The sequence below is a fragment of the Mytilus trossulus genome, chromosome 9 (genome assembly GCF_036588685.1).
Source record: "Mytilus trossulus isolate FHL-02 chromosome 9, PNRI_Mtr1.1.1.hap1, whole genome shotgun sequence".
Classification (NCBI taxonomy): Eukaryota; Metazoa; Mollusca; class Bivalvia; order Mytilida; family Mytilidae; genus Mytilus; species Mytilus trossulus.
Genome location: NC_086381.1, coordinates 4,497,657 through 4,633,486, shown reverse-complemented (window position 1 = coordinate 4,633,486; position 135,830 = coordinate 4,497,657). Strand labels below are relative to the sequence as shown.

The window sequence follows — 135,830 nt, the reverse complement described above, 5'->3', positions numbered from 1 at the left end:
CTGATTAGGAAAGGAGCATTTATGCTATGTTTGGTTTCATTCAATTCAGTGGTTCTCTAAGTCTAGAAGAAGACTTTTGTATGCATTTCCCGTAAGGTCCTATGTTAAACAAAGTCCCACGCTGGCGGCCATCTTGGATGATGGATCGGCTACAAAGTAACAACACTTGGTCAACACCTCATAAGGAACATTCATGCTATGTTTGGCTGCATTCCATTCAGTGGTTCTTTAAAAGAAGTCATTTATATGCATTTCCCGTTGGGTCCTATGCTAAACTAAGTCCCCCGCTGGCGGCCATCTTGGATGATGGATCGGCTACAAAGGAACAACACTTGGTAAGCACCTCATAAGGAACATTCATTCTATGTTTGGTTTCATTCTATTCAGTGGTTCTCTTAAAGAACTCATGTGTATGCATTTCCCATAGGGTCCTATGTTAAACTAAGTCCCCCGCTGGCGGCCATCTTGGATGATGGATTGGCTACAAAGTAATAACAGTTGGTCAACACCTCATAAGGAACATTCATGCCATGTTTGGTTTCATTCCATTCAGTAGTTTTCTAAAAGAAGTCATTTGTATGCATTTTCCATAGGGTCCTAAATTAAACTAAGTCCCCCGCTGGCGACCATCTTGGATGATGGATCGGCTACAAAGTAACAGCACTTGGTCAGCACCTCATAAGGAACATTCATGCCATGTTTGGTTTCATTCCATTTAGTGGTTCTCTAGGAGAAGTTCAAAATGTAAAAAGTTTACGCCGACGACGACGGACGCCAAGTGATGGGAAAAGCAGGGCCAAGTGAGCTAAAAAATAGATACTTTTTGGTTTACATTAAAGCTTTATCTGTTGCTCAATCAAAAATACCGTAAAACACCAAGAATGTATAATACATAACCACGGGGTGAACTAAATAAAATATTTGTCTAAGTCTGAATTTTGGCTTGCAATTCAGTCTTCAAATTTAAAAGTGCAAAACTGTATAAACTGTGTAACCAGTATAACAATACTGTACACGCTGAAAAGTAACGCAGGCTTTGCTGACCATTGATACCTTCTCAAATATAAAGCTTTATACAAATAGTATATTCTGCCAAAAATGGCAGATCCTGCATAATGATATAGCACTCTAATTCTTGGTCAATAAATTTACAACAATTTTGAAAGGTTTTAGTAATTTAACTGTTTTTCATTGGACATAATAATGACGGCTACTTTTTATACAAATCACAGTGCATACATTTACCATCTGTGACCTCAAATTCTGTTATTGCAGGTATTTCCAATATATCAATACAGATCATGTTTTACAAAGGATCCATTGGAGGGATATATCATTAGGCATAACATTGGGGTCTGACATTTTTAACAAGATACCCCAATCATGATTGTGGTCAAGTTTGATTAAATTTGGTCTAATAGTTATAGAGGAAAAAATATTTATAAAATTAACAAACAATGACAAACGATTGATACCAAGTGAATTTAATGAAAACCAGACTTGGCCTTTCATGTGAGCTCAACATAATATTATAAAGGTATACAATTGTTTCAGATTGCAGTATAAAGCTGACAATAGTATATTGACTTGACATAGAAAAGATACAAGGATGTGGCACTTTTTTTAGAGCATGTTTTTTTTTTCTTGTTACAAAGCCTTATCCTTATATTTTTTTATCAGGTCAATGCATGGGTATTGTCTTTATTGTGCTGCTAGCAATTGAAATTTATGAAAGTATAGGCAAAACAGATTATAAGCTTATAGTTAATGAATTAACAATTTATTATTTGAGAAACTACATAACATTATTTCAGAAAAAAAGTCTTTATCTTGTCTTGTGATATCAGCAAACAATTATAACACATATGAATTGGTGTTCCAGAATACATAGACAGGTAAAAATACAGATATAAAGCAGTGTAAAGCCTTAGCATAGTTTCAAATGGTGAATCTAGAAAAAAACAACAATATACATAATATAATAAGGTAAGCAGCTACACTAAATTTGTGTCTGGATGGTAAATCCTTCAATTCCATAACCTTAAATATTTATATTTATACTATTAATTCTCTATTCATCACATGGTTTGTCCCATTTAATGATAATTCTGTAATCTTTATATATTACCCACCCATTATTCTGTATTCTTTATATATTACCCACCCATTATTCTGTATTCTTTATATATTAGCCACCCATTATTCCGTTTTTCTTAATCTTTTGTCACGTTTTTCTCTTTTCTTTAAAGTTATAGTTATTTTTTTCTGTAAATTTTGCCTGTTTTTTTCCATTACATAAACCCCATCCAGACCTTTCTATATAGAGCTATGAGATATAACAGGTGCTGATATACAGATATATAACAGATAAGCATATATACTATACATGTAGTACTCATATACAGATGTATAAAAAGCTAAGCTAAGATTAGAAGATAGAGAGATATATATTAAAAGAGCATGCATTTGGTCATTATCATCAAAATTAACATTTTCTTTGTATATATCTATAATGCTCTTAATTAACAAGTGTTTTGAACTGAGACTAAGCTAGACTAAGTGTGATTCATTATTTTAATCTAAATTCTCTTCGCCTTTTTTTTTTTTGAATAAGCAGGAAACTCTTTTACAAATTGGTACTAAGCTAAAAAAAAATCATTACAGATAGAATGAATCCTTATGGGAAAATAGAAATTGGTCTTTTGTAGTTTTTGAGGAAAAAAATCCAAGAAATCCCCCCCCCCCCGCCCCCCCAAAAAAATAATTATAAAAATAAAAAATAACCAAAAAAAACAACAAAATATGATATACAAAAGTTAATAAATCAATGTCAAGAATGCATAACAACTTCTAAGCACTAAGGCAAATATTTCATGCATGTTAAGGACAAAAAGTGGTAAAGACTCTTATTTATTAGTGAAACCAGTATGTTGACCTATAAAGTATCACCTTTTTGTTGTTATTGATATATGGTGTTGCTGGGTTGTTGTCTCACAGATGTATACCCAACTTTCTTTCATATTTAAACTTATGTTTTGTTTGCAATCACTCAACATTCAGCAAAGAGTAAAAACCTGTAGAATATCCTATGTGTGTGACATTTACCAATATGATCATGGAGATAACTTATATAACACATTAAAATAGGAAGATTTGGTACGATTAGAAATGTGACAACTCTCCACCAGAGACTAAATGACATAGATTAGACTCCATTTTAACATTAATGTTATTGATATATGTGTTTTATATCAGTTATTTCCAATCTAAATCAGAAGAAATAACCTTTTCTAAATAACATGTTGATATTTTACAGAATGAAAGGTTTTTACTATTAAAATGGAATTCAATGTATTTATAAAACTAGCTAGTGCTCTTTTAATATTTTTACAAAATTCTTATATTCTTAGATATCACCAAACACAAATAAGCTAGACTCCAAAATTACCAAAATTTTCAGACTTCAAATGAGTACAATTTTTATGATTTATTTTTAGCCCAAGGGAAACAATTCTGTACTGGGTCAATAAATAAGGGACCTTATTCCATCTGTTGGTCATCATTAAACACTAATTTACAACAATCTGAATCAATTATCTACAAGCGGTAGGAAGAAAGCTTAAAAGTTCTGACCAGTTGAAGATTTCAGAATGACCAGCATAAAATATATTCTTATTGCCAAAACATCAAAAACATTTTTTACTTAAACAAGATATGAAATGTATAATTCTAACGGATCAAGACAGAGAAATTTAAAATACACATGTTAAATGATTCGTCTCCAAAAGTATGAAAAAAGTAAAATCACAAAAATACTGAACTCAAAACAGGAAGTTTCTAATCAAATGGCAAAATCAAATGATAAAACACATCAAACAATTAGCCAACAACATAAAAGGGTTGGCAAACAAATTGAGATTGCGAGCTACAATATCACAAACCAGATGCTCCACAGGGCGCAGCTTAATTTGACCGCAGAGGTTTAACCCTGAACGGTTGAGGAAAGTATGGACACATCATTCAAGCTGGATTCAGCTCGAAATTTGGATTGTGATTAAATAGTTGACACAGCATAGGTTTCTGTCACAGAATGAATGTGGTCTAATGAACTTTAAAAAAAAATTTGCCTTTGAGCAATTCACAATGCTGTTGCATAATAATCCTCTCGAAAAAAAAATTGAAGAAATTTTATTTTTATGTATGAAATCTGAAATGAGAAAAACTTTCCCTTATTCCAAAACTGATCTCAATTCAAATTTCTAATGGAGTTTGCAACAATAACTGCTCATTTTATAAATACATCATAAAATATTAAAATGTAAAAAAAAAAGTGCTTGTTATCACTGAATGGTAAAGATTGTTTTAATTTATCAGTTGGTAGTAATGGTGAAAATACATTGATTATTGTATAAAACAATGATTTAAGTTTATTCAACTACTATTCTGGACAAAGAAAGATAACTCAAATTTACAAAGAATATTGGAAATATCTTGCTATTGCACAAATATCTATTCTGGTCAAAGAAAGATAACTCCAATTGAAAATTGATTGCTATTGCATAATATTGTGAAATTAGATATTTCTTGCTATTGCGTAATACTGTCAATTGAAGATTTCTTGCTATTGAACAATACTGTGTAATTGAAAATTTCTTGCTATTGCACAATACTGTACAATTGAAGATTTCTTGCTACTGCTGAATACTGTGCAATTGAAAATTTCTTGCTATTGCACAATACTTATTAATTTTGAATCCTGATTTGGACCAACTTGAAAACTTTGCCCATAATCAAAAATCTAAGTACATGTTTAGATTCAGCATATCAAAGACGCTCAAGAATTTAATTTTTGTTAAAATCATACTTAATTAAATTTTGGACCCTTTGAACCTAATGAAAACCAATTTGAAAACGGGACCAAAAATTAAGAATCTACCAACACAGTTAGATTTGGCATATCAAAGAACCCCAATTATTCAAGTTTTGATGAAATCAAACAAAGTTTAATTTTGGACCCCAATTTGGACCAACTTGAAAACTGGGCCAATAATAAAAAATCTAAGTACATTTTTAGATTCAGCATATCAAAGAACCCCAAAGATTCATTTTTTGTTAAAATCAAACTAAGTTTAATTTTGGGCCCTTTGGGCCCCTTATTCCCAAACTGTTGGGACCAAAACTCAAATCAATCCCAACCTTCCTTTTGTGTTCATAAACCTTGTGTTTAAATTTAATTGATTTCTATTCACTTATACTGAAGTTATTGTGCAAAAACCAAGAATAATGCTTATAGGCCCTTTTGTGGCCCCTTATTCCTAAACAGTTAAAACAAAAACTCCCAAAATCAATCCCAACCTTCCTTTTGTGGTCATAAACCTTGTGTCAAAATTTCATAGATTTCTATTTACTTAAACTAAGGTTATAGTGCGAAAACCAAGAAAATGCTTATTTGGGCCCTTTTTGGCCCCTTATTCCTAAAATTTTGGGACCAAAACTCCCAAAATCAATCCCAGCCTTCCTTTTGTGGTCATAAACCTTGTGTTATAATTTCATAGATTTCTATTCACTTTTACTAAAGTTAGAGTGCGAAAACTAAAAGTATTCGGACAACGCAGACGACGACGACGACGACGGCGTATAGCAATATACCACGAAATTTTTTTCAAATTTTGCGGTCGTATAAAAAGTGAAGCCACAAGGTACACTAGATCTTACAGTAGGATATATATATAGGGGCAGTATTTTATATGTTCCGTAAGTCATTTTTTTTCTGTTATTATAATAATAAATTCCTTATTTTAATAAAGAGGGAAACTCAGTTAGCTACAATAAACTTATCTTCCCTGAGGCCCTCACATATATGTCAATGAATAGCACAGATTTTTAGAATGGCTAAATAGGACAAACCAAATACCAGGTTTTTTTTATGTAGATAAAAAATAAATGGTAATTAGGTAATCCAACTAAGCAGAGATTTCTAAAGTAGCACTAACTGTTTACTGTGACTAACTGTGACTAACAGATTCCAAAGTTGATGTCATGTATTCCTTAGTATCCCTTTGTATCAGCTAATATGCAAGACCTTTAAAAACATTGAACATTTGAATTTCTACTTTTTTTCTATTAACATATTTACCAGCTTTTATGTGTCATTTTTGTGAATAACCCAAAATATATGTGCCACTTTTGTGATTAACCCAATTTGTCATTTTTTTATTAACAAACAAATATGTCTTTTTTGGGACTAGTCCAATATGTGACATTTTTGTGATTAATGCAAAGTGTGATTTTTTTTACCTACCCAATTTATGTCACTTTTTTTTTAAGATTAACCCCATGTTTAAATTTTATTTTTTGTGACTAACCCAATTTATGTATCATTGTGCATGTTGTGACTAACTCAATATGTATATTTTTGTGACTAACCCAATATAAGATACTTTGGGAACTAACCCAATGTGTAATTTGTGTTACTATCATAATCAACCAATGACAATATGTGATATGCTGCCACAATTATATGAACTTATACAAAAAATGATAAGATGAACATTCTTTACAGAAATTAATACTGAAATAAAATCATTTCTTAACAAGTTTGGATGAATTTGTGTATGTACTTAAAATTACAATACATCAAAATAAATAAAAATCCACTTCAAAAAGTATAACATCTTATAAATACTCTTAAAACTATCAAACACAACAAAGATAAAAATAAATAAAACTCAACAAATCCAACCACACAACACAAAAGTATAATGCTCCTTTGCAGTACATGTTCTTGGCACATTCACATGACTGAATGTCTGTTCTAAAGCAATATATTTCTTAGTGGAATGGATTTAATAATCTAACATTCAAAGGGAGGTAATTCTGAGTGAGTCAAATTATAGATTGGAATAAAGCAGTATCATACCAGTATGTCAATTAACATCATATACACCAAAACATTATGCTCTGATTAGTCCTACTCTAGTGACTAATGTTGTGCATCTCGCAGTAAGGTGCCATCAACTTTGATCTGAGTTGACTAGGATTGCTAACTTGCCTTAGATTAGAGTTCTCTTTGAGATCTCTGATTCACCACCAATTACACTGTAAACATGACCATGAAACAGGTTCCAACCCTATGTCCCTATTCGAATGTGTTGATCCTCAAAACAAAATGGGGCTTTCAACCCCTGAAACATCCCCCCTTTTGGATCCACCACTGATATTTTACCTGTGTAGCATGCAAGGCAAAGGAGCACTTTTTATCACAATATGAGTAAATGGAAAAAGATCTACATGTATGTTACAAACTTTTTTATTTTTGGCAGATTTAACATCCAACGATCTCTATAAGTTTGTTCTATACACAGGGATCCACCATTGGCACTCTTGACTGATGATGACGATGACAAGTTAGAATGAACTAGTTCCCAGTTACTGTTTTTCAGTGTTTCTGCCAGCCTCAATCTGATGTTCGCACTGTTCAACTCTAGTTCTACATAATCCATACCATTGGTTGTGTCCAGGCGTTCAATGGCATCCTCACCTATCAACTGTATGGGTAATGACAAAATGACATCTTTCCTTCCTATCATTATTGTTTTTACTCGTGAGTTTTTGGACGGCATTGTTGCAGTTGTACCTATCCTAACCTCTATAATTTCTAAGTAATGAGTATGAGATTTATTTTGTGAGGAGTCATCTTGTGTCTGTATAACTAACTCTATCAACGGACTAATCTGGTAAAAGTCAGCCTCACTTAACAGTAAGTCGTAATCTTTGAAATCATTTGGCAAACTTAGTTTTGAAGATCGGAGAAAATTCAATATATATTTAAAAATTTCCCCATCTCTATCTATAAAATAATGTCCATTCAGATCTAGCCTTGAGGGAATGTCTCCTCTAAACATGGCTCCTAACATTGAATCTGGATATCTGCACAATGTAGATCTTGTCGTAGTGTAAACGGCGCCACCTACATTTAGGTGTATTATCTCAGACCCACTCATTTCCAGCTGGTTGTCAAGATGCATTACACTTTATTTCAGTGACATCTCAGCCTAAAATATATAAATGTATATTTACACATGTACAGGGAATTATTACACATTTAAACATATTTTAAATAAATAAGGCCGTTAGTTTTCTTGTTTGAATTGTTTTAGTTACATTGTCATTTCAGGGCCTTTTATAGCTGACTATGCAGTATGGGCATTGCTCATTTTTGAAGACCGTACAGTGACCTATAGTTGTTAATTGCTGTGTTATTTTGGTCTCTTATGGAGATCATACCACATATTTTTTTCATTATTGAATTATTCATGTCTGTTGACTTTTAAATGTAATATTAAAGCAAATCTACACATGTATTTCATGTATATATGTGGGCAATATTCCTGTATTTTGAACTATAATCTTTGCAGATTCAGATGTTCATCAAATTGGAAATAAGTTATAGAATTAGAAGCAACAACATTAACAGTACCAACTTTGCTGTACCAGATACCAGCTCATACACATTTCAACATTTTATGTCTCATCAGTGATTCTTGAGCATGTCATGTGTTGAGGCCAAAATATTAAAATATCCATAACCTTCTACATGTTCTACAAACTTTAAACAGGTAATAAAATCAAAAAGGGCCATACTTTAATTTAAGTAAAAATATATGAAATTTCATGTACAATTTACAAAAAAAACCAACTTGAAGCAAATTTGTGGTGTACATTTTGTACATTTGTAACTGTGAAGTTGTATTTTTCTTAGGCAATAAAATATGTCTGTTTTTGTCCCCCTAGTACATGTACTTCTGAACATATATTTGACTACAACCATGAATGAAAACCCTGAAACACAAGTAGAGTTCTTGAAAAATGGTGGTTATAAAGTTTACAACAACAAAATTTTGCAAATGATCAACACATGATTTATGACCTTTTGGTATTTTGTAAATGCAATGTGTTATTGTAAGGAACAGCAGATTTTCTTCCATGGAACACCAGGAAAACATCATTTCAAGAACTCTGAAAACATTTCAATGACTCAGAGCAACAAGGAATATTGGCCGAGTGACTCTGGGTTTTTAATAAGAATCAGGGGGAAAAATCTGAAAAAACTACCTTGATTTCATATCTTACAAATATGTCAGGTTCATCATTCTATTTCTAACTTTTCTCATATTTCTAATCAAGCAAAGATATTTTCTAGTAGAGGCTAGACAATACTAGAGCAAAACATGAATGAAGGAATTGGACTATATCATTTTAAAGTCCCCTTTCTTTTGAGACATGACAGACACATTTCCATGACGTCCTTAGGATATGTTGGCCATACCGCCAACATCGTAAATGGGACTTATTGTCCATACCTTGTAAGTCTTCATTTCATAAATGGTAATAACATAAAATGTAATAATACAACACACTGTACACCAATGTACGTTTGTATCCTGTTGAACTCAGCATGGGTGATCTTATTGACCCCCCTCTCCCTTGGAGCAAGAACCCCAAAACTCAATTCCAGTCTTTCCTTTGTAGTAAGAATCTTGTTTCAGAGAGATCCATACACTTAAACAAAAGTTATTGTCTAAACATGCTAAACTAGAAAAATGCTTCTTTTGGCCCTTTCTAGGCCCCTTATTCCTACATATATGTTCAGGGATATTAACCCCAAACTGAACCCTTCGTTATATGGAACCTTGTGGTACAATGTCAGAGAGATCCATATAGTTATACATAAGTTATTGTGCTGAAAATACAAAAATGTTTTTGTCCCTTAATTCCTACTGTTGGCCATGGCCCCATAACCCTTTAAATAAATCCCAACCTTCTACTTAATAGTATGAACATTGTGGTGCAATTGAAATACTTATACACATCTTTCTGTCCGGAAACTAGATAAATGCTTGTTTGGGCCCCTTCAGGTCCCTTATTTTCAAACCATTTGGATCATAACCCCCAAAATCATTTCTAACCTTCTTTTTGTGGTAATAAACATTGTGTTAAAATTCTATTGATTTCTATTAACTTATACTAAAGTTATTATCTGGAAACCATCCGTCTTTGGAAAACAATGACGACGACAATATGATACCAATATAAGACCAAAAAAAAAATTTTGTGGTCGTATAAAAATTGATGGTAAGCTAAATTTAATTAATGAAGATCTGATTTTTGTGATGACCATGATCAGTCAGGGGTGCTACTTAAACAAGTGATTTCGTTATCACCTATTTCAGTGATTTTATAAATTCAGTTATCCCCTATTTAAGTGATTTTGGTGTTTCCTTTGATCTTCAAATGCTAATTTCATTGATTTTCCATATTTTCACAAACTTTTCTATAATTTTCCCACATACATGTACAATGACATAGATCAATTATCCCTTTTTCTATGGATATTAACTTCACCAGTGGGCTTGAGCAGTAAGTTAGTGCGCTAAAGCTTTTAAAATTACCCTTGCCCTTGGGAATTGTTCTGTAATCAAATATTCATTAACTAAGTCTGACTATCAGACAAAGGTCAACAATATTAGGTAACCTGATTGGTTTTCTTTAGAGTTAGAATGATATACTTCAAGGTTATGTCCTGATCTACAAATTATTCCAGAAAATGCATATTTTAAATAATTGTAATGATTGACAGGCTTATCAAGCAAAAGACAATTTCTAGATGTTAATAGTTGTTTTTTCAATGAAATTCTTGTCTTTTTACCAACAAAAAATCATGCTTATAAGAAAAATATCAAGAAAAAGTTATAAACACTTATTGAAGTGATCTTCTCAAATTACTTGTTTCAGTGATTTTAAAACGTCTGTGTCTATCTATAGAATTTTTTTTAATATTTCACAGTCAAAATCACTTGAAGAAGTGATTCTGAAATCACTTGTTTAAGTAGCACCCCTGACTGATGATGTCATGACATGTTCCTAAACAAAAGTTTCTAAAAGTTTATCGAAAATGACCAAGACCTTGTTCTTAATGTTCTGTATTAACTTTACAAATAATATACGATAGTCTTGTAATATATATTCTGTTAGGGGTCACCACACCAGGCGAAGTGCCCCTCTTCGCTCTAGAGAAGCTCCAGGGAGAAGTTTATGTCGCCCTCCATTTTCAGTAAAATTCCCCAATGTCACCCCCATGATTTTTGAGGAATTCTCGATTCAAACGTAAGCGACTGATAAGTATTGAAATTCAAAACATGTTTTCCCCGAATTCAGTACTGATTTCCATGCCATAGTATACTCCCACATAAAAATTGCTTGCCAGGGTGTTCCATAAGCAATATACAAGAAAAATCTCAATTTTGTTTTGTTAATTGTCCGCCATCTAATCCCATCTTTGTTTATTGAAAATTGTAGATGGCACCCGTTTATCTTTTTAACTTTCATCATTTACCTACATGACCTAATCCATATTAATTTACACTATTAATTGTGATTTTCTTATTTTAACCAGGGACGTATATAGAGGGATAGGTAACTTCTTAACAATCCTTGTCCCGATAAAAAATATGTAGAGAATCATTGGAGAAACCACACTGTACACCTTAAAACTTTAAAAGTTGTTGATGGATTTTAATGAAATAAAGATTTTCTTAAACTCAAATGATTCCTACATTGATAGAGTTAATTTGGTTAATAATGTTCATGTCCTTCATGTAATTTGAATTATTTAAGAAAGGAGGGTAATTATTTTTGGGGCATTATTCTACATTTTGGGAAAAAAACCCACAATAAAACGTAGTTCAACTGTTCAGCTAAAAACTTACAAAGTTCTTGATTGATTTTGATGAAAATTATTTTGTCTGAAGTCTTAATGTTTTTTACATGTACAGAAGAATTTTCATGGTTATCAATAAGGTGTAAGATTAAATATAAGCAATTTAAAAATGTATAGAAGATATGTTCAAATCCAACGATTCTCTACATTTTTTCCAAAAAATTATGAGATTCGAATCCTTCAAATATAAGTCCTTGTTTTAACCTGAGACTACTATAATAGTCTCAGTTTTAACTGACATAATGTGATGGCCCATATGATAAAAAATAGAGGCTCTAAAGAGCCTGTGTCGCTCACCTTGGTCTATGTGCATATTAAACAAAGGACACAAATGGATTCATGACAAAATTGTATTTTGGTGATGGTGATGTGTTTGAAGTTCTTACTTTACTGAACGATTTTGCTTCTTACAATTATATCTATCATGAACTTTGTCCATTAGTAACAGAGAACTATATTTGGTAAAAATTTACATAAATTTACCAAATTAATGAAAATTGTTAAAAATTGACTATAAAGGGCAATAACTCCTTAAGGGGTCAATTGACCATTTAGGTCATGTTGACTTATTTGTAGATCTTACTTTGCTGAACATTATTGCTGTTTACAGTTTATCGCTATCTATAATAGTATTCAAGATAACCAAAAACGGCAAAATTTCTTTAAAAATTACCAATTGGAGGGCAGCAACCCAACAACCAGTTGTCCAATTCATCTGAAAAATTCAGGGCAGATAGATATTGACTTGATTAACAATTTAACTTCTTGTCAGATTTGCTCTAGATGCTTTGGTTTCATAGTTATAAGCAAAAAACTGCATTTTACCCCTATGTTCTATTTTTAGCCGTGGCAGCCATCTTGGTTGAATGGCCAGGTCATCGGACACATTTTTCAAACTAGATACCCCAAAGATGATTGTGGCCTAGTAGTTTCAGTGGAGATTTTGTAAAAGATTACTTAGATTTATGAAAAATGGTTAAAGATTGACTATAAAGGGCAATAACTCCTAAAGGGGTCAACTGACATTTTGGTCATGTTGACTTATTTGTAGATCTTACTTTGCTGAACATTATTGCTGTTTACAATTTATCTCTATCTATAATAATATTCAATAATAATAACCAAAAACAGCAAAATTTCCTCAAAATTACCAATTCAGGGGCAGCAACCCAACAACCGATTGACCGATTCATCTGAAAATTTCAGGGCAGATAGATCTTGACCTGATAAACATTTTTATCCCATGTCAGATTTCCTCAAAATGCTTTGGTTTTTGAGTTATAAGCCAAAAACTGCATTTTACCCCTATGTTCTATTTTTAGCAGTGGCGGCCATCTTGGTTGGTTGACCAGGTCACGCCACACATTTTTTAAACTATATACCCCAAAGATGATTGTGGCCAAGTTTGGATTAATTTAGCCAAGTAGTTTCAGAGGAGAAGATTTTTGTAAAAGATTACTTTAATTTACGAAAAATGGTTAAAAATTGACTATAAAGGGCAATAACTCCTAAACGGGTCAACTGACCATTTTGGTCATGTTGACTTATTTGTAGATCTTACTTTGCTGAACATTATTGCTGTTTACAGTTTATCTCTATCTATAATAATATTCAAGATAATAACCAAAAACAGCAAAATTTCCTCAAAATTACCAATTCAGGGGCAGCAACCCAACAACCGATTGACTGATTCATCTGAAAATTTCAAGGCAGATAGATCTTGACCTGATAAACATTTTTATCCCATGTCAGATTTCCTCAAAATGCTTTGGTTTTTGAGTTATAAGCCAAAAACTGCATTTTACCCCTTTGTTCTATTTTTAGCCGTGACGGCCATCTTGGTTGGTTGACCAGGTCACGGCACACATTTTTTAAACTAGATACCCCAAAGATGATTGTGGCCAAGTTTGGATTAATTTGGCCAAGTAGTTTCAGAGGAGAAGATTTTTGTAAAAGATTACTTTAATTAACGAAAAATGGTTAAAAATTGACTATAAAGGGCAATAACTCCTAAACGGGTCAACTGACCATTTTGGTCATGTGACTTATTTGTAGATCTTACTTTGCTGAACATTATTGCTGTTTACAGTTTATCTCTAACTATAATAATATTCAAGATAATAACCAAAAACAGAAAAATTTCTTCAAAATTACCAATTCAGGGGCAGCAACCCAACAACCGATTGACCGATTCATCTGAAAATTTCAGGGCAGATAGATCTTGACCTGATAAACATTTTTACCCCCATGTCAGATTTGCTCTAAATGCTTTGTTTTTTGAGTTATAAGCCAAAAACTGCATTTTACCCCTATGTTCTATTTTTAGCCTTGGCGGCCATCTTGGTTGGTTGACCAGGTCACGCCACACATTTTTTAAACTAGATACCCCAATGATGATTGTGGCCAAGTTTGGTTTGATTTGGCCCAGTAGTTTCAGAGGAGAAGATTTTTGTAAAAGTTAACGACGACGGACGACGACGACGACGACGGACGATGACGGACGCCAAGTGATGAGAAAAGCTCACTTGGCCCTTCGTGCCAGGTGAGCTAAAAACGCAATGTCTATTCAATATTTAGAAAGACCAAAACATAAAGCTTTTCAAGGTCACAAACAGTAAACACACATTGAAGTACGGATTGCTGTACGCTTGGGTTAAGTAACAGAACATGGGATATTAGTTTATGGATAAAATGAACTATTAAACACAATGATTTGATTACCACTAGCATTTCTTCATTTTTCATCATTGAGGAAAAAATCCGGAAACTCTCTAATCACATAAAAATCTAAGTCGATGACGGTTTTGATAAAATTCCGAAAAAGAATCAAAAATTTAAAAAAATTTGAGATATCATATTTGATCATATGTAGGTAAACTAATGGACCAGGAGAAAAGGGATTTAGATGTAATCGATAATAGTTTTACATATGATTCTACATCTACATTCTACGTTGATCTGTCAAACTTGACCAAAACTCAACGCTCCCGGTACCGTGGGCGCATGAAAACTTGCAAAGTAATTATTTTGTAAGAAAGCCAAAAAACATACAAGCGAGTGTAAAGTATAAAAAAACAAAAAAAATAATAATAAAGCAATGCTTTAAAAAAAGGGGGTTCTCATATGCTTTTCGTTCATCTGGCCTGAACCAATCCGGCTTCCGTGGCGGTACCAGGGAAAATAATCCTCGCCCGACACAGCTCCAGTCCATCATTTGACTTACTTGACACTGAGTGAAATGGGGGACTGCACAGATAAGATAGATTCCCTTCTTAAATATTGCTGTAACAATTACGTTTGCTTGTTTCCAATCTTCTGGCACTGTACCGGATCGAATACTGGCATTAAATACAATGCATAAAAGGATTGCTCAGTGGCGGATCCAGAGGGGGGGGGGGTGGGTTCCGGGGGTGCGCACCCCCCTTTATTTTTGCCAATCAATGCATTTGTATCGGGACATATGTTTTGCACACCCCCTTTGCCCTGGGTTAGCACCCCCCTTTCGAAAATTCCTGCATCCGCCCCTGTTGCTATAGGTCGTCAGCACATTCCTTAAGATTCTAGCTGGTATTTTATCAGGGCCGCATGCACTTGGGTTGCATCTGTTCAATAGATTTAATTTCTAACGCCTTCTGTTGTGACTGTAATCTCTGGCATTTGTGGATATTGTTAACCTGATGGCTTTGGTATGTCGTCGCTATTTTCCTTAGTAAAGACTGAATGGTATTGTCTGTTCCAGATGTTTATAGCTTTGTTTACGGTATTGATTGCGGTATTAAATATTATAATCGTCCATTGTCTTTTAGAGGGGCGATCTAGGCGAGAGTTTGCTTTTGATCGGTCTCAGGCAAGACTCAATGTACACTGTTTCATGATCTGATATCCCAGGTACAACACTGTACTTTATTTACTAATGAACTGTTATTGGTCATGGTGAAAGAAAAATAAATCAAGTATGTTCTCGCATGTTTCTTTAATTCTTGTGGGTTCAGTACAATGAATATAATTTAAGGTGAATGGTCACCTTATATTTCTTGCCGAAATGTAGATTTTACCAAATAAAAATAATTATAAGTAAATGAGAGTCAACATCTTCCTAGGTTTATAGCTTTAATAATAAGGATGACTGATACCTGAAATGAATACACAGTATATTAGTAAATGATTAGTTATCTCCTCCCCCGGGGACAAGTTTTTTTTGTATACGAAAAAAAACCTTAAACAATTAAAGTCAAGTCTATTAGAAAATAGATCTTCAGGAATGTTCTGTTAAAGTCATCCGGAAGCGAACAAGATTAAACGTATGGTGTCCTTTCACAATTTTAAACGTATGGTGTCCTTTCACAATTTTAAACATACGGTGTCCTTTCACAATTTTAAATGTATGGTGTCCTGTCAAAATTTTAAATGTATGGTGTCCTTTCACAATTTTAAACGCAAAGTCTCTAAATTCACTTATCAATCAATGTCTTTGCATATTTCATTAATCAGTTCCTGATTCATCGATGTTATGTTCTGTTGTGTTGCGGCGGCTCAGTCTTCGTGGTGTCAATAGTTCCTTTTCTCCAGCTTTATTATGTGGCTGAATACGGGATGGATCACGTGGTATTTTAGACATTGAAGGTACATCTGGTTCAAGGGTCTGGTGGAATGATTGGTCCAAATCTATTTGTGAAGGCTGTTGAATTGTCTGAGTCTGAGTCGCCTGTTTTTGAGTGGGGACTATAATTGGTGTCTCGTTCAATGCAGCTGGTTGACTTAAGATTCTTGTTGGTGATAAAGACACTGGAATCTTGGGCACATGTGGCTGTGTCGTCTTGGGTGTAGATGGAGAGCTCAAGATCACTTCTTGATGTTGAACTGCAGTAGGTGCCATCAAAGTACCTTGTGTTTGGTTGGTTTGAAAAGGAGTGAACTTTCGAAGGTGCTGGTGGTTGCGAATAGTTACTTGGCCTGTGCCATCTACACGTATAACATACTGGTGGTATTGGCGTACTTCAACAACTGTTCCTGTACGTTCCCATCTCCTGGGATGGATGCCTACCAAGTTTTGTATGTCTACATGATCTCCAACCTGTAGTGTTGGCAGGTGATGAGTGTGTTCATTCCACCTTTCATGTTCCATTGAATGACGTTTGGCAAGAGCCATCTCTCGATGAGACATTAACTCAGTCCATGTTTCATGTGGAGAATATCTACCCATCAGTATGGGAATGGCATCACGAATGGGTCGTCCAAACAGAATCAATGCTGGTGATGCTTTTGTCTCTGGGTCAATAGAATTCTGAACATTAGTAAAGCTCTCTGGAATTTGTCAACATCCAGTGATCCAACAGCAGTAATGTTGTCCACCAGCATGCGTTTTACTGTTTTTACCGCTATCTCAGCCCTGCAGTTAGCGTGTGGGTTTGCAACTGATGAAAGTCTATGACGAACTCCCCATGCCTTTAAAAACTCTTGAGTCTAACCTGCTGTGAACTGTGGACCTCCATCAGACGTCAACTCTTCTGGGATTTCAAATGTCACGAACGTCTCACGAAGTCTCTTGACAAGTCCTTCGGCACCTGATTCAAACTTGTACATTGATTGGTTAAATATTTCTCAGTGTGTTTGAATTGGTTTGATAGCCTTTTGGTCATGACTGTTTGTCTCTAATATTTAATTAACTGTGCATTTGTATTCAGATATCGCAGATCAAATTTATTCGTTCTTTGTGTAATCATACGTTTTTTGATTGAGTTAAGTCTGCTAATTGATATTTTATCGTATGTTTTTATATGTTGTGATGTTATGCTATTGTTTCAGAAAAAGGGAGAAGGTTTGGGCCCATTAAAACGTTTAATCCCGCTGCAAATGTTTGCACCTGTCCTAAGTCAGGAATCTGATGTACAGTAGTTGTCGTTTGTTTATGTAATATATACGTGTTTCTCGTTTCTCGTTTTGTTTATATAGATTAGACCGTTGGTTTTCCCGTTTGAATGGTTTTACACTAGTAATTTTGGGGCCCTTTATAGCTTGTTGTTCGGTGTGAGCCAAGGCTCCGTGTTGAAGGCCGTACTTTAACCTATAATGGTTTAATTTTTAAATTGTTATTTGGATGGAGAGTTGTCTCATTGGCACTCACACCACATCTTCCTATATCTATTGTATACCAGTTTGAATACCTGTCAACAATAACTACATATTCATTACTGTTATATGTGAAGTAGTCACTGCAAATCATCTGGAATGGATAATCTGGAGGTGTTATGTCAGATGGTGGCTGCATAGGGTTTGACTTAGCCATCTGATGGCAGTGAACACACTGGTCTCTCACCCGGACAATTCCTACTGTGATCTCAGGCCAATATACAGAGTCCATGGCCCTCGCACGCATAGCGCTGACTCCTTGGTGGGCTGCGTGTAAAGCATTGAGTACTGGTTTACGAAGAGCTGGAGGTATAACAATTCGTTGCCTCATAAGAACTACACCATCCACGGTGCATAAACTGGATGCAAAGCGATGGTAAGGACGCAAGTCTGTTGGTAGCTCTTCTTGTAGTCTTCTGGGAACCCTGCTTCCAGCTGCCTGATTAGATTTACAAATGTAGGGTCTGATGCAGTGGCCTCACGAACCATGCTCCAAGTAACATCTGTGATAACAGCATTCAAGGCACAAGTGGCAGCAGCGACTGTGGAGGCGTCATTAGCTGTCATTATCCTCTGTATGTAGCTATAGACATAGACTGGTAAGTGTATCTGAATGATAATGAGCAGTCATGTTAACTAGAGAATCAAGTTCAGGTGCTTCACCAGGTAAGTTCAAACGATCTGGTGGTCCAACAGGATACCGTGACGCTGCATCTGGCCCAAGGTTCTTTCTGCCTGTTACATGAAGAATTGTGAATCTGTACCCTTACGTTTTCACTTTGGGGTTGAGAAGACGTCTGTTGTCGATGTCTGTGAGTGGTTGATCGTTCAGAATCTGTAGTAGTGGCTTGAGCTCAGTTGCAACAAGAAGGTATTTGCAACCAAGAACATAGTAGCGTGTTTGGTGAAGTGCATACACAACAGCCAAGGCCTCACCTTCAATAGGAGCATATCTTCTTTCTGCTGGATGTGTTAATCTGCTGCCAACTAGACATAGTTTCCAACCGTCATTACAGCAGGTAGGGGTTTTACTTGAGCACTGACAGTACTTCTGCATCAAAAAGAATCCAATTCCATCAACAGACCAGTCGGTAGCTAGGCATGTCATACGAGCAGGGTCAAAAAGACGAACACCTTCCTTCATCTCCTGGATAGTGATCTCTTTTGACTTGTGAAATACTTCATCTAATTCATTTGTCCAGCAGAATGTGGTGGATGGTTTCAATAGAGCACGAAAAGGTTTCATTTGTCTTGCCATGACAAATGCATATGCTCCTTGGTTTATTAACCCAAACCAAGCTCTTGCACCAGTAATGTCAGTTGGTGTTGGGAAGTTGCTAATTGCATCTAGGAACTTAGCACTTGGTCGTATGTTTGTTGGGGTGTTTGTTGGGGTGATTGTAAGTCCTGCAAAATCGACAGTGTCTTGAGCAAATTGAAACTTCTTTGGGTTTAATGTAATGCCGTTACGAGCACACAGGTCGAGCCATTCACATGCCTGAAAAAAATTCTGCTTCAATGGAGTTCGCCCACATACATGTGTCATCCACACATTTAACCTTGTTGTTGAAGTTTGATATTATAGCATCAAATCGTTGATTGTAAGCGTCACCGCTGGCCATAAATCCCTGTGGAGCAACCTTGTACCTGCAGCGCCCCCATGGTGTGATGAATAGGCACTGAGTGGTACCCATTCCAAGCGTCTGTCACTGTTTTTTTCATACCTCGAGGGACACGGTCAGCTAGATGAAAAGGACTTGGGAAATGATGTGTTTGCCGAACAGAATGTCGATTTTGTGGTTGTAGGTCAACTGTCCGCCTTGGCGTGCCATCAGCCTTGCTGGTTACAACCATTCTTGAGCGCCAAATTGTAGGTGTGTTTTGACTTACTTGTTCCAGGACACCAATGCGAACATCCCTCTCAAGATCAGCAAAAACTTTATCCTGCCAATGGATAGGAACAAGTGCTGGTTTGTGGACGGCTACCGGTGTGGCATTAGGATCAACATGGAGTTGAAGAGGCTCACAATTCATAAGTGGTAGGGGTTGATGTTCACATACATTAAATGTTGTAGCACCATATTAATCAAGAAGCCACTCTTTTAGTGACTCTACATGTTCCTCTGTGACCTTCAGACCGGGTGGTAAAGATGTGGAACCGGTGGTGGTAAAGGTCGACGTCTAGGACAATAGCAGGTTACATCTTTAGAGTTTTCCATAGATGCAGCAATGTTTGGAGATGTGACTGTTGATACATTAGTAAAGTTAGTGTGAATAATTCCCCGAGATATGAGTGCTTCTCTGCAAATGAAAGCTTTTTCCATGGTATAGAGACATAACACAATAAACGTGTTGACATGGCACTGCTAGTAGTGTCTTTTGTCGTAACACTTACTGCGACTGCTCCAATTACACCGAGGTCTTTTATAGCTACACGCATCACAAGTTTTACTGGAAGGAGATCCTTTTCTGTTATTCCAAGACAATTTGCAGATTGTAAAGGTATGATTGAACTCTGGCATCCTGTATCAGCCACCATGGACATAGTGATTGTCTTAAGCTGAGAGGTGTCTTGAATGGGATGTCCAAACGATGAATGGTCCTCAGGTAGGGGTGTCATGTTCACCAGTGGCATTGGGTGTGGTTTTGAGGGTCTAGCCACCCAGTGTTCATCAAATATGTGATGTTCAAGACGGGATACTTGGTTTGTCTTTTCAGATGTAGTGCACAGCTGCTCATAGATATAACCAACTTGTTCTTTTTCTTGATCTTTGGTTGATTTCCCTTGATTGGGCGGGTTCCTGTAGCCCTTACCTTGAGTGCAGATTCTAGAAGATGCATCACGGTGGCCCCATACGCCACAGGTAGTGCACTTGCTTTATGATTTGGTGTAACGACCTTTGACTGTACATTTAGAACATGTGAATGTCCAAGCTTCACAGTATCTAGACCTGGCCTTGCGATTATTCCTCTGTCCATGAGCAGGGCCACCACAAGCCCAACATTTGGCTCCAGCTGCTTGCGGTCGCTTCTGAGTATTACATGTGGCACTCATAGCACTAGCTGAATCTCCTACTGCACTCCTTGTGACTTTACCCTGCTCTTTCTTAGCAATAAATGATACAGTCTCTTCTAATGTTCTATCTGTCTTGGAGTCACCTAGCAGGTCAGACATAATTTCTGGGTCTGCAATACCTCTTACTAAATTGTCTTTTATTATCTCATCACTATAGTCAAATAAATGGTTGCAACCTAATTCTTTGCACGTTGCTTTATATTGGCACAGTGATGCTTGGCCTCTGAGACTATCCAAAAAAGTTCTGATATTTGAACCAGGTGATTGGGTCATCCTGTTCAATATGCGTTGGACTAGGGTGCTTTCTTCTTTGACAGCCAGCCTTTTGATTGCCTTTAAAAGATCTGTCTCTAGCATACTAGCAACATCACCTTGAAGGTCACGCATAATATCTGTACGCAGATAAGTGTCACAGCAGTAGAAAAAGACTGTAGGCAAAACATTGTCTGTGATCGCCATCCCTGTTTTATACATCTTCCACTGTCTGGTGAATGCAGACCATTGATCTGGATCACATCCTGTGGCTATAGAAGGTGGGTCTAATTTTAACTTGTGCGTTGACGGTTGAGCCAGAGGTGGGTGGACGGTTCTGTCATGAATCTGTAGAGCAGTGGTTAGAGCAGCAGCAAATGCTTCATTCAGGTCCTGAGATTTCCAATTACAGCCGTCTTACTCTATAGGGTACTGTAGAACTGGCATTGTAAATTCACTGTGCTTAATCTGTTAGTTGAGTATCAGTCATAAATGAGAGTCAACATCTTCCTAGGTTTATAGCTTTAATAATAAGGATTACTGATACCTGAAATCAATACACAGTATACTATTAGTAAATGATTAGTTAATAAGGAGGTGTGGAAAGTTTGTCAATGCGGAGACAACTATTAACCAAAGTTAAAATAAAGTGGATGAAAGCAATGACAGGCAACCGTATAGCCCGACAATGACAAAACCCATTGCTTCTTATCCAAATATGATAAAAAAAAAAAAGGGGATTTGTTTTAATATCAGCCTTTTCAATGATCCCCGTTAGTCTTCTAGATATCTGAGCAGTTTAATTTGCGCCCTTCCGAAAGTGGTATGGATTCAATATCGAAAATAAAAAGTCATACAACTTTTTCTAATAAATACTTTTTAACGGCGGTAACTGTATTTTAAAAGAGTATCATTCTTTGTATATGCAGCTTTGTCATTTAAGCTTTATCGAGCCTACTCTATCTTTGAAAACATGTATCAACAGACAAGCTGAGGTACAATCTCCGATTCACTCTCCCTGACAGTTGTTACTGGTATGCCGTCAGGACCTGTTGCATATTTAATGTTGACCTTGTCGCAAATCTATCACCGTCTTTGAAAACTTAAGTTCAAATCTGAACATTATAACATTTACTGCAATATTGTTCTTTATCTCTAAAATACAAGATGAATCTGACACTACGTTTAGATTTTTCCAGAACTTTACTATTGATATTGATATGAATATATCTTTTCAAAGCTCTGATATAGGCAATGCAGAATATTTAGTAAAATTTGCTGTTACAAAATATGAGAAATTATTATAAATTAAGGAATGTATCTCCCTCATGCAAAGCTCTGATTCCTTTCACGTATTTGGCTATATTTTTTAGACCTAGTGGATTATAGCTCTTCGTCTTTTATATAAGCTTATTTTGGCCACGAGCATCACTGAAGACGGACATGTATTGTCGAAATGCACATCTGGTGCAAAAAATTGCTACCGTTAATTTTATTAATGTATTCCTTTTTTAATTGATATTTGGATGGAGAGTTGTCTCATTGGCACTCACGCCACATCTTCCTATATGATCTATATAGGTAACAGCAGAGACATATACATGACTCTGGTAATATAGATAAAACATGAGGTCTGGTTAGCCTTTGAATCGGCGACTATATATATCCTGTAAAAATCATGCAGCTTCATGCAAAAACTAATAAATAAATTTACAACGACTATAGATTTGAATAAATAAAGGATATTTAATTATTTAAAATTTATCAAAGACACAAAAAAAGTCAATTGGGTACGTTCTGTGAATTTTAAGTGAATCTGATGGAGGGTTTTAAAAGATGTATAAGTACCCGTCCAAGTGCCTACTGAGTTTCTGTTCAATCAGAGACATAAATCATATATATGTAAAAAAGAAGATGTGGTATGATTGCCAATGAGACAACTATCCACAAAAGATCAAAATGACACAAACATTAACAGTTATAGGTCACCGTACGGCCTTCGACAATGACCAAACTGCCCATACCGCATAGTCAGTTATAAAAGGCCCCGACATAAAGACAAGGTAAACAACTCAAACGAGAAAACTAACGGCCTTATTTATGTACAAAAAATGAACGAAAAACAAAGATGTTACACATCAACAAACGACAACCACGGAATTACATATCTCTGGTTTAATGTATTTCTATTTGTACTGTCTGATCAGTTATACCTTTTCAACTGATCTTTATGTGTTGTAAATATTGTATGGTTACCGTATTGTATTGTACATGTTGTATTGTAGCATGTACTGTTACAGCATTGTCCCAGGTTGTGAGAGAGTTGACGTCTTCAAACGATGTTAACTCTGCCATATATATACAGTGGTGGATCCAGAAGGGGGTTCCAGGGGCAGCCCCCCTTTTTTTGAAAAAATATTGTTGCTTATATTGGGAATCACAGAAGTGTGACTGGAACGGGCCCCCCTCTTAGGTCAGTCAGTGGGCCCCCACTTATGAAAATGTCTAGATCCGCCACTGATCATTTATAATCATTGAAGAAAGGCCGAGGTGACGTACTTTTAAGACGGTCCGAAATGTCTTAATACGTGGTCCGAGTTGACTTTGGGCCGAAATGTTCTGTGTATCAAATATGGTGGATTCGAGCACCTTGGATGCAGAGTAAACAAATGATACCAGGATATCTTTGAAGCATTCAGGTAGTCACAAACTTTTTTTAATATTGTCAAATATTTCATACAACCTGAAAAATGTGTCGTCGAAAAAATGGTATTCGAATACAAGCGAATGTCTAGACAGAAAAGAACAGTCCTTTGACTTTCCACCGGTCCATCTTTTCATATTTTAAAAGTGCAATGATCAAAATTGTGGGGAGGGGGCAGAGGCGGATTTAGGGGGGCAGGGGGCCCGGGCCCCGGCCCCCCCCCCTTTTTGGGAAAAAAATTGGTTGCTTATATAGGGAATCACTGAAGCGTGACTGGAGTGGGCCCCTCTTAGGTCAGTCAGTGGGCCCCCACTTATGAAAATGTCTAGATCCGCCACTGATCATTTATAATCATTGAAGAAAGGCAGAGGTGACGTACTTTTAAGACGGTCCGAAATGTCTTAATACGCGGTCCGAGTTGACTTTGGGCCGAAATGTTCTGTGTATCAAATATGGTGGATTCGAGCACCTTGGATGCAGAGTAAACAAATGATACCAGGATATCTTTGAAGCATTCAGGTAGTCACAAACTTTTTTTAATATTGTCAAATATTTCATACAACCTGAAAAATGTGTCGTCGAAAAAATGGTATTCGAATACAAGCGAATGTCTAGACAGAAAAGAACAGTCCTTTGACTTTCCACCGGATCCGCCACTGGGGGGGGGGGGGGTTCTGTATGTGCACCAAACCCATGTCAGTATAATCAGTTTGTTGATTGTGGCCATTATCTCGCAGCAGCAGAACGTGCATGTTGTATGATCTTGTATGCATATTCAGAATATTAAACCATCACTCGATCATGTTTAATAATTTAATTTTGACATCTGCATTTTAGTAGGCTAAGTGTTTGCAATTGTATTTACAGATTTTGGTTTGATTTTTTAATTTGAGGCTATAGAGTCTAAGAGAACAGCTGATAGAAAGCTTTCAATAGTGCATGGTGGTTTCAATGAGGGGGTAATGTTAAAAAATGTTAAACTTTATGAAAGATATAACTTATATATGCCTTATTTGGCACAACTTTTGGTTTTGGATCCTAAATGCACTTTAACTTTGTACTTGTATGGCTTTAGAACTATTTTGATGTGAGCATCACTGATGAGTTCACAGGAGTTTGAAATCCTATCAATAAGGGGGTAAAAATATACCAAAGTCGACTATCACAGTAGAGCTTCTATATTTTTACCCCCTTATTGATAGGATTTCAAACTCCTGTACATGTGATGAGTCTTATGTAGACAAAACACCCATCTGGCATTTTTAATTATAACCATGGTACCTTTAATTTGATAACTATTATAACTTTGATTTTATGCATTCTTCATGTTCTTGCCTTTGATTATAAGTTGTGGTCAGACTCTTTAATTTATAAAAGAATATATTTTCTATGTACATAAGTTGAAGGCCTAAACACCAAAAAACACCATACAGCATTATTACATATAGTCATATTAATGGTGGAATTCCACAAATAAAAACATTTTTAATTTAGCATGTTTAGTAAATCATCAATTTATTTGCCTGTAAAAACTTTTTTTGTTAGGTTCCGAATCAGTCAACAGAATTAAGTGTGTTTGCTTCCTTCCTATATTTGATTTTATCTGGTGAGTTACATACATGTACCATTCTTCACAATACATGTAACTGGATGTGCTGATCTGAGCATTCATGCAACTATAGTCTCTAACCTGAAGGTCTCAGCAAAGTATAATTACTTATAATAAGGTCAGCTAACTTTGATGACTGTCAGTTTGATTGTAAGGTGTTCATGTCTGTAACGTTGGGTTTATCTGACCATGACCTCATTTTATGGTTAATTTTTAGTTTATAATGGTTTACAGAGAAATTCTACAAAATCTACATTTGTCATTGTTTGTACATGTAAAAGTACATTGTAATAGTTCAATTATTAACATCTCCATGTACATGTATATGGTACAAATCTATACTATTAAACGAGAAGACCTCATTTTTGGTGTCGCTTCTCTTCCTTCCACAATAAATCAATCATCATGCCTCTGTGTCCTATAGGTAACATGCATAGTCGCATTTGTCATCTATTCTTATGATTATTCCGATTGAGTTATTTTGGGGAAAAAACGACAAAAAAGGAGTCTGGATATGATTCCGTCATCAGACTGAATTTTAGTCATAGATAAGACTTCCTGTTTGGAACATGCACAAATACAACCAATCGTATGATAGATAACAAAAATGAAAAAAAGATAAGCCAATCAGAGCGTTCTCCAATTCATGGTGTTTAGATCGCAAGAACCACAACTATTATACCTCCTTAAAGAACTTTAGAAGACAACTATTTCTCGCGTTTACCTACATGTAAACTACGAATATACCACTTTAATAAATAGAGACTCTCTGTATTCTGTCTACTGTTTTTTTATGTTTACTATTTAAGGGGTCATACCAGTTGCATTTATATTAAAAAAGCAAAAACATGTGACACAAGTACAACCAATCGTAGAGTGTTCTCCATATCATGGTGTTTAGATCGCAAAAATACTTCCTTAGAGAGGACAAATTTTTCGCGTTTATCTACATGTAAACTACAATTATACTACTTTAATATATACATATATATAGAGACTCTCTGTATTCTGTCAGGGAATTTCTATGTTAGTATAGAAAGTCCCTGATTCTGTTTCTGTTTTCTTTGAAATTTTTGCTATTTAAGGGGTCATATACCACTTGCATATACATTAAAAATTTTAGGGATGGCAACGAGTATTCGAGTACTCGGGTACTCGCTCGGAAGGCCGAGTACTCGAGTACAGTTTTAGAACTCGGATACTGGTTTGCCTGTTATATATTTTGAGATATTTTTTCTTCACATTTCCACTTACTTTAGTTCCGTTGAAATATCCCCATAAGATTTATCCAAAAAAATCTCAATAAGAACATACATATGTTTATCTTGATGCTACTATTTGTTATAGTGGTACCAGCAACGTCTGTTCGTTTCGAGGGAGTGTTTTTATGTACACTACTAACAAAAAATAGAAAGTCAAACAGGCTTTCGTTTGTAATTGTTGACCAGATCATATTTCTGAACAATAACAAATCAAAGTAACATGCATTGAACGCTTCGCAACTGACGAGTCATTTTAACGGTGTTTGTACACGAATTAAGGCTTTCATGGATTAATGATTAATTCATCACAAGCTGTAAAACCTTACCTTTGTTTGTTAATCAAGACTTTTATGTAAACGTGATTGGTATGAGATGTACATTGAAATTAATCTAATTACTCTGTATTTGAAACTTAACTATAATTTGTTGAATTTACAATTTAAAGATAGGCAAAAGAACGAGAGCAACATTCAAACCCAAAAGTCGTAAATAAACCGATAACGTCATGGTTAAAAAAATGAAAATCAGACAAACGATGGTGCCAAAAAACCCACAGAAAAAATAAGGCTGAGCAACACGAAAAAGCACAAGTAATTTGAAGTCCAAATGACTCAATATTGTTGTTGACAAATTAATGGACATGTCGTATCATAAAAAATACCAACTCCTCAGGAACAGATGATACATATATTGTCTACTTTGTCGGAGGTTCTAGGCAAATATTTCTAATTTTAATGGAATTTGGTTCATGGACACGTACACAAACAGTAATTGCTATTATGAGATGTTATTTGTAGAAACGGCGGCCGGTAAATTAATTCATTATTTAAGGTGGTACCTAACACTACAGGGAGATAACTCTGGAAAATCAGCTAAATGTTTTAATCACGTTGTTTTGTTATGGGAATATAAAGCTTTTCAATGATCAAAAGTAGTGTTTGTCAAACTGCTATAAAACCAGTGTAATTTTTATGATAAAACGGTTGGTTGAAATTTTTGTATTTGTGTCAAATGGTCAAAGTAAATACTTTTTCAAAGTTTTATGAAAATTAAACGAGCCAAATTAATTTTAGTGAAAGTGTTGGGTACCACCTTAATTGACACAAAAACAGAGGAGCAAGCTATGTGTGTAGTACGTTTGTCTTCTGTTTATGAAAAGTAATAACAAAAACATTTCTTTCCACCTAAAATCTAAACTTTTCAATAAACATATAAGATTCATCTGAGTACTCGCGAGTACTCGAGTATCATGACCGAGTATCTGAGTATTAAATTTCAGAATTTTTGACACCCCTAATTAAAATGAATAAAACATGCTCAACTTCATATAAAACTACCTCGATTAAAAACTTTTACCTGAAGTGGGACAGACGGACGAGACGGACGGCCGGACGACCGAACAAACGAAAAGGAACGCACGGATGCACAGACTAGAAAACATAATGCCCATAATTGGGGCATAACAATTTATTGTTAAAAGGGAAAATAGTGATTTGGCAAAAATTAAAGTAAGGTAGATTTTAGAGGGAGGCAGGACCTTTTTCGGGGCGTCGGGATCAGGTGTTTTCAAGCTCGGGATTTGGGGATTGATCATTACGAGATCCGGGGGGGGAAAAAAATCGATTTCGGGATATTAATTTCTTTAAATTCTGCATCTCGGGATTTCATGGTTTTAAGCCCGGGATTTCGGGATCAGGACCCCTTCAATCAACAACCCCTCAATTTAGCCTTTAGGTTAGTCGGTATTAGTCATCTATACATGATTCAAATCCTACCATTGGCATGTTGATAAGGCTCTTCAAAAAAAGTACTGATGGATTGTCATAGAAGCATATTTTTTTAGACTAATAAGGGTATATATATAAGCAGTTACATTTATTTCATGTTTGAAACGGTGCAAATTTTTAATTTGATTTGACTTTTACCAAAAGAAGCATTGTTGCAAAGGAGAAGAATTGTGGTCGTAGGCCAGAAACACGAATATAATTGAATTTAACAGAAAGGAAACAAATATCGGACTTTGGAAAAAGGGAGATACCTTTTATATGTAATTCTTCATACATAATATATATTACAAAAAATCATCCTACAACAGTCCACAAGCTGTATATGCCCGCGATTTCGCGGGTGTGTTCTAGTGTACATTGAAAGTAATAAGATTATAAGGTGTACATGTCTCAGTCTGGCTTGGTTTATCTGATTTTGACCTAATTTTCATGGATCATTCATAATGTTAAGTTTATGAGATGCTTGTGTTAAAACTTATTCATAATGACTATCAACATAAAATTAAATCAGGCATGGTTCGGTGGGGGTTACAAGGTTATAGGAAAGAGGATTGAAATCATTGTGATGTAATTAGATTTTTTTTTATGCCACTTGCAATTGTTATAGAAAAAAAATCATATATATGCCTGTGCAATATAGTAGTATTTTTCTGATCAATGAGGGTTCTTATACCTCAACCGGTAACTCACTCAGGCACTGAAAATATACATATATATATGCAAAATGGACATGGAAATGTATGCATTCTGCTTGGAAATTTTATCATTGCATAAAGTAAGAAATTGAATGCATTAAAATCTATAGACATTCTAAGTTTGTAAAGGTTGTATAATCAACAAATACATGAAATTTACATCATTAAAAGAATTTACATAATATTGATTTGACTGTCTCTATTTTGGCATCAAACCAAAAGATTAAAAGACTGGCATAAATCCATCACAGTTTAAAAGTACGTAAATTGTTATTGTTTACATTCTATCAGCTGATCGCACAACAGAAGACAGTGAAAATTGTACATTCATTGGTGAAAGTCAAATTAGTAAAGGTAGGGTTGTTATAAATTATAGTAGTACTAATTTTACATGTAATAGAGTATTAATAATAGAAAAGACACTTTTTTGAAGTACCGGTGCATGTATATTGTCTTTACCATTAGGAAGTTGGTATGATGTCTGTATTGAATATATCATTCAGTATTTGACAAATTTGAATTTGAGAGAGAAAATTTGCCTAATAGATGTGGTACATCATGTGGTACTCTCTCAATATTTGTTGAGTAATGTGGTATTTATCATCCATCAACATTAAGGAGGACATTGTAGTGTGTTGCCTTTCCTTGTTCCAATAGTGGCTGTAGCATCAATCTTGTCTTATTCATTGGGCATGACATGGACCATCTTCGCTAGCCAAGGGTTACGATCCACTCCCGCTCTCTTCACGTGAAGAGAGCGGGAGTGGATCGTAACCCTTGGCTAGCGAAGATGGACATGGACAAATATTAAACTTGTTTCAGGATTTTAAATTTTTACCAGCAGCAGAATAGACCATCACCCCATTTGTGGTACAACAATATTATTGACAATTTCATGAGTTTTGTATAAGTTTTTGAATTGCGAAATAATATCAGCTGACCAGAGTTATTTTAAAACTTGCTAGGTCCTGTTTAATGTGAAAGGGCAGGACCTTTTTCATGACGTCGGGATCAGGTGGATTTAAGATCAGGATTTACCCTTTCGGTATCCGAGATTTCTTTTTTCAAATTTTGGGATGTCAGGATTTTTTTTTTTTTTTAATTTGGGACCTCAGGATTTCATTTATTTAAGCCCAGGATTATAAAGAGAATCAGGACCCATCCTACCCCCCTCTCTTTAATAAAAAAAATTAACTAATATGTTTATACCAATGTCTACATAACATTCCCCATTTCAACTCTCAATTTTATAACACAATATAACACAATATATAATATAGATGTGGTAGAGTAATGTTGTATGTTATAGAGAAGAACGACACATCAAAGTTAAATGAATACTTTTGTGATATATATACTTTCCTAGACTATAAAAGTCTAAAATATTGATATAATTAATAAGATGCCTTTGAAATTTATTTCCCTCTGAATTATTTATAAGAAATGAAATGGCATTATTTTCTTCTGAGTTCAGTTGATACTGTTTCTTTATGGAACTTATACAGCCATGAATCATCTGATTAGTGCTATTTGTCATGATTGTAGCTTAAATAGATTATTTACTCCAAAAGAAGGTTTTATAATGTCATATACTAAAAAAAAAAATGAAGAGAACTCACAATTATATTACATCTAGCAAAGAATTCTGCTCAGACTGGTGCTAAGGGTTTCGAGAGGTCATAGTTTTGCAGATTAAGGTCACATTACATTTGTATCTATTGATAGCCTGAACCTTGGGGATAAGTTTTGATTTGGGAAATATAAAAAACGGATGTGGTATGTTTGCCAATGACAACTCTCTACAAGACACAAAAATGACACAGAAATTAACAACTTAAGTCTCGTTCGGCCTTCAACAATGAGCAAAGCCCATACCGAATAGTCAGCTATAAAAGGTCCCGAAATGACAATGTAAAACAATTCAAACGAGAAAACTAAGGCCTAATAAATGTTAAAAAAAATGAATGAAAAACAAATATGTAACACATAAACAAACAACAACCACTGAACTACAGGCTCCTGAAAATATATTTTGAGGGACAAGCAGGACCTTGGCAAAAAATAGGATTAAAATTATTTGGTGTTGCCTATCTACCAACTTAAAAAGAAAATAATAAGCAGCCAACCCAAACAGTTTTATGACAAGTTTTTTTCCTGGTCTCTTAGGGTCGGATTCTTGTTTAAAACATGTATTAACTATGCTATTGACCTGAACTAAAAGTGTTTTGTGATTGTCAGTGTATTTTATAGAGTTTATTGTACTAGACCTAAAAATCTTATTTACAATTAGTTCATGAAGAATTACTTAGAATATAACTGGTCTAATCCATAGTGCTCCTGTAATTTTCTTAAATTGATGAGTCCTTACAAATGTACAATGTACATAAAAGTTTTGTAAAATGGTCTTTTACTGTACATTTAATTAATTAAATGGATATAAACATGATAAAAGGTGCATTTAAAACAGGGTGACCCTATAAATAATCCGTGACAAATCTACAATAATACGGTTTAATCGTGATGTGTACTCGTTGGAGCGAGTCTGTTGATATTTACTTTTTGTGTATTGGATATATATACAATGATATATGTGTGACTCCATCAGATGGTTTTGTTACTTTATGGATCTTAGAAGTTAAATATTTAGGAAGTACATAAATTGAACTATTTGAAAAGATTTTAAGGTAATTTTCTAGTTTTTATATGTAGCCATTTGATAAGACCTTAAGTGGTTGTTTTTTGATTGATAATGAATGTTAAAGTGTTTTTTTTCACAATGGCTTAAATAAATTTTGCAAGACTCAAATATTTTTTTATAATTTGGAATTGGCTTTATTATGAATTTACACACCAGTCTGATTAATCAAACCTCTCGGCGAACCCATTTTTTATAATTTTTGTCTTTTTGTAAAGGGGGGTGCTGACTGACCTAAGGGGGCCCTCTCCAGTCACACTTCCGTGATTCTCTATATAATCAACCAAATTTCTCCTCCAGAACTCCCCCCTCCCCCTCCCCCAGATCTGTAAATGCTTATAAAGAAGTGGCATCTAGATAGAGGTCACTATATATGGCCCTCATCTTGTCCGATAGTTTAATTAGTTAGTTCTTCAAACGTGAGTTATTGCCATTCATACTTGCATCTTTAGTTGTCCAAAAATCTTATCTCAGAAACCTGTTCCTGTTTTAACACTGTTGTACATGGATATATATAGTGAATGATGTCAATAAGTGTCTCAGAAGGTGTTAGGTATACAGGTAGTTTGTTCAGATGGTACTGTTCACATCACTCTATCAGTTCTTATCATAAAAGTCTGCAATCAGCATGGCCAGGTGATTTTTTTACGCATGGTGCTCTTTAACTGTAAGATTGATAAAAACTGCAGCTGATATATTTAACTTAATCTATTTTTTTGCTTTTGCAACAAAAAAACAATATCAGGTTCTTGTTTTCTTACCTACATGTACTACCTGAACTTTATCAAGTTGAAAAATAAATCTAGCTTTGAGTTCTTACCATTACTTTAAGCTCCTAGCTAGTTATCCTTACTTTGAAACCCAATCCTATCTTTGAGCCTGTACCCTTACATTGCTACTCTAAACTTATTTTCACTTTTGTACACAATTGTTTTTATGCCCCCGCCATATTGGAGGGGGCATTAAGTTTTATCCTTGTCTGACTGTATGTCCATATGTCCCAAAATTGGTTGCTGTTCTCTAACTTTAGTTTGCCTTAATCAAATTTTATTAAACTTATTTCCACAAAACACAGGTCAAGTTTAATTTTGGTGGCATCTCTTTTACTATTCTAGAGTTATATGCCCTTTTACAAATGGAAAAAATGCTGAAATTTTCATTTTAGATCTCTTTATTTGTCTGAACCAAATGTTCACAATGCTCATAACCACAAAACACAAATTAAGTTTGAATTTTTGTGGCATCACTTATACTGTTTTAGAGTTATGCCCCTTTACCAATGGAAAAATGACAAAACCATCTCAAAACTTTCTGAATTTACAGTAACTAATGCTGGCAGTAAAAGACTTGTAACTATAGTGATTTCATCATGACATTGCATGTCATAGTGTCGTCTGCTGTTAGACAAGTTGTACATCTTGACAAAGAAGATTGTTTCTGATTTATGATCCCAGAAAATTGTGGTGTATCCCCTTTTGTCAGCAGTGAATGAATGGTATACAATGTAAATATTCCTCATGTTGAAGTATAATTAAAGTAATAATAATCAGTAAGATATAAGCTATTATTTACTGGTATTGTTTTTCAGTGATTTTTTTGCCCCAACGACCTTGAAATGACATATCAAGTTGTTTAAATCTTTTTGTTTTGTTCTGTTTAACAATGTTTACCTTTAATTTGGTTGTAGAACAATTATGTAAAGATAGTTAGAACATTTGTAAAGTGGTACTTGATTTGCACTGACGATTTATGAAAATTGATGTTAGCTAATTTTTGGATTCAGTGTTGGTAGTACTCATTATGCTCTGTCAGATGAAACTATTTTCTATTAGACTTTTCTATATTAAGTCATTATGGGTTATGACATGAATTATCATTGATATTGTTAAATTATGAATAACCTGTTTACAATACTAAAATTTTTAAAAACTAATATTTTCTACCCAAGGTATCAACCACATGTCCATGTTTAAATGTTTTCATTGTCCATAACAAAAGGGGGGTTCCAACCTCGGGTTTGAACCCCCCCCCCTTTCCTGGATTCACCCTTGGGCACTGACTCACTGCTGGGTAATGTTATCTATATATATTATGAATCAGAATTAACTAGACTTATTAGTGTGAAGCATTAGACAGTCCTTATAGCATGTATAGTTGACAACAACATGTATTAGAAATTGAACTGTATATTTTACCAACAGATAACCGATTAAAAAGTGGAAAGTACAATTGAAACATTGCTAGGCTTTCTGCCAGATCATTTCAAACAAAGAAAAACCATCACATCAGAATTAAAACATATCAAAAAGGATCAATGCATTAGAGGATTTTTTTAATAAAATGCATCCTTGTTATCACGGTGAGGTGAAACTTGACACATATATATCATTCTAATGTTTTCATTTTGATCATGAGTTTAAATGTATCAATATATAAATGGCAATGTAAACATCAAACAGCTGACTCGTATTGGCACTGTGCCAGGATAGTATATGGAACAAAGAAAAGACATTATGATAAATATTGAAGTAGTAGTTTATAAAATAAATATGGAGAACGGAAATTGGCTAACTAAAGACCAAAAATATTTACATTTTGAGATTAAAATGAACTTGCACTTATTTACGTCTAGGAGTAGTTTGTCTTTGTAGCGTTTGTCGAGACATTGTGTTTGAAATGGTTTATATATATAAATAGCTCTATGATGTTAGACGAATAATCATTTTTATGTCATATGTTGTATTCTATAGAATGCTTGCTTGATATTTACTTCAGGCACTTGTTTAGGGGGTTGTACTTTTAAGATATCTGTAGAAAATACTTTGAAAAAAATCTTTGTTGAATTCAAAAAGTTGAAATGTCAATTGATTGTGGCATGCTGACTTTTTGATGGCCTCCAGTCTGCTCTTCTCTGATGCAACCAAAAACTCAACTGTTAGTGCATTGTTATAGCTTAAAGTCTTTTATTGTTTTGAAGTATTGTGCTTGGCCAAATCAAAGCATTTTTATAGCCAGAAGTCTTGTATTTGTTTGAGGTAGGGTTCGTAAATCATTTCAAATCATATTGAAGGATGACATGATAAATCGTTAAAGGAAACTTTACACTGGCAAAAAAGGGTTTCTTGCTATTTATATAAATAGATTCACATGTACTCTTAAGATGCTTTGTCTCATTTTGAGGAACAGAATCGCATACAAAATCCAAATATCTTTTACATATTTTTGTTAAATATGCAAATTTCGTGCATTTGAAAAATTCCGACAATGACTTAAGGTGGTACCTAACACTACAGGGAGATAACTCTGTAAAATCAGCAGAACGTTTTCATGACATTGTGTTCATAAGGGAATATTAAACTTCTCAATGATCAAAATAAGTGTTTGTCGAACTGCTATATTACCAGTGTAATTTTTCCGATTAAACGGTTGGTTCAAATTTTTTGAAATTTTTATATTTTTGTCAAAGGGTCAAAGTAAATACTTTGTCAAAATTTTAAGAAAATTAAACGATCCAAATTAATTTTAGTTAAAGTGTTAGGTACCACCTTAACTAGATGTTTTGTGGATTTGAACAATATTAGATTATATATAAAATCAATAGTTTGAGACCTATTCCTGTTTAGAATTATTAAAAATTAAATGCATTAGGATAATTTATTGCCCCTATTTTGTATAATTTATTTAATACCTTTTATATGAATAGATAGGTGTAGATAATTTTATATAAATCATTTAAATGAAGCTATTCATACAAGGCAAATACAATAACAAATGATAAAGAAATTTAAAAGGAAGAAAGTTTTATATTTAAACAACAGGAGACAATACAAGTAATACTTATTCAGTAAGTACCCGTGAAAATAAAATTTAAAAGATCTCAAATTAGTCACCAACAAAACTAATAAGATTTATAATGTGTCTTTTCACAATTCATCAGGTCAGAAGTTCAGGCCATCATTGTCCAGTAACAATTTACAAGGACTATTTTAAAGTAATAACTTAATTAAGGTGATATCTTTGTTAAGGTAAAACTCTAATTATTTTCACCTGTCTTTGGGATGTGTATTGGCCCTATGCCAATTTAATCCAATACACACATGGCTTGGATCTTTTGTCATTCAATTGACACAAAGAGAACCCACCAGCTGACACTGGGGTAAAAGGTATATATATACTCTCAATGTTTCTTTGTGATGCTTACTAAACAGAATCATACCAAGATACTATCTGAAATACTTTATTTTATTTTGATGTTCGTGATTTTAAATGGACTTTAGCTAAAGTGATGAACTTGTTTGATATGAAAACCTACAGTTAATTATCAGGTATATGGATTAATATCATTCTCTTTCTTTGATCTATTTGTATTATAATGATATTTGTAGCAATGTTATAACAGCACTCAGTGGCTAATCGATTTATGTACAGAGTTCATACAATGCCATGTATATTTGATATGTACAGAGTTCATACAATGCCATACATGTATATTTGATATGTACAGAGTTCATACAATGCCATACATGTATATTTGATATGTACAGAGTTCATACAATGCCATGTATATTTGATATGTATAGAATTGGGACTTTTAATGAGTCATTTTTTATTGTTTTCAAATGTTCATTTCTTAATGGAAGAGATTGACATTTAAAAAAAAATACCATTCATTAAAGCTGAAAGTAAATATTGACCATTTTTGATAGTCAGAATGAAGATTTGAATGCTTCTTTTTGTAGTTTTTGTTGAGCCTTGCTCGACTCGGGAATAGTGATCTGTGGCAGCTACAGCACAGAGACTGCAGTGGCGGCGGTTATAGCGGTGGCTACAGAGGGGGCATTGCTTAAATTATTAACAGCTAGAAGGTGGAAGACTAGGCCTGGATGCTTCATTCTTTTATATTGGTGCCTCATGTTACGAAGTTTCCATCAATCACATGTCCAATGTCCTTGACCTCATTTTCAGGGTTCAGTGACTACTTGAAAAAAGTTCAGATTTTTTGTAAAGTTAAATTCTCTCTTATTATAAGTAATAGGATAACTATATTTGGTATGTTCGTAACTTGCAAGGTCCTCATGCTCGTCAGAGTTTAAACATGACCTTGACCTCATTCCATGGATCAGTGAACAAGGTTAAGTTTTGGTGGTTAAGTCCATATCTCAGATACTGTAAGCAACAGGGCTAGTATATACGGTGTATGGAAGGACCGTAAGGTGTACATGTCCAACTGGCAGGTGTCATCTGACCTTGACCTCATTTTCATGGTTCAGTGGTTATGCTTAAGTTTTTGTGTTTTGGTCTGTTCTTTTCTTATGCTGTATATATGCAATAGGTCAACTTTATTTGGTGTATTGAATGATTGTAAGGAGTACATAAGCAATAGATCAACCTCTATTTGTTGTAAGTTAGCTGTACATGCCTGCCTGGTGCAGTTCATCTGACCTTGACCTCATTTTCATGGTTTAGTGGTCAATGTTTAGTTTTCTTGATCAATGTGAAGTTTATGTGACAGTTGTAATAAAGCTTTATATTTTGGACTACAAAAATGTATCAACATAATATCAATGATAAGTAAAGAAGGCGAGACATTTCAACGTGTGCACTCTTGTATTGGAATGTAAAACCATTGACTGAAGTATATCTTGTATAAAATGCAGAAGCATATTGTATATTGAAACTAGTCAAATTGTCAATGGACCTGTCCTAGCTGTCAGGAAACCCATGTCCTTTTGTAAGTCCATTGAATGGGTTGAAGGTTCCTCACATGCATAGACTCATGGCAATATAGAGCCATATTTTGCTCCATAAAACCAAGGATTTGTAAAGTGAGACAGGACGCATTCAGACGGGGGCATGACGGGTTGTCCTCAGCTTACTAAAGCATACTTCAATAATTTTGCCTGAAAAATTTAAGTTTGTTTCCCTTCTTGGCCTAAACCTTAAATCCTGGATCTGCCCCTGAGACTATACAAATCATTGATAAAAGTTTTTAAATCTTCTTGTTTTTCCCTTGCAAAAAAAGTCTGGCATGCTTTAATGAATGGACCATCATCAGACATGCCCAAAATAAAAATAGACGGAAGATGAGATATCAAAATACATTGTAAAAATCTTTTTAAAAAAAAATCCGTTTATATGATATGGAGGAGGTGATATAACATTATCAGAAATCATATAAAGAAATAGTGCGTACAATTATTTGGCATGGTCATGTTATTAGTATGAAGAACTTTTGATATATATGTATTTAATAAATGACCTTGACAAAGCTTTCAATCTATTTATATTATGTATAATGAAAATATGTCAACTAAATCTAAAGCTTTTGTAAACTGTTTAGAAAAAAATAAAGTTGTGTCTGGGACTGAGAAATTCCTCTGACCTTGGATACAATAATCCTTAAAATCTTATTCGAGGCCATCTTCCCTCTGTACTGAAAACCTTTATAAAATTGTGCATAGAATGGAAGACACAAAAGGTGGAATATTTAATAAATATTCCACCTTTTGTGTCTTCCATTCTATGCACATTTTCCTTATGAAAATTATTCATGCATCCTTTTGAATTTAATTTTGAATATTTTTTTTCACAAATTTATAATTCTTGATATATATTTTAAACTTTTTTGGTTCATCTTTTGAAACATTTTCCTTTATGTTTTCTTGAAACAAGTTATATACATGATATATGGCTCACTAAATAAGGTGTCATCTTGATGCTCTATTTTGAGATTTCGCTGGAAGATTTCATATTATATTAGATACTTTTTCTTTTCTGAAACATTCAAAATATTATGGAAACAGCCACTCTGTTTGCCAAGGCACATACAGGGGGGGGGTATTTGAATATTTTACTGTGATTGAACTGTAGAGCTCATACAAGATGATCACAGTGGACCCTATCATTGACTTATGATCTTTTGTTATTATACGTGAATAATATAGGCAGATCCAGGGGTGGGGGCCTGGGGGGCCCAGGCCCCTCGCTTTTGTGTGAAAAATTTGGTTGATTATATAGGGAATCATTGAAGCATGACTGAAGCGGGCCCCCTCTTAAGTCAGTCAGAGACCCCCCCCCCCCCCCTTAGGAAAAGTTCTGGATCCGCCACTGAATATAATATAAGGAGATATGGTATGATTACAAATGAGACCACTTTCCACCTGAGACCAAAGGATTAGGATGGTAACAACCATAAGGAAGTAAAAATAGGATCATCTTTATTATGTGCATTAAAACTACTAAACAAATCTGTCCACCCTTATCATATACATTATATATTCCACTTAAAATCAGGATTTTAAAATGACTTGTAATTAAAGGTTCTATTATACATATCATTTGAATCAAAAACACATTTGTTTTATTTTATAAGGAATTGGCAGTGAAGTTTATATGTTCCAGTGGCCTATTTTTTCTTTACAGAATTAAGAGGTTAATTATTTTCTCTAAACTATTGAAGCAAAAGTAACAGAGTTTCTACATGCTAAGTTTATCATTTATAGTCTTAAAATAGAACTTCAGAAGTTTAAAATTGTAATTTTAAAGGTGGATTTAAATCTAACATTTTATAGCCTGTTTTTCATTTAAAATATCATCTATCAAAAATAAGTGTTAAAAAAGTGTTATATTAAATTGGCTATTTTCACTGATATCTATTAAATCAACTTGAACATCCTGGTAATGTCTCAATGGCAATCATACCACATCTTCTTATTTTTATATTTTATTTCATTGTGATAAATCATAATGAAAATTATAGAAAATAACTTCTCTTTTGACAGATATTTTAAAATTAATGTAAGGAAATTGTACCAATTAATTGCTAATTGTATCTATTGGTGATGAAAATAGAAATATATACAAAATGTATATATATATATATATAGGTGCAGGAGGAAAATAATTACAGCATTGTTAAACTCTGGTCACCAAATAGGATGTTGAACTGAGTGGGGAATATATTTTCTTTGAGTTGTTATTAGGACAAGGAAGTCAGTGAGTTCATACTTCCGTGGGTAAGTAACTTCATTTGATTTCAGTACCATGTACCTTGATAGTTATTTTCACCAGATTGTTGGTGTAAAGTACCAGGGTTTAGGTGCTGGTGTGGTCAGTTGAGCTGTGCAAATTTAAGGGCAAGCTAAATGAAGCCGGCCTCCAGTGGCAAGATTTCCTCACTGTGTTGAAGACCCTTTGGTGGCCTTGGGCTGTTTTCTGACCTTTGGTTGGGTTGTTGTCTCTTTGATACATTTCCCCATTTCCATTTTTTAATTTTGATTGTGATAACTCCACTTTCATGACTTGTGACGATTCATTCTGTAATTGTACCTATTTCATTTCAAAATAAGATGAAAAGAATTCAACCATTCAGATATCACTTTCAGCAGCAAAATGATTGCTTTAAGATTCTTTTTATCCAACTTTAGTATATACATGGAAAGCTCCATAATTTTTCTCTCTCATATATTTGGAAGATTGCATCTCTTTTCTTTGTTTGGATATGGACAAAGGTTATAATAAAGTGTATTGATTAATTAATTAATCAACTTTTTAAGTATAAATCCAATAATTTCACATACATTATTGATAAAGACCTGTTGTCTTTTGAAGTTTTTGTCCAGTCCTAACAGTTATTTAAAAGTGTGGAAGGTAAACATCTGTTTGAGGTGTCTTTATCTACCTGTCCAGACAGGTAGAGTAATCCACCCTTGTCACAGGCAATACACATCTTTGGTTAGAATATACTGCAGCAAAGTGACTTGATATGATATAGTACATGTTTCAAACTAAATCAATTAAATTGATCAATTTTAGTATTGATCTAATCAAAAGGTGAAATTTTGTGCATTCATTGGAAGGTGTATTGGGGACAAAGAACATATACCTGATTTTTACCTGAGATTTTACCTGTGTAAAGGTATGACATTGTTGACTTGTATGTTTTTATTTTCCTTTGCATATGATCTTAATTAAATTGTGAGGTGTTTGGGTACTATTCTATTAAAATGAAGGATTTTCTGATCTATGTGTGATGAAAAAAAAATATATACATAGGTGCAGGATTAAAATAATTACTGCATTGTAAAACACCTGTCATAAAATAGAATGTGGAACTCAGTGGGGAATATATTTTCTTTGAGTTGTCATTGGGGTAAGGTTGTCTTTATTTACACAAGGATATAAACTTCAATACATTGATTTCTAAATTAGATTAAACATAAGTCAGATAAAAAAGTGGCTGCAAGAAATAGTTGATTAATGTATGAACCACCTGATAGATAAATATTGAGTGGTGTTCCTGCTTATGCCTGTCACAGGCCTGAGCCTATAATTCAGTGGATGCTTGTTGCTGTATCATATATTTTTTATTGTTTAGTTCATAAATAAAGTTGTTAGTTATATGTTTGAAATGTTCTATTTTTGTCATATCAGGGTCTTTTATATACATGTAGTGTGCTATATTAATTGTGGTATGAGTTTTGCTCATTTTTGAAGGCCATACAATTACCTATCTGTTATGTCATTTCATATGCGGATCCAGGGGGTCTGGCGGGGCTCTCCCCCCCCTTTCGTGGGAAAAATTTGTTTGATTATATAGGGAATAACTGAAGTATGACTGGACTATGTATTTAAAATATAAAACAATATTTATTAGAAACATCAAAATATATTGTGGCCAGATATCTAGTATGCTTTCTTGTAAGAATAGTTAACCTTTTTCAGTAAGTCTGGAAATTGTCAGTACACCAGACTTATGTAAAGTTTCAGTATTATTTTATATAAATTTCAACATGTCCAATAAAGGTATTCTCATTGTAAATAAATGTATGTCAATACTAGCTATTTAAATCACATTTGCTACATAATGTATACCTGTTTGAAGATTAATTAATAGGTATATCAGACCTTCTGTAAAGATCAGGTTATTTCCCTGACAGGGGGCCATAATTTTAAATGGATTGTTGGGTCATTTTGGTCATGTTTATTATTGAGATTAAGGACATTAAGAAGGGCAGGGTATTAGTGTTACTGATGTAATATACACTTAAATGTTATCAGTGACCCTTTGACTTTACTGTGTAATTTAAAAAATAATTTAATCAGCAATTGTACTTTGATTCTATAAATATAGTCCAACATTTATCAAGATTCTTCAAACTCTGCAACTTTAATCAGCAATTGTACTTTGATTCTATAAATATAGTCCAACATTTATCAAGATTCTTCAAACTCTGCAACTTTAATCAGCAATTGTACTTTGATTCTATAAATATAGTCCAACATTTATCAAGATTCTTCAAACTCTGCAACTTTAATCAGCAATTGTACTTTGATTCTATAAATATAGTCCAACATTTATCAAGATTCTTCAAACTCTGCAACTTTAATCAGCAATTGTACTTTGATTCTATAAATATAGTCCAACATTTATCAAGATTCTTCAAACTCTGCAACTTTAATCAGCAATTGTACTTTGATTCTATAAATATAGTCCAACATTTATCAAGATTCTTCAAACTCTGCAACTTTAATCAGCAATTGTACTTTGATTCTATAAATATAGTCCAACATTTATCAAGATTCTTCAAACTCTGCAACTTTAATCAGCATTTATAGATAAAAATAGGATCCAGACACAATCTAGAATTATTGCACATTACAATAGTTTTAAACACCCTTGGCTGGCTAAACAGTCCTTGCACAGTCGGCCCTCGCTTGCACCTTTTTGGGCTTATTGCACATTTGTTGGTTTAAGTACTTAATATAGTACTTAATATTGACACCAATCAGTGAATAAAATAATGTTTGGACTATTGCAATGATATCTTACAGTTTATCTATTTGATTCTTGTTTTTGATGGAACTCTTGTAGCCATGCAGGTTATAGATGATATATTCAGGTTGTCACTGACCTACTTACTAAAGAGTGTTGATTTTTTAGGGTACATGCATGATGAGTAGAAAGTGATGTCTTTTCCCGTAAAACAAATAAACATACTCCTTTATATATGATCATATATGTCTTTAGTAGATTTAACTTATTTATTTTGTATTGAGTTATCAGTAGTTTTTATATCTATAGAAGTTTGTACTATCACTACAGCCTAATTTTCACAGTTTGATTTTGTTTCTTTCAGAAAGAATTTATACAAAATCCATAAAACAAGAGTGAATACAGGATGGATTATATAACTCATGGAGAACATTAAACAAGAATGCCTGAATTACCAGAAAATGAACAACGACCAAAAAGCCGTAACGGATCTGCAAGTAAACAACGTACTGAACTTAATAATTCACTAAATAATCAACTTAATACCACAAGGAAACGAATAGGATCGGCTACATACTACGACATAGCTTCTACGTTACTAGGTCAAGGTCGAACTGCTGACCTTGAGGAAATTTTCTTGTCTGCTGCTCGAGTAAGTTTTAAATATTTTATACATAAACAAAATGAAGATGACTCTTAATGAGTGGAGTAGGAGGGTGTCTCATCCTGAATTCCAGTGTAAATAAATATCAGATCTCAAATTTCCACAAAATAATGTGGCCATTCCTGCATCACAATATTATTAAATCCCAAAATCCCAAAGTCTTGACAAAATAATTGGCTGTTCCTGAATTTCAGAGAATCAAAGGGCTTAATCTTCTGAACATTTTATGAGAGATACTACAACAGTGGCAGAGGACATATGGTTGGAAACACAACCCCTCTTTTCATCCTGGGTTGAACCCCTACCTTTATCTTGGGTAAAATGGAACCCCCTTTTAAGACATGACTTGGTCGATCCATCCCTAATCAAAATGTATTGATTGCTGTTCCTCATCTTCTAAGAAGGCAATTTTATCTTGAAAGTCATGAATAAGAAGTTATGCATTTCAAATTGCAGTATAAGTTGCTGATAAGTACTAAGAAAAGAATCTAAACTGTTTAGTCATTGGAAATTTATTGATGTTAGAGTTTATAAAAATAAAACAAATAACAGGAAATGAGAATTGATTGAACAGTTATCTTTCATTTTTTACAGGATGGTGATTATGAGAAAATCGAAAATTTCTTACAACGACGTAGTGATTGTTTAGTTAGTGTTGATGTTAAAGATAAAAGGACTGGAAATACTCCCGTAATATGGGCTTCAAAAAGGGGCCACACAAAGGTACAGATATGTGAATTCTTAGAACTTTAAATTATGAAAGGCTGTAATGTTGTGTGTAAGTCCTGTAAAAGTAAGTGAACACTCATCTGGTGAGAATCTAAAAGTTTGTCATTTGATTAAGCCAGCTTGTACCAGAATGCATTTTGTTTTTGAGTCCATTTCAAGGCTTCAAGAGTTTGATAATGTACAAGACCTAAATTCTGAATTTTTTTATGAATTGTATATTTTTGCAAGCTCATTTAAAAAAAACTAGTACATCTAAAAAAAAACACAATTGTCCTAGATGACAAATTGCCATTGATTTTGATTGGTTGTTGGACATATCAATACATTACATTGGTCTCTACAAGAATGCAACTTATGACCAGAAAACCGCAAAAATAAAACTTCTGAATGAACCCATTGTCCTATATACCATGATATTATAGAAGTGCAGATAATTGATTTAATTACACATAATTATAAAACATATAGTAAGACTACCAAGGTCATTGTTTATATTCATAGATCAGATACAGCACTATATTGTGATCAGATCTTTTAGACTTTTAAATTAGTAATAGAATGACTCAGATAGTTATTGTTTTTGAAAATGTTTTTCAACTTAGTTGTATTTACTAGCAATAGGTTATACATACTTCAAAGAGACAAGGGATGGAAAATTTAAGTAATGGGAAAAAACAAAAGACAACAAAAATATGCACACGCTTGCATTATGCATAACATAGAAATCTTAAGATTGAGCAAAACAAAACCCCACCAACAACTGTGCTGATTGCAGGTGCTCCAGGTCTGCAAACCTTGCTCCACTAGTGATATCTGTTATGTTGCTCATCAATCCCATGCTTGTTATTAACAATTAAGGAAAAGAGAATTGGATTGTGGTTTCTTCAAAAAGTTGTTGATGGCAGGGATGAAGAGTCTTAAGATTTGGAAAGTGAAGATGTTCTTTAAAAACAAAATAATGGAAAAACATTGCTTTGTAGTGGAAGTCATTAGAAAAATATATTGATCTCTAGTATATACTGTACTTTAACAAAAGCCTTAAAACTGTATCAGTTTAGGATTATAAATTAATCCATGGTCTATATATATTCTATACAAAAAAATCAATTATAAATTCTTTTATTCTGTATCTTTATCATTTAAATTAAAATATTGAAAAATTGTACTTTGGCTTATTTTAAATGAGTAAATTGTTATATAGATCTTATTGACCTTTTCAAACTATAATACTGAATCTTGTTTTTGTGAGTGACATTTGAGTGAAAATAATCAGGTTTTACTCTGAATAAAAGCTGAATTAAATTAAAATCTGTTTAGAAAAACTTGGGTTAATATCAAATCTCACCAAACTTGCCTTCCTATTGTTTACCAATAACTATATAGTGACTAACTTGCCTTCCTATTGTTTACCAATTACTATATAGTGACTAACTTGCCTTCCTATTGTTTACCAATTACTATATAGTGACTAACTTGCCTTCCTATTGTTTACCAATAACTATAAAGTGACTAACTTGCCTTCCTATTGTTAACCAATAACTATAAAGTGACTAACTTGCCTTCCTATTGTTAACCAATAACTATAAAGTGACTAACTTGCCTTCCTATTGTTTACCAATAACTATATAGTGACTAACTTGCCTTCCTATTGTTTACCAATAACTATATAGTGACTAACTTGCCTTCCTATTGTTTACCAATAACTATATAGTGACTAACTTGCCTTCCTAATGTTTACCAATAACTATACAGTGACTAACTTGCCTTCCTAATGTTTACCAATAACTATACAGTGACTAACTTGCCTTCCTATTGTTTACCAATAACTATACAGTGACTAACTTGCCTTCCTATTGTTTACCAATAACTATACAGTGACTAACTTGCCTTCCTATTGTTTACCAATAACTATAAAGTGACTAACTTGCCTTCCTATTGTTTACCAATAACTATAAAGTGACTAACTTGCCTTCCTATTGTTTACCAATAACTATATAGTGACTAACTTGCCTTCCTATTGTTTACCAATAACTATATAGTGACTAACTTGCCTTCCTATTGTTTACCAATAACTATACAGTGTCTAACTTGCCTTCCTATTGTTTACCAATAACTATACAGTGACTAACTTGCCTTCCTATTGTTTACCAATAACTATACAGTGACTAACTTGCCTTCCTATTGTTTACCAATAACTATACAGTGACTAACTTGCCTTCCTATTGTTTACCAATAACTATATAGTGACTAACTTGCCTTCCTATTGTTTACCAATAACTATACAGTGACTAACTTGCCTTCCTATTGTTTACCAATAACTATACAGTGACTAACTTGCCTTCCTATTGTTTACCAATAACTATACAGTGACTAACTTGCCTTCCTATTGTTTACCAATAACTATACAGTGACTAACTTGCCTTCCTATTGTTTACCAATAACTATACAGTGACTAACTTGCCTTCCTATTGTTTACCAATAACTATAAAGTGACTAACTTGCCTTCCTATTGTTTACCAATAACTATAAAGTGACTAACTTGCCTTCCTATTGTTTACCAATAACTATATAGTGACTAACTTGCCTTCCTATTGTTTACCAATAACTATATAGTGACTAACTTGCCTTCCTATTGTTTACCAATAACTATATAGTGACTAACTTGCCTTCCTATTGTTTACCAATAACTATATAGTGACTAACGTGCCTTCCTATTGTTTACCAATAACTATATAGTGACTAACTTGCCTTCCTAATGTTTACCAATAACTATACAGTGACTAACTTGCCTTCCTAATGTTTACCAATAACTATACAGTGACTAACTTGCCTTCCTATTGTTTACCAATAACTATACAGTGACTAACTTGCCTTCCTATTGTTTACCAATAACTATAAAGTGACTAACTTGCCTTCCTATTGTTTACCAATAACTATAAAGTGACTAACTTGCCTTCCTATTGTTTACCAATAACTATATAGTGACTAACTTGCCTTCCTATTGTTTACCAATAACTATATAGTGACTAACTTGCCTTCCTATTGTTTACCAATAACTATACAGTGACTAACTTGCCTTCCTATTGTTTACCAATAACTATACAGTGACTAACTTGCCTTCCTATTGTTTACCAATAACTATACAGTGACTAACTTGCCTTCCTATTGTTTACCAATAACTATATAGTGACTAACTTGCCTTCCTATTGTTTACCAATAACTATATAGTGACTAACTTGCCTTCCTATTGTTTACCAATAACTATACAGTGACTAACTTGCCTTCCTATTGTTTACCAATAACTATACAGTGACTAACTTGCCTTCCTATTGTTTACCAATAACTATACAGTGACTAACTTGCCTTCCTATTGTTTACCAATAACTATACAGTGACTAACTTGCCTTCCTATTGTTTACCAATAACTATACAGTGACTAACTTGCCTTCCTATTGTTTACCAATAACTATAAAGTGACTAACTTGCCTTCCTATTGTTTACCAATAACTATAAAGTGACTAACTTGCCTTCCTATTGTTTACCAATAACTATATAGTGACTAACTTGCCTTCCTATTGTTTACCAATAACTATATAGTGACTAACTTGCCTTCCTATTGTTTACCAATAACTATATAGTGACTAACGTGCCTTCCTATTGTTTACCAATAACTATATAGTGACTAACGTGCCTTCCTATTGTTTACCAATAACTATACAGTGACTAACGTGCCTTCCTATTGTTTACCAATAACTATACAGTGACTAACTTGCCTTCCTATTGTTTACCAATAACTATACAGTGACTAACTTGCCTTCCTATTGTTTACCAATAACTATACAGTGACTAACTTGCCTTCCTATTGTTTACCAATAACTATACAGTGACTAACTTGCCTTCCTATTGTTTACCAATAACTATAAAGTGACTAACTTGCCTTCCTAATGTTTACCAATAACTATATAGTGACTAACTTGCCTTCCTATTGTTTACCAATAACTATAAAGTGACTAACTTGCCTTCCTAATGTTTACCAATAACTATATAGTGACTAACTTGCCTTCCTATTGTTTACCAATAACTATAAAGTGACTAACTTGCCTTCCTATTGTTTACCAATAACTATATAGTGACTGGATTGAAATTTACAGCAATTAAAAAATAAATCAAACCCAAGTTTTAAATATAAAAAAAATTATAAATTGATTTAAAAAATGGGTTATATGTGATTGACCTAACAATGATAAATTCATAAAATATTAACAAATTAATTGGGTATATTGATAAGTAATATGATTGCTGGTCAGTGCCCCTTTGTATGTGTGTGACATTTGGATATAAATTACAGGACATTGACAGAAAAGTCAATTTTGTTTAAATATCAAAGGATTTATATAGTGTAAGATTGACACATAAAAGTAATTTATATCAATCTACAAGTGAAGATATACAGATATTCAGTGTTGTTTTAAAATCAAAGGTTTAAATTTCCATGACATAGATTTTTAACAAAGTCACTTAAAAAGGAAAGTAGGTTGCCAGACATGCATAGCGGTCTTTTACATTGGAGGAAATCATCTTGGATTTATCAATGAGGTTTTGGCCTAAATTAAAATTATAATGGTTTACTTTTACAAAATGTGACTTGGATGGAGAATTGTCTTATTGACACTCATACCACATCTTTTTACGTCTATAAATGTTAAGAATCAAAAGATTAAAACTGATTGTTAGTTGCACATCTTTGCTTACATTTCAAAGTTTACAACAGTACAGTGGTGGGGGGCTTGGTGGCCAAGTAATCCAAGAACCTCATTAACCAGTTGTATCACTAGCCTGTCAGCCCCTAGTTTATTAGTTGAACCCCTCACATGACAGGTGCATTGGACTCGACCAATAAGAATTGACTGCCACAAAATTGCCAATAATGCTTTCAGTGGCGTTAAAACTCTATAAATCAATCAATCAGTACAGAGGGATAACAATGAAATTGTTTTCAAATATTCCCAGTGTAAATATTGTAAAAAGATGTGTAAGTTTAAAATTTTAAATCAAATGTGTGTAAACACATGGATTATCTCCCTTCCCTATCTCTTTTGGTAAGGCATTATTTGATAAAAACCTATTACAAAACAAAAAGTTCTGAGGTCAAGATTTTCATTTCTAATTATCTGTATAATTTAGTCCACTCTATCAAATGTTGTAACATGAACATCATTTGAAATGTAGGAATTAATAAAGACATTATAGTTATACTAACATATTGTAGCTAGCCCAAATCATAAAATTGCAGTTAAATAGGAAAATAAGCTAAAGTCAGCAGTTTTAAGATCTGTTATTTGCAGTAATCATTGTATGATCTTAATGTAATATGTTATGACTATGTATAGTTAATAATATTTGGTTAGGTCAGGGTTAATCTTAATCTTAAACTTCACACTGCCAAATTATAGACTTGTGTAATTTTCTACCTATGACGAATCTCACTGCCGGGACATATTGGATGTTGTGCATGTTAAAGGACAGTGCTTTATCCAATTGTACCATTTTGGCTGAATAAAACTTGTCACCTTCTTCTTTAAACATCTTGAATATTATTATTTGTAAAAAAATATCATGTCCTTCCTATTTTTAAGACCGAATTATATAAGTATTGTAAATTATTATTTTCATGGGAACAACTTTTGGTTTAGAAGTTTTTTGGGGGATACTTGATTTGATTTTGCAGACTAATTCTGCATACTAGTCTAGAAATATTTTTTTTAATGGACATTCAAAACTCATATATATTTACTTAACCCTCGAACATGAGTTGACCACAAAAAATAATGATTGTACAGTATAAGTGTCCTTGCCATATGTTTTTTTGTTAACCTTTCATTCAATTAACCTCATTATTTGTGATTTTTAGATAGTACAACTGTTGTTGAAACATGGTGCTGACGTAACTCTACGTAACTATGAGAACCAGACGGCCGTAGAGGTCGCCTCCTCCGCTATAAAGACGGTGCTGCTGGATTCTGTGGAAAGAACCACAGAATCATGGCATCATTTACTGCTGCAGGCTGCATGGCAGGGAAATGTCAAAGTTGTCAGAAAATTACTTGTAAGTTATGCATTTCAGTGAGGGTAATATTAGATAAAAAAATCCAAAAAACTCACAAGATGAAAAGCATTGAAGACTCAAAATTCAGTAATCAGAACTGAGCTAAGGTAATCTTTTCTTGGTTTATAAATTCTTAGTATTTCTAAAGTTTTGAAAGATACGTCATTGCCTAGTATGTCAAGAATCATTGATAAGTACAATTGCACTTATCAGTATATGAAGCATTCTGGGTAATATTTCCAAAAGTGTACACCAAACATTTTGATTGATTATAAGTAGGCCAAACTATTGTAAAACTGAAAGTTCAAACAACAACATAGCATTATTTCCATTTGAAAAATGAACAATGAAAATCCTGTGATTTTAAAAGGTGAATTCTTCACAAACTTGTCGAGAAATTGGTTAAATGTATTTGAAAATCTTCAAAACTTCACGATAAGAGTTTATTAATCATAATAAAATACATTAGAAATTAAGTTAAATGGAGAACAATTGTAAGAAAATAAACATGGCATTATTATAGCCAATTAAAAGGCAGTAATGATAAAGGACAAAGTTGTTATAACACAAAACAGGAGATGACTTGCATTATAACACATCAGCCATTGATTTCTGTGATAGAAAATCAATCCAAGTGTGGTCTGTTTCCAAGATATCTGTCAATAAACTGCAGGTGATTCTAACACTTTAATCACATAATACATGTTTTTGCACATTTATTCTGCAGCTTTCTGTTTATCTTTTATACTTTTTTTTATTAAAGAGGCATCAATAATAAAGATTAATTCTTTGAAGGTGTTTTTTTATACAATGTCTACAATGTAATGCTATTTATTGGAACATCAGTACATTTTGTAATTGTTCTGTTTTTTAACCAAGAACTTCATTATGGCTTAAACTTTTCAACTTTTAAAAGGACAACAGGGTTTGATAGAAGAATAATTGTTATGAATTTTAAACTTTTGTGTTCAACATAACTTTCTATGTTCATTTTCATCCATACGTTTTAAAATCTTTGTAAGCTAAATTTTCAATAATATCAAATCCCAATTTATATAGTTTACCATATTATATGTTTGAATGTCAATTATAAAATTCTTTGTTTTAAAAATTCCAATAGGAAAGATACTTTAAATTATTGTAGTATTAAACCAATTTTCAAGATGTTTTGGTCATTGGCCTTCTTCAGGTGCTTTGTTTTTCTTTTCAACTACATTAAATTTTTAATGTAAAAATATCAACCATGTAGTCGAGATGAACAATAAAGAAACTGAAGAAGGCCAATGGAGGAAGCGTCTTGAAAATTGGTTCAATACTACAATAATTATAAAATTATAAATGATCTATGGCCTGATTAAGGTGGACATATTTAAGGATGTACTTAGGTGAGGTTAGGTGAAAATTAAGAAGTTAAAATTGATACTATGATCTGGTAGACTGATCATCAATTAAGGATAAAAATAAGCTAAAAATATTGATAGGTCATGGACCTCCTTTTCAAGAAATTTAAGATTTAAAATATGGCGTGAAAAGGCGGACTCAGACTTTTACCTTATATTTGCATTGGTATTATTAGGTCTCAAAACTAAATAATAAAAATTAAGAATCTTCTAAAATTTTGGTAAATGACCTTTCATGAGCTATTAAGTCTTATATGAAAAAATAAATGGGTGTTATGGGGCAAAATATTTTTCTTGTATTGTATGGAAAAAAAACAAGGAGTCCGAATATTTGACACAAATTCCAAAACCTCACCTAAGTACATCCTTAAGCTGTATATAAAACATTACTAGAATTTTATTATGATGTGTTGTTGTGTTTGTAGAGACCCCATTCTAGTAAGGGACATAAATCTTACACAGGAGGAGAAAATAAAGAGGTTGATAAGTTTTGTTTTATTTGCTGTTGAATAGTATGGCTTGATTCTGCTAAAAGTTTGTAGTACCCGTGTAGGCTTATAATACAAATGATCCAGGTTATAATATTAGGAGAAATGTAAATATAACTAAGTTTTTTATGCTACATGATTGGAAAAGTAAATAAATGAATTTCCGGGTGGGGTTGGGAATATTGAAGTTGATGCCCAGTATTAGGAAGTATGATATGGCATGCTTACTTGTTTTTATTTGCATGATTAAACAGCTTTTTAGAAATAGCTAGTTAAGGTGGTACCTAACACTTTAACTAAAATTAATTTGGCTCGTTTAATTTTGCATAAAATTTTGACAAAGTATTTACTTTGATCCTTTGACAAAAATATAAAAAAAAAATAAATATTTGAACCAACCGTTTCATTAGAAAATTTACACTGGTTATATAGCAGATTTACAAACAATTATTTTGATCATCGAGAAGCTTAATATTCCCTTAACAACACAACGTAATTAAAACATTTAGCTGATTTTACAGAGTTATCTCCCTGTAGTGTTAGGTACCACCTTAAGTCATTCTTCATAAATACCATCTACAATCAGTTTTCAGCCAAACAATTTTAAAAGTTTTCCTTTAAGATTATAGAAACTATATGCAAGGAAAAAGAGATTTGATAAAGACATCAGAATATGATAAAGAAATGAATGAATGAAATAAGATAGCAAAATTGCCAACTTTTGATGTTCTTCTGAACAAAAAGATACCTTAGTTAAAACTGCAAGGATATACCTATTATAAAAGAAAAATTCTTTTTGCAGAATGAAAACAAAGTTCGTGACATAAATTGCTGTAATTCTGAAGGTCTGACGCCATTGCTATTAGCAACAAGGGACATGGTGATGTTAGAAAAGTTATGTACACAGTTAAACAAACCCTACCATCCAGCAGAAGTGGTGGCAGAACTCCTCAGATATCGATGGTAAGTTACTATGGTAACATGTTAGAAAAGTTATGTACACAGTTAAACAAACCCTACCATCCAGCAGAAGTGGTGGCAGAACTCCTCAGATATCGATGGTAAGTTACTATGGTAACATGTAAGAAAAGTTATGTACACAGTTAAACAAACCCTACCATCCAGCAGAAGTGGTGGCAGAACTCCTCAGATATCGATGGTAAGTTACTATGGGAACATCTTAGAAAACTCTGATACAGCAAAAATATCAAATATCAGGGATTATATACCATGGTATGTTCTAGTCTTCTTCATATGAATATCAAGTACAAAGTCAAGAGCAAGCAGTATTTCTTGTACAAATAGTTGATGAAAATGACCATTCATTAAAAAATCTATTGGTAGTAAGAATTTTTTAATATTATAATAAGGTTGTAAATATTATGTTTATTATGAAATTGTATATTATTGTGATCTACAAGATAAATTATGAAAGCCTCCATTTATTACAGTGTTATGAGCTTATTTTATGAAACCTCCATTTATTACAGTGATATCCATGCTACAGATGGCGATGGGAAAACTTGCCTTCATTACGCATCTCAATCTAAAGCTATCATTTCACCAATGGTGGTACAAACAATCATTACAGCAGGTCCAGATATGGGTAGGTTTTCAAAACTGTTGTTATTAGATTTGAATTGCTTACTGGCATATAGTAGCTCAGGTGTCTTCCTCCATCTCAGATTTTGAATTAGCAGTGTTTTATATTAATATTTTTGGCTGTATTTTCATTAAAACACAATTTCTTGTTTGATTCATTGATTTTCAATTTGCCAAATAAGAGGAGATAACTCAGATAGTAGGAGAGATAACTAAGATAAATTTTATAATAGAAAGTGTTTTGAATTTACTTATTTTAATGTGTAGCAAGAAAACCTGTCTTGTGACCACATTTTTTTACTTATCGGAAAGCATGCTATCTTCTTACATTTATCTTAAAATTCTTTGAAGCAGTTTTCATTTTTTCACAAAAAATTGGACTTTCAATGCATTATCTATACAAAATCTGGCAATTTTGCACAACCTGCAGCATGAAAACAAGTCTGGTTACCCTAGCTTTTTATTATATCTAAAAAAAAAATATAATTAAACTGTGTTGACAAATTTTATGGATTTTAATTAGATTTGGGATCTTGATGGGAAGATTAGTCAAAGAAGTTCATCTTTAGCCATCACTAGCCTATAATTCTCTATATATGAGTGCAAACCCTATGTGTGGCAATGTGTGTTCCACCCTGATCATTATTGACAAGAATTTATAGTTTTCCAACCCAAGGTCATTGCTCTCATTTTCTGTTGCCAACTGTTTTTATCCCTTTTTTTTTCGAATGGAAAGAACAACTGGCTGCCATGATAAAGTTGATGTCCCAGAATGTGGCGTTAAACACCAACAAATGTTTTTCATTACAGCATTGTGGTATACATGATACCTCACAATGATACTGTTTTTATATTTCAGAATTGCAAGATAAAAGATTGTTTGCTCCTATACACTGTGCCTCCCAAACAGGCAATGTAGATACAATAGAAACATTAATACAAGGTGGATCTAGTGTCAACAGTCGGGGGTTTGCTGGTACTACTCCATTACATATAACAGTAAGTCTGGAATTTGATAAGGTGATGTTGTATTGTGTAAACAACCTTATAATGTTGAGTTGTTATATAAAAAAGAAGATGTGGTATGATTGCCAATAAGACAACTCTCCACAAGAAACTAAATGGCACAGAACTTTTAGGTCAACATTCCACCTTCAACAATGAGCAGAGCACATACTATACAGTTAAGGGCATACGATACAGTTTTGATCCTGTATTTACAAGTTCATGATAATATGCATGTAGACTATTTTTTACCTGATTAAATCAAATATGTAATAAAAAATATACCTTCATGTGCTACGTTTGAGTAAAATGAGGTCGAAATTTTGTATATTTGCTCGAAATTCAGATTTGAGGCCGTAATTTCTTTTTCGAAAGAAAGACATAACTTTTTTGTTATAAAAGATAAACACAAATTGTTTTTTGTTAAATAATCGGTAATTTCTGTATTTTATAAATATCTTTAAAAAATATGCAATTTTTTATTCAGAAATAACTCATATTTATCAAATGTTCATGAATTGAGGAAAAAAAGTCATGTTTTACTGCATGTTTATCAAAATAAAAAGAAATCCTCTATTTACAGTTTTATAAAATTTGGGTCACATAATCTTCCGGCAAAATGCAATAAAATGCCGTTTTGAAAAATAGGGGTCCATGAACTCGTTTTCAAATTAAATCAGTTTGAATGATAAAAATCAGTCGAAAAATGCATCTTTTCCCGATATGTCACCGTTTGACGTTGCGAAAATAACAAATTACGTTAGCAACGTCATTACCTTCCCTGTAACTGTATTGTATGCCCTTAAATCTAAAAGGCCCCTAAAATCACAAATGAAAAACTAATTAATGTACTAAAAAATGAAGGAAAAACAAATATGTAACAAAACAACAACCATGTAAGGAATTATATAATGTACTGTACCATGAAAAGAATTTTCAGATATAAAAAAATTCAGATACTTTGAAATTTAATATGTCCATTGAGCATAAAATTATTAAATTGCTTGATAAAAACGGGGGTCCTTGCATGACATCATCTCACATTACAACTGGAAACCCTACAGACATTAAGTAACAATTATAACTGATTGTACCATCAATTTTTTAATTCTCAGGCTTACAATGATCATGAGAAAGCAGCTTCCTGTCTCCTTAGTCATGGTGCTCAGGTTATGTTGACTGATGATCGGGGTCTAACATCACTAGACCTCGCCCGAGGGAAGAAAATGAAAGCTACTCTAAAGGAGGCATGGATTGAGGCTACTAGGGGAAAACCTGTTGTAGACCTTGCCCCCATTAGAGCCCCAAGCAGAGAAGAGGTCCGAGCATCGGTAGAAAAGTTTGATTCCAAAAGAAAAGGAGAAGTTATTTTTGATGTAAGATAATTTAGTCCACATCAAAGATAGATACTGGCTTATAAAAACTCACCAATATTAGCATTACTCTATTTATCCTGAAGTACACTAAGGCAGTTATTTGAAAATTCAGTCACATTTATTCTGAACAGAAAATATGAAAGTTTGAAACTTTTGATAACAATTTAGTATGAATTGAAACCTGTACAGAAATAAGAAGATGTGGAATAATTGCCAAGATTAAAGACAGCCTTCAAAATTGAGTAAAAATTCATAAGTTATAGTAAATTATGAAAAAGGTAAATTGCCCTGAGATGAAAAATGTGAAACATTTCAAAAGAGAAAATCAATGGCCTAGTCTATGGTTAAACAATAAATTATTATGACAGGCAGAAACAAAGGACAACCATCATTTATTTTATAATTATTATGTTGTTATTTATTTATGATAATATGGGAAAATTTATATTAGTATATAACTTGTACACTGTAGATTATTGAACATTAACACAGTTATAGATATTTTACTAAAGTTTTAGATATTTTACTAAGTTTTATGATTTCTTTCCATTACAGGGTTATCCCTCCAATCCATTTGCCAACATGCAGAGCACACCTCATCGTGAGTTTTATTATGCTATTATTAAAAATTATTAATATAAAAATAAAGATAAAAAGATTATGGCAAATGAGACAACTATCCGCCACAGACCAAACGAAGTGGATATAAACAACAAGAGGTCAACGTACAAACTTCAATAATAAACAAAAGGTTCAGACATGACAAAATGTAAAAAAAGGTAATTTTGGATGTAACGCGTCTTCTGATTGGCTGACGTAATTTTGTTATGAGCCCATAGACATAATTTAGTCATGTGACCGTGACGTCATCAACGTTTTTCATGGTTTTCTACGGATTAAAATGGCATTTAGAATTAAATTATAAGAAATGAATGTAATATTTTTTTGTCTATTCGAAATAACATAATAAATTTGGTGCACACTGTTAAATAACCCACTACGTGCGTTATTCAGTGTGCACCAAATATTTTATGATATTTCTTCATAGACAGAAAAAATATTACAGTCATTCCTTAAATAATTAATAAATAGCAAATATTACAAACAGCAACCCACTGAATTAAAGGCTCCTGACATGGGACAGACATAGTTGAAAATGTTTGTGTGCTCTCAAATCTCCTCTCAGTCTGCCCTACGGATTAAACAGAACAATAGAAGGGGCCATGAATATCGATTGAATTTATTTCTACAGTAAGGGTTCATTCAACTTTAAAAAAAAAATCACCCTGCATTTGCATGTTCTCTGAATGATGGCGAACTCAAGACAACCTTCCTATGTGTCTTAATAAAATGATTAAGTGTTCTTACATTGTGATTGGTTAGTTGCCTCATAATTTTGCATACCTCACATGTCTTTTATTCATATTGTTGTGAAATCTATTTTTTTTAATAAGGATTTCTTTATGGTTCAATATTATACTTTCAGGAGGTCAACCTGTATCAAGACATCTAAGTTTGAAGGAGAAAGCCAGTCGAGCTGAGGCTTTGATGAATAAAGATATAGAATCTGGACGATTCAGTCCATCCCCATATGCCAAGTAAGTGTGTAATATACTGTAATTATTTGATTTATTTTTAATTTCATGAGCCATTAGTTTAAGATTATTTAATCCAAGAACAACCACACCACCCAGACACCCACTTTTAACTTTCTCAAATCTGATTTAACAAATATATTGAATGTGTTTCTACTAATTTGTCACTCCAAAACATTTTTGAAAGTGATTATTCGTTGAAAGATTTCATTGTGAATAATGAAATCTAAAAATTTTGTGTTAAATTGTATGATACCATTATTGCATAACAAAATTAAGCAAAATCAGAATTAAAGATTTAGAAGACAAGTTATGGTTTACTTGACAATTTATATTATTTTACAGAGAAGGGCCACGTCGTCTTGGTGTTGTCAGAGGACGTAAACCTTCACCTTTACCTCGAGTGAACAGTAAAGAGCGACACCCATCAGTTAGTCCAGACAGACTCAGCAATGGTGGAAGAGAGTCACCAGCATTTAACAGAAATGGACGATTTAGAAAATCATTTGATGAGGGCAGACTCAGTAGAAACAGAAATAATAGTAATAAATTATGTAAGTTTGTAATACATAACTAGAATTAGAATATTACTTAATGTATCACTCAGTACAATTGACCTTAATTAACCACTAACAACCCACTCTTTTCAGAACAGAATTTTACAAACCCTTGTACTTTAAGTTAAATTAAAGTTATTTTATATTACAAGAAAGGTCATGTTTTGAGAAGTTTTTTATCTTTAAATTCAGCTCACTCATTTATAAACTTAATTAGGTCTGAAGGATATAGCAATAAGTTTTTCAATGAGAGGCCAAATTGTATACTACCATAAATGGATTTAAATAACATTATCTGTTGGCAAGCAAAGTAATGATTGCTTGAATCTTTTTTTTTCAGTAACCCACCCATCACCTGGTTCCCGGTTCAACAAAGACAGTGGTATAAATACTCCAACAGAAGACTTGGATAACTGTCTACAGAATTCTAGGTATGTCATGTGGGAAGGTTGTACATATATAGGCAAACAAAAATTAAATTGTAAATTTGGAAGTTTAAAGTTTGGACTCAAGTCATTCTTTGTAGGTTTTTCAACAGTTGGCTGTTTTTACAAATGAAATTCATAAAAAAACAAGGAAATTAAACAAAATAAAAGACAAATGAGAAAATTGTTTGAATGAGAGAATGATATTCACATATATGGTATAGTAAGGGATAGGTCTCACTATGATTAAATGGGAAACAACTTGAATAAAAAAGCCAAAGGCACACATACTGAACTGTTTGTTATATTTGTATTGTTTGAATTCATATTTATTCCACAGATTAACCCCTGTATCACCATCTCCAAGTTTGTCAAAGAAAAAACACAAAAGATCCGGATCAGACACAGCAACCTCTATAAAGGTCGGCCATGTTGCTGCATCATGTGATCCTATCATGGCACAGAAAGGTAAAGTGTTCATCTCCTGTACTTAGAAGTGTTGATTTTATGTTTACTAATGGTAGCGGTAGTTTTTCATCAGTAAAATTGCTGTTTAAGTAGTTTGGTTTGTAAGGTCAATTCTGATTGGGTGACATCAAAATTTAAAAAAAGGGAAAACCTATGGTTTATTGTCTGATCAAAGGAAAAGGATATAGAATGAGCATCAGAAAACATTTCACAGTTATTCAGAGATAGAAAATAAAAATAGATAATTCCTGGCTTTATACTAGTAGCTTATGAGATGACATATTTTATTTGAGAACTTTTGGATTTGATTTAAAAGCCTTACTATCTCATTTATTGAATTGCTGGATTAAACTCAATTTTGACTAGAAGTATGCTTATGTTCTCAAATGTAATGCAAGAATCTCTTATAATCATACATAGAATACTTTATTTTCATATTTATTTTTAAACACAAAGCTGAATTATCTACAAATTAAACCTTAGTTATTTAATTAAGTAATAGATAATTATGTATTATTATCATACCAATGTATCTGATATTACCATGCTAGATTACTTGTTCATATTATAGTGTATTTTGTCTGTCTTATGCAAACAGTATATTTACTTAATTTGGAATGATTAGAAACCTTTTGATCACACTTCATGAGATTTCATAAACTTGAAAAAATGCTTTGTGATGTAGAGACATCATCAAAAATAAAATTTGGGATTTTTTCCTGCAGATCTCTGATAAATCATTAGTGTTTTGCCACCAACAATTAAAATCAGTCTTGGGTTAAAGTTTTCACCTTTTTCAATTATTTTTTTCGAAAACTTAAACAGGAACTTTCCCAAAATAATAATTTTGTCTTACTTTTTTCCCCACATTCTTACTGATAAAATGGACTTAGTTTTCAATCAGTCACTTGTTCCCTTTCACAAAGACATAAGAAGTTACAATGGAAACACTTGGTAGTACTCTTATCATGTTTATGTATTGATATTATTTGCTAAAATGAAAACAAAATTATTCACCCTTGAAAGTTAGTGACCTTTAGATCAATCTCAAAATTGAAACATTTCTGTTCCAAACTGTAAAATGCAATGTTTGATATTAAATGGTACTTTTGAATCAAAAATATGTTCATCTTGTTTTGGGGTAAAGCAATGATTCACACAAGTGAAGAAAGTATTCTGAGTTGAATAAGAAATTGATATATTGATTTAATAAGCTCATACTGTAGATACCAATCATATTTTTATTGCTTGTGTAGTTGGTTTTATATGTGTCAGTATTAATATAACTAACAAATTTTTCATTATGTATTTTAATCCTAATTACATCATTGTCCTCATTATTAACCTCATTTTGTTTGTAGGATGTGTGTCACATCCATTGAGTCGTAGTGATGACTTCACATCATCTCCGTATTTAATACGAGTAAAACCTGCACAAACAAGAGAAGATAACAAACATAAATCTAACACACGCAGTGTCGTTCTGGATTTGGGTAAATGTTTTATCTAACATTAACACACAAGTTGAAGTAATCGTACTAAATTCGAATTTTCATCCACAATGTATGCATTAATTTATTTTTTGAATACATTTAGAAGAGAAAAAAAATTAAGATTTTCATGTCTTTCTTTTCCTTTGCTTCTCATTTTACTATGTTCAGATCATCTAAGTTTTCATTCATGTGCCACAGGATTGCTTCCCTTGAAAAGTAAATATCAGCTCAGTCGGTTTGAGTGCTGCCTTGTAACACGGGGGTCTTGTTTTGAGTTCTATTGGAGATAGTATGATTTTCTCATATGAATCATGCTCTCCGGTTATACATGTAGCTTTTGATATAATTATTTGTAATTCCAACTTTGAAATTTGCCACTGGATGTAATATGGTGAGTGATAATCAATCCATCAAACAAACTTTCAGTGACAAGGGAGATAATTCAATGTCTTTTTTCAGTTAAATAACAACTGTACATCCAGCGATGTAGATGTAGATTCTGAAGGAAAAAAAATTGCATTGACTTGAATATTTTGAAAACTTTCAATTAAAATAGAAATAGACAAAAATACTGTTTATTATAATTGTATAGGATTTATCTGCTAGATTAGTATGAATACTACATAGTACTATAAGTTGACTTTCACATTGATAAAAGAAAAAAATAATGTTTTTCAAAACATACAAGACTGTCATTAGATTTTGTGTTATGTCTATGTAATAAACGAAAAGGCAAGAACTTTTTATGTAAAGATAAATCAATTTGTCTTCAGAATTTTTTTTTATTAAATTTTCTCTGTGTTTCTTTTTCTCAATGTACAACTGTCAGATAGGCTTTCATAGTTCACATTTATTCAAAACAGAAACAGTCACATTATAACTTAGCAAGAAACATATGTAGGAAGAAAAACACAATTTATGACAGTTATATATATGATTTATGTATGCAAATTGTTGTATTTTTTGTTATTGCCAGCTTTTAAAAGAATGTAACATCCATACAATGAATAAATGTTTTTTTCCAGAGAGAATGGGTTTAGTAAACAAATGCCAAACACCCGTCCAGGGAGCACCAGTGTGTCCTACATCGTCTAAAGTGCTGCCACCTACACCTACATGTACAAATGAGAATAGTTGTCTAGAGTCAAAGACCATCAACAGAGACGATACTGATTCATCAAAGGTAATGTAATTAGCTGACCTTGAAACAAGGTTTACACCAACTTTTTTCTTTGAAAAATGCCTGTACTAAGTCAGGAATATGATAGTTATTTATGTTAAATATAGGTCTTTACCTTTGGAGTTCAGTATTTTTGTTGAACTTTTTAATCATTGCTTTGAAAGAGGTGAGAATTCAAGGTATCATGGTAATTTCCAATGATTACCAGTATGTATTGGACTGAAAGGATTACAGACATTGCAATCAAAACCCTATAGTCACTGTCTTGATATATGTATTTAGCCAAAAGTTAGGCCTTTTTTATGCCTTTCTGACTTCACACAGCATATTGGATTGTGGTAATTATAGATTATCGTTGATCATCTTAAGGAGACTGATTTTCTCGCTTGAGCCCAGTACGGCGAAAGTGAGAAAAACAATTGAGTTGAGATGACCAATGATAATCTGTTTTTTGCTATTTTACCTATGACAACGTTGTCAATTTCATTAGCAACGCCATGTGCCCCCTTAGTTTTTAGCGATAATATTCATATCACTGGACTTCGCTGAGAAAGGAAATTAGCAGTAGGCAAGATCAAAGAACATCTTCATAAATTAGCGATAAACATTTTTATATCATGTCCATGTTCATATTAAGCAGTTTATTACAAAAAGATCTGTATGTATAAAACACAACTTCTCAAGAAAACCAAGAAGATAAGTTTCAGAAAGTATTGCAATTGAATATATATCGGTTCTACTTACAATTATGGACAAATAAAGATAACTTTAATCTGAAATAATAATCAAGGAATGCCATTGCTGTGTTTGTTTATACAATACAGTGTTTAATCTTAAGTTACTTCCCTAAAGTCACTAAGCCATGACATGAGAACTTATTTGTCAATTAGAATGTTTGTGCTTTAAGTAGAACTTATGTAAAATGTAATGTATTATAACATTTTCTACTTTCAGGAAACTTCTCCTCGTTCTGATGAAGATCACCCTAATTTAGGAGGAGAAATTAAACAGGCATTTAGTAGTACCCTTACTTTACTGAGGGCTAAAACAAAGTACAAGGAAGATTTTGTTTTGGAAGATAGTCGACCCAAAGATTTAAAAGAACTTTTGATCTTACAATCCTCTGGAAGTGAGGAGTCTAACTATGGGTCCATTTCTAGTCGCAGTAGTGACTCTTCAAAAGAAAATAATGGACAACCATATAAAAAGGTCAATAATTTAAAACCTGTTCCTCAAAAACAGCAAGATTTAAAGAAAAATATAAGAACTTTTCCGAAAGACGGTAAAAAGTTTCAACTTAGACCCAATAATAACAGAGTAATGGAAAGTACATCAAAGAAGAATTTAGATGTTTTAAAGACCAGATATGATACACCACCTGTTGGACAAGCTGTAAATAGTGATAAAGTAATAGTGCATTCAAACAATTTGTTAAACAGTGAAATAAATTCAGCAAGGAAAGAAACTACGGGAAATAGTAATTTACAAAATCAGGAGAAATCTCAGGGTCAGAGCTCAGCAAGTGTTTCAAAAGAAAGTAAAACTAGTGTTAAACAATCTAGTCAGTCTAAAAGTGCACAAGGTCATGTAGACTTTCAAGGTCAAAGACAAAGAACTGTGCAAAGTTTGAGAACATCTAATTCTGGTAGATTAGAAAATGAAGGAGATAAATCTGCCATCAAAAGTAATACTATTTCTACAACAGTTTCTTCAAATGCCATTGTTAAACTTGGCCCAAAGCCAGGTAGCTCTAAACCAATGCAAGTGGTTTCTAATAAACTTATATCTAATGTTCGTGATGAAGTTAAGAGACAAAAATCTGCTGGGCAAAATGAACAGGATCCTGGGGCTGAAAGAAAGAACTCTGCCAAAAATTCATCTTTAACAAATAGTATAAAACAAATGATAAATGTTGCTAAAAGTGTTGTTGTGCCAAATTCTGGAAAATCTAAACAGAAAAACTTATCAGTGAGTAAATCGGTAGATTCAGGTCCATTAGTACCAATAGAAAATAAACAAACGCCTGCTATTCCGTCCGAGTTTTTACGTACTGGTTCAGGTTCAGGAAAGATTGTGTACACGGATATTACCAATAATTCTGTTTCTATGACTTCAGATGAAGGTAGTAAAAGCAATTCAAATACAAAAAATAGTGTTAAAGACAAAGTTACTCAAAATACAACAAACACATCAACTACTTCTGGAAATAATGTAACAAATACTAAACCAGATAATAACAAGCCAAAACGGCCTCCCCCTCCGTCTGTTGGAAAGATAAATGGTGCTAATTCATCCAAGAATATGTCTCAATCTAATACTGCTGTCTCCAAATCTGTCACAAAAGTGTCTTCACCGGCTACAAGCAGAAAGAACTCGCCATCACAACAAAACAATTTATCTGCCAAAATCTCATCTTCACCTCTGATCATTAAATCAGCATCAATGTCTACCATTCAGGAATCACACAATGACAAATCGGCAAATCTCAAATCTCAATCAAATTCTAATGTAACGAAATCAGGAAGTGACTCAAATATAAAAGCTAAAATTGAAGAGCAGGAACCTGCTAATTTCAAATATAAACCCGCTAGTGCTGGCAAACCACCGTTAGTAGAAATTTTACCGTCTGATACTCCAAGGTCAAAAAGGACTCAGGGTGTTTTCATTAATCCACTAGAGCCTGTAGCTACACCTATTATTGTTAATCCTTTTGAACAGTTTGATAAGCCAACAGCTGTTTCTGCAACAGAGTATGGATTTGTTGTACAAAAGCCGGGGATAGAGAGATCTAAAACTCAAACTTCAATAAGAAGTAGAGGGAAGAGTGCAAAGAAGGCAGGGAAAGATGGAAAACCTGGTTCAGCAACATCCTGTCGAACTGGAGGAAAACGAAAAGTTTTGAAAAATAAAGAAGGTAAAAATTCTGATGATGGAAATAATCGACCAAAGAGTGGTAAACCAAAAAGAAGAATCAAATCTGGAAAAAGGAGGAAAAAATCTGCAACTGATACTGTACTTACAAAACAGTCAGAACAATCTGATATTGCTTTGATTTCTGGGATAGGTTGGCATGTAGCCACTTCCTGTTATGATAAATCTGATGTTGCTGCTGTACAAAGAATTGGGTCAGATTCATCGGAGTCATCAGACAGCGATGACCTTGACATGCCAACACCACGACATTATCGTCCATTACATATTGAAACTTCAAACCTTGCTGAATTGTCTGCACATTCTCCAAGGTTCCTTGAAGTTAAACAAAGACAGCAACAGAGAAACGAAAATATTCCAGGAGTAGATAATGACGGCTACCCACCAATGAACCTGGATGTAACACAGAATTCATTGCCATCAGCATTTGATATAGAAAATTTCTTGAAAAACTTGAATCAAGAAGCTGGGTCAGAAACTAATTTTGATCAAGCAATTAAAAGTTTGGCAATAATACCTCAGGATGTAGATTATGATCCAGATTATGCTAATTCGCCTGAAATTGACGAGCAGACAGCTGCATTACATAGACAAATCTTACTGGGAAAATTAACTCCCATTCCAGAATCTCCGTCGATAAAATCCACTCATGTTCTTAAAACTGCAGAGGCTATAAAAAATTTTGATCATAAAGTGAAAGAAGAAGCACTTAATCAGTTACTAGGACTTAATTCAGACAGAAATAACAATAAGAGTTTAGAGAATGGGGTAAATAATGTTGGCATTGTGAGGAATAGTGCAGAGAATATGGTAAGAAACAGTGCAACTGATATTGCATTAGGAAATACCCTAAATTCAAGTCCTAAGCAAACTAATTCTCACCCTCCTTCAGGTAAAAATAGTGGGAGTAGACGCATTGAAAGAACTCCATCGTCTGAGAGAAGGGGACATAATCCTGCAAGTAGGAGTTCTAGTAATACTTCAGTGAAAGACAAAAATAATAGTGCATTAAAGTTAAATTCCAGAAATGAGTCTGGAAACTCTAAAGGTAGACTGTCACGTCAAAGTTCTAGTGACCTTAGAAGGTCAAGTGAAGCCATCAATGAATCTGAGAAAAGAAAATCAAGGGAGGCAATCAATGATGTAGGGAAAAGTAGTGAAGTTAAAACAGTGAATGAAGAATTCATAAATGAGAGGGAGTCATCTGAAGAATGTCTGTTAGATGCAAAGGGAAACATAAGTTCTAGGAGAGAAAGAAAGTTTTCTGAAAGTAAGAGTGACCAACCTGAAGATGACAATAATATTGATACAGTTATTGAAGAAATCTTAAATAACAATACCTACAGGTCAACATCGTCTATCAGATCTACTGGATCATTTAGGATGTCTAGTCGTACTGACACAATTACTCCAGCCGATCGGCAGTTGTTATTGAGAATGACTGCTGAGGCAGATAACTCACCATTTCATGCAGGTAGACTTGCAGAGTCTTTTACACCTAGAGGAAATCGAATGTTTGACCAAGATGAGAAAAATAGACTTGCCGAGTCATTTACACCTAGAGCAAATAAAGGTGAAAATAATCTTAGGAAACCTATGTTATCTGGTAGTAGTAGTCAACCTCACCTTAATCAGAGTGTTGATATAGAAACTAAAGAAACAATGAAAAAAATTCTGAATAGTTTTAAAAAGATGGAAATGTATGTTGGTGATAACAAACGCGAGACAAGGAAAGATGTGAAAAAACCTGAGATTAGTGCATCTGTACCCACATCTGCTGTTAGGGTATCAGTTAGACCAGGAACCCCATCTAAAGCCAAATCAGCTGGGAAATTCACTGAGATTAAGAAGGAAAAGATGACCCCACGAGCTGAGGAAGGGAGAGTTGCTAAGAGCTCTACAAGATTGGAGGATAGCAGGGTTGTAAAGAGTAGTTCTCATAATGTAAAGAGTGGTTCACATAAGGTAATTAGATGTAAATGTTTTAACCATAAATATAAGTACAATGTACATGTTCAATTATAATTTTCAATGTACATTATAAATTTCTATAACTGAAATTGGCATTGTTTACTGATCTGCAAATTGTGCATACTTATATGCACTAATACAATTTGATTATCTATTTGACCTCAGCTATGGTAAAACTAAGGTATAAAGGTTTGGCTTTATAAAACAAAAAACAAAATCTTTTATAAAAGTAATCAGGAGAGTCATTATTATTTGTAGGTACTTAATACTACATGTATAAATTTTATGAATAAGAGTTGAAAAAGTGAGAAATATTCTTTTCTAGATTCATTTAGTAGTCAACCAATCCAATAGACAGGTACACTCCTATGTCTCACCCTGAACTTGCATGAAATATGTGCCACTGGACATGAACAACAATCAGTCATGCCTGTTACTTTTTTACATTTTCAGCAGAAGTCTTTCATCCGACAGTCAGTAGAACCTAGTATACAGGTAGAATTACCTGTGATACCTGTTGCTGGTGGTGACTTTGATGAGGAAGACCTACTGATACCTGATAATGAGGTAGGATATATTGTTAATTAAGGAAAAATTCCAGGTTATATGTTTATGAGACAGCAACCTGCCAATACAAGTATCCAAAAAGCATCTAGTGGCATACATTCAGTGTTCAATTATTTTTATTTAGGAGATATCTGTATATGTCTACAAGACAGCAAACCAACAAAAAAATTCTTTAAAAAAAAATTTGATGGTACCAATATGACAATAATACTGTTCCCAACTGTTGGATTCGTTTGATTTAACAGATTTTCCTAATTTCCAGACAATTGTGAGCCATTTATCAAGTTCTGACAGTAGATCAGGCAGTGCTTGTACAGTGTTCTCCCAGACAGAGGAAACCATACAGTGGAAAAAAGGCAATGTTCTAGGCAAAGGGGCGTTTGGAACGGTAAGTAAAAATATGTACCTAAACTACATAATTCTTTAAGACTTAGAACTCATTAATTATAGAATAACTAATCGAAGAATTCAAATAGAGAAAAATATTCAACGAGTGACCGAACAACACATAACTTCACAAATGCGTGTAAGTTAATTATCAGTGTTGTTTGGTCACGAGTTGAATATTTTTCTACGCATTCACAATTTGTTTTGATCCACCGTTATCGACGTCTTAACAATGCCTATTGTTGTATGACATCAGAGAGTGAAATAACCAGGTTTATTTCACATGTGAAATTATCGGTTTTTTATTTAACTGGGAAATCAATGTAATTCATTGCAACTAATGTAATAATTGTATATATTTATACATAGGTTTTCTCCAATAATATGGTTTGATGAAATAAGGTCTAAGACCTTGATAAGTAGGACATTCTAAAATGAAATGCGTCTAATCTTCAAATGCAACTATTAACTAAAACAGAAACACCTAGTATCAAATACTAGTAGAGATTGAACATATAGTCAGAACTATATTTGTTGATAGTGTATCATTTCATTCACAAAAACAATATTTAAATTAGTGTTAAAATTTGGGGATAGGAAGTATATATCAAATGTAAACATTGAAAGATTAAGATATGTTGAAGTTAAAGATTGCCTTAAAATAAATGTGTTTATTTAGGTATGGTGTGGTTTGACCAATGAGGGACAGTTGATTGCTGTTAAACAGATAGAATTGAATACAATGGACAATGACAAGGCAAAGAGAGAATATGAAAAGGTCCAAGAAGAGGTGGAACTTCTCAAAACACTTAATCATAAAAATATTGTAGGGTAAGTGTCACAACATAAATATTTCCTTTCTCTTTTTCCATGGTTTCTGAATAATTTAATTTTGGATGTAACATGTCTTCTGATTGGCTGACGTCGTTTTTATGCCCCACCTACAATAGTAGAGGGGCATTATGTTTTCTGGTCTGTGGCTACGTTTGTTCGTCCGTCCATCCGTTTGTCTGTCCGCAGGTTAAAGTTTTTGGTCAAGGTAGTTTTTATACGACCGCAAATTTTGAAAAAATTTTCGTCGTATATTGCTATCATGTTGGCGTCGTCGTCTGGGTCGTCCGAATACTTTTAGTTTTCGCACTCTAACTTTAGTAAAAGTGAATAGAAATCTATGAAATTTTAACACAAGGTTTATGACCATAAAAGGAAGACTGGTATTGATTTTGGGAGTTTTGGTCCCAATATTTTAGGAATTAGGGGCCAAAAAGGGCCCAAATAAGCATTTTCTTGGTTTTCGCACTATAACTTTAGTTTAAGTTAATAGAAATCAATGAAATTTTGACACAAGGTTTTTGACCACAAAAGAAAGGTTGGGATTGATTTTGGGAGTTTTGGTTTGAACAGTTTAGGAATTAGGGGCCAAAAAAGGGCTTAAATAAGCATTATTCTTGGTTTTCGCACAATTACTTTAGTTAAAGTAAATAGAAATCAATGAAATTTAAACACAATGTTTATGACCACAAAAGGAAGGTTGGTATTGATTTTGGGAGTTTCGGTCCCAACAGTTTAGGAATTAGGGGCCAAAAAGGGACCCAAATAAGCATTTTTCTTGGTTTTCGCACCATAGCGTTAGTATAAGTAAATAGAAATCTATGAAATTTAAACACAAGGTTTATGACTATAAAAGGAAGGTTGGTATTGATTTTGGGAGTTTTGGTCCCAACAGTTAAGGAAAAAGGGGCCCAAAGGGTCCAAAATTAAACTTTGTTTGATTTCATCAAAATTGAATAATTGGGGTTCTTTAATATGCCGAATCTAACTGTGTATGTAGATTCTTAATTTTTGGTCCCGTTTTCAAATTGGTCTACATTAAGGTCCAAAGGGTCCAAAATTAAACTTAGTTTGATTTTAACAAAAATTGAAACCTTGGGGTTCTTTGATATGCTGAATCTAAAAATGTACTTAGATTTTTGATTATTGGCCCAGTTTTCAAGTTGGTCCAAATCAGGATCTAAAATTATTATATTAAGTATTGTGCAATAGCAAGTCTTTTCACAGTATTGTGCAATGGCAAGAAATATCTAATTTCACAATATTGTGAAATAGCAAATTTTTTTTTAATTAAGAGTTATCTTTCTTTGTCCAGTATAGTAAGCAAGAAATATCTGCAAGAATTTTTTTTAATTGGAGTTATCTTTCTTTGTCCAGAATCAACTTAAATCTTTGTTATATACAATATACAATGTATATTCACTTTTTACTACCAACTGATAAATTTAAATAATCTTTACCATTCAGTGATAACAAGCAGTTTTTTTACATCTTAATATTTTATGATGTATTTAAATGAGTAGTAATTGTTGCAAACTCCATTAGAATATTTTAATTGAAATTAGTTTTGGAATAAGGGAAAGGGGGATGTGATTAAAAAATTGGGTTCAATTTTTCTCATTTGAAATTTCATAAATAAAAAGAAAATTTCTTCAAACATTTTTTTGAGAGGATTAATATTCAACAGCATAGTGAATTGCTCTAAGAGAAAACAAAAAATTTAAGTTCATTTGAATACATTCATTCTGTGTCAGAAACCTATGCTGTGTCAACTATTTAATCACAATCCAAATTTAGAGTAAAATCCAGCTTGAATGTTGTGTCCATACTTGCCCCAACCGTTCAGGGTTCAACCTCTGCGGTCGTATAAAGCTACGCCCTGCGGAGCATCTGGTTAATGAAGCTGAAGTCCAATCAAGTTTTTGGTCAAGGTAGTTTTCGATGAAGCTGAAGTCCAATCAACTTGAAACTTAGTACACTTGTTGCTTATGATATGATCTTTTTAATTTTAAAGCCAAATTAGACTTTTGACCCCAATTTCCATGATTTCACGGTCCACTGAACATAGAAAATGAAAGTGGGAGTTTCAGGTTAAAGTTTTTGGTCAAGGTAGTTTTTGATAAAATTGAAGTCCAATCAACTTGAAACTTAGTACATATGTTCCCTATAGTATAATCTTTCTAATTTTAATGCCAAATTATATTATTATCCAATTTCACGGTCCATGGAACATGGTAAAGGATAGGGCGAGTGGGGCATCTGTGTACTTTGGACACATTCTTGTTTATCCAATTTCATGGTCCATTGAACATGGAAAATGATAGTGCAAGTGGGGCATCCGTGTACTTTGGACACATTCTTGTTTATGTTATTTCTTCATAGACAGAAAAAATGTTACAGTCATTCCTTAAATAAGTACCTTTGAGGGAACTTAAAGAATGTAACAATTTGAATTTGGCTACTGAAGGAATCAATTTGTGAACTTAAACCTCTAACATGGTGACAAGAGGGAAATAACTACTATTCAACTAATAATTTATTCTGTTAACTTCTTTCAAAGCAATACAAGTTGCAGTTTTAAGAAAAATAACTTAATTTCAGATACCTTGGAACTAGTCTAGAAGAAAACATTGTCAGTATATTCATGCAGTTTGTCCCTGGAGGATCTATAGCTAGTATACTGGCCAGATTTGGTGCTTTAGATGAAGCTGTGTTCAGAAAATATACCAAACAGATTCTAGAGGGTGTGGAATACCTCCATTCTAATGATGTTATTCACAGGTTTGTAGATGACTCAATTATAGTAGGGAAAACAACTTCTGCAATCATTAGCTGTACCTTAAAATTGATAAAGGGAATTTTCTTATGGCAAATTATTTTTTGATTGTTAGATATATAAAACAAAATTGCAAACTTTTTGTCCTGAAAACAAAAGACATACAAAATACCTAGCTTTGTTATTAAAATCAAGGTATATAGATATAAGAAGATGTGGGGCCAATGAGATAACTCAGCACCCAAATCAGAATTTGTTGACAAAGTATGGTTTGTCTATTACTGATAATTTCCAAACAATGCTACATAATTGACTCATAGAAAGATTATTTATTGGTTATAATAGTATTTACATTTTTTTTAATTTTATATATATATGTTTATTTCCAGAGATATAAAAGGAGGAAATGTAATGTTAATGCCAAATGGGATTATAAAACTAATAGACTTTGGATGTGCCAAACGTTTGTGTATAAATCTAAGTATGGGACAGTCACAAATACTCAAGTCCATGAAAGGTACACCGTACTGGATGGCTCCAGAGGTGGTCAATGAAACTGGACATGGCAAGAAGTCAGATATATGGTGAGTGGAATCAAATATTAAAACTTTGTTTCTGAAGTGTGGCAAGCAGTTTAAATTCATTATTTCACAGTTGAGATCAATTTCCCTCAAAAATCCTTCAAATAAATATGACTAGAAAGAAAAAATGAAGAAATAAAACACTGCTAAACTGGTTTTGTCTTTGAAATAAAAACATTTCATAGCAACAATTAAAATAGACCATTTGACAGTATGTAAGGTATAACAAGTTATAGTTAAACTAAAATTTCAGTTTGAAGTTGATCATTCTTTAGTTATCTGTTCTGTGTACTATATTTTGTCATTTTATTTTAACAAGTTGTTTGGAAGTCGCAATTGTATCTTTCAACTCTTTTCTTCAAAGTTTGATTTTTTACCTTTCTGATGATAAACCATATTAATAAGACACTATCACTAGACAAATACAAATCAGGGTAATGCTAAAATGGAAAAAGACCATATGAAATAAAATTTAAATGATGTTTACTGTTACTTTTATTTTCAGGAGTGTTGGTTGTACTGTATTTGAAATGGCAACAAGGAAACCTCCATGGTGAGTTAAATACTAATGGTTACTAATGGTTACTACTTGGTAAAAGATTTTTCTATCCAAGGGGTTGTTAACGATCAGAAGTCAAATTTGTAATCCTTTTCATCTTTTTTTCCGAGTGGAGAAATATCATAACACAATTGTTGCAGGTGTAAAATCTATCTTATTATAACATATTATGACAGTATTAATAAAACAATATATGTTTATTACAGGTCTAATATGAACCCTATGGCAGCCATTTTTGCCATTGGTTGTGACAGACCTGTGCCAGAGTTACCAGAAAGTTTCACACTAGAGGCCAGAGACTTTGTCAACAGTTGTCTTACCAGGTAAAAACTTTGTTTGGTTGTATGAGTGTGTGAATGGGGTGGGGTAGGGGCAAACCAGTTTTTCATCTCTAAATATTTTATGCCCTTGCCTTCTGTTCCTATGTCCCTAAATTGGTTTTCATCTGTACCTTTTATTTAGCCTCAACCAAATGTACTTGAACTTAAATACAATGATCAATAACACTACACACAGATCAAATTAAAATTTGAATGGTGTCACTTTCACAGTTATGACCCGTTGTAAATAGAAAAGTTGATGAATTTGTTATTTCTACTCTCTAACTTGACTCTCCCCCCCCCCCCCCCCCCCCCCCAAACCAAAGTTCTGAAACTTATACACAATGCTTATCACAGATCAAGTTTAAGTTTGGGTGCCATCATTTTCACCATTTGTGTGTTATGCCCCTTTATAAATAGAAAATTGACAAAATGTGCTGTTTGACTCTCTCTGTCACTCTTACTGTTCTTGAGTTATGCCCCTTTATAACATATCCTCCTTTATTATATATATATATATATAAGACTAAACCAATGTATTAAGAAAGAAATTGAAGCAGTGTAGATTGAAAGAGATAAGAGAAGTATAGCTGTACTATTACTTTATCAGTTCTCTACTAAAGTTAAATATTTTGCAACAAGTTGCCCTGCCAGATAAAAGACCTGACATCATATTCAATGCATTATAATGGGTTCATTTTCAATTTTTATTTTGATGGAATGGCTGTGCCAAACATTTTTTTAGCATTAAATGGTTTTCCAGAGAAAATTAATGTAAAAGATGTTTTCGTTTTGTATAGCCTTGAATTCATTTTATACTTATAAATTACTTATAAATAAAGTTGATACTGTAATGGAAAGTTAACCATGAATTTCCATGGAGATTTGACAATTACTCCCTGAATAGCATCACAAATAAATAATAATTCAAATAAGATTTCTTTACAGTGCCATGTTTATTTTCTGAGAGATGTTGAACTTCACTTGGTTGAGTTTTATGAATTTTCTTGTTTTTTTCAGGGACCAAAGTAAGAGATTATCAGCTACTCAACTATTGCATCATGAATTTCTGATACGAAGAAGACATTCAAATAAGAAATAAATCCTAGTAAACATGTTCTGATACAAAGAAGAAATTCTACCATGAAATGACAAGTCTTTCAACCAACCAATTAGTACACAGAATTAGTACACTACATGTACCTAGTCGTAGAAGACATTTAACAATGAAATGAGGAAGCCTAGTGTCGTAAAGGATATATGACATTGTCTAAGACATTCTATAAGTACAGGATTGTACCTGTAAAGATAAAGAGTTAAAATGACAGAATTATTACACCACAAGTTGGTTCTTGCAGTAAACCTTTTTTAAAGAATGATTGATACATGTACCAATATTCAGATTATTGCATTGGAAAAGAAGTTGCTTGTTTACATCAAGAAAGTAGAATGAATGAATCCTGAGTCTCAAATCTACTCATAAGAGATATTTTCATTATAAGAATACATTGTAGCTAGTCTACAAACATCTGAGAATCTTTGAAAAAAATACAACTTTTTGATGGCTTCAAGCTATTACATAAAATATGGAAGTGACCACTTTACATATTAAACCATTTGTAATAATTTTTGGTTTCAGAATGATAAGATTTGTAAAATAGGTATAATTCGTAAACATTAATAATAATGGAGCAATGTGTAGCATTTAAGGACTTTTGGGACCACAATCATAGACATGGATAATGCTGAAAGGTACAATGTAAGTAAAAAAAAAGGTAACAAATTTGGACCATGTTTAAAGAAGGACTTATGCTTCAAGGTGCTAGCGTCAAGGGACCATTATGAAAGATGGTGAACATTAAGGGACCATTATGAAAGATGGTGAACATTAAGGGACCATTATTAAAGAGGTAAAATTGAGGGACTATAATTAAAGATATGAAATTGAGGGACCAATATTATAGAGATAACATTGATAGACCATAAAAAAAAAATATAAAATTTAGGGACCACTATTACAGAGATATCATTGAAAGACCATTATTAAAGGTGGTGAATATTTAGGGACCAATATTAAAAACCTGAACTAAAGGTACTATGATTAAATAATGTCTAAACCTATGAATTACTATTAAAGATCAATTAAAGGGGCATTACAGACCATAGCTTTCAAAGTCTGCATGAAAGAACAACAGTTAAAGAATTTAAATTTACTTGATTACTCTCCAACATTATAAAAATGCCCAAAGTTTTGTTTAAGTGAATAGAGGGTTAATTCTGCCATAAGTTTATTTAATATCAGGTGACAAAATTAGTCATTTATGAATGTGTTCAAGCAATAATGTGTTAATCACCTTACTTTTGATGTTTCATTTAAATGTAGATCATGAAGATTCAGATTCAATATTTTATTATAGTCTCACCACATACAAACATAAAATGAGATTCACATATAGATTTAAAACATTAAAACATTTGCATTGCGTGTACCAATCTAAAAAAGATTTATGAGAGACTTTTAAGATATACTATATACATATAAACATATTTTTACACATTTAGAATTAAAAATTCTGACACAATATACATTTTTACTAAATGATATTAAAACATTTGTTTCTTTAAAAACTAGTGAAATAGAATACTATTTCTTCTTAATAAAATGCTGTTGCAGGTTTTGGCAACTATAGCAGCAACATTGTCATTACTAAATAAAAATATAAATTTTTCATTATCTGATAAAAGGTTAAAATGTTCATTAAAATGTAAAGCTTCATGTATCATGATTTGTCTTAGATCCACATATAATGGGCATTTTAAAATGACATGCATTTCATCTTCAACAATAGAGCTACAGTTAAAACATGTCCTCTCGTGGACTTCTTTCTTTTCATATCTTCCAGTTTCTAGTTTTAGGGGAGCTACCCCACATCTAAATTTAGCAAATGAACTTCTGTTCTTTAAAGATATAATATTTTGCAAATAATTTTCAGTACAATAGTTATTTTTAAACAATTTGTAAGTTCTTAATTTACTTCCCTCTGCATATGCAGCAACTCTTGTACACCAGTTTGATTTAAACTTATCAAATACATCCTCCTCAATTTGTTTAATACAATTTTTGTTTAATACATTTGATTCAAAATTACAATATTGCTCATAATTATACAATTTTAACATTTCTATAACTCTAAAACATGAGCATGAACATGAGAAGGTTGAACTAATGACCAGTTTATAAGTTTGTCATAAAGATATCATCTGTAAATGAATAGTGATTGTATATGTTTTATAAAAAATTAAGATTTAAACTTTGTTTATTTAAGTCCACCCAGAACTGTAATTCAAAAAGGTTTTTTTTGTAATTTTATATGATATTAATTTATATATTTTTGATGTTTATTTTTATAGTATTTGATATCAGTTATTTAGATTTTTGAATATCTACATTTTGAACCAAATTGCTATCTTTTCAATATATCTGACATACTATGTCAGTGCTTAGTGTACTAAATCGTTATTTGTACAACATACAATTTCAGTATACATTGTTATAAAGCCAGAAAATATTTGTCATACTATGTCAGTATCTTAAATATCATAAACTTATACAACATACAATTTCAGTACACATTGTCTTAAACCATGACTTATCTGAATGTCAGTCCTCACTGTAATAAACCATAACACATGATTTATAAACCATTACATTTACATACCGTAACAGTTGTCACTGTTATAAACCATGTCATATTTGTAAGTGTCACATGTGACATTGTCACCATTGATTTAATCACATCACCATCCATAATGTCACCATCAATTAGTGCAGATAAACATTTGAGATGCAATATAAAGTCATGGCATTATTTACATGTCTTGGTGTACAAGTTCTGTTTATGTTTTCATTGAAGAGAAATCCAATTATGTGTATTGATAAATGAATAGTCCTCATAAACCTCATGTGGTAATCTTTGCTGTTTAATTTTAATTGTGGCCTGCATTCCATTAGTATCATCATGCCAACTAATGTAATCCTTAATGTTAAATACTTCATGCTGTGCTGACAAGGTATTGTGACAGTTTGTTATTATAAATGGTATCCATTGACAACTAACCTCACTATATATGTGTTTATATGTTGTATAGATGTGAAAAGCTCTAGTTTGTGTTTAAATTAGATATTAGCAACATCAATGCAAATAAAGTTTTAACCTTGATATAAAACAATATGTCTCACCTTGACCTATAAGAAATAACCCTAAGGTCAATTGAGATGCTTTATACAACTACCTATGATGATACAGTACGTTTGACCTTGACTTACAAGAAATAACTGTAAGGTCAATAGAGATTATTTATATAACTGCCTATGATAATTCAGTTCATGACTAAATCTGGCATTTATTTTTTACACTGCTACATAGTATACAGTGATACCTGCATTTATTGTGTGTCTGTGTGTTGATATGTTTAGAATATTTGTATCAGGTTTATTTTTTTTGCTATAGCTTAAAGGCGTTTTTGAGAGAAGGAATTTATGTATTTTTAAAGAGAGATTATTGAATTTGAGAAATTAAATATGTAAATGAGGATAGTTCAGACACAAGTGTTGTGAACACTGAAGTCAGACAATTTGTGTTTTCTACATGCCTATCTTTTAGACTCAAATTTTACATTTCTGTCCAATGCAATTCATTATTAGAGTAGTGCTAAAACTGTGTATTATTTATATTATATATGTTATAACATGATGAATAGACGTGACATGTTTATGTATGAAAGCTGTATAATATGTCTGAAGTTGTTTTTAGTTTATTTGAGTAATTCAACAATAGATCCATAGTAGCAAACTTAATGAAACAGAATTTTATTATTCAATTTGACATTTTATTTGTCAGAATTTTACACTTAACGATTGTACTCAATAATATTTTCATTTTTTTATGTATTTACTGGGAAATGTATATATTTTTATTTGAATAGTTTTCTATGAGAATCAGTATATTTAATTAGAATCTGAAAGTTATTAATCTGATTGCAATAATGATTCTGTATCCATGAGTTTCTTACCAGGATCTGAAAACAAGCCATTTTACTTCCTCGTCTCTCTGGATATTCTTAAATCAGCCAATGAAATTTCAGCCTTATCTACAACATAACCAGAGGAACAATAATGTAAAACAGAGCATGGTCAGATTATTGTCAGCAAAGCTTGGACACAGAACCTGTTAAGATTTAAGATAACCAAGTAAATACTATTCATACAGTAAAATCACAATTAGATCTACCATTAAATTAGTCATTGAGTTATCTTACTGAGATAGAGAGTAGACCCATGTTCATTGGTATAACTTTCACCCCATACAAACAGAGTAAATGTTTTTTTATTTTTTGTGCTTACTAGGCTTGGATTTATCACTGTGTTCCCAGGCCCGTAGCCAGAAATTTTCTAGGTGGGTTATTTGGACCATAAACTTGACTTTAACAGTCACAATTTGAACAGAAAGTTGACTTAAACAGTGCTTATTTGTTTTCAAAAGGGGGGGTCTGAATCCCCCCCCCCCCCTGGCTACAGTTATGGTTCCTTGAAATTTGCCATGTGTACTCTTTTCTTTTAATTTTTTAACAAATTCAACATCTAAAATAAAATTTATTTTCTGAAATTTAAGCCTGTTTGTGATATATACAGAATACAGAGTAAATGTAACTATTTGTAGTGTAGACCAAGCCTGTTTGTGATCAGAGTGAATGTATTTTCATTTAGTGTAATTCAAGTCTGTTTCGGATCAGAGTGAATGTATTTTTGTTTAGTGTAAACCGAGTCTGTTTGTGATCAGATTGAATGTATTTTTTTAAGTGTAAACCAAGCCTGTTTGTGATAAGAGTAAATGTAACTATTTTTTTAGTGTAGACCAGTATAAACTGGTGTCTTGTCTGTGATATCTTTTGTGATGGTCGTTTATAGATTGTCTTCCTTTGAAAATAAAATATTTCACTAGCATTTGTATTATTTCCTTCTTGTTACATAAAAAGTAAGATGTGGTATGAGTGCTAATGAAACAACTTTCCATCCAAGTCACAATGTATAAAAAAAGTTCACTGATTAAATGGGCCGTCAGAGTTGATATGCAGTCTTTGTTCACTGATTACATGGGGATCAGAGTTGATATGCAGCCTTTGTTCACTGATTACATGGGGATCAGAGTTGATATGCAGCCTTTGTTCACTGATTACATGGGGATCAGAGTTGATATGCAGTCTTTGTTCACTGATTACATGGGGGATCACAGTTGATATGCAGCCTTTGTTCACTGATTACATTTGGGGTCAGAGTTGTTATGCAGCCTTTGTTCACTGTTTACATGGGGGTCAGAGTTCATATGCAGACTTTGTTTACTGATTACATGGGGGATTAGAGTTAATATGCAGCCTTTGTTCACTGATTACATGGGGATCAGAGTTCATATGCAGCCTTTGTTCACTGATAACATAGGAGATCAGAGTTGATATGTCGCCTCTGTTCACTGATTACATGGGGATCAGAGTTGATATGCAGCCTTTGTTCACTGATTACATGGGGGTCAGAGTTGATATGCAGCCTTTGTTCACTGATTACATGGGGGTCAGAGTTGATATGCAGCCTTTGTTCACTGATTACATGGGGGATCAGAGTAGATATGCAGCCTTTGTTCACTGATTACATGGGGGTAAGAGTTGATATGCAGTCTTTGTTCACTGATTACATGGGGTCAGGGTTGATATGCAGCCTTTGTTCACTGATTACATGGGGATCAGAGTTGATATGCAGTCTTTGTTCACTGATTACATGGGGGATCAGAGTAGATATGCAGCCTTTGTTCACTGATTACATGGGGGTAAGAGTTGATATGCAGTCTTTGTTCACTGATTACATGGGGTCAGGGTTGATATGCAGTCTTTATCCACAAATAACATCGGAGATAAGAGTTGATATGCAGCCTTTGTTCACTGATTACATGGGGAATCACAGTTGATATGCAGCCTTTGTTAACTGATAACATGGGGGGGGGGTTAGAGTTGATGTGCAATCTTTGTTCACTGATTACATGGGGGGGGGGGGGGGGTAGAGTTGATATGCAGTCTTTGTTCACTGATTACATGGGGATCAGAGTTCATATGCAGCCTTTGTTCACTGATAACATAGGAGATCAGAGTTGATATGTCGCCTCTGTTCACTGATTACATGGGGATCAGAGTTGATATGCAGCCTTTGTTCACTGATTACATGGGGGTCAGAGTTGATATGCAGCCTTTGTTCACTGATTACATGGGGGTCAGAGTTGATATGCAGCCTTTGTTCACTGATTACATGGGGGATCAGAGTAGATATGCAGCCTTTGTTCACTGATTACATGGGGGTAAGAGTTGATATGCAGTCTTTGTTCATCGATTACATGGGGTCAGGGTTGATATGCAGCCTTTGTTCACTGATTACATGGGGATCAGAGTTGATATGCAGTCTTTGTTCACTGATTACATGGGGGATCAGAGTAGATATGCAGCCTTTGTTCACTGATTACATGGGGGTAAGAGTTGATATGCAGTCTTTGTTCACTGATTACATGGGGTCAGGGTTGATATGCAGTCTTTATCCACAAATAACATCGGAGATAAGAGTTGATATGCAGCCTTTGTTCACTGATTACATGGGGAATCACAGTTGATATGCAGCCTTTGTTAACTGATAACATGGGGGGGGTTAGAGTTGATATGCAATCTTTGTTCACTGATTACATGGGGGGGGGGGGGGGGGGGGGGGGTAGAGTTGATATGCAGTCTTTGTTTACTGATTTCATGGGTGTCAGAGTTGATATGCAGTCTTTGTTCACTGATTACATGGGGATCAGAATTGATATGCAGCCTTTGTTTACTGATGACATGGGGATCAGAGTTGATATGCAGCCTTTGTTCACTGATTACATGGGGATCAGAAGTGATATGCAGCCTTTGTTCACTGATTACATGGGGGATCAGAGTTAATTTGCAGCCTTTGTTCACTGATTACATGGGGTCACAGTTGATATGCAGCCTTTGTTCACTGATGACATGGGGATCAGAGTTGATATGCAGCCTTTGTTCACTGATTACATGGGATCAGAGTTGATATGCAGCCTTTGTTCACTGATGACATGGGGATCAGAGTTGATATGCAGCCTTTGTTCACTGATGACATGGGGGTTAGAGTTGATATGCAGTCTTTGTTCACTGATTACATGGGGATCAGAGTTGATATGCAGTCTTTGTTCACTGATTACATGGGGATCAGAAGTGATATGCAGCCTTTGTTCACTGATTACATGGGGGATCAGAGTTAATTTGCAGCCTTTGTTCACTGATTACATGGGGTCACAGTTGATATGCAGCCTTTGTTCACTGATGACATGGGGATCAGAGTTGATATGCAGCCTTTGTTCACTGATTACATGGGGATCAGAGTTGATATGCAGCCTTTGTTCACTGATGACATGGGGATCAGAGTTGATATGCAGCCTTTGTTCACTGATGACATGGGGATCAGAGTTGATATGCAGTCTTTGTTCACTGATTACATGGGGATCAGAAGTGATATGCAGCCTTTGTTCACTGATTACATGGGGGATCAGAGTTGATATGCAGCCTTTGTTCACTGATTACATGGGGATCAGAGTTGATATGCAGTCTTTGTTCACTGATTACATGGGGATCAGAGTTGATATGCAGTCTTTGTTCACTGATTACATGGGGATCATAGTTGATATGCAGTCTTTGTTCACTGATTACATGGGGATCAGAAGTGATATGCAGCCTTTGTTCACTGATTACATGGGGGATCAGAGTTGATATGCAGCCTTTGTTCACTGATTACATGGGGATCAGAGTTGATATGCAGTCTTTGTTCACTGATTACATGGGGGTAAGAGTTGATATGCAGTCTTTGTTCACTGATTACATGGGGTCAGGGTTGATATGCAGTCTTTATCCACAAATAACATCGGAGATAAGAGTTGATATGCAGCCTTTGTTCACTGATTACATGGGGAATCACAGTTGATATGCAGCCTTTGTTAACTGATAACATGGGGGGGTTAGAGTTGATATGCAATCTTTGTTCACTGATTACATGGGGGGGTAGAGTTGATATGCAGTCTTTGTTTACTGATTTCATGGGTGTCAGAGTTGATATGCAGTCTTTGTTCACTGATTACATGGGGATCAGAATTGATATGCAGCCTTTGTTTACTGATGACATGGGGATCAGAGTTGATATGCAGTCTTTGTTCACTGATTACATGGGGATCAGAGTTGATATGCAGATGCAAATGAGTCGGAACGTTAGGCAGAACATGCTTCTCGTTTTACACCATATAGTTTTCGTTGCACAGGTGCGCTCGGCTCAAATCTTAATTGACTAGGATTGTCAGTTTTTCTATCGAAGATCGGTTGTAAGGACTTCAATATGATTTCATTGCTACAAATGGATGTTCAATATTTTTATTTTTATCTCCTTTAACAAATTCTTATTTACACTTAACTTATATGTGTTTTTAACTATTATGTATCTCAGTTATAGTTACTGTTTATCTTAGTAAGTGAGTTATATCGATTATTTTATGTTGACAAAGCACAGTTGTGTAGAACCTTTCAAAGTTTATATATATGTTCCAGACCGTATGAGTATTTAGACCATACGCGTACGGTCTGGACCGTATGCGTACTTTTTCAAAATACTAATACGGTCTGACTAATATTGAAAAAGATGGCCAGGTTCATTAGATACAAATGCATATAGCAGATCAACATAACTTACCTATCAAATTAATATAAAAAAGTTCAATTGTAGTTGAAACAAAACTTTATATTTCAACTTTTTTTTTAAATTCACGCTAATTAAATCTGTTAATCTCTTGTATCTAGCATGTCGATCAGTAATACATTAATTGAATTATGATCAATGAAATTGAAGATATCGGAAGTAAATATCATGTAGGAGGTCAATTGTTTTGGAATATTTAGCAACTTTACCAACAAATGCAAATGCCAAGGAACATGCATGAACTGCATACATGAAAATTTGAAAAATATTACGTTACTTGAATTGTGTTACCTTGGGTGATAGTACCAAAATAGGATTCAGATTTACCATTAAACAAATACTTAATTTCAATTGTTTATTTGTTCATTTTATCTAATTATAATAAATTATCAATAACAATTTTTAAAACAAAAAATCACTAGTAAAATAGATAAATGCTTGTTTCAATTTATATAAATAATCCCGTATGATAAAATAAAATGTATGGTCAGCTCGTACCAGACCGTTCGCGTATACATACTCATACGGTCCGACCGTACGCGTACGGTCCAAATACTTACATGCATGGTCTGGAACATATACATTAAAATTCACTTTACAATGAACCAACAAAATTACAAATTAACTAGTCTATATTGCAGGCACAAGAAAAAAATGGTTGCTTTAATAATATGCTATTTAGCAAGCTTACATAAACATATTTTCAATTTTGTCGCCTCCGGCAAAAATAGCTGCATCCCGAAATCCCGGACTTAAATAAAGTAAATCCCGAGGTCCCGAAATCCTAAAAAAAAAAGAATTCCCGAATCACGAAAGGGTCAATCCCGAAATCCCGAGCTTAAAAAGACCCGATCCCGGAGTCCCGATAAAGGTCCTATCCCCCCTCATTAATGTAGAGGCAATTTGAAGCCCGCTGCCGGATACTTGGATACTTCAGGGTGTTAAAATATCTATATCTACAAGAAGGCAGCAACCATTTGATTTTCTGGGGCGAAAAACAATCTATTTTTTTTGGGACAAGTCGAAAACTATTTTTTTCTTTCAATTTTCAATTTTAGCATTACTTATAGTGGCAGGATGTGAAACAAACAATTTTTTTCTCAGAAACAAAAACAAATTATTTTTTCTCCAAAAACTGGAAACAAACTTTTTTTTCCAAAAAAAAACATAGCCCCCCCCCCCCCCCCCCCCCCCCTAGAAAACCAAATGGTTGCTGCCTAAGAGTCATTATCTTCACTGAGAAAAGGAGAACAATAACTGTTTTAGATCTTTTTTTCATAAATCTCTTATAATATTATCGAGTTTTCATTATGTTTGATCATGTTTGTTTTGTCAAATTATTTGCCATAACCAAAATTGTTTTTTGTCTGTTTTGCAAATAAATAATTACATTATAAACGTAGATAACTTAGTATATGACGTCATCGTTGAAAAGTTCAGTGACGTCACGAAGCATTTTCCTTGCTGTATTACCAATCTTTTAGAGAAGAAATGTGTAGAAATGCAGTGATTATCTATTTATTGACAGGTAGTGTATATTGTCTGTTATGTTTTACAAGCTCGAGCTGTCGATGTTTCATTATACTTTCACAGAGGCTCTGGTGACGTCACAAGAGAAAATTTTTGACACTTATGACGTCAATAAGTAAAAGACCGCAAAATTTCGTGCCATGTGTAACTGTTGCAGTACTTAGCTATTAGTCCCTTAAATTTTGCGGACCATAAGACAAATAGAAATAACATCTTTGAGGGCAATCGTAACTACTCGGCCATTCTCGCTACGCAGTACAATAGCCTCGTATGCACTACGGAGAAATTCTTCTTAAATTGTTGGCCGGAATTGTAGTGATCCGCGACACAAAGAAGTTCTATCCTCCAGGTGGCGCTATAATTTGGTTACATATCACAGTAATCAAGAACTTTAACTCTGCCAAATATTTTGGCGCGAAAGAAGGAGCAAAGTAAATAAGTAATGGTAAAAAAATTGTACCATTCCAGTCGAAAAAATATAAAATTCAATCGGATCGGAAAATTTTCCGGACAGGAGCAAGTTAAATCAGTAGTGGTAAAAAAATGTACCAGTCCAGTCGAAAAAATATAATTTTGAATCGAATCGGAAAATTTTCCGGACAATGATTCCTCCGCCTAATGCATACGAGGTTATTTCTTCGTGCAACCAGAAAGGCCGAGTTGTTCCGATTGCTTTGAGGGGTGACACATTTTTGAAATGCGAAAATAAGGGGTAGATCTAACAAGAAGGATATTTAAAAACTTTTTATTTTGAATTGAAGGATTTCGGAAATCGTTTTATATATCGTGCTGAAAAGGACACAGTATTTTCATGGGAAATCTGGGAATTCGAAATATCTTAAATTGACAAAATGTTACATTACCGTTATTTTATTTTTATGTCACAAGTTAGACTATGGATTTAATGATAGCATAAGGCTGATAAGCTCAGTGAAATCGCCGTTTTGAAACACCTTATTAACTTATTGCCACTTGAACGTCATTTGAAAATTCATTTTTATGTAATTTCCATTTGATCATTTGAAAATAAAAGGAGGTTGTCTTGTTTTGTTTGTTGTGAGTTTTTTTTTCTTGTTGATTATAAAATAATTTAAGTTTGAACAATGCGATTTTGCAATGTGCCGATTTGATACTTTTGTCGTTTTGGTTCCCTTTTCACCCTGCATATGATATTGAGACGAGAACAAAATCAATTTAGCAAAAATATGTGATTTGAGAAACAATTACTCTGATAAATTGTCATAAAATCAAAATGAAAAATGCAATGTATTCAAGTTCTCCGCACTTAACAACTTGAACAGTCTGATTTTTTTTGTAAAAAAAAACATATTTGAAAGCAACTTAGGGAGTAAAGAACTAAAGAACTGAAAGCTTCTGTTCAACATTATTCTCTTTTGTTTTTTTGAAGCCGCATTTTTCTCTATTCTTTATTTTGTTTCGGTCTATTTTAAGTGTGGGTTTTTTCTCTAATCTGTAAACCTCATTCATATCCTCTATGATACAGTTTACCAATCTGTCGTACTATATTTCCAAAGTAATGTTGTTTATAGAAATGATCCTTTCTTGGTAGGTATGGTGACTGAATATTTTGTGTTATCTAGGTTTTACTGTCTCAGCACTAGAGATGGTTATAGAAATAGAAGATGATGACGGGCATAGGGAAAAATATAATATAACCGAAGAGCTTGATGGTATGTAATTATGGCTCAGTGTTCAACTATTAACGGGCATAAAATATTGATTATAATGTTTAAGTGGTTCGGCGAAAAGTTGCTTATGCCGAGGTAAAACATAAAAATAAACAATTTTATAACAGCTGAATAAGACAAATGTCAAATTAGTTTAGAGATGTCAAAAGAAATAAGCGATCATGTGCTTTGTTCCGAGGCCCATTCATAATGATTCATGAAATCGCTGAACAAATTTGTTGCCATTGTGACTATGACCAACTTGGCCCTCGGCATTTAGTGGTTAAAACTAAAACACAAAACTGCCGTCCCCATTAGTAGTGGTTAAAACTAAAACACAAAACTGCCGTCCCCATTAGTAGTGGTTAAAACTAAAACACAAAACTGCCGTTCCCATTAGTAGTGGTTAAAACTAAAACACAAAACTGCCGTCCCAATTAGTAGTGGTTAAGACAAAATACTGAACTGCCGTCCTCATTAGTAGTGGTTAATATAAAAAAGAAGATGTGGTATGATTGCCAATCAGACAACTATCCACAAAAGACCAAAATGACACAAATATTAACAATTACTAGTATAGGTCACCGTACGGCCTTCAACAATGAGCAAATCCCATACCGCATAGTCAGCTATAAATGGCCCCGATAAGACAATGTAAAAAAAATCAAACGAGAAAACTAACGGCCTTATTTATGTAAAAAAAATGAACGAAAAACAAATATGTAACACAAAAACAAACGACAACCACTGAATGACAGGCTCCTGACTTGGGACAGGCACATACATAAATGATGTGGCGGGGTTAAAAATGTTAAGACAAAATACTGAACTACCGTCCCCATTAGAAGTGGTTAAGACAAAATACTAAACTGCCGTCCCCATTATAGTAGTGGTTAAGACAAAATACTAAACTGTCGTCCCCATTAGTAGTGGTTGAGACAAAATACTAAACTGCCGTCCCCATTAGTAGTGGTTAAGACAAAATACTAAACTGCCGTCCCCATTAGTAGTGGTTAAGACAAAATACTGAACTGCCGTCCCCATTAGTAGTGGTTAAGACAAAATACTGAACTGCCGTCCCAATTAGTAGTGGTTAAGACAAAATACTGACCTGCCGTCCCCATTAGTAGTGGTTGAGACAAAATACTAAACTGCCGTCCCCATTAGTAGTGGTTAAGACAAAATACTAAACTGCCGTCCCCATTAGTAGTGGTTAAGACAAAATACTGAACTGCCGTCCCAATTAGTAGTGGTTAAGACAAAATACTGACCTGCCGTCCCCATTAGCAGTGTTTAAGACAAAATACCAAACTGTCGTCCCCATTAGTAGTGGTTAAGACAAAATACTAAACTGCCGTCCCCATTAATAGTGGTTAAGACTTAAACCCCTTCGTGTCGTCCCCTTTTGAACTGTTATAAGACAAAAATACACCTTCAAGCCACTCACATTAGAAGAGGCTAAGACCTTCCTGTTTTCCTCTGTAGCAGTGGTTAAAATAAAAGAACGCCCACCTTTCGTCGCCATCAGAAACAGATAAAAAAAAAACACTAAAATATCACCTCATTTACAGTGTTTAAAATAGAAAAACACCTACCCGTCCCTATTTGCAATGGTTAAGAAAAAAAACCCATATTAATCGTTTCCATCAGCAATAATCAAGTCAAAACACCTACATCAGTAACTTTAATGCAGTGTTAGAGATATTTACAAACAGACATACGACATGTACGATCCATAGATTTATATTTTCTCGAGATCTTTAAAGGAAAAAAATGAAACAGCAATTTAAATTAACTTCAGATTAATTCAAGATTGCAAAGGATATTTTAGTTTGAAAGTTTTGAACATAAAAATCACTTTTAACATTGTTATTTCAGAATTGATGAAAGACCACCTTCCATTCGACGTACCTGATGAGAGTATGGACGAAGAATATAAAGCGAAACTAAGACCACGACGAGATACAGCCAGTGTTCAGAATCAAGTACCATGGAGTAAGAGTTTTATATTTGATCTACATTTAATTTACAGAAACAGTTTGCTTAAGTTGAAGGTTTAAGGATATAGAGTTTGTCAAGGTTGGAATTATGACTTAAAAAGGGGGGATAAAAGGATATACATGGGTAAGTTTGATATAGGATAAATATAAAATACGTATGGCCTGTGGTTCCTCGCCACTGTAAGACATTTACTGATGCGCAAAACTTGTATATCTGTAAAGATAAATCAATCTTATTCAGTTTTAGTTTTACTTGTCTCCCAAATTTGAAGTAAAATTCAAAATCCGATTCTACTTCTTGAGGAATCGTTACCGTTTTAACGTTATTGAAACAGTTGTTTGGTACAAGATATTAGATTTAAATCCGTATGTATTATATTTTTGATAGATAGAAATTTACCCGAATGCGAGAAATACATTGAAAATTATAGAAAACAGAACAGAGGCGCACCGTTGCAATTGATGTACAGTGTGGAAGAGCATGAGGACATCGTTTTAACATGTCATTACTGGTAAGTAGATATGATATACAACACTACATCTTATCACCTCCTATTTGTAATTTTTTTTAAGACAAACAGTGTGCATGAGGGTATATTATACAAACATTGGTGTTGTTACTTCATAAAAAAGGTATTACAATGTCACATGCGGGTATATTGTAAACATATTTGTGTTATATCCTAATTAGACAACACTGTCACGTGACCTAATATTTTAATCATATAGTTTTGGTGTTATTTCATATTATTCTATGACAAACGATATTATATTGTACTATTATCATTATATTTTGATCAGTGGTGACAAAGAAACATATGGGAAAACAATCGAATGGAAGAAACTTGACAGAAAGAAGGCAAAAGGGAGAGAATTTCGTATAGTTAGAATAGATATAGATATGCATGACGATGATAATGATAATCGGGTGTATATTGATGAAGAATACGGCCTCCATATCAAAAATGCTACAACAGGTGAATTATTTAGCGAAGAATTTTGATAAGAAGTCTCATTTGAAATAAAGGGGAAAATATATAAGTTTTGTAATTATACTAATATATGTTTTGGCGAATTGGAAAGACTACAAATTTGTCAAAATAAGCAAAGAAACATTGCTGATCAATTATTCACTTGCAAGTGAAAAAATCAAAATCCGTTTCCATGTGAACTTCGATTTAACCCAATAGCTGAAGTCAAGTTACACATATCTAAATCGTTGTCAGACATTTAAAGGAAAAGAATGACAGCATCGAAAGAGAAACGAAGGTAAACTATTTCGTTGACTGGTTCGATTCTTAACAACAATCAGTCTTATACAGGTAAAAACGATAATCAACCTGTTATTTAACCTATAAAATGAAATCAAATAAGGCCTAGAAAAGAATGATTGCACGATGTCGCTATGTATTTATATTTAAGTTTATGTTTATATCGGATTACATAACCATCGGCAGTCTGCGTTGGTCATCTCGAAAGTTAATTAGATGGCGCCTAGATTAAAATAGACCCGAAATTCTGATATACAGTATCGAGTCCATGCAGTGCTAACTGTTAATTTTAAACTAATAGTTATTGGAATAGACGTTTTAGTATGTCATAAATCGAATATGAAAATTTGAGTCAAATCAGTGATTATGAATTTGACAGCTAGTGCCCCTTTAATATATTATTTGATATTTGTTTTAGCGGATAGAGGGACTTACTTTTGTCACGATATGAAAACCGAGGATGTTTATGTGAAGAAATTTCTAGATGTTAACATGTTGAAAAACTTCTTCTTCAGTAGTGACAGATTTCGTGTCTTTTTTCATTTAGAAGGTTAGTGGTCATTTGTTTTTAATTCTATGGACCACGGGTGTCATTCGGTTTAACGAAAGAGATGATCGTGAGAGAATATCTAAAGGCGGTCAAGTATTGAGAGATCGTCATAGTTCCAGTAACGGATCATGAAAGACATTTAATCGTGAAGACATATGAAAGGTCAATAAATATTCCAATTTAATTAATTACACAGATAAATTAACTACAAAATAAAACTGTCTGTCGAAATGGTTCAACATTATGATCAGTATGTGAGAATATCCAGTTTTAAAAGTACATAGTTATTACAAAACAACAAAAGGCAGATTGCTTCTCGACATTTCAATGTCATAAAAAATGTAAACAAACCTGATTTTTTCACAAATTCGACTAGAAAAAACTACTTTTATCCAAATAAGGGCATTCTATTTCAATTAATCAAATGGTTCTCATAGTTATTTTGTATAAACATAATCTGAAACTTGGTAAATAAAGAATTATTTACACAAAAAAAGATTTTTCGGATCGTGAAAGATCACGTATACTGCATTTTTGAAGATCGTGAATGGGATCGTGAAAGATCTGATGATACGAAGATGTTCAAATTATTCTTCAATTATATCATAATTAATATTTGTTATTTGTATTGAGAAAAGCTAGATAGGTCAACATCCTCAATAGGTTTAACATTTCAAAGTTTTAATATTTTCAGAAAATGAAATGTAAACTAGTTGGATGATTGTAGGATGAAGCTTTTTATTGTCATGTGAAGTACTCACTTATCACGAGTTATAGAATACCCACATTTTGTATATTGGATCCTATATATATATGTCCGTCAGACAGGATTCACCTGACCCCGAATATGCCTCATTTCATAGATGAAGATTCACTTTATGGTCAAGTCCGTATCGTGGATTCGTCAAGCTTTAGGATAACTGTCTGTTGTTATGATTGTAAGGTGTACATTTTCTGCTATAGCGCCAAGGTATTTCGTGTATGGTGTACATGTCTGTCTGCATGTTTCATATATGACCATGATGACTCCAATTGTATTTGATGTATTGCATGATAGTATAAAGATGTATATGTCTTGATGTCGGTCAGGGTTCATATACTTTTGACCTTATGTTCCGAATTAATTGGCCAAGCATAACTTTTACATTTGTCAGTTTCTAAGGCACTGTAAGAATCGGAACACAGTTATTTAGTGTACATGATATTTGTGAAGATCTGTATGGCATGGGATTCTGATCTTGAATTATTTTTATGAACCATTGACAATCGTAATCGCATTTGACACTTCTAGTAAAACCCTTGATGTTATAGACGTTCAACAAATAAACTATCATAAGTAAACCAGACGAGACATTACATCATTTGCTCTCTGGTATTCTATAGTCAGTAGTATATGGTTAAATCAATCCACATCTGCGTTGTATACAAAGAACTTAAGAAAGTACTGTTGCACAAAATGTTGGTTATCGTTCAATCTCAAATTACTCATGAAAGATGCTGTTTTGCTGTAATTTTTTGTTAGATGGATATCATTTTGGTTTAAACGTTGCATATCCATATTATTGGCTAAATAGTGTCGGTATGCCTGAATTGCACTTGAGCGATTCTCAGAGATGAATCTTTCACACTTATTTGGACACGTTTTAGTTTTAGTTTTTTTTTACCTTCGAGGTAAAGTGTTGAATAGAAAAAAATAATGGTTTTAATGTCCATTCTTATCAAAATAGTTACAGGCTTCAACCAGTTGCAGGTTTATCAAATGGTAAAAAAAAAGACAGATTTCTGATTAATACTAGTATTAAGTCTTGTCACACATTATCTTTCACGATCAAAATAATGCGTTGCCTGATCTTTCACGATCAAGTTTGATGGAAATTCAACAAATTCAAGGTTTTCATATACAAATTAATGCTTTAAGGGAAGAACATACTTTAATTTTACTGTACAATCAGATACAACAAGAATTAAATTTCAAATATATCATAATAAACTGAAATATGACCATTATATGTCGTACACAAAGCGTGTTATTTGTAATTAATGTCATAGACATGCATTGCGCCTTTCGTGTTTTTTCATAAAGTACTGCATATTTTCTTTATCTTATTTCACATTTATGATGAGGAAGTTAAACCATTTTGACAGACATAATTCTTTGTTCCGCGTTTTGAAAATTAAGCGATTTTTTCAAAGATTTTGAACTAGAATTTACATGAAATGTCTTTCGCGATTCGTTACCAGAGCTTTCACGATTGTCTCTCAATACTTGACCGCCGTTAGATATTCTTTTACGATCATTTCTCTCGTTAAACCGAATGACACCCGTGTAGACGAAAGTAAACGCGCGTCATATATTTGAAATGTTTTCCATTTTTATCCGTATGCAGCAAAGATATCACAATAATTCTTTGTGTATAGATAATAAAAGTAAAACAAATAATAATAAATCCACATATTTGAGTGACTATCTTATTGATTCCAATTTAGTTATACAAGAAACAGATATTCCAATAAGGAAGGGTATGTACATGTTTAACATATATTTTGTTTATTATACATTTTTGGTTTACGGCTTTTAAAAAAAAAAAAAAACGTTATTTATGTTTAATGTTTTTTACTTATTTATTTTTTACGTTATTTATGGGTTCCAACCATATGTCCCCATTCAAATGTATTGACTGTCCAAAGTAAAGTGGGGATTCCAACTCTGGAACCCCCACCTTTTCCTGGACCCGCACTGTGTTTTGTCAGATTCGAGTAGTATAAAGACTGACCAATTAGAGAACGAAAAGAAAACACTGACCAAACAAATGTAGTATACTAGTAATAATCGTAAATGCTTTGAATGCAATTGTAATTACAATGCATTGATGGCGAATTATCAATTTGAGTCGGTGAAAGACTGGATAATATTTCAGTATATCTCCGCTCTTTCAAAGTAAAAATCGGTTCAAATTAAGAATACATATTTTTTAAGATAAAAAGATGAAATTAATTTTGTATACTTTGTCGGGAAAAGTGCAGTGTATATAAAGTCGGGAATATGAGGATTGAAATTGTAAGTGTACTGACAACGTTGTTATGTGCAGCGTTTCATAATAGAAATTCAAGATATGGTATCATGCATAGGCGGATCCAGGCCCCTCTTTCGCCCCCCCCCCCCCCCCCCCCCCCCCCCCCCGCTTTATGAAAAGTTCTTGATCCGCCACTGGTATGAATTGGCCAGTGAGACAACTACCCACCAAAGTTCAAATGACGTGGCGGGGGGGGGGGGGGGGGGGGGGGGGGGGGGGGGAGGGGAGGCAATCTTACGCCATTTAACGACGTGAAAAATCTCTTTGTTATTCATTGTATAAACTTTACATGTATACATTTGTTTCAGTCGACAAAAAAGGCAAAAAATTTAGCAAACCTCTTCCAGAACAAGTCTGTAAGTATTTTTATATTGTTCAAACTGAATAAAGAGATTATCTTCTTTCCGACCTATAGCTGTTCAATGTATTGCATAATTAGAAAAGAGAAGGGGATTTTTGAACTAAAACAATAAGCTTTTAATGATATTATTTTTCAATGAATCTAATTATCTCCGAAATTTTTTTAAAACTAATAGATGCCAAACAAAAATAACAAATCGAAGACCTGCAACTACTGACAAATCATAAAATACATTTTATTTATAGCCAAACAGGACAATCTTGTTTATTATTCAAGCTGGGGAGACTGGACGCCGTGTAGTGTTTGTGGTGCAGAAGGCGAGCGTAAGAGACGAGGTATGTTCAAATATATTCACGATACCTTATATAATGTAGTTTTCAAGATGAAAATAAATGTTTTTTTTGGAAATTAATATAAAACTATAGTTATTATACTCATGAATAATATATAACACTGTATCAAGAAACTTACTTGTGAAAATTACCCCTTAAAATATGAATAAAACAAGATGTTGACCAAAACATTAAGGAAACGACAAGCAGTCGATTTAAAGAACAAAAAACAGAGGATATATAGAGGTTTTAATTAGACAGGTTACACAATGTCATTAGTGGAGTTTTAGTTTTTAGTTTAAACATATTTATTTATAGTGGATTGGAAAACAAGTTTTGCAACTTATATTATTCCCTTTCCACTTTGCGGGTGCGATTGCTGCCTTTTAGCGGCATTAGCCTGTTCTTTTTCGAAATCTACAAGGGTGTCTTTTAACTTGCAAGAGATATGGCTCTCACTTAACACGGGTCAGCCATTTATCGTCCCCTTCCGACGGACTATCATCGTTTCCTCAAGACCATACTCGCAAATGGTGTCAAGGGAGAGCCGAAAATTCACTCCCTGAAATTTTCATCCCAGACGGAAATCGAACCAGGAACTTTTGTGTTAGAAGTCCACCACTTCACCACGGCTCTCAGCAATACGTTGAGGAAATGATTATCACACAAAAAACTAGAACTAAATATTAAAATCACAAGCTTGTAACCATAAGGTGCCGGATAGCCCTCTGACTAACTGATTGGTACGCTTCTATTAGTTTATACACTGTATGTACCTGTGGGCATTGTGTAAAACGACAAGAAAATTTTCCAGTTGTTTCATTAAGCACATGCGAATATTTATTTACAGTATTGGTGCTGGTATCAAAAAATAGAAATCATAAAGGGTAAATTGTTAAAAGTATGTTGTTGTTATGTTTATTTGTAGGAGAGGTTCAAACTTTAAGGGAACTCCATTCTTGTCAAATGAATAAGTACATGCATAAAAGACAGATTTATCATACTTTTCTTTCTTTCAGCAATGTGGAGAACTTTTATCTTACATTTAAACGAAGCACCAATATTTGTATGTTTTCTTGATTTGTTACAGGTACATGCATGGCCAAACTATACTCTGAAAGACAGATGATAGAAAATTACGAACAGTTATATTACATTTTACGTTCGTACAAAGCGGGATTACCATGTAGATCCTCGATGTTCGAGAGATATTATTATAGGATGTCTAAGTACCGTGATCGACCAGACGAGATGGAATATAAGTCATGTCACGTGCAATGTTGGAAGGGTAAGTAATCATTATTATAGTATGTCTAGTTACCGTGACCGACCAGACGAGATGGGATATAAGTCATGTCACGTGCAATGTTTGAAGGGTAAGTGTAACGAAAATCGGTCATAGTTTATTTATTTTGATGTGAAACTCCAGTTATCTTTCCCTATTAATTGTGTTTCTATATGAATACAAGTTTCTCCATAGTTGGAGCACCATCTATCACTTAAAACACCACTAAATTTGGTAAAGTCTTGATTTTCACCCCTTCACGTATAATGGACCGTTCCATATGGTAGTATATAAGCCAGCTCAAAACAGAGAAACTTAGTCAGTTTTATGTGGACCTTTGAAGTGTTAACATCAGGATTAGATATTCCAACTGGTAAGTAGAGTGAATTAAGTGATTCCAAAGGATATATAAATAGTGTTCGGATTTATATGTGGATGTTGCAATAGTGATTGTGATACAATGTATAAAGTGAATCTGATATATATAAGTGGTTATTGTATTAATGAGAATACAAGGTGTATACTTGCTTGTGTTGCAAGTTGTACTATGTGTGGAAGTGTGAAAACTTCATAGATTTGTATTAGTGAGAATACAAGGTGTTTACTTGCTGGTGTTGCAAGTTGTTTTATTGTGGAAGTGTATTAGTGAATGTGCATTGTGTAAACCTTACCAGTTGGATAATATTCATTGTGTGGGAACTCAAAGTGAAAGTTAGTGCGTGAGTTAAGTTGTGTTTATATATAAATATTCCTTGTGAATTGAAACATTAAGCAAGTGTTATTGTGTCATTGTGTTATTGTGGTTAGTTGTAGACTAGCAATGTGATATTACATGTTGGTGGACGTTGTAAATAGAAGTTGTATATATGTGATTTTGTGTTCATACGTTTTATGTGATACGTACTTGATGCATGTTGCAAAGTAATCTGTTGGTGACATTGTGTAATAAAGGGCCGTATGCATGTTGCATAGTAATATGTTAGTGACATTGTGAATAAATCGGTCTGATACATGTTACATAGTGATTGCATAGTGACATTGTGTATATATATTCTGTTATGATACAGTGTGTTTATGCATTGTGAATGATGTATTTCACCTTGCATTTTGAGTTATATGCATTGTGCTGTGTTAATGGTTTTTGTTATGAATCAATTTAATGATGTGTTAATTGTTTTGAATAAGACAACTGGTTGTGGTGAAAAATTGAGTTGAACACTTGAAATCCTGATTTATTCAGATACGGATCCATTGATCCCCCGGTTACACGTTACATAAGTAAACATTATTATAGTATGTCTAGTTACCGTGACCGACTAGACGAGATGGAATATAAGTCATGTCACGTGCAATGTTGGAAGGGTAAGTACACATTATTATAGTATGTCTAGTTACCGTGACCGACCAGACGAGATGGGATATAAGTCATGTCACGTGCAATGTTGGAAGGGTAAGTAAACATTAGTATAGTATGTCTAGTTACTGTGATCGACCAGACGAAATGGGATATAAGTCATGTCACGTGCAATGTTGGAAGGGTAGGTAAACATTATTATAGTAAAATATGTCTAGTTACCGTGACCGACCAGACGAGATGAGATATAAGTCATGTCACGTGCCATGTTGGAAGGGTAAGTAAACATTATTATAGTATGTCTAAGTACCGTGACCGACCAGACGAGATGGAATATAAGTCATGTCACATGCAATGTTGGTAGGGTAGGGAAACATTATTATAGTATGTCTAAGTACCGTGACCGACCAGACGAGATGGAATATAAGTCATGTCACATGCAATGTTGGTAGGGTAGGGAAACATTATTATAGTATGTCTAAGTACCGTGATCGGACAGATGAGATGGAATACAAGTCATGTCACGAGCAATGTTGGAAGGTAAAAAATTATTACACACCAAGTCAACGAAAAATTATTAATATTCTGATTGTCTCTCTTTTCAAAATACTAAATAAGTTCTTACAAATATTGCCTATTTCAATTTCTAATTAATTATATGATGATACTCGTGAAACATGTTTAATAGGAATATTATATCTTCAGCAATTGTGTGGTTGCTACCATCATACCATGGTTGGTTTCCTGTACATATTGGCCATGCTTTCCAAATGATGTGCTGTCTTTTATTCTTTGTGATTTTCAATAAAATTGTGGTAACTGGACCTCCAAATGTCGTAACAAGTCAAGCTGGATTTGAATAACGTGTTCTTAATTGTTGTGTGTCGGGTTGTACCGTCTAATGCTTTGGTAGTTCCTGTTATCCGTGATATGTATTATGATTCTATACATTAATCGCTTTAAAAGGGATGTTTTAATATTTTATTCCATAGGTGGTAGTGGCGGGAAAAAGTTTGCATCAGTCAAGCTAGACAAAATAGAATTCACAGACGTTATGAAGAAATGTATGTATAAATTATATATATTCAAGATAGTATGAAATGATCGAAAACATCCTGACTTAGGTCAATAAAAAAACTTGGAATTAAAGTTTTCAAAAGTTGCGGAAACGAAATTTCATGATAGAGTTTTAGTGGTGTTTATTTTCTTTATAATGATGTATTTATTTTCATGTTTAAAAGTACAGTTTATGTTTTTCAAATATGGAACTGAACATGTGCTGCTAAAAGTTTTGTTAAATGAGTGTTAGTTTAGTTATGTAAAATTGTTGAGATAAGCATGTTAAAAAAGGAATTAACTGTGGAAGTACAAAGGATTTTAAAAAAAATCGTACGACCTTTGTTTTTAAATTATTAAAGAGGTTGTCTTGAGTTCCTTAGGCGACATTTACAACTAACGAACTCGTAATTTTCTATCTATCTTTTGCTATTGTTTTAATCCGTTTTCAAATACAGTCATGGGACAAAAGTGAGTTCCCAGTGAAAAAAAATCTATTATTTTAAAATCGATATTTTCCAAAAAAATATTACGAAGTAAGTGTATGAGCGATTTTCGTAATATAAATACCAAAAGATGTAGAAATGTCTGAAGTTTTATTGTTTCTTTGGTTATAAAATTATTCATGCTCATTTTAATATTCTGACGAGATGAACAGATAGAAAAATATTTCTTGAACCGTTTTCTATTATTCTAACCAAATTAAAATCGTAAAAATTTGCATCTGTGTCTAACTCATCAGATAATGAAAACGAAACTCAAGAAAATTATGACTAAATTAAACTTCAGACATTTTTACATCTTTTGGTATCTGTTTTATAAAAATCGCTCATACAGTCAGTTACTTGGAAATATTTTTTTGAAAAATATCGATTTTAGTTAAAATAATAGCACTTTTTTTCACTGGGAACTCACTTTTGTCCCATGACTGTACATATTATTTCCTAGGATATCTAAAATGTTAAGACATATTTTGTTTTAGCAGGAACTGCTTTGTTTGCTAGATTTTACATTGTTCTTTTTTATAATTTGTATAACCCCAAGCGTCACTAAAGAAGGACATTTTTTCAGACTTTAGGTTTAACTATTTTTTAAATGATTATCTTTGTCATCCTTAGCATCATTCGGAAGTGAGGTATGTTTCTGACTTTGGAAAACATTGGGTTACAACTCTTCAATTATTATCCAATAATTACATTAGATATATGTTTCATTATAATACGTTATTCTGATTGGATACACATTATTCCTTAATCAACTTCATTAAACAATAAAATTTACCATTCATGATGATGTGCACAGGTAAATTTAATAAAAAAAAAATCAAGAGTAAATAGAATGAAGCGCTTCTTTTTTTATACAAAATGCACTTCGGTCTACGCTTTTAACCTCAATGAATTTACAAAAAGAAGCATTCAATAATTCTAAATTTTTAACTTTATATTTACAGTTCCAGAGACAACAGTAATTGCGACGGAAGGTGACAGAGTTGATTTAATTTGTCCAGGGTATATACCTCGTTATACATCAGTATATTTCATAGTTTCTAGTCATATTTGTCGTCGATAAAGATATTTTGATTAAGTTATGTTACTTTCTAGGGATAATTTCATATATTATAGATTAATTGAACAAAACTGACAAAAATAACTTTAGAATAATGTTTCGCTTTGAAAATTAAAGAAATATAAAAGCAGACTTTAAATAAATGTTTAGAATATATTTCCTTTCATCCTTAACTTTCATTTTGCAATCTGTTTGGCTGTAAAACATTACCACATGTGATACATCAGTATAATTTAAACCGACCACAATCGAGTCAAACGATCCTTTAGTTACCGAACCATTTAGTTAAATGAGGTGGTCGACCACTAAAATAAGATTAATTTGAGTTGATCATTCCAAATATAAACAAGTAAACAGATTGTAATCGAATGATATTGGTTAATGAATTCTACATCAAACTTAAGAGACTCATTCAGACTAATCTAGTATGACGATTCAAATAATTTCCTCTTACTGTTTTATTAAGGAGAGGTGACGATTGTCAATAACATAACTATCCACTAGAACACAAATTGTTTTGCTGTTGTCTTTTGTTTTTGTTTACAAATTTATAAACCTTTAAACCTTTCTTGTTTCAGGTCGTCGATAGACACTCTTGTTTATTGGATAAACGGAACAAAATATATGTCGTCATTAAAATTACGCGAGAAGATGGCTGATAGAGTAGAGATCGATGCCTATAATGTTTTTGTTATACATACTTCTCTAGTGGAAGATTCCCACTCATACACATGCTCTTATGCTGGTAAAACAAGAATGATTTTCCATTTGAAAGGTGATATATTAGAAGAATTAGGAAAAGATTCAGTTAAATATTATAAAAATTTGTAAGGGTTCCGCGGAACCAAGTGTCTCGCCTACTTTTGCTGTTAATCGCAGGCTCAACAAAAATTAACACTTTGACATAAATAATTTTTACCATACAGTTCAATATACAGTCTTAAAAAGACCCGTGTCTACAGAATACTGTGGATTCATTATCATTCGCGTGAAACCAACTTTCATGGATTTCGTGGGTACAATTTAACCACAAAATTAAATGTTCAACGAATGACAAATTTTCCATAGGCGTGTATGCAAAAAATATAAAACGGAAAGACCCTTATCAAATGGCAAAATCAAAAGCTCAAACACATCAAACGAATGAATAACAACTGTCATATCCCTGACTTAGTACAGGTATTTTCTTTTGTAGAAAATGAGACTAAACCTGTTTCTAAAGCTATCTAAACCTTTTACTTGTATGACAACCGCATAAAACTCCATTATATTGACAACAATGTGTGGACAAAGCAAACAGACACAATAGGTAAACATGTCAGAAAAAGGGGAACAACAGCAACACGAAAAACTGAAAGTGATCTCAGATGCTTCGAAAAAGTAACAGATCCTTCTCCACAAGTGGCACCCGTTGTGTTGCTCATGTTATTACAGAGCCGGTAAATAGTTCGGTATGTAATATTCGTAAAAAGGGTACGGGATTGTAGTTATGACACAAGGAGCGTATCCGATATCATCTGTCTATCAAAAACCTCTCACTTGTATGACAGTCGCATCAAATTCCATTATATTGACAACGATGCGTGAACAACACAAACAGACTCAATAGGTAAAAATGTCACAAATAGGGGTACAACAATCAACATTGTGTTTCTCTTTCAAAACACATTTAAAATGTATTTTGAATACATGTACTTATATATATAAAACTTTTTCTTTTACAGTTCTTCCACCCCCTGGATTGCGTAAGTAATAATAAAAAAAAAGGAAAAGTGTCGAATAAGCAAAATTAAATGTATTTATTGAAAATAACTGTAAATTTGAGAAATTAGTCGATTCAATTTTCCATCCTGGAGGAAACGTCGTTCTTTTTAAATCTCAAAACGCAGAGGGACCTCCATTTCCTATAAACGCAATAAAGTTGCTTCTAGTAACTATAGTAACATTCTATGTATAACTCTATCAAATCTTGGTTTAAATGAACATAACTATTGAGCAAGAAACCATGATAACTGGCTGTTATGTTGCAAGCCACTTATAAAACCATTTAATAAATGCAGTAAACTGAAAATTCATACTATACTTTTTGTTTAATTTACTTATGTATAGCTTACTTTATCCTATAAGTTGTTATATATGTCGCCATTGTGAGTTTCTGTTATTGTTGAACAAATTGTTGAACCTTATAAAATGTGCCATTATAAATTATCTCAGAGACTTTGTTAATATGACTTTTTTTTTATTACAGCACCATGGATTGAACATCTGATTTATTTGTGTTATAGTTTTACGGTGGACTTTTGGGTGTTTGTGATTTTTCTCGTGGTTCGACATAAACACCGCCTTGTTGCACATACAAAAAAGAGATTTAAACCAGTAATCGATGTTTCTGATGAAGATGAAAATAATAATGTAGAAGTACAAACCATACATCGTGAGAACGAGGCTCTGTTGCATCGTGACTTTGATGAATATTCGGCTGAGAATGAGGCTCTGTTGACAAGTGACTTTGCTGAATATTCAGTTGATAACCAGGTTTTATTGGCAAGTAACTTTGATGAATTGTCGAATGAGAACGAGGTTGTGTTGAGAAGCGACTTTGATGAATATTCGCCTAAAAACGAGTTTATGTTTGCAAGTGACTTTGATGAATTTTCGGCTGAGGACGAGGTAGTGTCCGCAAGTGACTTCAATGAATATTCACAAAATGAAGAGGTTTTGATGCCGAATAATAAATACTTTTATACATATCAGGATAAAAAATATATTTGAAAAGTTGAATTTAATTTAAAAAAAACATTGTAATATAAAAACCTTCCTAAAAAAAATTGGCCCTGCATTCGATTGTATTTAAATAAATTATCTATAAAAATGGGTCTGGGGTTAGTTTTGTTTTAAAATTCCAGTTTTTAGAAAACACTTTCCTCTACTTGCTTGATTGAATAGAAATTGTCCTACATAGTTACGTTAATCATGTATAGACTATTCATACCGGAAATGTTGAATTTATTAGTAATCTATATATATGTATATTTCTATACACAAGAACAGTTATTATAGTGATCTTTATGTATTCATATATATAAAACTCGTCTAAACATCAACCCAACAATGTTAGCTATGTAAATGTGCTTTCGCTAATTTTTTGTACTTTCCTCGCCAGGATTCAAACCCATGCTACTGAGATATCGTGACACCAAATCGCCTGCGCTGTATCCGGCGCGCTAGACCACACGAACACATGGGCTCCATAAAATGAAGCCATCGGTGGCCGGGTGTTACCTTTCCTCGTCAGTTTTAATCAGCGTCGTAATACAGTACATGATATATAAGGCATGAAGATGTCACAGTATTGTTACATATCAGCTAAATTATCTATATACATAGTAATGGATCCTATGTGTAGATAATTTAGCTGATCTGTAATAATAACATAGTAAATGATCCTATATATATATAGATTTGTTTCATTTGTTTTTCATTCGCTCTCACTTTTTTACACTTGTATCTTGTTTCTTTAAAAAAGATGACTCAACTTCCTAATTGTAAAATTTGAATTTCTGTGTAGCCATATTCTAGCATCGACTGCATATGGAGTTATACCTCCAAGTTTTTATGATATTTCAGAGTTTGATATGAACGGGTTTATGTTAACAATGTAGCTATTAAACCAAAAGTTCCTTTGGAAACTTTTGTCTTTCTTTTTTGATATAGAATGCATGACTATTTTTGTTTAAAGATATTTAATCATTCTTAATCAGTTAGTTTGCTTGGCTTTTGATTCTAACCTCGAATTTAAATACTAATCTTTCTAACAAGCATATCTATTTTTTTAGATATTCAACTAAAGGCGTTAATTCAGTAAATAAATATACGGCATAAGGGACCGCTTATAAACAAAATGAATGCTGAAAGAACTAAATGTTTTAGATAGATATAGGAAGATGTGGTGTGAGTGCCAATGAGACAACTCTCCATCCGACATGGTTGAAAAGTAATGAGGGTTAGTATAGGAATTAAGTGGGAATCTGCAGTATTTCTAATCAAGGCTATGGGAATGTCCAAAAAATGCCTCATGACCCTTTGTTTTTATTGTTGCAAAAGATAGGGCTACATTTGTACTTTCAAGGATTATATATGAAAGACATATATTAGCATTATACTGTAATAGGCAATGGGAGATTTGTTTACAGAATTTACCCTTATAGACTTGCTCTGAGTTAAAACAGTCTGCATAATACCCAATTCACAATATCATTCTTTCATTTAACAAATTTTTGTTTTCGGAACAAACATATACAGATGCAATATTACGATAATTTCTTAATAGATACTTCGTGTTAACAACATATTGGATATGTATTTCCGCGAAGGAAACGCTGGATTGTTCATTTAAGTTTGAATGACTATTGTTGTCATATGTTGTTGTACCTTGTAGTAGTATATACATGATATGTTAAAGTAAAAGGATTTGTAATGTATTTATATTCATATAACTCAGAGATGTCACTCAGCTTTCAAGAAACATAACATTTTTCCTACTAATTCATATTTTTGAATTGAAACACATCCTTGGTAGAAATTATTTTCCCCTAAGTTAATTTCCCTATGATAGTACGTTTGTTGTTTATGTAATATTGTAGTTCAGCAAACTAATGACACTCATTACTGATAATAGAATCGTTGTAGTGATGCCATGGGAGGTCGCTCCATTGTCTCCGACTGACACAGTTGGTCCATTACAGCTGCATTTACTTTTCATTTCGATTCGTGGAATTTGTGTGCATTCACTTCGGTTTCTTTCGGCGAAACATGTGACGTTGTTTGCATAATTTTGAGAATCAAAAGTTGCATCCGTCGAACAAACAGGACACTTATCGACGATAGCTCCTTCGGGTTTAATCCAAGTCTGCAATCCACAAACTGTAGATACTTCCACAAGGTTGTCTACAGTTACACGAAATGCTACACTAGTTATGGGAACATGTTCATCCCACTGAAAGGTGTGGTTACCGATTCTCCTTAGTCCGACCATTATCAAATCACCTTGTTTATATGAACCGGATGTTCCGGAACACTTGGAAACCGGGAAAAAAGAGAAGATAGTGATATTTTCAAAAACGTTATTACCATCCGATTTTAATACACAATGAACTTCCAAATTAATGTTGATGCTTTCGAATATTGTAATATTACTTACTTCACGTCCTATTACTACAACTTGTGAATAAGACAACATTTGTTTCATATCCAATTTAATCCAATCCTCTACCTTACATGAGTCAACTGATAAGTTATTCCTACAGAAAATAGAACAAAACACAAACACAAAATATCTTATCGACATTGTTCTTACTTTTGTCTTTTGTTTAGAACATTTATATCGTGTACTGGTATTTTATTTAGAATACTGGAGCGTATTTTAGTTTACCTTGTGATCAACTTTAAAGACTTTAAGCAGTTAATCTGATTAAACCCCGAGATTAACCTAATTAAAGTTGGCAAAATTTTTTTTTAATCCGCTGAATATTATATATTCTACATTAAAAAAAAAAAACCAATAAGTTACAAACAACCTATGCATCGCTTATACTACAACTACTATTATAATAATAATAATAATAATAATAATAATATTTATGAAAAAAATGGTGGCGTGCCAAACCTCCCGCTTTAATGGCAGTGTTAATTATAACACTAAAATGACAACATTACACGACAGGGTTACAATTAAAAAAAACACCAGATTAATTGGAGAAAATATAGGACAGAGAAACAAACGAATAATAGCCATCCAAAGGTAACAGGTTAAAAAAATATTTTTATACACCAGACGCGTGCTACTTCCACACAAAACTATGCTCAGATGTAAAAATTTTAAAAGCCATAACAACTACCAAGTTGAAGATCGCCAAGGACCAAAAGTTGCAAAAAGTTGTAGTCTCACCTTTGTTCAAAATTTAATTAAACTGCATGTTACTCAATAGAAACTAAGTACTCGCTTTGTAGCACTAAATCAATGTAAAGGAAGTTCCTCATTTCGTTCTAGTACGAATGATTTTTGATGAAATTGTAAATAGTGAATCAAAATCGTTTCCCAGAGCAAGTTGTACAAATAAGTTAGATTTATTGTATGCAGTTGTTATTGAATAGTTCGTTTATATGTATGTTGTATTGGTGTTTGTTTGCTGTGTTTTTGTTCCGTTGTTTATATCTTAAAGTTGATGTGTTTCCCTAGGATTTAGTTTGTAACCGGATTTTTATTTCTCAGTCGATTACTGACTTTTGAACAGAAGTGTGCTTCTGTTGCCTTTAGTTATGCTTGCAATTAAAGTTGTTGAACAACACCTTTTCGAGTATATTACTTCGACTCATGAATATCAATTACTTTCAACACCATTCTGACCTTAATAGTCCATATCGACTTTCATATTGAATTTGATTTGATCTTCAAAGAAGACAGGATTATATAGTATATATATGATGATAAATATTCCATTGCAACATCACAAATAATACATGATAATCCTAATGTATAAAGTACTGACGTTGTTTTTTTTTACCTTAATAATGTATTAAAGTGTCAATTATGTAAAATTTTATTGTCCATTGAATGAAACTCTAAGTGACTGTCATACATATGAGCGGTTTAACTAGCTATAAATCCAGGTGTAATCCACTGTTTTCTACATAATGAAATGATCTGTACCAAGTCAGAAATATGACAGTTGTTTTTCATTCGTGTCGTCTGTTTGAGCGTGTGATTTTCCTTGGAGTTCAGTTATTTTTTTCAACTTTTTGTTAATCTCAATAAACTTATCACAGGTACCAGGATTTAATGAGACCGTAAAAACATATAAGGACGCAAAAGGATATGCAAATTTTTAATAATACATACATAATGAATAATGAATACATTGTAAATCATAAAGAAAAATTAAGGTTTTACAGAATAAGTACACAATGACACATTTACATACAGAGTTGAACTGGTTTATTTGTAACGTTATATAACAACGAGATTGGATGCTAAAGAGGGTTTTAATTACACAATACAATTTAAGAAAAGAGGACTCACATCAACATACGGCGTTACTGCATGCCAACTTTTATATGTAAAGACGATGTTGACAAGAATTACAATTGTTTAAGAAAGAAGAAAAAAATACACCAAAAAATTATACAGATTTTATTCATGCAGGTATCGACCATTTTAACAGTAAATTAAAATAAAAAGTTTTCGAAGAATTGTAACCATATATATATATTCTCTTTTGAATCTAACATAATATTATTTTTTGGATCTCTGTTTTTGTCTTATGTTTTATGTGTACCGATATAATGACTGATGTATACAATTCCGCCTCATTTGCAACTGGTTTTAACATTCTTAAAAAAATCAAACAGTATTCTTAAATGCTATATGAATTAAATACTAAAATAGCAACAAAACTAATCCCATGCTTAAATTTCGCTTACATTGTTTATTCAATTAACGATAACAGGCTTACAATTAGTTGCGCGAGATTTTCATTTCTTTATACAGAGAATCTTATATCAAAACTGTCTGCCTTTTTACATTTTTCAATTCTAAAAATCAAATTGAAAAATGCTCCACGTTGGAGCATTTTTCATTTTCAATATAGAAATAAAATCAAATTAATTGAAAAATGGAAAATTTCAGCAATTTCAATGTTTGCTTTTTAGAATGAGATTTGAAATATGTTTTTTCGTAAAGCAAGCAAAATCTAGTGTAAATGTTTTAATATATTTAAATGGTAGATAAAATTATACAATTTTAAACACAAATTTATTACTGATTTTTGTTATATCCTCGTGAAATAAGAAAATGTAATTCATGATAATTACAAATTTCAAATCTCATTATGAAACTGATTTTTTGAAAGTGACTTTAAAAGATTTTTGTAACATTTTTCAAACCAATTAACTTTGTGTAGAGCATTTTGCAAAATCTGGGTTTTTTTTAGAATAAAATGACAAATGAAAAATGTTTGGCGAAAATATAAACGGTCTATAAAGTTAACAAAAATTAACTGTGTTATGTATTACTAAAAATGTTATGTCTAATTGAAACTGACAATACAAACTATTAAAGTTACAACGAATTGTTATCAAATGAACTGTAACCATGATAGTTTGTATTGTCAGTTTCAATTAGACATAACAAACTGTTGCCCTTTAGGACGAAAGTTTAACAGCTGTTGCATCGACCAAATGATTGGAAAATTCATAAAAGAAATATTTGTAAAAGGTTAATAAATCATTTTGGAAGGTATGTTGTGAAACATATATACGATAACGGCCAACCAACTCGTGACGAAATCTGTACAATTTTCAAGAAGATTATTTAAATTTTACCACCTGCTTTTCCTGAATTTATTCGTTCTAAGCAGGACCTCTGATAAAAAAAAAAGAAAAATCACAAAAATAATGAACTCCGAGGAAAATTAAAAATGGAAAGACCCTAATCAAATGGCAAAAATCAAAAGTTCAAACACATCAAATGAATGGAAACCCTGTTTTTGTGCTAGCTAAACATCTCACTTGTATGACAGTCTCCATTATAAATTCCATTATATTGACAACGATTTGTGAACAAAACAAACAGACATAATAGGTAAAAATGTAAAAAATAGGGTTACAGCAATCTTCATTGTGTTATCTTATTCACAATACAAACAAACAAATATTTAACAAAGCAGCACAAAAAGGCTTATATTAAATTTAATTTAAAAAAATGTAGGTGCAAAATGTCAGTCGGGATATATATTTTAAAAGTTATTTATTCTTAACAAATCAACATATTTTCATTGAATATCATTACGAGCTGGATAAATATGATGTCACTTATTAACATTTTACTCTTAGTTGATATAATTGAGGTCAGACGGGATGTCACTTGATGATATCTTACTCTTAATTTATATGATTTGAGGTCAGATGTTGTACCACATAACCAATGAAACTTGAACCTGTATAGTGTAAGTTGACATTCATCTTTCTGACAGTTTAATGTTATCATTATGACCACTTTAAATAAAATTGAGACATACATTTCTAATGGTCATCAGGTATTATATGTCATTTACCGCATTGTCGTTTAAATATCTGAAATGTGTATTACCAAAATCATTAATATCTTGGAGCATAAAATTGTATTCATTTTATATTTGAGTGTTCCTTATTTCCTTATGTAGATAAAACCAGACAGTCGCTACGGGCGCATGTAATACAATTTGTTTACTAAACGTAATGAATTTCATGCGATCGAAGCGCTTGTCTTTATTTACATTCATCAGGAACGCTCAAAGCCGAATATTTGAAAGTCGAGGTTGAATACGATCGAAACAGATCAATATAACTAAAAAAAAAGAGACCTAAATAAGACCAAATCCACTTAAAGGGGCACTAGCTACGAGATATATAAAAAAATCTTTTTTTTTTGTTCAATCAATTATGAAAGTGAAATTGTGAAATAATAATTCGCTTTAGCAGCCAAAATGGTTTAATTTTGTCAAATTAAGCGAAAAAACATTGATAATTACTGTTTCACTTGCAAGTGAATTAGCCGACCTCATCATATCCGTATTCATGTAAACTTCAATTTAACACCTCGCTAGAGATTGACAACTCATGCGTTATACGTGTACAGGTTATTTAAGAAAAAGAATGTCAACAACGAAAGTGAAACCACGGTAAATCATTTGGTCCGAGAACACAATTAATTCGTAGTGCATTTCTTTTAGAACATTAATGAAAATAAAAAAAATCCCACCTGCGCTTTCTCAAAGAAACTTTCACAGTGTGTTGTACTACTTTTGGGACAAATTATATCAAATTTATAGAAAACTTCATCGCCTCTAACTCAAAATAAGGACAAGTTTATGTTTAGGGCGGCTTGAAATCTTTTGACAGCTTTCAAAGTGCTCATTTTCAACCTTTTTCAGCTGGACCAAATCACTACTTTCCTTTAAAATTCTGGACCCAAATTTTTTTACAGTGTAATTTCATCCCCCTACTTGCAATTTGAGGCATTGAACATGGAGAAATAAATTTGGAAGGGGTATAAAAATTAATGGCAAGTAACCCACTGTCAACACTAGGGACTATATTTGTACAACGAAAATCAAGGGACGACAATGGTGGTCTCGGACCATTTGATTACTGATTCGATCTATATAAAATCATTCTTATACGGTTAAAACCAATGAGACACATACATTTTTAATCTATAAGATAAAATCAAACAGACCTATAAAAATCCAATTGCACGTGTTGGTTTAATCTATTCATATTGTTATTTATGTTTACATCGCTTATATGGTCATCTGAGGTCAAATCAATAGTTAATTAGATGGTGTCTGGACTAACATACACACGAAACGAACCTACATATAATCTAAACCATGCTCTGTATACTGTTTATTTTAGATTTTTGGTAGTTTGGATACATGTTTTACATTGTTATAAATCAAATATGAGAATTAAAGTCAAATCGGTGACCATGCATTTGACAGCTAGTGCCCCTTGAAAGCTAAGTTTGCCTGAGGGAGTTGAACCCCAAGTACATCTTTCCCATGCATCTTGCTTGTTTGTCCTACATGTATCAAGAATTAGGAATACAATACAAAAGTAAATGTTTATCATAGAATTTAAAAATGTAAAACATTGCTCAAAGATAAATATGAAAAAATCAGCTTCTGTTGTATATGCTATCCATATTGAAAAAATCATATTGTGTTCGTATAATAGTGGATGCCACCCAATTATAGAGTTAAATCATTACCAATGAGTACTTGCATTTTATATATCCCAGTATGGAAATAGCAGATACAACATAAACTATTTGATATTTTTCTCGATAATCACCCAGATGGCCAACTTCCGACTAGAATAACAAACAAACGTATTGAGTTTGACTTTCAAATTGTCAACTCTCTGTTCCTAGCAGTCGTATTCCGTCTGGCCCATCGTATGGTGTTTACAAACACAAGCTAAAACATTACGCTCGTATATATTCACACAAAACGGACTTCATTTACAGGAGATTGATCCCTACACAAAACTGATGTAACAGCATTACGTGGAGTCTGATGTAATCAACACTAAATCTATTTTACTCTAACCATCACGATTGGAATGACCAAAACGAGTTGTCTGTGACTCACTAGCGGCCTATTGTCAGTGTATATATCAGAAGTGTTGTCTGAAATGAATTTTAACTAAGTATTTCCGAAAAGTAAAACACAAAAATGCTGATCTTCGAGGAAAATTTAAAAAGGAAAGTCCCTTATCAAAATGTCAAAATCAAAAGCTAAAATACATCAAACTAATTGATAACAACTGTCATATTCTTGACTTAGTAGAGGCATTTTCGTATGTAGAAAGTAGTGGATTAATAAAGGCAATAGTAGGATACCATTGTTCGAAAATGATTCATCGATTGAGATTAGACAAATCCGGGTTACACACTAAATCTAGCTAAACCTCTCACTTGGATGACAGTTTCGTTATTTTAATCACTATAAAACAGTCAAATATGTAACAAAGAAGCACAAATTGGCATATAGACAAGCACATTAGCAAACAGTAAAGACAAGAATACACAAATTTACCAATTAATGAGATTTGAAAATCGGCTATCTTATGTAGCTAGGAAATATAACATCGACTTATTGATGTGGCCCGATTATATATAACATCGACTATCTTATGTAGCTAGGAAATATAACATCGGCTATTTAATGTGGCCCGAAAATATAACATCGGCTAATTAATATGTCATTAAAATATATCAACGGTTAACTGATGTGACTAAAAATATAACATCGGTTAAAGGATGTAGCCAGAAAATACAAAATGTACCATGATTCCAAGCCTGTATGGTAATTTCTTATTTAATTGTTAGGTGACAATATTCGTACTTGGTAAAGAAGCCACCACGAGACAATGAATCAGATATAATTAAAGCAATATACTATAAGTATAGAAACTTGTCATACGACATTGAATCAGAAATAATCACAGTAATAGACAATAAGTATAGAAAACCTGCCATACGGCATTGCATCAGAAATAATTACAGCAATAAACAATAAGTATAGAAACCTGTCATACGGCACTGAATCAGAAATAATTACAGTAATATACAATCAGTATAGAAAACCTGTCATACGGCATTGAATCAGAAATAATTACAGCAATATACGTAATCTAAGTAAAGAAACCTGTCATACGGCATTGAATCATTCGTCACATGAGATAAACAAACGATAAAACTAAGATAAATTTCTTCAAAAGTACTTTGTTATAAAACAAATTAAATTTTAACAACAATTTCTTCCTACAAGCTCTTTCATGCAAGAGGTGAACAAGTACATATACCTATGGATGACAAAACACCAAACGTCAGTGGTTCGTTCAGACGACATTGTCATTTGCCGTAAAATATCAAGAAAATTGATGTTTGACGTGTAACAACGCAGATTGATGTACAGAAAAAATAAAAAGGGCGGTACAAGATCCATTCACTTATTTAAATAGTAATTGTACAAGTGTAATTCACATTAATACACACTACAAGACAACGATGAGACTTCACGATGTTGTCGCCGGCTTTGGTCTTCTGCTTGTTTTAAACACAGGTAAGACTATATCTTCAATAAATATGTATATCAAAATGGGATGATGTTAGACAATAAAAAGCTTAAAAGATAAGTGTATAAGCGTACGTAATGGCAACTGATTCTGAAATAAGAATAAAATAGTACTATTTTATTTCATCAAATGATTTTAAAATGAAATGTTTATGTTCATACATATCTATATATAATCATTTGATAATTTAAGGTATGCTACAAGGATATCCACTGATTCCGTGTATTAAGGGTCTGCAAATGTATAGAATTGTACAGAACATACTAGCTTTGTTATGTTGGCTCTTTCTCAGTTTTCGTGATAATTTTATCTCCTATTTCATACCCTGTGAAGAAAACAAAAGTAAACATTGTCAGCATCAATAATTATTGAATATCAAGATGTAAACGCCTTTAGATTTCGGATATTCGATTGAATTTTGATATTCGTTATATATATATCTTGAATTCGTTTACCCGAACCTCTAACTTACTGGTCTAAATATTGATCGATAAAACAAAGTGAACCAACTATTGTATGCTCTTTTTTAACGCATATTTATCATGTTACATTGTAAAAATGTCTTGTACGTATGACTTGTGCATTAACTAAAACGTTGTCCACTAAGAGATTAATTGACAAAAAATACACTTTTTGGCGAGAACACAATGAATTATCTCGACATTAACATAAAACAACCGTAAATTTGTGGCTTTATTCACTGCATACATGTTCACGATGTATATATTTATCAAAGTTATACATGTTAATTAAAATACTGTATACATGGTGTGAAAAAATGTATACTCTGTATTTTGTCTTTGTCTATCTTTAACTTTTACTGCTTCGTCCATATTTGGCAGTATTTTTGGTGTGGCTCGACATTTATACATCCCGACATTGTGTAATTGTGCTATTGCCATTTTATGTTTTCTTGTTTTTCAACTTCGGTTATATACTTTGTCTATACACCATTTGTTCTTTTTTGTTGAACTATTTATTTTTTGTTTCGTCGTGATCTAATTTACAACACAATATGGATTGCTGTACTCATCTGTTACCTACAATGGCTGTCTGATTTGCTCACTCATTGTTGTCAATATCAAGAAATTAAATTCAACTGTCATAGAAGTAAGACGTTCGGCTAGTTACAAATCCGCAACTGTCATACAAGTAAGAGGTTTAGCTATAAAACCAGGTCCAATACACGAATTTCTATACGAGGAAAGTAAGTCAGGATCTTGACAGTTGCATTCCATTCGTTTGAGGTGTTTGTGTTTTCGATTTTGCCATTTGATAAAGACTTTACGTTTTGAATTTTCGTCGGAGTTCGGTATATTTGTTATTTTACTTTTTATAAATCCAAGTATAAACACTAACATAATAAAATGTTCTATCTGATAGTATATTCCTTTTCAACAATAAATAAACAAACTGTCTTTTAAGCAAATCGTTTTATGTAACATTTCCCCTATTCTTCAATAAAGTAAGATTGAATTATATTTGATAGGGAGTAGTTTCTACCAATAACTGCGTATCAAATTCGAAATATGCATTTGTTTTAGCAATCATAATTGTCGTTTTTAGGGTTTAAGTTAAATGTAAAGATGAGTCATGCATGTTGTAAAACCATAATACATCCACCGTTAAACTGAACTGTATATTTATAGATAAACATTCACTTACAACAGCTTATCTTGAAATATTTTCAATATCTTATTACTTTTAAAACATAGTAATCGTAATTTTCTTTCTTTTCAGCATTGTCCGAAGCAAACCTTGGAAACATTGCTAACTCCCTAAAAGTTGGTTACGATGTTGGACGTAATGGACTTCCGTTAGACCTCGGTCCAGGACAGAGAATAACAACATACTTAGCAAACATTACATTGGAGAATATCGGAAAGACTCCTATAAATCCAGACGGATGGAGTCTATACATGTGTCATGAAAAGCTTATACATCCAATGTTTTATAATATATCTGGATTACAGTTCGCTGGTGGTGGTCTCATATTGCCAGGCAATGTTACTGTTATACATATTAAAGGTTGCATGTTTAGTTTCACTCCGTACTTAGGAGAAGATCCCAGATTCAAAGCCCAACCTATTGAACCTGGACAAACTCTTATTATTCCAATAGTTGCAAGTGAGTTCTTAGTGAGTAGATACTCTGTGTATCCAAACTGGTATATTGCTAACAGAAGTCACACAAACCTTATTCCTAATACAATGGATAACGACCGGAAGTTTGTCGGTCCGTTCGAACATAACATTCAGTACACTCGATACATTAACGATTTAGATAGTATCAAGTTATCTCCAATTGACCGATATCGAGGATATAGATTTTTAAGCAAACCGGAAACTAAATCTGAAATTTTACCAACGCCATTTAAGAAAACTGAAAACACGGGATCAGTAAGCGTAAATGGAAACTGGTTAATTGATTATAATGGAGTTCGAAATTTGGCAAATATAGCAACATACCTGCAAAGTAAGTATAACGTAAATGAATACTTCAACATTAATTTTGTTTCTGAACTATTAATTTCTACAGACAAAGTTTTATTAGAATTTAGCAGACGTATGACATTTCAACATACACTTCAATCACAGGAAACTAAAAGTTGGGAAAAAATAATCTCACTAATGTCAGTAATGGGCATTCCATTGAAGGACCCCCAAATTCTTGTCTACCAGTGACAATCGTCGTGATATTACGGTTAAAATCCCAAATGAAACATATCTGTAATAAGGCTCCACATTACTAAATCGGATTTGCAAATTACTCTTATAATAAACTAAAACATCATGTTTTAAATAATGCAACAACGAGGTTATTATTTTTGTAGTATTTAACTCGGTAGCTGTATCATTTGTTCTGTTTACAACTGTGTTTTCATTTCAAATAATAATAGCGTTACATTCTACAAGTGTTAAAATTTGTATATACTGATGGTTTAGGAATTTGGAAATGACATAGGGTTATAAAAGAGAATATGCACTATCTACTATTGTATAATATCATCATATAACCCATCCTTTCTTCTTCAAATGTCCTGTACCAAGTCAGGAAAATGACAGTTGTTATCTAAAAGTTCCTTCATATGTGTGTTGCATTGTTGTTTGTTTTTTGTTTTGTTGCACTGCAGTGTGTTGTTGTGTCGTTGTTTTCCTTTAATAGTTGATGTGTTTCCCTCGGTTTAAGTTTGTAACTCTGATTTTGTTTCTCTCAATCGATTTATGACAGCGGTAATTTACTGTTTACAATTTTTTTAAATTTTTGAAATAATAAGGCTTTCTACCTCAGACATAGATTACCTTAGCTGTATTTAGCAAAACTGTTAGGAATTTTGGTCCTCAATGCTCTTCAACTTCGTACTTTGTTTTGCCTTTTTAACTTTTTTGGATTCGAGCGTCACTTATGAGTCTTTTGAAGACGAAACGCGCGTCTGGAGTATATACTAAGTTTAGTCCTGGTATCTATGATGAGTTTATATACTACAATTGCCTTTATATAAGACTCATCAAGAGTAACATGATGGGTGTAACCAGGGGAACATGAGATCCTAACTATCCAAAGCACAAGAGTTATTCCCTTGAGGATTCTTGTCTCTTAATGTTTAGTTTTCTATATAGTTTTCGTTGACTGAGTTTGTTTTTTCGTGGTTTGATCATGATGTTGTCTTTTTATTTTCGGTTAATGGGTTTTGATAACATACCAGGACTGACCTCCGGTGTCCAGGAAGCTCAACAGATATGACAACCGTCGATTAACTGTAGAAAATAATTATGTGATATTAAACCAGATATCGTAAGATCTAATGTAAGGGTTTGCTGATTTGTTGGTCTAAATTAACTGTCTTCAACGAAATTTCCTCGAACACTTTAAGTTCCTCATCAGATTTTGGATCTCAACCAAATGTTTGTCATCGGCTTTAATTATTGGACAACCTAATGTGTGATGCATGTATATCATGCCTTGTTATCTGATGATATTTAGATTATTGAAATTATATTGCAGAACTGTGAATGATACTTTAAGTCTCCATTTACAAAAAAATACGTATCAGATAACTAATAATAAAAGATGTATATCTGGTATTGTTAATCCGGTATCTAATGCTTTTATTAAAACATTTCAATACACTCATATTATCATTCCTTATTTTCATGTTTTTATCTTCTATGTAGTATTAAGGCTGAGTCAGGTTTGTCACTTAGATTTAGCAATGTCATTTCATATTATCATGTTTTTATCTTCTAGGTAGTATTAAAGGCTGAGTCAGGTTTGTCACTTAGATTTAGCAATGTCATTATATATTATCATGTTTTTTATCTTCTAGGTAGTATTAAGGGCGAGTCTGGTTTGTCACTTAGATTGAGCAATGTTGCAGATGGAACACGTAAAGTAATACAGATCCTTCTAAGCAAACCCGCGGCTTCTACAAACCCTGAGGCATATACGTTACAAGTCAATCCAAATAATGAAAGAATTGTTATCAATGGATTTTCTAATGCAGCTGTTATCAATGGTATAAACACATTAAGAAGTTTGCTTGCCGGTGGGAGAACCATTAAAAGTATGACAATTAATGATTATCCCAGATTCTCATATCGAGGACTCGAATTGGATCTCGCCAGTAATTATTTCCCGCCAAGTACCGTCAAAAAGGTCATTGATGTCATGGCCCTTTACAAACTTAATAAACTGGTGTTAATTCTTGGTGAGGAAAATGGTTGGAGGATAGAAATACCAGAGATTCCTTCTCTCACTAAGGTAAATATAAAATGGCAAAAAAGTCAATCAAATGTTCTTATAAATACTTAAGCTAATGGAAAACCCGGAGACATCTACGCTTATTAAAGTAAATGTGGAAATAGAAAGACACACATAATAACGGACCTCCCTTACTGTGGTAAATATAGAAACAGTAGTATACCGCTGTCTAAAGGCATTGGAACTCATACCACATCTTCTTATATCTTTAAAATAGATTGAATGAGTGGTTGATTGCTGCGAATGGTCGATATCATGACAGGCAATTTAGTATAGAAATATTGGAGTTGTTTCATAACTAATTCAGTTTGTAAAATATTATGTTATTAAGTTTTATGTTATTTATTTTTGTAATTGCTTACCCACATGTACCTTCTAGACGATCGTACTTGTTTTTAGTTATTTTACCTCTATACATACATTTTAATAATCAGTCAGTTGAACTCAACTTGAAGTCATATTCAAAACGTGAAGTTTCATATGATTTTAAGACTTTAAAAATGGCGCAAAATTTATATAAACCTTGTAATCATCTTTTGAATATTCTAACTAGTATTTACTTTCAATTAAATGGTAATTTTAGTGTTGTAAGTTGTTCTTCATGCACCCTTATTTATTCGTTAAATTGGTATCATTTGTTTTGTCACACTGTACCAGATAGCTCCGAAAAAAGGGACATAAACCACCTGACAAAAATTTTTGATTAATCACCAGAAAAAAGAAAAAAAGGATAACAACATAAACACGTACTGCATGATGTATGTGTTCTTTTATCCTTGTGTTATTTGTAAATATTTTGATATGCTGTGATCCAAAAACATGTATATTTAAGTTCAAATTTTATGCAAAAGATTTAACTTTGTTTTTGGGCAATTTTTTTTTTTAATTATTATTTTTATTTACAAGTAATGTCCTGTTTACCAAACTTTGAAATTTTCTTCTAAATTCATCAAATCAAAATAGTATGCCTACCATGGGATTCGTGTTGCTTATTCTTTTGTTTTCTATGTTGCGTCATGTGTTCTATTGTTGATTTGTTTGTCTTCTTTCATTTATAGCCAGGCGTTGTCAGTTTGTTTTCGATTTTTGAGTTTTACTGTCCCTCTGGTATCGTTCGTCCCTCTTTTAAAATTACCATAGACCATTGCACGAAAGAAAAATTAAGTTACTAGTATTCTTAAACAATTGTGAATTTACGTGCTTCTGTACTAAATTCTATTTTTTTGGCTAGACGACCTATTGTTTTACACTGTTCGGTATTTGTATTATTTAGATTGGTAGTAAACGATGTCACGATCCATCAGAGGACAGCTGTCTCTTTTCACAATTAGGATCAAAACCAGATGGCACCGACGGAGGATATTTAACTGTTCAGAATTACCAAGATCTTATTAAATATGCAGCTGTCCGAAATATTGAAATAATACCACAAATACATATGGGAGTAAAAGCAAGAGCTGCTATAAAGTCTATGAGGGTACACACAATGACAACTAAAGATAAGTCCATGGTGTTACAAGATCCGACTGATATCCCTAGATATATGACATCAACATTGTATTCTGACTCAGCAGTCAACCCATGTCTACCAAATGAATCCACTGAGAAATTCTTTGAATTTATTTTAACAAAGCTGAAAAAGTATCATGAGAGCGCAGGCGTCCCGCTAAAATACATCCACGTTGGTGGAGATGATAGTCCTCCTCCTGCATGGCTCAACTCCACACATTGTCAACGTTTACTTCACTTAGAAAAGGAAGACTTGTACCTAGAACTTAAAGTGAATTACAGTATGGCTTTGGGAGATATAGCAACCAAACATGGCGTAGGTTTGATAAGTTTAGAGGAATTCTTCATGGCATGGCCATCACGTTTAGGGCCACCAAGGATTGTACCATTCCTGACTCCATTCAGCAGAACCAGATTTGGAAACTCCAGCGATATTATTAGTATCTCTACAACTATTAATCAATTCCCACAAAGACGACGACCTCAACTGATGGCCAACAGTGGTTATAAGGTAAGTCGTGTTATGCTTTATTTTAGAATGGACTGTATTAAAGACAGAAAAACACTCAACTGAATATATAGCTATGTCTCCCTTAGATTTCTACATCACGTATACATAATTTAACAATGTTTGCATCAAATTGAGATATAAAGAATCAACCTCTATAATTGATGTGAAACTGTATTAAAAATCATGTTTCCTAAAAATGATTTTGTTATTTATATAGGTTATTCTGCAACCATCTGACTACACAGCCTTACAGTTTGCAGCAGAGCCGGACTCTGAAATGCCTGGTGAATATGATTCTAGAACACGATTCATCAATGCCACAAAAGTCTTCAACTTCCTGCCCGAAAATCTGTGCTGTAATTTTGAACTTACAGACGCTGGATCGTTTGGCTGCACAGTCCCGGATCAATGTGAACCACTAACAGAAAAAGACAATGTTTTAGGTAAATACAGATTCGTTCTACTTACATTTTTTTCAAAAATGCATGTGACATTCATGTAACTTTTTTTTTAAATCAAACAACCAAAAAAACCTTACAAATATCACACCTCCTATATTACACATATGGATCTGCGTTTTTTTCGGCGGGATTGGTATTGCTCAATCGAAAGATTTTAGTTTTGTGTTTGCTGGAATGTTGTCTGTCTTGTCTTTGTTCTCATATCGTTAACGGTAATCTTCATTGTTCTTGATTGCCTTCTTGATAATCTATCCTTTATAGTGACCAACTTGAAATAAAAGAATTTCCACGATTTGAATCAATGTTTAACTTAGTGTTCATTGGGTGAACACTACTGTAATACAGTTTATTGGGATATGTTAAGGTTAACTATAACAGAATTCGTACCAAAGTCAGAAATATGACAGTTGTTTATAACTTATTTCATGTGTTTGAGCTTTTGATGTTGTCTTTTGATAAGGGATGTTCCGTTTTGAATAGTAAGATTGAAAGTAAGAGCACTAATCATTTATTTATTTTTTAATATAGGTATGCAAGCATCACTTAGCACAAGGTTTGTAAAAGACGAGGATACTTTGTTTAAATTGTTGTTACCACGACTGATACCATTTGCTGAGAGAGCATACCACAAAGCGGCATGGGAAAACACTTATCTACCTCCTAAACAGATATTTAACCCTCAGACTGGACCGGAAGTCGTATTTTCAAAACCAGATCTCGTTGCACGTGACGAAGATTGGACACGTGTTGCCAGTATCATAGGAAATAAAGAATATCCCCGATTGGTTAATGTTTTGAATATTAAACCAAACGTACTGCCACCTGGTGCCAAGTAAGTATAACATGTTTACACTAACAGACTTGTTTCCATATACTAGAAATTATATAACACATGTGTACAAGGATATAAAATTAAGTTTGCTATAATCAAATACTTGATGCCTAAACAATCACGAAATACGTATCTGAGTTATTATCCAGCATTTCTGTTTAATAGTTAAATTGACAATATTGAATATGAAATGTTTATGGAACTAACACGTTTTGTATTGACTCAGTTGAACAGCTCTTATGTTTTTGAATATTACAACTTGGCTTTATTCTCACAAAATCTTAGCAAAATTAAACTTTGCTTAAGTATATATATTAACATATATATAAAATTTACAATGTTTGGAATGCATCTACCGAAATCAATATAACATAAAAAGATGTGGTATGATTTCCAATGAGACCATTATCAATCTGAGTTCAGGCGAAGTAGATGTAAGTGATAATATCCTACTGAAAGGCCTTTAACACTGCTAAACAATTTCTGTAAAGTCAGCCATAAACCGTCCCATTAGTCACAATTTGTCAAAGTAAACCATTACATGTACTTACTATGTTCTTTTGTACTTTCATTTGCCTGATTTCGCAGACGTTACATAGCTTAAAGGTAACGAAATACTTTTCTTATTATTATCATTCTATATTTTCAGAAAGGAAAAAATGGGAACAAAAGAATTATTACGAGTTGACACATCTTACCCTGGTCTTACTCCGCAAATAAAGAGTTCCCTGGCAGACTGGAGTAACATCAAAAACACAACCGACGTCACTACTCTCAAACTCAAAGACTTTCAAATGCGAACATTGTAAGTCACTCATGGTTTTTTATTCATTATTTCGTGTATATAAAATATTTTTCACAAGTTGTTCGCGTCCATTTATTAATTTATTTGAATACACAAGAAAAAGATATACGTATACTCCTGTTAATGCAGTATGAACTGGTCGAATTTGCAGAAATATTATTTTTTTCTATGTTTAAACCAAATCGTCAGGAAGGGACATTATCTTAGATTACAATGTTGTGTGCATTACTAACCATTTGAATCATACACGTTAAATGTAAATTTGGCCCTTCTTAGTTTTACTTATTTTACAGTGTTCAAAGTTTGTTGATTGTCGTTAGGATTTGGTTTTTGTCGTCCTTGTATTAAGTTATGAATATCAATAATGTGTTTTTTTTTATAAATTTCCTGCTTCCAAAACTTTGATTTTTTTGTAAACTAAGGATTTTCTTATCCCAGGCATAGATTACCTTAGTCGTATTTGGCACAATTTTTTTGAATTTTGGATCCCCAATGCTCTTCAACTTTGCGCTTGTTTGGCTTTATAAATATTTTGATATGAGCGTCACTGATGAGTCTATGTAGACGAAACGTGCGTCTGGCGTACAAAATTATAATCCTGGTACCTTTGATAACTATTATGTGCGCATTATTTGCCTTCCGTTTCGGATTAAATTTAGCTCAATATTTTAATATAACATAATGATTTGTTGTTTTTGTGTTTTCTAACAACTGCTATGTTTATTCTAAAAATTTCATTCCTCGGATGACCATAGTTTTAACTAATTTATGTTTCGAAATTTTAATAGGTTAAATGGCAAGCAGAACAGAAGACTTGAGAGCATTGAGCAGACGATGCCGTTAGTCGTAAGTATTTACTATTAGACTGAGGAATTCTGTGTAATGTCAAAAATTATTTTGAAATCATTTATGGCGTTGCATTAAATATTTGGAATAATTATTGCAGAAAAATTACCATAATATGCATAAAAGAATATATGAGGTTTACATCAATGAGACAGCAAACAAATCACACGAACATCTCAATTGACATCTTTAGGCTGATCATGTTCACTCCCAATTAAAATATATACATTATGCTAAAAATGATATACTAGTAAAACTAATAGCACAATATGATGTATGTTCCCGCCACTTGGCAAAGGGGGCATTAAGTGTTACCCTTGACCTTTCACCCGTCTGTCTTCCAAGGCTCCGTGTGGAAGACCGCACTTTGACCTTTAATAGTTTACTTTTACAAAGTGTGACTGATATGGAAAGTGTCTCATTGGCACTCATACCACACCTTTTAATATCTATTTAAAGGAAAATTTGTTTTAAAAATCTTTTATCATATGTTTTCAGTATCTGAGTTTAAAACAAGAAATCCTGGGTAATGTCACCAAAATCCGTAGAGAGATGGAATTAGAACGGCAGAGACAAATGCAGGCAGCACAAGCAATGGAGTTCAGAAGGCGACAAGCTATGATGCAACAGCAACAACAAGCCAGTCAATTTGCCAGAGCACAGATGGGTGGTACGAATCAATTCAATCAGTTTGGAATGCCTCAACAACCAGCTCAGCAAGCAGGCGCCACAGGTGTAACCAATCAACAGACAGCTGGGACGGCCACACAAGCTGCAGGAACACCGGTACAACAACAGTTTAATCCTACCGGGTAGAAAGTTGTCACGACTTCTTCATTCTAAAATGACTATAGTGAACAATAAACGGCGTTTCTACAAATGTGTTGAACTAGCCATGGTCTTTCTGCCGTCCATCCAGATTTTAGCATACGGCTTTGTGAATGTGTCTTACTTTTTGATAAATAAAACTAACTTATTTTGTTTATTTTTGTCTATTATATCATGCATTTGTGTAACAAGACCAAAAATATTGAGTTTTAAGTGTTTCTCCTTTGTAAACATAATATAGTATAATATATAGCAATAATTACTCAGTCAATTCAAGCAGGGTTAACCGTATTAATAATTATTTAGAGAGCACTAGATCATGGTACATTTATAAGTGTATATAGAATCTTTGATCACGGGATATTCAAAGGAGCGTAGAGTCCTGGATCACGGTAGCTTATAGTAAGTGTAGAGAATCTTAGATCATAGGTCGTAAATAGACATAAGAAGATGAAGTATGTGTGCCAATGAGACAACTCTCCATCCTAGTCGCAATTTGTAAAAGTAAACCATTATAGATCAAAGTACGGCTTTCAACATGGATCTGACATCTGCAACAGTGTAAAAGTAAAATCACAACAAAAAAATAAACTCCGAAGAAATTCAAAACGGAAAGTCACTAATAAAATGGCAAAATCCATTGATAAAACACACCAAACGAATGGACAACAACGTTCATATTCTTGACTTGGTATAGGCATTTTCAAATGCACAAAATGGTGGATTAAACCTGTTTTTTTTATAGTAATAAACAACTCACGTGTCTGATTGTCGCATCAAATTACCTTATTTTTACAACGATGCATGAATAAAACAGAGAAACAAGGTAAAACTGTCAAAATAGGAGTACAGCAGCAGTTTTCGTCGTGAAGCTTCCATTGTAATTGTTTTTTTTTATGTAGCTGCATTATTGAAAAAAATTATGAACTAGAAATTGATTTGTAATCTTTCAACAACAGGAGCTACAGTCCTGATAGACTGACTAATTCAATATAACAAGTGGTTCTTTCTTCCTACCATCTGACAAATTGAAATTACTATTGACATTTCACACATACTTCGATTTCTATCAAATTTTATGAGAATCCATGAAACCTGTAAGGAGTGGCGTTTGTTTTTTTCTTTTCTTACGCGGCTGTTTATATTCAACCAAGATATTTGATAACCTCAGCTAATTGCCTAGAGTAGTGATCTTGATTTTCAGTGGTTGTCGTTTATTGATGTGGTTCATAAGTCTTTGTCGTTTCTCGTTTTTTTTTCATATATAGATTAGACCGCTGGTTTTCCTGGATGATTTTTTAACCTAGTGTACCGTTGTCGTTTTTGTACGGAAGCCGATAAGGGCCATTCAAAAAAAATAATTTATGTCGTAATTACGACATAGCATGTCGTAATTTCGACATAACATGTCGTAATTTCGACATAACATGTCGTTATAACGACATCGCTATGTCCTAATAACGACATCGCTATATATAAAACAATATGTATTATGATTGCCAAGAGACTAAATGACACAGATATTAACAACTATACGTCATCATAATGCCCCCAATAAGTAGAAAAGCCCCCGCATAGTCAGCTATAAAAGAGGGAGAAAAGATACCAGAGGGAGAGTCCCCGAAATGCTGTGTTGCAGACAGTGTTATTATTCCATTATTAGCTCCCTTGGTAAAACTCCAAATTTCATATTTAATGCATTTTATTGTTAAATAATTTACATGAAAATGATGTGTAAGTATATATTTGTTAATTGCATAGCTTTTGCTATTTGAATTCATTGGTTAAAGATATTTATTTATATTGTAAAGTTTAATATTTGCATCGTCGCAAAATCTTTGGATACCTTCTTTGAATACCTTCAGTGAGAAACTTATATATTGTATATATTATACAAAATACCGACCGTGCAAGGGCTGTATAGCCAGTCAAGGTCGTTAAAAACTTCCATTTGTTGAAAAATCGAGGTTAATGAATTAACGTGTCTCAAAAAGAACTATAATCAAATACCACTGATGAAGCTCTTATTTTTCAGTACGCAGATGACACTACTTTAACTGTGTCTGACAAAAGTTCTGTTGATGAAATTTTTAAAGTTTTTAAAATGTATGAAGCCAGTTCAGGCGCCAAAATAAATAGACAAAAATCAGAAATATTGCCAATTGGCAAAGGTAGAATAGCTGATAATGAAAAAAACAAATATAATTTACAAGTTTGTGAAAACTATATTTTATTGTTAGGAGTGTATGTTGGCAAAGACAAAACTGTTTGTGATCATTTAAATTGGAGTGGCAAAGTTAGTAAAATTAAGTCCTTATTGAATATGTGGATGCAGAGGCAATTGACAATACAGGGTAGAGTGAATGTTATTTCCTCATTATTTATGTCAAGATTATGGTATTCTTTGTTTGTAACATCGATGCCAGATCATGTTTTACGAGATATTAAAACTGCATGTGTTAGTTTTGTGTGGAATAATGGTGCACACTTAGTAAAATATAACACCATCATTGATCAAAAGTGTAATGGAGGTTTACAGTTACCTGATATTGAATCAAAGATGTATGCATTTAGATTAAAATTTTTAGCCAGGTTTTTAGACAAGAATTATAAAGTGCTATGGAAGTCTACATTTAAATATTTTATTTCAAAAATTTTAAATATGAACTTATCAGAAGAAATATTATTCATGTCTTTACCAGAAAACTTGAAGTGTATTCCTAATGTTTACAAAGAAATGTTTAAAGGTTTTGATCTCTTAAGAGATGATATTGAATTTGATCTTAGCACTGAAAATGTATATGATCAACCCTTATTTTGTAATCCAAATGTGTTGTTCGATGGAAAAACTGTTATATGGTATGATTTTATAAATGCTGGAATTGTTCAAGTAAAAGATATATGTTATGAAGTTATAGAGGGTTTTTTACCAGAAATGGCTATAGTTGAGATGATACAAAATGTAACTAATCATTGTGATATTAACAGTATTGTAAAAAGATATAATACTTTAAAAGTTGTATTGCCTAAAGAATGGACAGAAATTATTCATAAAAATATTCATAGGAGAAATGTTTCTCGCTCTATAAATATTAATGTCATTTTCAAAGATAAATTGTCAGAGTTTTCTATGTGTTCGACAAAAGAACTGTATTTGTTACTTACTAGTAAACTATGTCAGCATCCTATTTGCTATAAAAAGTGGACGGAAGTTTTTGAGATTGAAGAGAATGATCTTTGTAAAGTATGGAAAAACGTTAATTTCTATTGGAAACCATCTATATTAATGGATCTAGATTTCAAAATAGCTCATTATTGTATTTTCACAAATTCTAAACTTATGACTATGAAACTTATAAATTACAATGTATGTGATGTATGTGAAAAGGAAGTAGAAAATATCAGTCATTTATTTCTATTATGTTCTGAATTAGTAGAATTTCATCTGTTTATGCAACAAAAGTTGTCAGTTTTATTTGATAATGTTGATTCTGACAAAATTGATAATTTAGTGTATGAAGAGGTATTTATGTTTGGTTTATTTGGATCTATCAAAGGCGTAAATGTAAGTTTTGTCAATTTCATGTTATCTGTAGCGAGATATTGTATCATCAGAAGAAGGAATTTACTTAAAAATTTAAACAGTAATGTTGATCTTATTAGACTATTTAAATACACTGTAAAACATTATATAACTTACCTGTATGAATATTTGTGTGATGCAAGATGTATGAGAAATATTTTTGAGAAACACTTTTTAAAGAATAATCTGGTACAAGAAACCGAAGGTGTAATAACATTTAATTTCTAAATATTGTGCTGATTATATATGATTATACTTAAAAACATTGCCTTGTGATATTTTGTGTAATATGTAATATATCTGTTGTATATATATGTTGAATAATTGAATAAAGATAAAAAAAAAAAAAAAAAAAAGAACTATATTTGTTACTTACTAGTAAACTATGTCAGCATCCTATTTGCTATAAAAATTGGACGGACGTTTTTGAGATTGAAGAGAATGATCTTTGTAAAGTATGGAAAAACGTTAATTTCTAATGGAAACCATCTATATTAATGGATCTAGATTTCAAAATAGCTCATTATTGTATTTTCACAAATTCTAAACTTATGACTATGAAACTTATAAATTACAATGTATGTGATGTATGTGAAAAGGAAGTAGAAAATATCACTCATTTATTTCTATTATGTTCTGAATTAGTAGAATTTCATCTGTTTATGCAACAAAAGTTGTTAGTTTTATTTGATAATGTTGATTCTGACAAAATTGATAATTTAGTGTATGAAGAGGTATTTATGTTTGGTTTATTTGGATCTATCAAAGGCGTAAATGTAAGTTTTGTCAATTTCATGTTATCTGTAGCGAGATATTGTATCTTCAGAAGAAGGAATTTACTTAAAAATTTAAACAGTAATGTTGATCTTATTAGACTATTTAAATAAACTGTAAAACATTATATAACTTACCTGTATGAATATTTGTGTGATGCAAGATGTATGAGAAATATTTTTGAGAAACACTTTTTAAAGAATAATATTCTGGTACAAGAAACCGAAGGTGTAATAACATTTAATTTCTAAATATTGTGCTGATTATATATGATTATACTTAAAAACATTGCCTTGTGATATTTTGTGTAATATGTAATATATCTGTTGTATATATATGTTGAAGAATTGAATAAAGATAAAAAAAAAATGGCTGTACAGGCAGATTAGGAAGATATCTCCATGTAAATATGTGAGCCTAACTTGCCATATAATTATCCCATCTCCCTCAAATTTAGCGCATACTACATGACTTCTTGTAATAAGGGGGAATTAAAGTATCAATTGCTCTGATGCTTCTTTCAAAAATTGGGCACGATATTCCTACAACACGTTACACTTAAAATGCGACGTCGAAGAGGGTCTTTGACTTCGATTAGTTTTTGCAAGTTTTATTCGGTTTTTTATATTGTTGGTTGATTCTGGTTCTGTTCGTTTTGTGATGTCATTTTATCAATAAATTACCTCGAGTTGTGGAAATCGATATAATAATGTTTATCCTTTAAGTTATTTCAACTTAAAATGCAGTACTGTCGCAAGTAATGTAGGAAGGAAAGATGGGACGGAAGTATATGTATACGGTTTTCATATTTTTTTTTATCATAGGATGTTTAACTTTCAAGTTGCATATCATCTGTCATTGTAAAATTTCTATATCTTTATTCATCTCAAATACAAATATATCTGACACTCTGCAAGTAAATCGAACATTTTTACCCTTGGTTAAATTTGAATAGAATTGTATATTCCCTGACACATAAGTTGTCGAAATACACCCCTTCCATTACTTGAACCTTGGCTTGAGAATTATTTCCCAAGTCATCTTCAGATATATACATTTTAAAATATAGTTATCTACTCCTGGGTCGTCCGCGAAAACGGCAAATAAAAAAATATCCCTTTTTTTTTAATTCGATGAAACGGTTTTCGTTGCTGTTTGGGATTCGTCTTTCAATTACCTCCATTTCATGCACAAGTTTATATTAACGAAAAGTTCCGGCTTTGCTAGTACAGGAATTACTTTCATCACGAAATAGCAGGACAAATCGCGAAGTAAAACATTCCGTGAACTGGAATTAAGTGTTTTGATATTGGTGATTGCACCTAACTGAAGTGACGACTTTAAATGATCTATTTCGGAGTACTTCCGTAACGTAAATTTCAATTTATTTTATAAAATGGGATTTTTCCCCCATTTCCAAATTCTTTTAAATAAATCGTTAAAAGCTATACAATTAATAAAAATTGCAAAATTTAACCTGTGTCGAACCTATTTCCGCGGGCGGAGTCTTTAGCAACATGCACTATTTTTTTTCCGGCAGCAATCATTAACATCTTTCTCCAAATTTCATAACACGATTTGTTTTAATTCTCACAAACATTTAATTGAAACTTTAGCACTTTTAACGTCGGAAATTAGCGTCCGTTTAGGATTTTAATCGTTTTCAGACATTTGGAAAAATTGGCTACCTTTTTGTAATGTATGGAAGCATTTTATTCCTTTAAGACCCAAATATGTAGTAAATAAGGAAAGAATCTTGGCATTTTTTACTCTTCGTATATCTAACTTTTGTTTTGATCAATTATAAAAAAAATACGCCTTAACTGCTTTGAAAAATGAAATAGCAACTTGGAGAAAATGGCTACCGTTTGAAAAACGACTGTGTAGAGAAGATTTTATTGAATCAGCAATATTCGAACTCACATGAGGCAAATATTTGTAATTTTGTTAGATATTATTATTGTCTTACTATTTTTATTCATTTTCTACTATAATATGCAGTCGAGTCAAATGAAATTTGGTAAAATAACGGCTTTAACGCCACAAAGAACCGACACATGTCGTTGTTCCTGTCAAGAATCAAGAAGATCAGAGAATAAGAAATAGGATCACTATACATAAGAGTTAAAACAGTTTTTCATAAATGTAACGTTGGATGGGGACATCCGTTTTTTTCACATAGCTTTCTTTTTTAATCCTCAAATATACTAGATATTACTTAGGAGATGATCAAGAGCGGTAAAAACATAATTCAAAACATATATTGAATTTGTTCGTGTTTTCTAACATTTTGATTTTTGCGGATGAAATTTCGAAGATTCTGTTTTTAAAAATCCTAGGGGTTGTAGGAACATCGCGCGTGCCCAACTTTTAAAAGTAGAAATAGAGCTATCAAAACTTCAATACACACTTATACCAAGAAGCCATGCAGTTTGTGCTTATTTACAGGGAGATGGAAAGCTTGGCTTGACTTGGCTAAATCTAAACTGACTGTACAGCTCTAGCACTATGGGCCATGTAAATCTAAATTGGTATCTATAACATATATAAGTTTCTCACTGAAGGTATCCAAAGAAGGTAACCAAAGATTTTGCGACGATACAAATATTAAACTTTACAATATAAATAAATATCTTTAACCAATGAATTGAAATAGCAAAAGCTATGCAATTAACAAATATATACTTATTAAGCTTCATGTAAATTATTTAACAATAGAATACAAGCCTGCAAGAACATTTTCTCTGGGATTGCCAAGCAAATATGCTACACTCAATTCTCCCTGACCACGATAATCATACTAGATGCCATGACAAAAACGAACCGTTATCAGGCTTTAAACTTCCTAGAGGTCGTGCAGGAGTATCTATTTTATGGCCAAAACAATGGAACAGCCAAATTCAAAAACTTCCTGATGGAAATGAGCGGGTGATAGCTATTCTGATTTCATCAGACATTGACGTATGTCTTATAAACGTCTATATGCCAACTATGGACAAAGACTCGTCTTACGAATATGGAGAATGTCTCGACCTCATTCATAACATAGCAACAAAATATCTGAATACTCACGCTATTATACTCTGCGGGGATTTGAATGGGACAATTCTACAAACCAGAAATAATAAGCATGATCAATTATTAAAGGAATTCATTCAAGAACTTAACCTTACTGCTGATAAAGATAAATCTGACAGACAAACTTTCTTTCACCATTCAGGACAATCAAGTTCCCAAATAGATTATATCTTCTCTTCTAAAGAAAATCTGTTTAAAAACTATACAATATGGAATAGTTCATCTTCAAATGTCTCAGCTCATGTGCCAGTATCAGTAACAACTAACATTACCATACCAACTGATGTAACCAAAGCCAATAAAGAAATTCAAACAGTTCATAAACTTCAATGGGACCAGACCGATCTCCCTCTATATACAGAATCTATTCAGACTGAAATCTCAAAGCTGCAATTGACTCAAAAACCATCCAACAGTATCCAAAATATCACAAAAGCCTTACTTGCAACTTACTCAAACAAAGCAGTACCAACCAAACCCATCAAATTGAAAGGTCCAAAATGGAAGGCATCACCTAGAGTAAAAAAACATCTAAAAAATTGCAAACAGCTATACTCAAAATGTAAATCCGAAGGCAAACAAGCAGACCACCCATTTAGGAAACAACTAAAAGCAGAAAAGAAAAATCTCCGCAGTCAGCAAAGAAAGGAACATGCTGAAGATAGATTGAATTTATATCAGCAAATTATGGATAATCCATCCACAGACTTATTTTACAAATTAATAAACAGGAATAGATCTAAACCTAGAACAAATTCAACAGGTATAGATATAGAGGGTGAATTATAATTTAATCCTGCGATACAGAGAAATGCATTCGCAAAGTACTATGAAGATCTTAGTATACCAAAAGAATCAAAATTTGATAACTCATATTTGGAACTATGCCAAATAAGGCAGCATCTCGTGGAAGAAGTTCTATAAAAACCAACAAACAACAATAGAACCATACAAAGAAGATGACGTCTCCAAAGCTATAGACAATCTAAACAGTGGCAAATCACCTGATGAGTACGGACTATGTGCAGAACATCTAAAACTTGCTAAAGAAACAGTCACACCGACGCTTACAAAGATATTTAATGACATACTCATTCACAGAACTGTCCCAATTGGATTCAAGTCTGGAATTCTAACTCCTGTACTTAAAAAGGAAAAAAATCAATGCCTAGTCTCCAGCTATAGAGGAATCACTGTAACCCCTGTAATATCCAAACTCCATGAACTCTGTATACTTGGCAAACTCAGTATTACTCCTAACACTGATCTACAATTTGGATTTACAGAAGGGTTATGTCCACTTATAGCTAGTCTCATTATATCAGAATGCAAATGTGAACGGAAAAACAACACTCTTTATCTGGCTACTGTTGATGTCCAATCTGCCTTTGATGTAGTCCAGCATCTGATACTCCATGACAAAACGCTAGATAGGAATATACACCCAGATCTATGGTTTGTCATCAAAGACCTATACTCTGGCCTTACTTCCAAAGTCAAATGGCAAGGAGAACTGAGTGACAGCTTTAATATACTCCAAGGAGTTAGACAGGGAGGAATATTATCAACTCATCTGTATAAAATATTTGTAGAGGATCTCCTTGTAGAATTAGAGAAAAATGCAACAGGATTCAGTCTGGGAGATATTTACTGTGGAGCGCCTACCTGTGCCGATGACATCGCCCTGATAAGCTCTGATCCAGCAGAACTACAAATAATGCTAAACACCATTGGAAGATATGCAAATTAACATCATTACAATATCCACCCAACAAAATCGAAAGTCATCTGCTACGGATCTGCAAAGAATCACAGAACAAACACCTGGAACTTATCAGATAATACAATTGAACTCTCAAACGAAACTACTCATTTAGGCCTAAAAAGATCAAGCAAAAAAGAAAATGAAGTAAATATAGAAGACCGTATAAAATCTGCTCGAAGAACGAAATATGCCCTTATGAATTCAGGACTGCATGGTACATATGGATTAAGCCCTAAAATCTCCTACACAATATATAGGACATATGTGCTACCAAGACTTCTATATGGTCTTGAAATCCTTTCTTTAACAAAGACTCAAATTCAAATTTTGGAGAGGTTCCATATTGGCACACTGCGTGCAATACAAACTCTTGCCACAAGAACAGCAAAACCTGCGGTATACTTAATTCTCGGAGTTCTCCCTGTAGAAGCAGAAATTCACAAGAGAAAATTGACATTTTTACATTCTCTTACAACCTGCTCCAACAATAAAATAAAAGAAATCATCAACAGACAAATTGCAGTGAACTTTGACAACAACAATAGCTTTTTCTTTCAAACTGCATTATTATTAGCAAAATATAATCTACCGGATATCTTTGACAAAAACATTTCAATTCCATCAAAACTATCCTGGAAGAAATTAGTAAAAACAGAAATCACATCCTTCTGGACCCTCAGACTCAAAGAGGAAGCTCAACAAATGTCCTCTTTAAAATTTTTAAACCTCAACTTTGGCAATGCAGACTCAACTCATCCTGTATGGGACTCAGTAGAGCAGAATCTTGATAGAAATTCGAAAAGCCTCTACTAAAGTAAGGATGCTGACAGGGACTTACATGGTGCAAGCCGACAAGCACAAACTAATGTTATTGTTTATATAGTTCACTATATTTTGTAACAAATATTCATTGTTATAAAACTCTAAGAACCTATTTGCTGGTAAAATGATTGATTAATTATTTGAGTTAAATGACTTCTGTAGATCGGTTTATCATTTTTATGTAAATAATTTTATATTTTATATGATATGATTTTGTTTTTTTTCTGCAATTCACTGTCTATGTATAGTGCACCACCTCTGGATTTTACCCTGATGTAATATATTTTATCCTTGTTTCTTCCCCCTTTTTAAATATTTTGATATTTTAATATTACCCGATAAGGGGTGTTCCTTATAATAGGAAGCTCATACGAAGAAAAGAAAGAAAGATACATTAAATATGAAATTTGGAGTTTCACCAAGGGAGCTAATAATTGAATAATAACACTGTCTGTCACACAGCATTTCGGGGACTCTCCCTCTGGTAGCTTTCTTCCCTCTTTTATAGCTGACCATGCGGGGGCTTTTATAATTATCGGGGACATTATGATGACGTATAATTGTTAATTTCTTTGTCATGTAGTCTCTTGCCAATCATAATACATATTCTTTTAAAGATAGTGATGTCGTTATTACGACATAGCGATGTCGTTATAACGACATGTTATGTCGAAATTACGACATAGCGATGTCGTAATAACGACATAAATTTATTTTTTTTGAATGGCCCTTATCGGCTTCCGAATTTTTTTCATAGATTCTTGTTTGTCGATGTGTTATTTTGAGGTACCGTTAATTACGTAAAATCAAAGAAAACAAACCACAACACAAAGTCTCCATTAAAATCACAATGCAATCTATTAAATGTATAATATCAGTTTAACAAAATATAACAGCTGAACAATAATCATGATCTCACTAACACAATATCATCTCAACTCTTCCAACTAACTATCTATCTTTTCTCTCTCTGATCTCTCTCGCAAATCGCGACTTGAATGGAAAGTTGTCTCATTGGCACTCATACCTTCTTGCTTATTCTTTAGTTTTCTATGTTGTGTCATGTGTACTATTGTTTGTCTGTTTGTCCTTTTTATTTTTAGCCATGGCGTGGTGAGTTTATTTTCGATTTATGAGTTTGAGTGTCCCTCTGGGAACTTTCGTCCCTCTTTCTTATATCTATCTTTGTTCCTATCCTGCTTTCAAAATTATGTGCCGTTTTATATCAATGTTCAAGTTAGTTTGTTGTGCCGTTGGTAGCTGCACCACAGGTTTTCCGACATACTAGTAAAGTAAAGATTGGCAAAAGTACAGTCTCGTTTAACCTCACTGCATGGTTTGTCAATCACTTTTGACATTGTATAATAAATAACAACAATTTAACTTCACAAAGAGTATTCGACATTGAAACATATACCTAGTTTAGATAAGATCCAACAGGATATCAAACATTGAAAAAGGCATGGAAATATTGCATTTAGGCATATTTCAAAATGATTATATAAAAACTCTGCAAAATTTGTTATTGAAGGTGTTTGTTGATAGATTGGTTAAGTTGTTTGATTTAAGTTCAGTTGTAACTATCTTGTGCATATCAATGCTACATGAAGGGAAGGAAATAACAATTAAACCAAGGTTTGTTTTGCAAATCGGGTCACCGGAATGAACATTTTTCCAAATATGGCTCCACATGGACAATTATGGTATATTTCATAGCTGTACCCTTGCAGTCAATCAAGGGGTGTGTCTAAATTGGCGGAATCTCGAGTACATACATAGCGGTTTATAAAAAATGCTTTACAACAGGCATACTTAATAGCGTCTTTTAACGGCAAGATATGCATTCCGTACTGTCAACCAGGCATCCACTTATTACCTTGTTTTTCCCATCTTGGTGGTCCAGGGATGCTCACATTTTTACAAGTAAGTCAACTGTTGACGTTGGAGTCAGTGTTGTTTATTTGAGTCAAATATTGTGAATTTGACTACCACTTGAAAAATATGGTTTGTCGGTTAAAAAAAATGTTTTTTCTGGCAACAGAAGCATCGGTTTATATATATTTACTAATGTCAATTTATTTTTAAGAACCAAAGTACTATTTTGTGTCCTTTAAATGATATTTATAACTCTTTTTTTTTCGCCTTTTATTGAAAAAATTGCTAATATACGTAAATAAGCATATATACTACATACTTGCCCGACGGCTTTTAGTTTTACTGAAAACTGCGCAGGCTATGAAATGTGTTTACAGGGGGGAAATGTTCTTTGATAGATATCATTTTGTCAGACACTTTTCTTTATTTTTGGTTCTTATGATATGCCAAAAATCGGTATATTTAATAGAGTTTAACATTAAATTGTGTGTTTTACTCTTGACAGACGTATAACCAACCCGATTAACAGACCACTCGCCCATATAGCGGCATACTCAATATAGATTAACCGACCAATCTCTCGGTTAGCCGACGCGGTGTTTTACATTCATACAGTTTTTACAAATGTTTTAATTTTTACTCAAATTCGAGGAAATAAAGTTCAGAGTTATTTTGAAGGTTGACCGACATTCAATCACTGTCGTTACTTAAACAATAATAAAAATCACAAACAAATAACATTCTATTTGTACAATAAATGAATTATTTTTATACTCTGATGACGTGAATACACAAACCACACTTATTATATATATTACCAGTGGTATTTCATGGACACAGGTCAACACATGATATTTCCTTGATGTCAGATAGTGATGTATAACCTGTGGTTGAACGTATCTTTTTGGTAAAAATGCTCTCAAGGGCAAATTGACCTATAATTCAAATCCATATGAAAAACAAAATAAATGTTAAACGACGTCTTATCCCCATTATTAATACACTCGACAAGGATTTGACATAAAGACAAAATGGCTTGAATTAGTGTCAAGGTAACGGAGAAATCGAAAACCAAATTCCACATTTGCTTAGAAATGTTTTCTGTTTGGTGATATTACAAAATCATTTAGAGGAGATGCTGTTAATTTGATTTATCTGCAAATAAAATGATATATTTTCAAATGCAACTGTTTTTTTTTTTAAATATCTTCAATATTAGGAATGCAACAATAAATAGTTTCAAAAAGAAATAAATAAGTAGATACTTTCAAGAAGAAAATTTAGATGTATATAAATACATTTTATAACATTTCTAATAATGTAACACAATGTTGTTTTCTAATATGTTTCTCCATTGTCTAATTTTATGTATTGCTATGTAATAAGATTAAATTGGAAAATGAAATATTCTTATTCTTATTCTTATGCATATATAATTTACCGCTGGACTTAAAGATTGTTTTTTGTGAAACAGCAATACCCTTGAATCAAGGATCCGGAAATTTTTTCGCCTAATTTCGGTCATTATAGTATAACTTGGCCTTGATGTATATAAATAATGCTACCTTTACTGAAATGAGTGACCACCTTACACAATGGTGGATCCTGTGCATCTATTGCAAAGCAGTGTATACGATCCTCGATAGAACTGTTGTCTTTGCTTTTAAAAGTACTGCTGGTCTACATATTGAGGAGACACAGCGAAGCTCATTTGACTGGAATAAGACATGTTACAGTATTTTGAGGTGTTCGATATGTTTTAATTCGGATTGCTATCAATCTAAAAGCATATTAGCACTTAGTGACTAACATTTCGCCGTAAATTGGACTCATTCATTAAAAAGAAAAGTAGCATTTCGTTAAGATGTGGAAGGTTAAAAACCCTTTCATCAAGTTAACTGTTATGCGTATAAGGATTGCGCGTGTATCTTCGACTTATGTATTTACAAACTAGCTTTATAAAAAAGAAGATGTGGTATGATTGCCAATGAGACAACTGTCCACAAGAGACCAAAATTACACAGACA

General features: G+C 33.0%; 4 protein-coding genes across 6 annotated transcripts; 3 read left to right on the top strand and 1 right to left on the bottom strand.

Annotated features, from left to right (window-relative positions):
- Positions 1 to 2,757: 2,757 nt before the first annotated feature.
- LOC134685005 (BTB/POZ domain-containing protein KCTD1-like) lies at positions 2,758 to 14,579 on the bottom strand. The gene is made up of 2 exons (XM_063544339.1): positions 14,501 to 14,579; positions 2,758 to 8,054 (listed from the first exon to the last, which is right to left on the bottom strand). Exon 2 carries the CDS (start codon positions 8,025 to 8,027, stop codon positions 7,287 to 7,289), a length of 741 nt encoding a protein of 246 aa, XP_063400409.1. The 5' UTR covers positions 8,028 to 8,054; positions 14,501 to 14,579; the 3' UTR covers positions 2,758 to 7,286.
- Positions 14,580 to 24,376: 9,797 nt separating this feature from the next.
- On the top strand, positions 24,377 to 74,775 carry LOC134685003 (uncharacterized). The gene is made up of 24 exons (XM_063544338.1): positions 24,377 to 24,459; positions 43,127 to 43,414; positions 44,021 to 44,149; positions 50,067 to 50,261; positions 52,952 to 53,112; positions 53,640 to 53,755; positions 54,611 to 54,750; positions 55,872 to 56,132; positions 56,688 to 56,733; positions 57,619 to 57,730; positions 58,073 to 58,281; positions 58,625 to 58,715; positions 59,050 to 59,177; positions 60,539 to 60,670; positions 61,696 to 61,853; positions 62,805 to 66,746; positions 67,206 to 67,319; positions 67,582 to 67,707; positions 68,386 to 68,537; positions 71,139 to 71,318; positions 71,703 to 71,897; positions 72,400 to 72,447; positions 72,660 to 72,776; positions 73,794 to 74,775. Exons 2-24 carry the CDS (start codon positions 43,205 to 43,207, stop codon positions 73,873 to 73,875), a joined length of 7,044 nt encoding a protein of 2,347 aa, XP_063400408.1. The 5' UTR covers positions 24,377 to 24,459; positions 43,127 to 43,204; the 3' UTR covers positions 73,876 to 74,775.
- A 9,259-nt stretch (positions 74,776 to 84,034) lies between these two features.
- LOC134685002 (uncharacterized) lies at positions 84,035 to 104,165 on the top strand. Of its 3 annotated transcripts, none has more exons than XM_063544335.1 (15): positions 84,035 to 84,136; positions 85,740 to 85,829; positions 87,705 to 87,821; positions 88,215 to 88,338; positions 88,628 to 88,803; positions 89,516 to 89,647; positions 92,135 to 92,167; positions 93,030 to 93,077; positions 93,328 to 93,417; positions 94,505 to 94,702; positions 97,046 to 97,117; positions 98,560 to 98,617; positions 99,254 to 99,450; positions 100,400 to 100,420; positions 100,924 to 104,163. In XM_063544335.1, the coding sequence occupies exons 1-15, from the start codon at positions 84,100 to 84,102 to the stop codon at positions 101,445 to 101,447; spliced, it is 1,917 nt and encodes a 638-aa protein (XP_063400405.1). In that variant the 5' UTR covers positions 84,035 to 84,099; the 3' UTR covers positions 101,448 to 104,163. The 3 variants fall into 3 exon arrangements, with proteins under 3 accessions (XP_063400405.1, XP_063400407.1, XP_063400406.1); XM_063544336.1 differs by having other exon boundaries at positions 84,055 to 84,136; positions 85,709 to 85,829; positions 100,924 to 104,164; XM_063544337.1 differs by lacking the exon at positions 85,740 to 85,829 and having other exon boundaries at positions 84,052 to 84,136; positions 100,924 to 104,165.
- Positions 104,166 to 111,218: 7,053 nt separating this feature from the next.
- On the top strand, positions 111,219 to 122,063 carry LOC134685001 (putative beta-hexosaminidase). The gene is made up of 9 exons (XM_063544334.1): positions 111,219 to 111,340; positions 113,094 to 113,828; positions 115,681 to 116,114; positions 117,388 to 118,134; positions 118,352 to 118,577; positions 119,124 to 119,427; positions 120,077 to 120,232; positions 121,021 to 121,078; positions 121,577 to 122,063. The coding sequence occupies exons 1-9, from the start codon at positions 111,286 to 111,288 to the stop codon at positions 121,892 to 121,894; spliced, it is 3,033 nt and encodes a 1,010-aa protein (XP_063400404.1). The 5' UTR covers positions 111,219 to 111,285; the 3' UTR covers positions 121,895 to 122,063.
- Positions 122,064 to 135,830: the final 13,767 nt, after the last annotated feature.

Excerpts from the sequence above, each read along its gene's own strand:
- LOC134685005 (XM_063544339.1), bottom strand. The coding sequence starts at position 8,027 with ATGCATCTTGACAACCAGCTGGAAATGAGTGGGTCTGAGATAATACAC.
- LOC134685003 (XM_063544338.1), top strand. The coding sequence starts at position 43,205 with ATGCCTGAATTACCAGAAAATGAACAACGACCAAAAAGCCGTAACGGA. Across the intron at positions 58,716-59,049 it reads AACTGTCTACAGAATTCTAG|ATTAACCCCTGTATCACCAT; the intron begins GTATGTCATGTG and ends TTTATTCCACAG. Across the intron at positions 60,671-61,695 it reads CAGTGTCGTTCTGGATTTGG|AGAGAATGGGTTTAGTAAAC; the intron begins GTAAATGTTTTA and ends GTTTTTTTCCAG.
- LOC134685002 (XM_063544335.1), top strand. The coding sequence starts at position 84,100 with ATGTGTAGAAATGCAGTGATTATCTATTTATTGACAG. Across the intron at positions 87,822-88,214 it reads TCAGAATCAAGTACCATGGA|ATAGAAATTTACCCGAATGC; the intron begins GTAAGAGTTTTA and ends TATTTTTGATAG. Across the intron at positions 100,421-100,923 it reads TCTTCCACCCCCTGGATTGC|CACCATGGATTGAACATCTG; the intron begins GTAAGTAATAAT and ends TTTTTATTACAG.
- LOC134685001 (XM_063544334.1), top strand. The coding sequence starts at position 111,286 with ATGAGACTTCACGATGTTGTCGCCGGCTTTGGTCTTCTGCTTGTTTTA. Across the intron at positions 111,341-113,093 it reads TCTGCTTGTTTTAAACACAG|CATTGTCCGAAGCAAACCTT; the intron begins GTAAGACTATAT and ends CTTTCTTTTCAG. Across the intron at positions 116,115-117,387 it reads AGATTCCTTCTCTCACTAAG|ATTGGTAGTAAACGATGTCA; the intron begins GTAAATATAAAA and ends TGTATTATTTAG.